At 41.9% G+C, this 115,577-nt stretch overlaps 1 protein-coding gene across 2 annotated transcripts; it reads right to left on the bottom strand.

Annotated features, from left to right (window-relative positions):
* Positions 1-773: 773 nt before the first annotated feature.
* On the bottom strand, positions 774-114,954 carry DNAJC1 (DnaJ heat shock protein family (Hsp40) member C1). 2 transcript variants are annotated; one of them, XM_066631196.1, is made up of 12 exons: positions 114,722-114,954; positions 77,596-77,697; positions 76,732-76,778; positions 70,699-70,864; positions 69,638-69,732; positions 68,406-68,499; positions 52,837-52,927; positions 47,928-48,094; positions 20,352-20,471; positions 5,268-5,316; positions 3,116-3,603; positions 774-1,413 (listed from the first exon to the last, which is right to left on the bottom strand). In XM_066631196.1, the coding sequence occupies exons 1-12, from the start codon at positions 114,881-114,883 to the stop codon at positions 1,345-1,347; spliced, it is 1,650 nt and encodes a 549-aa protein (XP_066487293.1). In that variant the 5' UTR covers positions 114,884-114,954; the 3' UTR covers positions 774-1,344. The 2 variants fall into 2 exon arrangements, with proteins under 2 accessions (XP_066487293.1, XP_066487294.1); XM_066631197.1 differs by lacking the exon at positions 114,722-114,954 and adding an exon at positions 98,143-98,222.
* Between the last annotated feature and the right edge of the window lie 623 nt (positions 114,955-115,577).

Below are 115,577 nucleotides of genomic sequence, written 5' to 3'. Positions count from 1 at the left end.
GCCATTAGTACTAATGGTCACTCATTGATGCAGGAACATGTACCATTTTATTTAAGACACTAAAAAGCAGCACTGTTTGGTGACAATATGCATACTATGGTTTGGTACTTTCATGGAAAAGGAGAATGGTGAGCTGCTTCAAGAAATTTCTGTAGCTGTGGACTTACTAGCTTCTCCCCTCTGATTCATGTACATTCATATCCTGTTAACTCATACTTTAAAGTTTGTTGATAGGGTCAGAAGAGATGCAATTAGAGTCTTGTCATCTTACTTTCATACCTAGTTTTTGTAAATACCAAAATACACTTTCATCTTTTGTAGCAGCTTGAGCAGACTTGGCAAACCTCGCTGATGTGGCTGTCAGTATAGTTGTGGTTGTCTATATTTTACTCAATTGCTAGGACTGGGCATACTAGTGTATCAAGATACATAGATCCAAGGCACAAATTTACAGAGACTGCTTGAAATCCTTGAGCTAATTAATGCAATGTCCTTGGCACTGGTTGTAGTTCACTGCATTACTGCAAATATCCCATCTTTAGAAGTCTGCCCTTATCTCTGTATGAGTCACTGTTTGGGGCTTATGTTACTCCAATCAGGGAATGGCCCAGGACCAGTATATATGGGGTATAAGAGTGACCTGAATTTCCAATTTATGTTGGAACATGGCCTTAAGCTATCAAATTTGAGAAACACACTTTGGTAGATCCCCAACTTAGAACACCCCTACAGTCCAGTTTGCATTTGAAATAATTTAGTAACAAAAGCACAAATTCTTCAGCATATGTGATTTATACATCATTTACCTGTGAACAAGCCCTTGAAAGTATTCACTATTACATATGTAGTCATAGGATAACTAGACACACACAGACAGGTTTCAAACAAAAACCAGGGAGCAGCCTCCAGTTTGCTGCTCCCAAATTTTTTTTTAGCAGTAGGTTTTGCAGAAGTCCCATGAGGCTGGATGAAGTCTGAGTTCATTCATGCCAGAATACATGTGTCAAAAAGGTAAGTTAAACTGAATAAAAACTTGTCTGGCTAACCTGGGCGTAGCACAGAACATGCATGTGCACACTTCTTATCTTCAGGGATGATACTTCTCTTATGTGTTAAGGTTTTCAGTGATATTTCCATACTGTACAGCAGCGTATGTCAAAATAATTTTCCAGTACAAAAATAAATGTTCTTACTATTAGAACAATTTTAAAGGAAGAAGGCATCAAATTTATTTATTTTTGTAACTAAGGCACATCACATACTGAGGTACAAAAATACAAGGTACTGCATATGGTGTTTAAAATATCTCATCCTGGTAAGTAAAAGCAAAATTCTTCAGGATATTCAGCTTTTTGCCATTTTTTTCTTTTGTATGAGTTCAACCAGCAACTTGTATCTAGCCATACATTCTTCCTGCAAGGGAGAAGAAGGGAAAAGAAAGAGAAATGTGAGGATTGAAGAGCTGAATGTCTGTTTTGAGACAAAGATTAATGTTTCTGTAGGCTATCTAGAACAGCAGGCACCAAACCCCAGACAGCAGGCCGGATCTGGTACCCAATCAAACACCTCCCGTGCATGAATGGCACTTACCATTCTATGGGGGAGCCTGCTGTTGTCAACTCTGACCTCCCCCAAAGGTCGCGCAGCCCAGTGGCTTCTGCATTCTGCCACTCCAGCAGGCTCTACACCCAGATTTCTGGGCAGATGCAGCTGCACGGCATAAACTTTGGGGGAGACCAGAGATGACAATAGCAGGTTCCCTGGTCGAAGGGTAAACTCCAATCACGCCAGTAAGTATTTTTCCGGCATGCAGCAGTCCCACCTTTGGAGACTGCTTGTCTAAAATAAGGTTAGTTCTGTAACTCCAAAATAAGCAATTATTTGGTGCAGTGGCCCAAACTTTTCAGCACTGGACCCTTTTTTAAAAACAACCATGGGGGGGGGGGTTGCTAGCCTTATGACACTTTTAAAAGTTTCATTTTACCAGCTGCTCAAGCTTCTATTTTTAGAAGCATTTCTAAATGCTTTAGAAGCATTTGTTCTGGATACATTTGTTGAGCTCCATCTGGAGCATTTGTTGAGCTCCATGTTCATCGGATCAGGACATTTATGGTGGTCTAATGTTCCTTTTTGTGCCTAGGCTCTGATAAGAGCGGAGGCACGGTCACCTACTCACAAGTAAACACGCATGTGTGGCTCAGTTTCACTTTCTATAGGGCTCAATACGTTTTCCTTGTCAGTTTCGCAACCCACCAAAAACTGGGAAGCAACCAACTGGTGGGTCCTGATCTACAATTTGGGAACCACTGATTTGGTGAGTTGTAGCAAAATTCTGCTCAAAACCACAATTCCAGGGACTAATCCTGTGCAAACAATACCTGTTGAATCAAATATATGGACTTTACTGCACCATCACACAAAACCAAGCCAAACCTCCTAAAGCGCTATCCTGAGAATGAAAGGAGGAAGGCATTTCTCTGAGAGATATCAGTCACATTGTGCTCCTGGTTCTCAGTGATATTTTATGAAAGTCCAAGCGTGCCCCCCCTCCCCCGAACTTCTGGCATGTGCAACAGAGAGGTCCCCTGCTGTTCAAGCACTTCAGCTCCATCTCCTCTTACAAGATTGACCCCTTTTAGAGCCTAACTATGGACAAATTACATGATGGACCAGGAACGCCGCCAATGCTTCTTAGTTTTATAATTTCATGTCCTCTGCCTGCTTGTTTCCTGTATTGCAAAGTATACAACATTCATCTGGCAAGCAGTTTCAAAGTGTCCCAAGTCCAAGTGGAATATTAAATTGCTTAGTGAGCATTAAAGCACTTTCATTGTTCCTTCACAGAAATAACAGGTGGTGGAGGAAAATATGAGCAAAGCAGGTTATCACTCTGTCACAAATGCAGGCAATTAGTCCTCTTCAGCATGCAAAACTACTTTCCTCCAGGTTTTGTCCTGGCACTGAAAATACACTCTGATGATAGCAAGAATATAACAAGGTCACTTCCAAACACTGGGTAGCTTTAAAAAGATTAGCCTCTGCTTCAGCATTAGGCTGATGACTTGTACCCAACCGCAGCTGTGCGTTTTAATCCTGCACAAAATCTTGGCATTACCTTACTTTTTCCTGGAACACATTTTGCAATCTTATCCCAGCGTTCTGCTGTTCCTTTTGGATACTGCTGTAAGGCGAGTTCCAGAAGCTTCTGTTGATTCTGAGTCCACAAGTCTTCTGAACTGCGACATCTCTCCTTTTTTCTGGCTTCGTCATCGCTATACTCCTCTTGCTCTGCAGTGTCAAAGTCCTTCTGACGTTTCCCTCTACACTTGTCCTCAGCTGTTTCTTTCATCACTGGCAGTGTATTTTCAGGGGCCTTTGTTGTAGTTTTCCGTTTGCGGTGTCTGGTTTCACTCAAGGCTGTCTCCCCTTGATCTGTGGCTGCCATCTCCATTGGTTCCAGGTCACCACTGTGCTTTACTTCTTCCTCCTGTTCTTCTTCCTCTCTTTCTCGCTGTGTGATTATATGATCTGACAAATTAACAGCAGCTTTGTTGGATTTTGTGTTCTGGGCCAACATTTTCAGCTCTGAGAGCCTGACAATACCTGTTAGAAACAATATCATTTTGATATGTGATGGGTTAAATGGATACTGGGGAAGGCATAGGGGAAACAAGTTGCCAAGCTACAACTGGTAGTCACACTGTGCTTATGACTACAGTATTTTATTCAACAATCATTGTTCTAAAATATGAAGTACTTGACTTAGCCCTGGAAGAATCCTGAGATATGGATTCAGAAATCAAACTGCTTTACTGGTTTCTTTGTTTCCATGGTAGCTATACCTGATTTAAGTAATCCAGAAACAGCATCAATAAGGTATGTTAAAAGATCTTCCATTGTATTCTCATTCCATTGTTAATCTACATGCCATCAAGCAGGCTGCCCTACAGTCTCCATTCATTTAAAATTGCAATTCCCCCATTGGAATGGAGGGAAAATGCACAGTCACAGCATGTAGTCAATGGCATGCTCAGTTATTTTAATTCATCTTTTTGCTTTCAGGTTTCTCTGTACCACTAACAACTCAGGACTGATTCACATTATTCACTCCATGAGGGCTTGTCTGCTTTCAACCCCTTTCTACCTGTATTCACTTAGAGAAGAGGTAGCCAGTACAGATAGTAGGCAACTCCAAACATCTACTTCTAGCTGTCACCAGCCCCCCTCTTAATTTGCTCTGTGCTCCCAGGAAGGGGAGACTTTCAAGTGCTACTGCCACTTATCCGCTTTATACTTCCAGCAGCGCCCATGCAGCGTGACAGCTGGTTTTCCCTGAAATTCCCAATTCTGCAGCGGCATGCAAGGATTTTGTTCCCCTTCAGCACCACACTGGTTGCTGAAATTTTTTGAAAGGAATGATGGACCAAAATTAGATCAAGCAAGCGATTTAAGGTCTTAAGCACAAATGCATATCCAGAATCACCACACAGAGATTAGTTGCTCTGATTGTGCACTCTTTTTTCACATTTTAAAAGTTAAGTACAGCGCGTCCTGTGTAATCCATGGGGATTCCGTTCCAAGACCCTGTGGACTCACGGATGATAAAACCCTTCAGAAAGCCTTAGAAGGTCACTTCTGGTTTTTTTGAAAAACCAGAAGTGATGGTTTAAGGCCTAAAAAGACCTTCAGATGACTTCCTGAAAGCCTTAAAAGGTGTTCTGAGGGCTGGGGAGGCCATGCACAACCTCCACACGCCCCAGAACACCCTTCAGAGGCAACCAGGGCAGAGGAGGGGGGTCCATGTGGGTCCAAACCTGCAGGTTCGTGGACCTACAAATAATGAAATCTGCAGGTTCCAAATCCGTGGCTACAGTAGATCCACTGTAATGGGTCACAGGGATTCTAGTAAAAATACAGCAGTCCATTCAAGTTGTAAGGTCAGCACATCACTCGGTTACAGGATGTGCAATGTAGCAGATAAGACACTGAGCTGCAAATCAGAACACCAGGTTTAAATTTCACCTCTGCCATAAATTCTCCCTTGGCAGCCTTAGGCCAGTCATTCCTTTTCAGCCCCAGCTACAATATGGGGCTACTACTACTCATCTTCACAAGGTTATTATAAGGACAAGTTCAAGATAATACACATGAAGCATACTGTTCACTCAAAAAGTGCTATACAAATGCTAAGTAATATTATAGTACACATTTGCTCATGTCAGTTGTGTTATCTTAAGAAACTAGTAACATAGGACTTGAAAACATACCTGGAGCACATGTAACCGAGTCTTTAACTTGTTTGGCTTTCATGGTAACCTGTTGGGAAGGAAAAACATTTGCTATATGTATATAATTATTCATTAAAAGACTTGTCAAAAAGATGTCTAGTAAAACTGACCAAGGTGAAAGGAATCCAGTTTAATAAAGAATACCAACAGTCCATCCAAGCCAGTACTGTTAATGTGTCTCTATTTTAACTCCTAGAGCAGTGGTTCTCAAACTTTGAGGGAGTTTTAGTAAGTCTTTGCGGGGGAGGGGAAAGAGCAGTAACATTTTGCAGGAGGTGCTTTGCACCTGTTTTTACTGAATGTTCCAAGCCCCAGGGACCCCTGCAGAGGGCCGCACAGGACTCCTCGCACCTCCTGCAGCCCTACCTACTTAAATGTAAGTGAAAGCACTCCCCCTTCGGCCCCAATAGGGACACGATCCTGGGGATCACTTCTCTGCCTCTGCCTCTCCCCTTCCCCTGCACCTTAAAGAGATGGGTAACCTTTACACAAACTGGTGGGTCATGACCGACCAGTCTGAGAACTACTGACCTAGAGAATTGGACTTCCCCATGATCACCCTGTAAATAACTAAATCTACAATCTCCAACATCCTAATTATTTATACCATCCATAAACTATGACCTTCAAAAAATTTTTAAGAAGTCTTGAGTTGTCATACTGGATCAGCACCAGGTATCCACCTAGTTCTGGGGTCGTCAACCTGCCATTCTGGAGCCGCAAGCGGCTCTTTCAGCCTTCTCCTGCGGCTCCCTGCGGGGCCAAGCCGTGGGGGGAGGGGCACGCCCCTCCCGTGAAGCTGCTGCTGCTCACCAGCCCGAACGCACAGGCGCAGCTCCCTCACCTCCTGCGGCTGTGCCCCATAGGAGAGGGCATGAATGGCTGGCGGAGCAGCTCCTGCACAAAGAGCCCGCACCGCAGCAGCCGCCTGCCCGTGTAGGGGAGGGTGCGTAAATGAACCTGACCCCACGGAGCCAAGGCAAAAGCAAGCAATTGAGTGCAGCTGCTCTGTCCTCCTTCCAAGCTCAGGGCACAATTCTGTGCGTGTCTCCTCAGAAGTAAGTCCCATTGAACACCCTGAGCACACGGGCTGCAGCTGCGCCCCATTGGAGAGGGCGGAGCAGCTCCTCTGCCGAGAGCGAGCCCCCACCCCTGCACGTTCCCTCCTGCCGGAGCCGCAGCCCGAGCCTGTGCCTGTCTCCTCAGAAGTAAGTCCCATTGAACACCCTGATGACCCCCCTTCCCACAAGCAGCTCTGACCCCACAGAGCCAAGGCAAAAGCAAGCAATTGAGTGCAGCTGCTCTGCCCTCCTCCCAAGCTTAGAGCACAATCCTGTGTGCGTCTCCTCAGAAGTAAGTCCCATTGTGCTTGCTCCCAGGAAAGTGTGCACAGGATTACAGCCTTCAAGCTCCCCACTCAGCATCCCCCGGGTCACTCACTCACACTCTCACTGCCCCATTTCCTTCACTTGGAAACTTGAAAGGGGTTTGGAGACCCCTGCACCAGATGGTATTCTGTATATGTTTGTATATTGTATGTGTAACATACTGTATACGTAGCACCAAAGCATATTTCATGGTTGGGAAGTAATCACTGTTAGTATGCCTTTTATTTTATGCAGTTTTGAACTCTTAGCTTGTTTGTTCAGGAGCACCTTTGTGAACAGTGTTAAGTACTACTAAGTGGTCTTGTTCAGAGGTAGTATTGTGTGGAAAGGCATTTACAGAAGTAAATGACAGTAAAGAATGACAGTATCCTTCACAAGCAGTTCACCTGTGCACAATTTAAAACAGTTGTTCTCCAACTGTGGGTCTGGACCTGATTTTTAGTGGGACCTAGAAGAGGGAAGTGTATTATATAACTGTGACCTAAAAGAGGGGAGCGCAAACTATATATGCAGTGTATATATACTCCCCTGGGAGTGAGCCCCTTTGACTCTACTGGGGCTGACTTCTGAGTAGACAGGGAGATGAGCCACTCGCAGGCTGCACTCCTGTCCATGCATCCCTGGGATGAAGCCCTGTTGACTCTACTGGGGCTGACTTACCTTTCCCCGTTTTTGCACTGGTATGTATGGAGATCCCCCCCCCCAACTTCCATGTGTTGGTTCTGTGTGCAAGGCGTTTTGCAATGGTCTTGCTGTGATATCTATATAGAGATCTTCCCTCCCCCCCCAACCTTCTCCCTGTTTTTGCACTGGTCTGTATAGAGATCTGCTCCTCCCCCCCACTTGTATCTAGGAAGATCTGGTGAGTAGGCAGATGTGGTGTCAGCAGTGGCCCCTTTTGAGGGTAAGGCCTGGACATCCAGCAGAGTGTGCTGCACAGCTGCAGCCACTTGAACGCAATAGGGCCCTCAGGGATATAAGAGCACCTGAGGCAGGAAGGGTTTGTGGGTTGTAGGAGTGCAGGTTGACTTTGGAATCTGACCTGGCTTATTGACTTTGGACTCTGCCCTGGATACTCTGACTGACTTTGTGACTAAGGGACTGCTAGAGACACTGGAGTTTGAAGTGCGGCTGCTGTGCCCAAGACCTGCTGACGATCCAGGGTCTGCTGTAGTGGTGGGAGGCTGCTGGCAGGAGAGAGGACCTCTGCAGGTTGAACAGGGGAGCTACCCTGGAGGTGGGGTCCAGCAGGACTGCAGGGCAGAACCAGGGTCATTTGTTGGGGGAAAGAAGGGGAGCTAATTTGCTTAAAGTGGGCATAATTCTCCAGACAGAGAATGGCCTTGGAATCAGGCAAAACACCATAGAGGACCAGGTGTCTGAAAACACAGGACAAGAATGTATGACAAAACTAACTAAAAGCTACAAGAGGGGGCTACTTTATAAAAATGGGACCTATAAGAGCATAAAGGTAAAAAAAAACCCTATATATGCAGTGTTATCTTCATTTTAGGTGTCAAAAGGGTTTTGTGGCTCCCGAGGTTTTTTTTCCTCTGGAAAATGGGTCCAAATGGCTCTTTGAGTGTTTAAGGTTGCCGACCCCTGACCTAGTTCATCATTTCATCTACCAACTGCGCCAATGTCTCTAGGACAATGTTTCTCAACCAGTGGTATGAGTATCACCAGTAGTACTTGAGGTGGTGTCCAGGGGTACATGTGGGACACCCACTGCTTAGCAGAAGGACCAGCAATGCAATGTGATAAGTAGCAGTAGGAGGGTTGGCTCACCAGGCAAAGTTCCAGTGTGCGCTTTTCACATGCTCAGAAAAGCCCTCTCATCTGCCCTGAGCTTCTTACCAGTGTTTGTCATGTTGCGTCTGGCTGCCTAATCCAGAAGTAACTGGCAATGATATTATTGCCAGTTACTTCAGGTGGTACTTCCAATAGGTGGACTGTGTGAAGTGGTATAGCAGGGGACAAATGTTGAGAAACGCTGATTTAGGAAGTTCATAAACATAGTATTATCCACCCCTGTTAAGCTCTGTCATCAGACAGTCATACTATTCCAAAGTGTTGCTCTTTTGACTCATGGCAGATAGCCACTAGCTGAAAGTCCACAACTGCAAGTTCAAGACAGAGTTACATGCACATTTATTACAATGATCTTAAATGTGCTGATCTCGCTGTAGATTATGACTCTTTCACCAACCTGACAATATTCTTTTTAGGGTATGTTGACCCATATTCTAATGTGCACTGAGAATGTACTGTTGCGTTTCTCTTGTGTCATTTTTATTCCTTGCAGCCTGCCATTAGCCTTTGCACAATTTGCACAAACACATTTCTTTCTCCCAGACTTGTGGACTCTGTTTTGCTAAATAAAATGCTCTATTTATGCAACCGCAACTGTGCATGTCTGTGTGTCCAATGCCATTTGCAAAAAAAGGGAGGGGAAGGAATTCGGAGATGGAATCATATGATCTAGGTTCTTCTAAAGTAAATTTGCAAACTAAGTCTCCGTGAAAGGGACTCACTTCTCAATGAGGGACTGCTGGCTGCATGCACACTAGTCTTGATCGACCCCAAGTCAGACTGCAAAAAATATGCCACGCAAAGGAAACTGAAAAGTTCATCAATTTTTGAAGTTGACTATTGTAATTATAAAATCTATGTATTTGTAGAGAGAACATGACAAAACATACATGCAAAACTTGCAGGTTTCTCTTTTGGGCAGGGTCTCTCCCTCTCTGGCTTAGGGGCTCAAGGCCCTGGCTCAATGTGCCCCTGCATTCTAATGGGGCACAGCCCCAGCCTGGCCCTTCCTTGCCACGATGCACCTGCCTCAGACGCAGAGGCAGCTTGGAGTCTGGAGCCAGTACCTGGTCCGCAGAGGCTGCAAGCAAAGGCCGTGTGTTTGCATGGACACCACTTAGCCCAGCTGATAGGTCAAGGACATCTTCAAGCTGGAATAGCAGCCTCTGGGGGCCCCCGCAAACTGCCCTTCCTCCTGCTCTCCTTGCCTCCTGGGCTGCTGCTTCTCAAATGGGGAGGGCGATGGGGATGACGACAGGAGGACAAGGAGAAGCTTCCTCCATGGCTGTGGCGAAAAGCCAAGGGAACACAAGACTCTCGCCAGGGGAGATACATGCAGGCAGTGCTGAGGGCACTGCAAGTCTGAAGGGCTGGTGGAAGAGGGAGAGCCAACGTGGGACTCTAAAGCTGGTGAGTTCTGGGCCAGTGTGGCCAGGGTCCCAAGGAAACTTGTGGATGAAGGGGAGACTTTGTTGGAGAATAACAGGGTCTTCATCAATCTATCAGGGAGACCCAGCCAAGTTTGGTTTCCAGAGCATCCCAAGTTCCACACTCTTCAAGACCCAATACTGTCAACTGAGAGAGATTTCAATGTAGAGTTCAATACCATTATTTAAAAATTTGCACAAATTAAACCAGGCGATTTTAAATAAATTTGTGTATACTCATATTAAATACATTTTATTTTAATTACAACGGTCCATGGCTTAGGGAGCGCAATACTTGGCTCAGGCGCTGGCAAGCCACACTATCCCACGGTAAGACTGTGAACCCACCATTGATCCACCCCTCCTGGGATCCTGCCTTTGTCGCTGCCCACCCCCCTGCCCCATAATACTGTTCTAGCACTATTCACTGAAACCACAGATTCTTATTAGAGAGAGAACAGAAAAGGTTATCCTGAAGCCTGACAATAGCAAAAGCTACTTTGGCACAATTGTTAAGAACCTGAGGAGGCCTTGAACACATTTGCCTGGTATCTGAAGGGGTACACAAGGTACCTCCACCTTTACCTGGTGGTGCTCTGGTCCAGGGGTCTTCAACCTTTTTCATTCCCGTAAGTCGCCGTGACCCCACAACTGAGGCTGTGTGACCACATCAGGGTCCCGACCCCAGGGTTAAAGAACACTGATTTAGATAGTCTTGAGCCTTCTGAAACAGTTCTAGATGCTACTTCTTTCTCCCCAAATTCTGACTCGCATGAGGATTGAGTGCATCAAACAGTGCCAACGTTTGGAAACGCAGCTCAAGGGCCCTGGATAACGTGGGAGACCACATAAGAACTACGTCAGAACCCAGTGCCATGCAGGGTAATTTGCATTTCATGGGTGTTCTTGAGCATTCCTTGCTGCAGGCTGATGTTGTCCCAGACCCCTTGGGAAGACCCTGCGGAAGCAGAACTCCTTGGGAACCCGATGCCTTCTCCTGCCCCCAATCATATGCATGTGGGAGCACAAGCTGGTCTTTGGGGATCCTGACCACCATTTTTAAAAGTCAGAGAGTTAACATTACAAAAACAGCCTATAACAGAACACTCAAAACAGACTTCAAATGTGGTTATTAACTGTAGGTTCTCTGAACTGACAGCAAAGAGCTCTCCAATTTCATTCTCATGAAATAATATCATTTGCTTGCCTGAGAGGATGTAAACTGATTCTGCAGGCTTCTGTGGTCACTAATTCATGCCTAAAGAGCAGGCTGATGGGGATTTGCCACCTGCATGGAAAAGGCACATGTAGGCAGCAAAACAACAGACAGGTGGACAGATATCAGCACATTTACTTAATTAGCATGGTGCCTGGTCACCCAGGGTGAATGGGGTGCAGTTATAAAAGATTAACCACTACTGGGCTATCATGATTGAGTTCACTGGTAGAAATACCCTCTCAAATTCTGTTAGTATAAGGCAGTGGTATTCAAACTGGAGTGTCACGACACCCCAGCCTGAGGGTCCTGGTCCCTTTCCCCTTAAGGGGCGGGGGCAGCCAGGAGGCAGGGAGGAGGCAGGGCGGCTGCAAGGGCTTGATGCACTTGCCCAAGCCCCTGCAGCCCCCTGGGGGTGTGGGGAGCCCTGAGTGACCTTCGGCAAGGCTCCCCAGGCCAAGGAAGGTGACAGCAAAGCAATCGCGCCTGCTCCACTAAACCGGAAGCGGTGCGCGATCGCTCCACGTTCCCTTTAGACTGGGCTGCAGGGACTGGGGTGCACCCTTCAGCAGCCATCCCTGGCTGCAGGGAGCGAGGCGGAGCACAATCGCCCCACTCTCACTTTCCCTGACGCGGGAAGCCCTGCAGGCGCTCACGCCCGGCTCCCCACAGCCAGGGACGGCTGCTGCAGGGACTGGAGGGTGCACCCCAGTCCCTGCAGCCCAGTCAAAAGGGAACGTGAAGCGATTGCGCACCTCTTCTGGTTTAGTGGAGCAGGCGCGATTGCTTCGCTGTCACCTTCCTTGACCTGGGGAGCCCTGCCGAAGGTCGCGCAGGGCTCCCCACACCCCACATGCATGTGTTAAAATCAGTACACTTTTGCAGCATTACTTCCAAAATATATCATACCATGTTTTTGAAAAGCAAGTAGGGGAGGATAACTAATCTGAGTTATCATGACAGGAATGGAAGAGATGAAAATATTCCTCCCTTCCTGTTTATTGGAGCACAAGACCTCAGTGCACATGGAGAGAGCCAGTACTCTGTAAAGCAGCATTTCCCCAACCGCCAGTCATGACCCAATGTGTGGTGGTGTCTTGCCAAAGCTTCTCCCCACTGGGCCTCGTGCCCACTTAAGGCTGATTAGTTTCCCTTGTGAAACTCACCAGTGCAGCAAGTGAAAGTCAGAGTCAAGTCCCAGTCCACAGATTCCAAGTACACCAGTCCAATCAATGAGAGTTGCCAAATCAGAGTCCAGAGCCAATAAGCCGAGTTACAGTCAGAGGTCAGATTCCAGGTAGTCAGTCAAATCAGTCAGGGTATCCAAGTCAAAGTCCAAAGTCAATACACCAAGTCACAGTCCAAGGTCTGATTCCAAAGTCAATAAGCCCAGTCAGTCTCCTCTCCTACCTCCAACCTGCACTCCTTTTACAACCCACACCACTAGTTCCTCCAGGTGCTGTTTATATGCTCCCAGGTTCACTTTAGCCTCTAGTGGCTGCAGCTGTGCAGCACCCCTCCAGCTACCATCTGGGTTTTTACTCTGCATTTACTTCGAGCAAGGGGCACTGTGGACACCATACCCTATCTCCTCGATAATATCTTCCGCAATTCCAATACAGGTGGGTCGCAACCCAATGCTCATATTTGTCTGCAAAAGCCTTACCTGCAGTCCCAGAGGATGCTTCTGGGTCGCGCTAGCCTATGACGCACTCCGTTGGCCTCTGTGGGACTCAGAATGCCTCCCAGATGAAACTGGAAACTACAACTGGTTTGTTTCTGTCACTTCCTGTTGCATCCAGGAGGCATGCTGAGACCAGTGGAGTGGGTCATGGGCTGGCACAACAGGGAGCAGCCTCCAGGGACTCCAGGTAATACCGAGGAAAGCTTGCTTGACATGGCAACAGGTAAAAGCACTAGTCCTAATTCAGGATTACTAAATGAAGGCTCAATCTTTAGTAATTGGCAAATTTAGTACCATCCTTATACAAAAATCTATTCTGCATTCACACTAAATCCAATGAGCTGCTGATGCCAAAGACATCATACATACCCCAGCCAAAGATTTTTTTTTTAAAGCAGAAGATCCTTGTGATGTTCTGCTTTAAGGGACCCTTTGTATCAGATTAAGTTCCTTTTCAAGCAGAAAATTGCTAGGATCTTCTCCTTTAAAAATCTCTGGGATATGTCTTTAAAGGACCTAATGGGTTGGGGGGGGAGCCCATTCAATTTGTGAATTACAGAAGAAGAGGAGTCTCCCTCTAGACATCAAGGTGCAAGTCTTGCCTGGTTTCAGACAGAGTATCAACAGACCTTGCCTCCGACTTGCCCAATTTAAGCAACAACAACAAAAGCAGTCCACTCAAATGGCATGAGAAACTCCCCCATTCTGCTCTGCTGTGCATTTCCATCCTTGTACTGACACTCACCAAATAGTGACATCTATGAATTTAGTACATGGGCTACAGAAGCAACAACACAAACTCCAGACAGTAATGAATGAGATACAGTATACACACATGTGCCAACATGCCAATTGGAAGGGAACTTACGGAAAAACTGAAGTGCTCTCGCTCTCTCTCCCCCAAACCCGACAAAGTTCAGAATGAATAAGCCAATAATTAATTGAACCAGGGGAACTCACCCATCACTAGTGTTTGGGGAAGAACATTCAATTATTTCTTCTACTAGCAAAAGAGAGCAGGAATGAGCAATTAAGCCTGAAGCTACAAATTCAGCAAGGTAAAATGGGTCAAAGAACAGATGTGTGGAGGCAGACATGGAGCACTGGTCCAGGTAACCAGGTCAGCTAGCAGGGACGCTGATTAAAAGAGGACTGAAGGCAGCTTCCCTTTCATAATCAAAAATGCTCAACAAAAATAAATCTAATTAATACCACAAGCCCAAACTAGGCAAGTAATTTAATAAATGTTGCATTATCTTTTCTCTTACAAATAAAAATGTGATCGCATGATGCTGTGACCATTTGGAGAAGATTCTGTTTTGCTTTGAAGAGTTGGAGTGGCTTACACATTAAAGCAGTTGCTTCAAACGGTTAGAACCTCATAGCTGATTTGTGCCATCAAACTGACACAGTAAGTTGTAGGTTAAGCAGATTCAGGCTGACTTGGGCTTTATGACAAAGCAGCTGAACGGCTATTTTGTCAAGATTTCCATTGCATGCTTGTATTTACCATGGCACTGCAAAAGCCGATGGAATCATTCACAAAGGCAAGGGAAACATGGGTATCCTGGTGGTGGAGGTGGTTGGGAATCTGGATTTGGGCAGCGAAAGAAACATGCTTCAGGTTTTCCTAACACCCAGAGCCACACAATCCCTATGCCACTACATCAATTTAGTCAATGGTCATACATTTTACTTCCAGTAACTCCTATTCAGTGGATGTGCTATACTAGAATGTATTGGTCAGACACAGTTGAGTGGTTTTTATTTTCAGCAGTAGTAGAAATGTATGAGGGAAAATACTTAACCAAACTGTTTAGGGGAAGAATTATACAATTCTATGGGATACCTATATTTAGAATACTGAAATGTGTACAGTCCTGGTAAACCCTTATTTTAAAAAAAAAGATCTCAGATGGATTTGGTACAGAAAAGGACAACTTTTCTGCAACACACTAAAGAGGTTAGGTTTGTGTTTGTGTTTTTGTTGTAAAGGAAAAAAAGGACAAATTGGGGATATTATATAGCTTTATAAAAATATTGAAATTATAAAGTAGACATCCATTACAAAGCTTAAATTTAGGTCATCCATCAGAATTGACTGAATTTGGTGCACAAATTTGTGGGATATTATTTTCAGATTATTAAATACCTTGAACTGACTATAAGGACATTATTACATATACACCAGGGGTGCTCAATAGGTGGATCGCGATCTACCGGTAGATCGCGAGTCAAAATGAGTAGATCGCGGAGTGCCAACCCCCCCCTTCAGGTGCCTCTGGGAGGAAACTCAATGGGGCTTACTCCCAGGTAAGTGTGGCTAGGATTGCAGCCTCACAGCCTAATCCTAGGCATGTCTACTCAGGAGTAAGTCCTGTTATACTCAGTGGGGCTCAAAGTACACCAACATACATTGTACACATAAATGTTATATGTTATGATAGCGCGAACATTGTAAAAAAAACTCTGGTAGATCTCCGGGCCTTGCTGGGTTTCAAAGTAGCTCTCGAGCCAAAAAAGTGTGAGCACCCCTGATATACACTAACAGTAGTTTTGGGAAAGACTAAAGAAAATATTTCACACAATGCATAATTAACCTAGAAATTCATAATCACAAGGAGCTATGACAGGTATTAGTTATAGCTACATCAACAGCAGATCACAGAGATCTCAGATTCTAAGAGATCTCTGCATCCATGCAATCACATCCATGCATCCATACATGCAGTCATGTGATTGCATGACTGAATATTTTTGTATATTTAATATTTCCCATATGGAGAAAATCAAGAATCATACAGCAGTGCTTTAGGCTTGCCTTCTTAGTGACATGTTAGTTTTCTATGTGGAGCTACTCCCCCCCATGAGGGGAGCATGCAGTCACAAGACATTCATTCTAGTATGAAGTACAGGTACAGCCTATTTATCCGCATTAGTTCCGTTCCATGACTCGGCGCGATTAACAAAAAATGTGTTGTGCTGAGTCCATATAGAGTCCATAGAGCAAATAGGCTGCAGCCTGACACTTCCGATTGGAAGGAAACTAAGGCAGCTGTTCTCAATTCCCTCCCCTCTGTACTCAGCCCTCCTGTTGCCAGCTGTCCTGCTTCTTTCACAGTTGGAATGGTGAGCTTGCTTGGGAAGCCTCTGTGTCCCAGGCGGCCTCCCAACAGCACTGCAGGTTCTTCTCCTCCTCCTCCTCTTCACTGCTGCTGCTCCTGCAACCCTCCCAACCACCATCATGGAAACTCCTCTGACACGGAGCATTCTGGGACTTGTAGTCTGGCTCTCTGCTCACTGTCACCTGTCTCTCCAAGGCTTCCCAAGAGCCTGCATCATGGGGGGGGGGGGAGATTCGGCAACACTCCCTGGGTTTTTTTAAGCAATCCCCTCTCCTCCCCCTCTTGCCTCCACCTCCTGAGGCCTCCCCGTTGCCAGCTGTCCAGCTTCTTTAACAGATGGGATGCTGATCTTTTAAGAGTCTAGTCCTATGCATTTCTACTTGGAAGTAATTCCAAGCCCCATTCCAGTCAATGGGGCTTACTCCCAGGAAAGTGTGGAGAGGATTGGGCTGTAAATCACATGCTTTGCTTGGTGGGAGGGTTTTGTGATAGCCTGCACCATCTGGTGGGGGGGGGATTCGGCAAACACTCCCTAGGTTCTTTAAAGCAATCCCCTCTTCTCTTTTAAAGCAATCACCTCTGTTGCTACGGCACCTGCCCCTATGTGTGTGTGTGAGTGAGTGAGTGAGTGCTCCACCTCCACGCACGTGTTCTGGCTACAGAGGTTCTTGCCCACCTTTCCCCTCTTCAGCCTCTGCTGGCTCAGGGGTTCCAGGAATGTTACTGTCAACAGTCAACAGTCAACAAAACCTTTATTAGGCATAAACATTTGATAGGTGAAGACTCTGTACAGAAGTCATAGAGAGAATATAAACCTAAGTAGTACCCAAATATATGTATATGTGTGCACCTACATGTACACACAGAAACGAACGTACATTACATTTTACAGGAATGTTACTGTTCCTTTGCAAGGGGAACCTCTTCCAGTGCTCCAGGGCTATTCCCTGCCTGGGCGAGGCGGAGCCTTTTTGCAGTGTTTTGTGTTGCCTGGAAATGGAGCAAGATGCCAACGCAGGGCAAAGGAGGCAAAGCTGTGTGTGACATTCAGTACCCCACCCCATTCTCGTTGAGACAAATCCGCAGATAAAAAATCCGTGGAGAAATAGGCTGCATCTGTAGTATAGTTTAAAAGAGTGGTATTTGATCTGCTGTTGTAAACTGACTCCAAGATGGTTGTTTGTTTGTTTAATCATTTTAGCAATCCTAAAAAAAGAATTTGGCTTTCTGGACTAGATGTACAAATGATAGCCAGGAGAGCAAAATCAAGCCTCCATATTCAGATGCAGTACACACCTCTTTATCAGCCCTTGGGCATAAACAAAAGAAGATGGCAACCCTCATTATCCCAGGGGAATCTGACTGGCTCGTTGTTGGAGGTTATCATTCTTCCACAGCAGATTCCAGCAAGATTAGATAATCCTCATAGTCAAGAACAAGTGCACTTCTGGAGGTAAGAGAAGGAAATAAATTAAAAGCTACATCAGTGGTTCCCAAACTTGCATGGTGTTTGGCAAGTGAGGTAAGTGCTTGTGGGGGAGTGGGGAAGGCAGCGACATGATCACCAGAACTGCGCCACTGCCAGGGACAGGGAAGTTTGAACTTGCCTTACAGCGCCAGCTTTGGGAGCAGGTGAAGAGAGTCCAGTGGACCCCTCCACAGAGCTCCCCGTGCATATACTCTAAAAATAAAGTTTGTGAGCCACTCCCAGTTTGCAATTGCAAAACCCAAAGTGGGTCATGATCATTATTTTTAGACTTGCAGGGGCACGAGGAGCCCTGTGGAGGGGTCTGCGGGGCTCCCTGCACTCCCCAGAGGCTGGTGCTACATTAGATAAGTTCAAACCCCCCATCCCTGCCCCCGGCACAATCCTGGTGATCACATCACTGCCTTCCTCCCTACCCATCCCTTACGGGTTGCCTGGCTGGGGTGCTGCAATGCCCCTGGGCTACATGCAAGTGTGTAGCAGAAGCAACAGAATTCTTTTTGTAATATCTCCAGTACTATTTAAATGATGCAAACGACTATGTGTTGTATTAAAAAAAAAAAATGAATCCTGACTAGACACCATGGAAATTGATGGAACTTAATAAGTTAATGTCTCTCACTGATTTAACTCATCTTAATAAGGATTCACTGGATACAACTCATAGCACTTTGGGGAAAGAGGGCTTTTTTGTGTCTGTTTGACAACATGGTGAAAATAAATTAAACCTCACAATGCCTCAGGTATAAGTACCAAAAAAGGAACAGTCTCCACCTCCAAACCCCATTCCCATCATATACATTTAGCTGGCAAGGTTCTTAGAGAATCAAGCTATGAGTTTAACTAGCAGCTACAAGCTGGAAAAAAAAATCAGAGATATGCTGTTTAAATAATTTCACTTGGTCTTAAGAACAGCAGCTGAAGGAAAAACACAAACTCATTTTAAAAAGTTACTTCCAATGGCAACTTAACAAAAGCAACAGTAAGTTGTTAAAAGGTAGAAGCGGCCTCAAGAAACTTGATCTCTCTGTTCATGATTATGTAAAGTGACAAGCGAACACATATATTTATGAATTCTGCATAACCGCTTTAAACATTTAGGCTGGGGTTCAAAGGGCTCCTCGCACGTGGCAAAGAGCTTTCATATGCTCATGGTGTGGTTGTCGATTTTCCTTTCTGATTACAGCCTCTCTTGAAATGCCACTTGGGAGGGTTCCCTAGCCTCCTCAGGTACTGGAGACAGCCACTGGTAGAGAGAGAGTTTAAAAGCCTCTGTGCGCACTCCATAGATCCTAAATGGCCTTCCACTTTTGGAAGAATGTGGATTTTCCTTCCTAAAGACACGTGAAACATGCACATGGAACACTTGAAAATACAAGTAAGCATACTTGCTCTGTAAATTGAAAATGTAAGATTCCAGGAAACTTTCGGGCCCTCTCCTGCAGCCTGGGTACAATTTATTCCCTCATGGGCCCTGTCTGCATAAACCACAAAGTCCCCTGCTCTTTCCCTGAAAACAAGCAGTACACCTTTATTTTAGATTATTTCCATCTGGGAGATTGTGCTTGCTCCTTTATTGATAGGAAAACTTGGGTCGCATAGTGGGATTGCAATAATATGAGTGAGGGCATAGCAGATTTAATTCTGAAGCCCCAAACCAACCCACCCATTGCGCATCTTCTTCAGGCTCACATTTGCCAGTCAGATCAAAACCATTCCAAGGCATCTGATCCTATGGACAGGTCCTCCATATACCCACATTGTTCATCCATAACTTTCTGCAAACTTCTAAAAGTTACCAATCAGCAACACACCAAATATGGGTGCATGAACAAGCTGCTCTGGTAGCTGGTCACTGTGTATGGTCAGAAAAAGGGCTGCTAGAAACAAATGCAATTAAGGGTCATGCGAATCATCCCTTTGTTGGAAAGAAAGGAGAGAAAGAGCTGGTACTCTTCGGACCCAATCCAAAACGATCCATCTTACTTGCATCCTTGAACAGCACTGGGAACAGTGCCAGCAAAGAGGAGGTCTGACTACAACAGAAGTGGTGCCAGTACAAGGCAATACCAAAGAGCAAGAATTCCCTCCTCCATCCCCGCCCACAATCATTCGTCCCTCAACAGTCTCTGCGTATAGCCTTCATCCAAAACTTGTTGCCTGCAGGAACTGTGATCAGTGCAACAAAAAGCAGGCATATGATCAGCTTTTCTCAGAGGAATAGAGTAATTTCCTTAATGCTTATATGTGGCAACAGCCCTTAAGTGCCAAAGACCCACTGACAACATTTAAACGAACACTCATGCCCTCTTCTTTGATGCCTTTGGATTCTAGAGGCATCAGAAAGATCTCCCTTAGAAGAAGGGTCAAGAACCACAAGTTTGTAAATCCATCTTAAAAGCAAACAACAGCGCATGTTTGCCCTCAATCCAAAGGCAAATTAGTTATTTTACACATCATCATATTCCATATTACGGTTGCGGAAAAAAAAACTTCAGTTTAATTAATGGATACCACCTGTCTAAACACTATTAACTGATCAGCATTTAGGATTTTAAAAAAGAAAAAGAGAACAGGCTTAAGCAGAAATATTATCTTTACTTAAGTCTCACAAATGTTCTCTTCCAGCTAAAAGGGTTTACTACAAAGACTAAAACTGGCATTGTTTTTCTATTATCAGGTTACAGTAGCTCAAGTCTCTAAGCACCAGAATCCCCTATAGCTGATCAGTTACAGCTGTTAATTGTGGAGCAGAGAAACCAGCTGACATCTGCTTCTTGCTTAGTTAGTTAATGGTTCACTTCCAGGTCCTAAAAGGATTGTAGCCTCTTTCAAAAGACAATGTCAGACCCCATCTATGTCTGGCTTCTATACTGCCTGTCTTGTTCTGGTTTGCCCATACAATGAAAATTTGAGTGAACTCACATCTGCCACTGATCGACCCAATTCGTGAGCAATCTTTTCCCATCGACCAGGCATCCCTCCTGGGAACTTAACCATACTTCTTGTCAGTTGGCTAAGGTCCTCTTCTGTCCAGTCAGGTACCTGTAAAACATTAGTAGAACATTCATTACTCTAAAAAACTGGAGGGATTTTTGTTGGCTAAAGAGGCCGAGGAGAAAGACTTTAAGCAAAGCAATCAAATAAAGGATGTTAACCAACCAAATGTTGAATAGCTTATGCTATCTCCTGTTGTGTAAAGCAACAGAAGATCCAACTCATTGTAAGCAGATCACCATTATCTGCCAGACACATATTGCAAACAGGTCAATTTCTATCAATTTACAGTAAGCTGGATGGAAAGCTCCCTTCCCCCATGTTAAAAAAATACAAATTCCAGTGTCATATGCTTTAACCAATTTCTGCCCAGTCCACAGGTGTACATATTTGATCCCTGTTGCATATATGCAAGGTTGGGCAGGGATGGCTTAAGGTATTGACATTTCAAAACCATGCATAACATCCCTTTTACCAGGAAAATGAATCACAAAAAAAAATGAAAACAGGCTGCATTTGATGAAGAAATGTCAAACATTTTTCCTAGCACACACTGTACTTGATTATATTTGTATAACTCAGTGATTTTCAACCTTTTTCATCTCACGGCACACTGACAAGGCACTAAAATGGTCAAGGCACACCACCAGATTTTTGACAATTGACAAGGCACACCATGCTGCCAGTGGGGGCTCATATCTCCCATTGGCCCTATTAATAAATGACCTTCCCCTTAATTCCTGTGGCACACCTGTGGACCACTCACGGCACACCAGTGTGCCACGGCACAGTGGTTGAAAATGGCTGGTATAATTGATTTGCAGAATTTATATCCAACCTACATGGGCAGGAATGTGTGGAGATATTTAATGTGTTAGAAAGCTCCAAGACTGAATAGCTACACAAGCACACAGAGGGGGGAAAAATTTCCTTATTAACAGAGAGGACAATACAGGACACTCATTGCAAACAAATCCTTTTCATGACAAATCAAACCCAGGGTGCCCCCCCCCCCAAAGCAAAAGAGCAGCAGGTCTCTCTGCACAGAGAACCCTCGACATTCACCATGTCAGCAGCTGTTTGCACCTTCCTTCCCTTTTTCTCAGTGCGCCACCTGCATCAGGCTTCGTCTGCACTGGCATGGGGAGTCAGCAACAGCTTCCCATTTCTTTTTCTTTCCAAAAAAGAGCCTTTATGACAAATACCTCCCCTAATCACCATTTCCGATAATGAACAGGCAGGCATCAAGCAGTTTGCATTACAGAGCCATCAGCACAGAACAACAGTCAGAGGTGAGTGACCCCAGAGACCATCTCCACAGCTACGCAAAGCCTCTCCCTGACACTAATCCTCCCTGTCATTCTCCCACTGTGCTCTAACCACACAGAAGTCCGCCTGCTGCACTGCAAGCTTAACAGGGCCCTGCCTGACTTTTTACTGTCTCCACCAATCAATGGCTCAAGCGTGCTCTTTTCACCATGTCCAAATGGCAGCTTCACTCATAATCAGAGTGCTTTGCCCCTCTTTACAGGGCCTTCCCAAAGGCGATGCCATTTGCATTCATTTGCAAAGCAAACTACTTTTATTCACTTTCGCCTGCTATCAAGAATGCTCCCTGAAGCAGATAAATTGGCATAAATATACAGCCTGCTGCTTAAGAGACAGTAAATAAAAGCCAATAGTGGGAAGGATTTTATCAATCATCCTGTTGTGTGTCCAAGTATGTCTTTGTTCACCAAATGCTGAAAATCATATCTGCATGGCTTTTTGTGCAAGGGCTGATTTGGGATAAGCTGCAGGAGCACATGTGAGTGAGGGGACACACACACACAGACACATCTCTCTAACACAGGGAGGTGGCTTTTTTTTGATGGGGAGAAAAGGGAAAAAAATGTTTGCAGGAGTCATTCTAGAGGTAGTGCTAGAGTTTTGGCTTGGAGGGAGCTGGTTTCTCCTCAAAGAAATACAGGTATCCTCTGCTTTCTGATGATTTGCTCTTTCAATTATACCTGGAAGTCATTCATTCAAGGCATGCACCACTCTTTCAACCTCTCTCTGCTGTTCTTAAGGCTAAAACAGCCCACCCCATGTTGATTTGCATATGACATGGTGAGTCAAACTGTTTTTGGGTGTGTGTGTGTGTGTGTGTGTGTGTGTGTGTGTGTGTGTGTGTGAGAGAGAGAGAGAGAGAGAGAGAGAGAGAGAGAGAGAGAGAGAGAGAGAGAGAGAGAACACATGCCAATTTCAGCTCTGGGTCTATTCCCATTCCCAAAGGTGTTAATGAGAGTCCATTAGCAGAAATCTTTGTGTAACAGCAGGATTTTGCTAGCTAAAAAAGCACTGGAAGCAATATTTGTAAACTAAAAAAAGACTGGGTTCTCCTTTTCAACCATTTCTGCTTTTCACCACTGCTCCAGTCCCTAACCTGTCAAATGATCAGGAGATACCTGTAAAGCCTTCCACGCAAAATGAGAAAGTTCCACCTGTCCCCCCGTCCCCCCCAAGCAGTATATATTACCATGAACTATCCAAGTACTACTTGGGCAGATGAATCCAGGAACAACAGGTGCACAGCAGGAGTAGCAGGTGCCTAGTGGGGTTCTCAATATCTTGCCATTCTTACTTCATCTGAGGTTTTAAAACTACTGTCAGATTTGTAGACACAGATCAGCACCAAAACTGCCACTGGGAAGAGGGACTTCTGAACTCATGCAGTATCCACTGAACGAGGTATGTGGCCCTTTGGATCTCAGCCTGCACCATTAACTGAGAAAGTGGAGAGAAATGAAGCCTGCCAAGAGCCAGTGGTTCCTTCCAACAGATATCTACATTCCAGTCAGTGGTGGCCCCAGCTTTTGGGGGAAGGCCCTGAGGAAAAGCCCTGTGAGACTCTTCCAATGGAGCACTGTCCCACGCTTTGGCAAGAACGAGCCCAATACCACCACCACCCCACATGGTGCCTGACACTGGACAGCAGATGGACGCTTCTCCTTCATCCTGTTGCCCATCTGCTGCCTGTTCCTAGTTAGCTTTCCGGGCTGGACAGCATCAATGGTACCCAGCTAGGAAAGTGAATGATAGATGAGTGATAGATGAGTGAAGCAACTCCTTCACTGTTGCTGCTATAGCTACAGACAGAAGCATGAAGGAGGGCTTGTGCCTGCTGCTGGCTTCCTTCTACCTCCTTGTAAGCCTCCTCAATGGCGTCTGGGCTCTGTCTGGCAGATGAGGTGATGGTGGAAAGCCACAGCAGCTGGCAGCAAGATTTCCCATGGGCAAAGGTCTAACTAGGGCAGAGCCTGAGGGGCACTTGCTCCAGACACTATGCCAAAAGGGGGGGGGGGTGCATGACTGCCCCTCAGTCTCTATCCTAGTTATGGAGGAGGTGCTGGTGGCTTTGTGACACTGTTTCTTCTCCTTCAAAGTGGAGCCTCCACAGGAGGAGAAAAGGGGAAAGGGCGTGAAGCAGCTGCAGCGAGCGTTCCCTCCTCTGGGGAGAACCCACAAGTGATGTCACATGACATTGTTATGTCACTATCCAGGGAGCCGTGGCAGTGCATTACACCTCTGCCCACAGGTTTTGGTTTACCAGGTGGTGGTTGGGGAGCAGCAGCAGCAGCAACAGCATGGATTGCCAGGCATGAGAATGGCACTTGTGCAGTCACCCTGAATCCTAAACAAGGATGTGTGCACTATTACGAGAACTCAGATAATTCTTTTTCCTATTAAAAGCATCTAATATGACCTTGCATTAATCTTCCCTCAGACAAACTGCACTGCAATCCTCTGCATGTCTAGAACAGGGGTCTCTACACTTTTAGGCCAGAGGGCCACATCAAATAACTAGCATGGTGTTTAAAAAATTTTTTTAATATAAAATTTAAACACATACATTAGAAAACCTCAGAAGGCCTAAGGCCTTCAGACTGCTCAAAAACGTCACTTCTGGTTTTTCAGGAAAACCAGGAACTGATGTTTTTAGACCTTTAGAAGGCATTCTGAGGGGAGGCACAAGGCCTCTCCGGCCCTCAGAACACTTTCCAGACACAATTGGAGCACAACTTAAGTCACATTTGGTTGAGTAGGCCAGAGGTTTGCAAGGGACCAGAGGCTTGCTGCAGGCCGGACAGAAGTTTGTCACGGCCTGGGTCGGGGTTTGGAGACCCCTGGACTAGAACAATGCAAATCTAGAACAAATCATGCAAAGTGTTCGCAGAAATTTCAAGTGGGGGAGGAATGAATGTGAAACAGAAGTATTCCACAAATCCACTTTCATACATACTACTAATTTAAAATTGTTGTTGGCACCCTTCAGTCTCAGAAGACTAGGGTATCGCGCTCTGAATAGTGTTCTGGAACAGTGTCCTCTCCAGTGCGCGAAGCCTGGGTAAAGTAGATATGGAGGATAGACTGTTACCCATGCAGCAAATCCCCCCTCTCCATGTCGCTGAAATGGTCCAATGGAAAGGCAGAAGCCAATACGGTTGGTTCCAGCAGCGTCACAGGAGTTGCCAGAACGTGACTGTGTTCAGCCATGAACTGCCTCAGGGACTCCGGCTCCAGATTTTGCCTCGAGGTTGACTCCTGAAGCCTTTTCCATAACTGGATGTAGCCACAAGGCAGTGGAGGTTTGGGATCAGAGTTTTCCTTCTCTCAGATGAGCTGCCTTCCCAGGCTGACGAGTCCCATCTACCCAGTGGCTGTTTAGTCGCTTCTTACGACAAGTACAGCCAAACTGAGGGCCTATTCTTATCCCCAGCCCTCAGGGGATAATTTTTTAATTTAAAATAGACAACTGCTTTTCAACTCTGTTGCCAAATACTAACAATTAAAATGTTCATCACTAATTAAAGTTGACCAAAGTGAATGAAGAATTCCCAACAGGAATACTGTTTAGATAAGAAAGAGTTTTGAGTCAGGCTTGCTGTTTCAAGTCAAAACCAAATACAAATTATACTGGTTAATAATGTGGCCAGTAAGCTAAAAACCCATCCTGTTATACCTGGTGATCATGTCCCAGTTTGGGATCCAAGAGGCCTGTGCTAAGAGGCAAGAGCTCCTGCATGTGTGTTGATTTTCCCTTCTAGCTACAGTCTTTTGTGCTGCATGGAAAGCTGGTCTGGAAGACGCCCTGATCTTCAAGAAAGGTTTTTGGGGAGGCACTTAGGGGCTGCAATGAAGATGGGACCCCCTTAAAAGTGACAGTGCACAAAAAACAACACTCTGAATTTCATCCATGATGTTTTGGACAACTACCTCCCTTCTCAAGCCTCACTCAGTAGTAGCCTTGGGCAATCCACTCATTCATCCTACCTCTCTCACACAATTGTGGAAGAGAAGCTGTAATGAGATAAAGATATATTGCAACTTGCTCCTGAACTCTTTAGGATAGAGTGGGAGAGAGACTCCTAAATACACATGACAGACACACACCTGAAAGCTTCCTGTTTCACTATGAACAATGAGTTCCTTTAGTATCTGCAAGATCAGGCCAGGTTTAATTTATATATTCTTTCTGAGCCTCAAGGCTATAGGCAACTCTGATACTGATAGTCAAGCAAAGACTGTAAATATTTCAATTTATCTTAGAGTCCCCACACTTCCAGGGAGGGAAAGAAGTTTCTTTGGTACTTCAACATTTCCAGAAATTTCACATCTCATGCTAAGTGAAAGTTCTTGGCTTGAAGCCAACACTGCTCAATAGACTTGCAGCAAAGCAGACAGTTTACAAGGGCTGTGAATGACCAGGCTAAAAGAGCATGGGGGGGGGGAGAGCACCTTTAAAAGTCCATGTCAAAGAACAAGCCCCTATGGCAGAAGAGGAAGCCGCACAAGTTAACTAGAATGTCACTAAATGTCCCAGCAGAGTCTCTTTGTATACAATTTACCTCAATACCCCATTACTGAATGGACATAAGTGTCTACAAAATATTCAGAAATATTTTCAAGACACTCTGCAGTGTGCATTTCTCAAGTGAGAGTGTCATGAGTTGCATACTTGGATTTGTATGTTTGCATACAAGCAAACTTCTTCCTCATCACGCTTGAAATCCCACTTCTACTTTCCAGAAATTCAGATCTTTGGGGGGAACACACACACACACACACACACACACACACAGAGTTAATCAGTTACTTAAGAAAAAGGTATCAACCCTCCACAATCCTGGATATTATTGATGGACAGCTGAAGTTTTTTTTTCTTTTCTTTTCAAGGCTTGGTGAATCTACAGTTCCCCTGCAATAGTTAATTGTGTCTTTAGATGCAACACAGCCCCCTGTGATTCTGATGTAAGAAGGAGCTAGGAGGGTGGCCACAGTGTGAATTTTTTCTCCTTGTTCTAATCTGGAGCCAACAGTAACTGTGAGAGTCAGATGAATGCAGAAGCATAAACCTCTGCCACTTAAAACCATGTTTGTCCAATATTGCTGAAAACACTGGGCCAAAAACTCATCTCTACAGCCAAGTAATGGAAGATACCACATGGTGAGGGGACAGCTGTTGTATCTACACAAGCATTCAGATTTTACATCAGAAAGGCTGTGCTTTGGGACTAACTCTCCATACCACACAATACGATCAAAATATAGAAAACCAAACAGAGACATGAGGTACTATGGTTAACATCAAAATTAACACAGATTGCTTTCACAGTTATAAATATTCATATTGTTTGGTTCATTCATATTTTAAGGAAGCATACTACATAACATTTTAGTAGTGGAGATCTATGTCAAAAAGAATAGCTACTGTATTTGTCAACAGATTAACTTGCAATCTGTTTGTAAAACAAGGTTATAAGAGCCAGTATGATATTAAGTGGTAGTGTGGAATTTATTGATCTCACTTTACTAATGGACTGCTATCAATCTCACCAATACTTAACTACAATAAGGGGGCTTGTTTCTAATAAACTCAGACAGACATTTTTTTCTTACAGTACTAATTTACTAGTGAAAATTTTTAGAAAATTTCCACAACATACTCAATGCAACTTTAATTCGTAAACCAAGAATAATTATTCAATGAGAGCAAAAATCTGCACACAAATTTATTAAAATCTGAGATCTTACAAACTATTTAATAAAATTATGGACACAATCTAGTCAATGTAAACACATTTACCTTCCAATAATTTTAATGGATTAATTGGAGATGCTAGACACTGTAAGGAGTTTGTCGTTTTTTAAACCTTGCTTTTTTCTCAGCTGTTACAGTCAATTAACCCCCAAAGGAGAAACACTCAAGCTCAAAATTGTCAAATGACAAATTTTGATTCAAATGCCTGCAAACATGTACAGAATACAAGCAAAAAGGTCTGAGCGTGCAATTTGTTGAGTTCAATCTCTACCATCTATTCAAATCAGATTTGAATTACATAAATGCTCCCATTTGCAAAAATCCTGCCAATTCCATCAATCTTAAAAACCATGATGTGTTTTTACCACCCTCTTAAAGTCATAGCTTTTTGACACAAAGTAGGAACAAGCAAACAGCAAAGCAGAACCACACTTTTGGGACAAACTGCAGTGACATGCAAAACAGGCTTCAATTTTAATAGTCCTTTGCACATGGCAACAGTAAACACAGGGTTATTTATTTTACTGCATTTCTAACCCGCCTTTTTCTTGGAAGGGACCCAAAAGAAAGGGTCATAAGAAAGAAAGGGTCAAGAGTAAAGTTATGTTGCTTAGATCTGTAATTTGACAATACAGATGTGCTCATCAGACTTCAACCACAGCTCTATGTAAGCAAGTCATCTTCTGCATAGTCACACATGCACGTAACTTTAGGACTTGCCTTCACAGGGGCTTCTATGCAGACTTGGGAATGGGGCTGTGGATGGGAATGGGGCAGAGCACATGCTTTGCATGCACAATGTCCCTTGGTACAGTCCCTGGCATCTGCAAGTAGAGCTGAGAAAGGCTCTTGTCTGAAACCCCAGAGAACCAGTGCCGGTCAGTGCAGAAAACACAGAGTTAGCTGAGCCAATAGTCTGATTCTGCGTTAGGCAGCTGCAGGATACATTCACAGGCATGGAAAACAGAGAGATGCTTATGAGAAAACAGGCTGGCAAGTGATGTCCTTGAATGAAGAAGAAAACAAAAAGTAGAGACCACTTTCCACATAGCTTTCACTGACTTTTGTTCTTCAATACACATATAACAACCAATGTAGGGGGAAAGCAACACACCAAGTGTTCCCAAACGCCACAGCTCTCAAGGCCATTTTTAAGCAATCTGCATGACTGTTTTTTCTCTCCTGAATCATCTTTGTGCCTCTGGGAATAAACACAAAGACGTGGCAAAGATTCTTGTGAGGAGGAAGCAGTGCCCATAGTAAGATCATCAATGCAAAGGAATGTTTTTGGGTTCCTGTAAGAAGATAGCATTCTCCACTCTAGGGCAACCAGGATGGGCAACAGCATACATTCAGGTTGAGTTTGAGAAAATCAATCTACTCTACTCTACAGATCTTGTACATTCTTCAAAAGGATGCTCTTTTTCTGAAGCTGATGGTTTCGTGCCTCCACACTGTTTCACATGTGCCAAATGATGCAGGGATTCAGTAAAAACTGAACAGGGCAAAGCCAGATTACATGTACAAAGGCTAACCACACTTACTAGAGTAGTTCAACTGAGAATTCAATTGGCCTTACATCTGAGTAGACATGCTTAGAATTGTGCTGTAAATTCCTGTACACTCCTCAATAGTTTTTTCTCCTCTCCCCTATAATTGGATCACTTCCTAACTAAATCAAGAATGTGGACAGCTGGCTCTCCATGAAGATAATTTATGTTGTCTCATCTTGTAAATCCTGCTTGTGATCAGGCAAGTTGAATGTTTCTAAGTTTTTGCCCCCAGCCAACCACAAGCCCAGGTATAGGAGCTGATGTGTGCCTCAAAAGACAAAGGGGGTAAAAAAAAGAATGGGGAGACAGAAGGTTGCAAGTGAACTGCAAGATTAGAGAGGCAGTAATTTGATAATGGAAAAAACTAAACACAAGGCCCAGGGATAGGAAGAAATGTCTGTTATTAGTGAGAAGGCTTTTCTAGGTATGAGACTATGTTTAAACTAGACTTGCAGGTCTCCTATTATATTATATACACACCCTATATTTTGTATAGATACAACTGTTGTAAACACACACGCATGCACACAGGAAAAGGTCTAAAGTTTATAAAAATATTCCAACAGGAAGTTTGTGTCGCAGCAGGTTAAAACCATCTACACACTGGCAACAGACAAGGTGACATAAATTACATTGTGAGCAATGTAATAAGCTCTAGGAGTCAAAATGAGTGGGTGACAGGAGAGGTGATGGCCTGAAACCTGTACTTTAGATTTGGGAAATTTTGTTTTTTAAACACTCTGGAAATGTGCATTTAAAAGCTTACTACAGTACACATGCTCTTAGAGGGAGAGGGCAAGAGATATGATCAAAGGTTGCAGAATGATGCAGTACTAACAATGTCACCAAAATAGGAAAGACATCTAGATTCTGTCTTGCTGCTTGCCCTTGGAAAAGACACCCTAGTGCCAGAGCCCTCCCATTTCAGCAGAGATAGTAACGCCTTCTTTACAGTGGCATTATGAGGAGGCTTGTTGACAGGATGACCACCAGCAGCCAGCCATTCAAGGGAGGCCTCCTGGGCAGGGGGTGGAACCAGACCACAGCACAGCTTATGTCTGCTTGTAAGCAGGCCCTCAGGGGCAATTAGCCAGAAGCAACTTGCTAGATGAAACAGCAGCCCTGAACGAGTTGCTTAGGGGCAGGCTTCCCCCATACTTTAAGAAAAGCTTTGCTTTGGACCTGAAGATCCAGAGTGATGCAAGGATTTCTCCAGGTCACCAACACTGAGAGATTGGGACTGGCATGCCTCAGAGATATTTGCATGAAAATAAAGGAACAGTAAACTCTCTCTCTCTCTCTCTCTCTCTCTCTCTCTCTCTCTCTGTGTGTCTTTCACATTTTACTTTTTATTGCATTTGACATTACTGCCTACCCACTGTGTCTCGTTTAAGTACTTTCATTGCTTTAAAGTCCCAAATAGCAAATGTAGAAAGAGGTAAATTAGTTATAAAACCTGCAAAGTGCGGGATTCAGGATATTCAGCAGATGAGAACTGACTGCAGACTACTGAAGTATAATTCCAAAAGTAGATCCACACAGTACTAACTTAGCAGCTGGTGGATTATAGCACTAAAATCATTAACTGTACCTACTCTTCAGTAATCACCACAAAAACTGAAATTTTGAAAAAGAAAAATCTGGTCTGGTATCACAATACAGAATTCAAACTAACTCCTTCCTGTGCTTCATTCCAGTCCAATGCTTCCAACAGAAGCTAAAGACATGAACAGGGTGGATGTATTCTGTCATTGTGCCAGATATACTGAGATTCAGCATCTGCTTAAGAAAAAGAAAAATCTGCAGTCCTTTAAGCTTTTCTTGCTTTACTTTACCCTGCATGTGGAGAGCAGACCCATGTTTCCCAATGTGGGTGCATGAATGGGGGAAGGCCATCAAGCAAGTGCACAGTCAGGGGAGGAGATGCTGTACCTTCCCCTCCACTTGCTTTTATTCCTGTCTCACAGAACACGAGGGAGAAATGTGACTGAAAAGCAGGGAGAAGAATCATTGGGCAAAGGATGAATTCACCATCCCCTTCCATGACTACTTTTCCCCTTCAGTTGCTCTTTGTTCATAGGTCTTCGGCAGCAACCTAAGCCTTCCAACGCTGCATGCAGTTCTGCCCTTCAACCTGAGCACTGCAACCAGAGCCATTTCACATAATGCTCGTTGCCATACACTTAATGGACAGTTCTAGTCAATTGTGCTCCCTGCTGAGCATACTTGTACAATGCATGCATTTTCAAACCCTTCATGGTTAGGGTTCAGGTTATCTGAGGGGCCACCTTCCTATACATTCCGTGCCATGCTTTTAGGTCATCTGAGGGAGTGCCACTTTTATCCCAAGTTAGAGGGATAGCAGCAGGATAGGCAAACCTTCTCTGTAGTGGTGCAACGACTATGGAACTCCCTAACAGGGGAATTAAGAACTTCCCCCTCCCTCATGGTCTTTGACAAGGGTACAAAACACTTTTGTTGTGTCTTACATTTGACTGATGTGTCATCTGTCCCATGTCCCATGCTTTGGTTGTAAATAGTTGCTCTCACCAATTTGTTGTCACCCATATGATTTTCTTTAATTGTCAGTGAGCAGCCTTGAGCATTTGCTCCAGGATAAGAAAGGCAGGATACAAACCTTTCAATTAATTAATTAATTAGATATTCCCAGCATTCATCACTGTAGGTGCATACTAAAAAAGTTTAGATCAGTGTTTTTCAAACTGTGAATTGGGACTCACTAGGTGGATCGTGAGCCAATTTCAGGTGGGTCCCCATTCATTTCAAAGTGCATTTTATTTTTAATAGATGATGCTATCATGGTATGTGAATGTATTTGGAGATATGTTAGAGATCTGTCCTTTTAACAGGCTATGTATGTAGGCTTTTAACAATGATAGTTAAAGCAGCTTACTGCCGGGTAAGTGTGGATAGGATCACAGACTTTGGGATGTTTAGGAAAACTTTTTAAACAGATCACCAAGTGCATGGGAGGATTAGAAGGGTTCTTTATTCTAAATAATTTTTTTAAACTTATACTTACTGTAAACTTTTAATTTACATATTTAATTGATTGATTTTGCCCTGTTAAAAATTTTCCTGCTTGATGATGTCACACAGCATCACTTCCAGGTTAATGACGACATTTCATTAGATCCCGAAAGACTGTGATGCTAAAAAGCGGGTCCTGGTGCTAAAAAGTATGAGAACCACTGGCTTAGATCTTTATATCTAGCCTTTTCATTTATCTTGTGGCACTGCTTGGCTTAGTGATCCTCCTTGACCCAATATTCCTCAGGCACATGTGTCCCAGAGCATGATCTTTCAACATTCTAGGATCAGCAGCCCACAAACAACAACTGCAAGCACTTTGGACCATAATCTGCACAAGTATCATTCACAGACACAGAAGTATGATTTTTAGCAAATGTTTCTATAAGTGGAAAATTACTAAAACAAAACTAGCTAATGCCATAAGATCAGCACGCAAAACAGATACCTATTATTCTCTTTTAAAGAAACAGCAGAGAGGGTGAGAGAATATGAATCCCATACAAGTAATAAATGACAGCTTACTGCTCCATACCGGAACTTATACAGCTCTAGTCAGATAAAGAATTATTGCTTCCTCTGTCAATCAAAACTCTTTCTAGTCACCCCTCAGCCTACAACCTTATCACAATCTAACTGGACAACCTAAATGGACTGTGAAAGAAATAGGACATTGCTGAGTAAAAATCGCTTATTTAGTCATCTTTGATCTAGATCAGTATGACAAACATGATTGATTTGAGCACAATTTTTATGAAGAAAATTCTGCTTCTTTTTAATCAATTGAAGCAGACATTACAGTCACATTTTTTACTTTGAGGCTATTATTAATTCGGCCAATTAAGCACATATCAATTCTGACATTCCCATCTCCTGAGTGTCATCACCAGGTCTCAAGACAGAATATAATTAAGATGCTTATTTCCGAGTCATGCTGTTTCTGAATACTTCAAAGATTAATTTATTGCAGTTTGCAATTATGTATAATAAACCTATTACAACATTTTTTATCAATAGGAAATGTTAATAGTTTTGGTATTGGATGATCAATACCCTGGAAACACTATCCACATTTAAATAAATACTGTCTGAAGTTACATTTATGCTGGCCCAATTTTAGTTGCATGATCTGTCCAGTTTAGAATCATTCCCAACATTTGCTGTTGTCATGACCATACTTCTTCCTTAAAATAGCTACAGTTTATTCCACCACAAATATAGGCTCAAGAAGTCACATGCCCTGTATCAGGGGTGTCCAAAGTTTTTGGCAGGAGGGCCACATCATCCCTCCAACACTGTGTTGTGGGCCAGGGTAAAAAAGAATTAATTTACATTTAAAATTTGAATAAATTTACATACGTTTACATAAATACGTACATATTAAAGATGCACTCACATGAATGAATGAGGGTCTTGCAATAAAAGGCCTTGCACAAAGCAAGGCTGGTCTTTCCTTTGCTATTGCATCACAGATGTGAAACAGCAAGAAGTGGAGGGAGCCCTCATCCCACAACTCATGCAAGAGGTCAAACAGTCGCCCTCACACTGAGAGCCAGTGTGGGCTCCAGCAAATCTCCGTAGGGCCAGAGGCTCATTGAAGACTGGGGGCTCCCTGAGGGCTGCATTGGGAGTCCTTGAGAGCCACAAGTGGCCCCAGGGCTAGGGTTTGGGCACCCCTGCCCTTTATATACAAAATGACTCAGCTATTTTATAAGCTTAAAATGACAGTGCCTGGATAGGATACTTATGCAGTTCAAAAGCCAAAGCCCTAAAATGTTATTGAAAACACTGCCATGGTGCCTGCATTAGTATGAACACATAATGAAAGAATACTAGTCCTTCCCCTTCAAAACCCTCTGAAATAGTGTCACTGATCCACCGTAACAAAGTGTCTGAAACTTCCACACAGAGCCCATACATTCAGGACACAGTTTCATTTTAAAAGACTGTTATCATCCACTTGGGAGATCTTAGAATGAAAACTTGAAAGTCTCAACCCTCATTTACCTAGTGTTAAATTCCAGCCCCAGAACAACAGGACCACTAAGAAAAAGGTAGCCACAAGGGCAAAATAAAGATCCTCCTGTCTCTGGGATGTTTACTGAACTCAGAAGGGGTTCTGAGCAAACCCTCAGCGGAAGATGTCACCCCTTTAAGCTGGCAAGGGCTGCTGGGATACCTGCAAACATATGAAGTCTGCTGGAGGATGGCTGTCACAGTGTGGGAGGAGGGAATAGCATGGCTTTTGCCATGAAGAAAATCCTACATTGCAGTGAGCACTATCACAAATCCTGCATGGGTGGAAACTCATTGATGTCACTCTCTGATGCATTTTCCTCAGAATGAGTGTATGTTTGCTCTGGACCCCAGAGGAGTTACTCTCCCTAGCCTTTGCTTTTATATAATATGCTTGCAGGTAATCAAAAGCGGGGGGTGGGGAAGAGGTCTCTTTTCCCTGAAAACTTTCACTGCTGCCCCCTCAGCAGCATATAATGCTGAAAAATTTCTCTTTTCATATAATGTAGCATCTTGCTGGCCTGGGGTTTGTGGCTTTCGTTCCACTGTATGAAAAATGGATTAATGCAGCCACTGCTGATCAGAGAGCAGTTCCTTACTCATTGCTGTTGCACCTCCTTGTCTCCCAACATCCTCTTGCTGTTGCACCTCCTTGTCTCCCAACATCCTCAAGTCCATGGAACAATAAAGGATGCTCAGAAGTCCTCAGCAGAGGCTGGAAAGGACCTCCCATGCTGTGCAAGTGCCCTTAAGTAGCATTATTAAGCTATCAGCAAGGGTTGGAAGAAATATAGGTGTTAGGACTGCATTCTGGAGTCAGCACAAAACCAGAAAGGAGAGGGAGGGTTCTAGGACCTTCCTCTATTTGCTTTCCAAGAAATCCTCTGGGATCCAAATTTATGTGAAGAAGTTCATAAGCATCTTTTGAAGTGGTGCATTCTGCCTGCACTTCGATAAATGTTTTTTTCTTAGCTTTCAAGGCATTACTTTAACATCTTGAAAATATTTGTTTGTATATAGGCTGCTGTTTGAACTATTCCACAAAGCAAAAAAATACAAAACTGCAGATACTGCAGTGACAGACTGTAAACCATAAATTTGAAAGTTGCATAAAGAGCTCAAGAGAAAAGCATTACAATTAAGTAGCTCATAAATACTAAAGTTCGTGTTATGGAAAAGAAATTAAAATGCAGTTTTTAATTGAAAGACCAATCTAATTGGTAGCACTTAGTAGAAAGCATTAACTCATTTATTTTCTGATTAGCTTCCAGGCAATTGTTTTAATTCAGAAAAGATGTAAATGCTCTTTAGTAAATTTGATTACGGGACACTCAGGCATGTAGGTCACATAAGCTATAGTTTGAATTGTGCTTAGCCTACAAGACACTGGTGTGGGAAAACCATATCAACAGTGCAATCCTATAATGAAACTGAGTCAACATCACTGCTACATCCATATGATGTCCGATATATCTTAAGACCAGCCCAAAGGGGGAGGAGGAAAGAGTCCAGGCAACTCCATACTGGTGCAGCCCACCCAGTAACACTACCAGTGTCAAAAGAAACCCCCAAACAGCTCATCGCTCATGGGGTGGTCGTCCAATATCAGCATAACATCAGCCCAACATGAAAGGACCCAATCAACACATTTATCCAAACCCAAAGATCACAGCCAAAGAAGCTCCATCAGAGTGAACTTGCAGGAAGCAGGGCAGGTCCAGTCAGCAGCTACTCCTAGGATGACGTGCCCTTGGAAGCCCAAGGAATGAGTACCACAGCAATGGTCACCACCTCCAATCATGGGAAGTTGACTGAGGGCACAATCCTAACCCCTTATGTCAGTGCTTTCTAGCACTGGCCTAGCGGTGCCAATGGGACATGTGTTGCATCCTGCAGTTGGGTGCCACTCACGGAAGCCTCCTCAAAGTAAGGGAATGTTTGTTCCCTTACCTCAGAGCTTACCTTACCTAGAAAGCACTGACATAAGGGGTTAGGACTTATAGAAGCCATGCTGACTCTCCCTCAGCAAGGCCTGTTCGTCTATGTGTTTTGAGATCCTATCTTTGATGAGGCATTCCACCATCTTACCCGGTATGGATGTTAGGCTGACCGGCCTATAGTTTCCCGGGTCCCCCCTCTTTCCCTTTTTAAAAATAGGCGTGACATTTGCTATCCTCCAATCTTCTGGCACCGTGGCCGTTTTGAGGGACAAGTTGCATACCTTAGTCAAGAGATCTGCAACTTCATTCTTCAATTCCTTAATAACTCTTGGGTGGATGCCATCAGGGCCTGGTGACTTATTGATCTTTAATTTATCAGTGAGGTCTGAAACATCTTCTCTTTTAACCTCTATCTGACTTAACTCCTCGGTTAGGAGGGGCCGTTCGGGCAGCGGTATCTGCCCGAGGTCTTCTGCCGTGAAGACAGATGCAAAGAACTCATTTAATTTCTCTGCCATCTCCAAGTCTCCTTTTATCTCCCCTTTCCCTCCCTCACCATCCAGAGGGCCAACCGCTTCTCTGGCAGGTTTTCTGCTTCTAAGATATTTGAAGCAGCTTTTATTGTTCCCCTTAATGCTGCCGGCCATGTGTTCCTCATAGTTTCTCTTGGCCTCCCGTATCACCCCCTACAGAAGCGACTGTGGTTCACACAGCAAAGGGGTAGAAGCAGAGAATGCCTAAGAATATCAACACCTTGGGGTCAAGTTTCCTTATGTGACTAAAACACACACAAATGAATCAGGAGCATATCATGCATCTGTTAGACTAATTGTTATTTCTCTATTGAATTTTTGGGGGTGAAAATGTAATATTGATGTATTTTAAATATCTGTTTTTCTTACAAAAAAATCTGTATAATCTTGATTGAAAGGCTACTTCTCTCTTCGGAAATTTATGCATTACACTGATTTGCACCTACTTCGACAATCTTTTTGTTGCCATCACTACAGCCCAAGGAGTAGGAGAGTGAGAATGCTGTGGCCCTGAGAGCAGAGAAGCCTCTCCTTCCTCTCCTGTAGAGTCCCACCCAGAGGCCAACTGAAGTAAGAATCTAGAAGGAGTATTCAGTCTACTAACAAAGACTAAAGTGTGATCAGGTCAAAGTTTTTATTGCACAGTCTCAGACAGAATAGCATCTGAAAGAGAAACCCATCTTCTCCTCTCCTCCTAGCAGAGTACTTGTACCATTGCAATCAATCCAAAAGTCAGCCAAGTAACAGATGTCAGTGAGCGCTAGCTGCACCAGTTGGTTAGCTGTCTGTTATAGTCTGCAAAGCCACAGGGGCCCATCTAGAAGGAGTAGGTCAGCAACCTCACTGAGCAGCAGCTGGGCTCACACTGGTCACCACAGGGAAGCAAGCTATGCGCTTCCCTTGAGGTTGCCACAGTGTCTTTGCCTGCGGGGAATAAGGCAGTGGTTTTCAGACTGGGGTGTCGCAACACCCCAGACTGAGAGCCTTGGGTAGTTCTCCCTTAAGGGGAAGGGCGGGGGAAGGCAGAGACACAATGCCCAGCATCGCGCCTCTGATCTGGGCGCAGGGGCATGCTGCCACTCACCCCTTCCTGCAGCAGCTTCCCGGGGGTTGGGGGAGCCCAGTGCCAGCCTCAGCCAGGCTCCCCACGCAGCGCAGAACCCTCCAGAAGACAATCATGACCCGGTTTTGCAATCGTGAAACAGGAAGTGGTTTCACTTTCTGCTGAGGCTGGTGCCAGGTTCCCCCAACCCCCGGTAGGCTGCTGTAGGCAGGGGTGAGTGGCATTGCGCCCCTGTGCCCAGATCAGAGCCGTGATGCTGAGCATCACGTCTCTGCCTTCCCCCCACCCCCGCTGCCTGCACCAAAGACTTAGTGGCTCTCAAACTCTCCCAGAGACACAAAACTCTCCCAGAGTTTGAGAACCACTGGAATAAGGAGAAACTCAAGAGAGAGTAATAAGGGATCAACAGCGGCATCAGTAACACATGCTCTCTGGATCAAGATGCATGCTTGGTGTTTGTGGGGAGGAAGTGGCTTCACCAGCGTACAGTTACAAGAAGTGATGACATGAGGGTTAGGAAGAAAGAACAGTCCCTTTCCCTTTAAGGTAATTTGGTTTGTTATGGGGATAAGGGGCAGCTAGTTACATTCCTTATTCCAGTGGTTCTCACACATTTAGCACTAGGACCCACTTTTTAGAATGAGAATCTGTCAGGACCAACCAGAAGTGACATCATCAAGCAGGAAAATTTTTAACAATCCTAGGCTGCAATCCAACCCACACTTACCCAGGAGTAAGTCTCATTTTTATCATTGTTAAAAGAATATAGATAGTAGCTTCTTAAAAGTACAGGTCTGTAACATTTCCCCAAATGCAGTCACATACCAAGGTAGCAGCAAGTCTAATATATTAAAAATAAAATATTGAAATGAATGGGGACATGCCTAGTGGGTCCCAACACACAGTTTGAGAAACACTGCTTTAGTCTATTCCTTCCCTGCCCCCCATCCATGTTATATTCCTTCAGTCAGTTCCAGATTCAGAATCTGACCAACGAGAAGCAGGCACAACATTTAAGAGGAGAGGGGGGGAAAGCTATGACAAGATCAAACTTGCTCATGTCAGTGTTCAAATTCTGAGCATGAGCAAGGGGGGAAAAAGCAAAATGTCACGTGTGGCAAATTTTCTTGGTCACAAACTGCAAATATTTAAATCGTAAGTCAGGCCCTGAACTATGAGATTGACCTTAAAGATCACATGATAAATCACAAAAGAGAGAGAAAGTTCTCAGATTTTGGAATATCCTGAAATAGCTTTTCAAGTTTTTCTACAAATATAAGGAATCTGGACTCTCATTATCGGAAGTCCCTCTTTCTACAGTGATTTGGGGGCCTTAACACTAACTACACAAACTGATTTTCTGTGAGAGGCCCCTGTGTAGCTGGGTAATATTTAAATGATCTAGTTCTATGAGTGGGAGCCAACCATAAAATTCACACTCCTCTCTTGGTTCTCATGCAACTAGGATAAGATTAAAGGCAGTGAAGTCATTACCACTTGACAGGTGTTTGCAGTTTGACTCATTCCAAGTACACTGCATTGCACCAGACAGTAATGGGCACTACTTCCTAGACATCCCAGCAGAAGATGATAAGCAGCCAAGATAAGTAGCTTCCTGCTCTCCCAGACTACTGCACATTCCCTTCTTAACGTGCTCACTGTGAGAAATCAGTTGTGAAGGCTACACAACTCAATCTGTATCAGTTCCTGTATCAATCTGTATCAGTTCCTGTCTTGTGTGCGGACACACAGCATCCCATGCTGCTGGATTATGGGAATCAGAGGTACTGAAATTGTGCATATAAACCCTTATTTTAGAGAGGTGCCTTTGGATCACACAGACATGCAGACTCAATCGTAATCTGCTGTAATGCAATCCTTTGGGCATTAGGGCCAAGGTACACTCAGGACAACATCTGCACTGCAGGCTTATTTGCCTTTATTTGATTTAGTGAAGTGGTTCCCAATCTTAACAGTGCTATGACACACCTCCACAGTAGATCATGACATTCCTGGTGGTGCCAGAGATGCCTCTTCTGTGTCACACCAGGCTGGCAAGCCACTCCACTGGTTTCTGCAAGCCTCAGAATGGCCCACAGAAGTCTCCAAAGCCACTTCCAGTTTTCAGAGGCAAATTCCAAGGCAACCCAGAGGAAGCTTCCAGTGATGCCCAATGCTTCCAGAATGGTTCCAAACTTTAGCCTCTGCCATAATAATAATAATTATTATACTTTATTTTTACCCCGCCTTTCTCCCCGAAGGGACTCAAGGTGGCTTACAAAACAAGGTTAAAACAAGTTAAAAACATAATTTAAAAGCAGATAAAAAACATATCATAAAAACAATAGTCAGATAAAAACTAATCAGGTAAGAGCATAGGGCAGCAAATTAGAAAAGGATCAGGCCTATAAGCAGATGTTAAAAAATGTTAAGAGATGTTAAAAAGATGTTAAAAAGGCCAGGAACTCAGAAGGCTCGTCTAAACAGAAGGGACTTCAGGCCTTGTCGGAAAGTTACAAGAGAGGGAGCCGTTCTTAAGTCAAGGGGAAGGGAATGCCATAGCGTTGGTGCCACTACTGAGAAGGCCCTATAATCTCACTTGATAGTCTTAGGCAAGGTATACTCCCCCTCCACAGCCGCAATGAGGACATAGTACTAACCTACCTTGCAGGATTGTTGTAGGGTTACACAAGACAATAAATGGAGAGCTTTGAATGCTCTAAAGCAGGGGTGCCCAAACCCCGGCCCAGGGACTACTTGTGGCCCTTGGGGACTCACAATCCAGCCCGTGGAGAGCCCCCAGTCTCCAATGAGCCTCTGGCCCTTTGAAAGCTTGCTGAAGCCCATGCTGTCCCTATGCAACTGCTCTCAGCGTGAAGGCAACTGTTTGACCTCTTGTGTGAGCTGTGGGATGAGTGCTCCCTCCACTTCTTGCTATTTCATGTCTATGATGCAGCACTGGCAGCAAAGGAAAGGCCAGCCTTGCTTTGTACAAGGCCTTTTAAAGGCATTGAGCTATTGCAAGACCTTCATTCTTTCATATAAATTCCATATCTAATATATTAATTTATTCAAATTTAAAATGTAAATTAATTCAGCCCCTGACACAGTGTCAGAGAAATGATGTGTCCCTCCTGCCAAAAAGTTTGGACACCCCTGCTCTAAAGCACCATATAAATGCTAAATAAACTTTTATTCATGCTTGTTAGAAGATATTTTTTCCCCCATTGGACCTCATTTGTTTAGCTTAGCCCATATGGGAAAGTTATGCTGGAAATGTACAGATTCAGACCTTAGGAAGTCTCCATGGGCAGTGAGGTCCACATGTTTGATCAGCCTCTATGAAGGTATCTGTGCATGCCCAAGTCATTATTGGACTAGCTAACAAAAAGACACAATCAGAAGAGCATTCTCTGCATCTGCTGAATCTGTACATTTCTGAGATGCAAGAAGAAGCTGACAAATCTCAGCTTCTGAATAACAATGAAGCCTACAGAGAGATAGGAACGTGCACACCTGACCCAGGGGATTTTCACTCACATTTTTTTTTGTACTGCAATAAAACAAGGATATTTGCTCTTCAAACTAATATGATTTAATGAAGTAATACCATGTAGCATAGCCTGGGGTGGGCAGACTTCAGACTTGAACGATCTTTGCATTTTACTAGAATTCCAAGCCCCACCAACTGAAGCCAGGTACAAAAAAGAGTGGCTGGGGGAGGGTGGAAAAACTCAATGCAAAATGGAGGCTTTGAAGGTGGGGCCCATCATCTACTGCATGCCATGAGACACATACTGGGATAACATCAATACACACTTACCAATCTACCTCTCAGGTGCTGTAGATCTGGGATTTCAACACAAAACTCTATAAATGGTTAGTAGAGCTGCACAAAGATCTGATCAAAGGCACCTAATTAATAATCCTATTTTAAAGGCATCCAAGGTCAAGAAATATGCAGTTAGGCACAAGACCTGCTATGACAATCAATTTTAATTTTTAACTTGCTATTGTTAAGCTAATGGGAAACCTAAACCATTCCCAATCGCTTGCGAATCATCCAGAGGACCAACCACTAGATCCCAATCTAGCATGCTTCTCCCAATTGATGTTCACACAAATGTTGCAAGTCAAGACTTAATGTGGTCTTCTAACATAGGACTCATGCATTCCTTATACAGATTGTGTTATGTGCCCCAGGCCTATAGTGAATTTACAGGCTGGATAGGGCATGGCTAGGCCCTGATGTCTTGGCCTGCATACAAGCAGTGTAGCACTGATGCATCATTGGATTGGCGGATGCAACAGGGCATAGCAGGGATGATGCAATACCCTGCAATACCATGTCACAAGACTATGAGTCATACTGTCACCAGATCATACCCTGCTTCCCATTGGCCAGTGCCAATATATATTGCAGCTTGTGCAAGCTGCTGTGTGGGAGATGTTATGTGGAGTGTCTGTGGGAAGCTACGTCGGTGGAGTTGATGATCTGAGTAGAGAAAAGTGCTATCTTGCTGCTTGCTTGCTGTGCTGCCTTTGCACTGTATATAACTTGCACTGTATATAACTTCAAGTAAAGGACATCTGGTGTTGGAGCACTGCCGTGTCTGTTCCTCATTTTCCTGGAGTATCTGCCTGACCTTAAGTCTCTGGAGCTGCAGAGTCAGCTGTATACTCAACAGACTGATTATCCCTTAGCGAACTGCTTGGGACAGGAAGATTTCTGGATTTCAAATTTCTCTGGATTTTGGAATAATTGCATAAATATAATGAGAAATGCTTCCTTTTGCTCTTTTCACTGTTACCCATATGGGTGTCTGCAAGCCTCTGACATTCTTCAGTAATGTCTGTACAGGTACACACCACTGAGCAGAGGACAGAACTTACAGCCTCCACCTGCACTATACACAGGAATGAACACAAGATGTTCACACTACAGAAGGTTTAAAAAACCTTGTACAAAAATGTCTGGATTTCCGAATAGTCCAGATTTTAGATGTCTGGTTAAGGGGTAATCTACCTGTATAACATTTATACTGCAGTTGCCTGCAGTCCCCCACCTACTGATGGCTAGGAATATAAAACCACAAATCCGAACACTCAGAAAAGTATAGATTCACTTTAACTATTGGTTTCAATGAATTTTGTTATAGAGTATTCTCTTAATACAACTCAATACAATTGGCATTACATAATACCTTAGCAGAGAGCAACAACAAAAGAAAAGGTTATTAAAAACATCTGATTTAGACATCCTTACAATCACTGGCAGATAATGCAGGCATATTAGAGGCATTAAACTAAAACCAGTACCACAAGCCTGGAAAGTATATTCAAGTAACCTATAACAGAATGCCGCCCAGAACAAGTGATGCATTATTTGCTGCCTAAGAAAAAAGGCATTCTCTGATTTCAAAGCAGCACAGATGTGGTAAGCAACAAAGCAAAAGAGAACAGGTGGCAAAGAATCTGGCAGGACAAGATGTGCAAGGGTAAAAAAGTGAAACAAAGATTTAATCAGAAGTCTCTTTCCTTACACTTTCTGGCAGAGCTGCAATGTTTAATCGATTAATCTAAACATGTGATTAACAGATGAAAAGCCTTTCAATCAACTAAATAGACATGCACAATTAATGAGACAGCAGGGTTTTTTTTTTTTGTTTTTTTTTAAAGGCTAAAAAAAAGAATGAACACCAGGAGCATACTATAGAGTTCATGGGATGACTTTGGGCTACTCAGTATCACTCAACCAAACTTACTTCAAGGGACTGCAATGGGGGTAAAATAGGAAGGAGAAGAAAAATAAGCTCATACAGGGCCATGAACATCTTTGTAGGAAGGACAAGATGCAATAAAATTTTAAAGGACTCCGACTTTGTAAAGTCATTCAAATTTAAGAAAGTTTCCACTTAAAGGCATCTCACGTCACGATCTTTCCCTTTATCTCCTACCACAACATGGGCTAAGTAATACATTCTACATCCGTGTTCTTCAACCTGTGGGTTGTGACCCCAATGCAAAGCCTCACTGGGCGGTTGCCGCAATCTTTCAAAGCCTGTGCAAGTGAGGGCTTGGATCCACTTCAACAATGGTACTGCCTTATCAAAACGGAGTTCTTTAGATAAACCTGCACCAGGCTCTTCTCACTGTCTTGTCCTGCAACTCCTAAGGCTAGCCCTGCTCAGGCTAACATCTCACAGGGTTGTTGTGAAGATACAAGAGGTAGGGGGAAACAGGGCAGGTGGGGGCAGGCAGACTGGGGCCCAGGAAGGGGCAGGATTGGGGAGTGGGTCCCGAGCCTCATACTTTATCTCTTTTGGTCGGTTGTGGCATGAAAAATGTTGAAGACCACTGTTCTACATGCTATAGGCCACTCCCTGGAATTCAAAAATATATGCAAAGGACGGCATTATAAGAACTCAGTAACATATTGTGGAGTTTTTTTGGCAATTTTCTAGTTACACATTTAAATTATTTGGCTATCAACAAAATGACTAAGACTGCTTTTAAGTATATAAAACTGCAGTCAATTTGGCCAGTCAGAGGAATCAGCAGCTGACTGTCCAGGTAAAATTTGCCTAAAACTGCCTTGCATATTTCAGAGTGATTTTTTAAAATGACAATTACATTGACACATACAAGAGAGGAAAATCTGAAGTGGTTCATCCTTCAGAGTATGCATATATGAACAGGAGCGGGTGGGCTGTAAATCAACAATCTCTATGGGATTTTTTTTCTCTCCCATTCTCCCTTGCATAACCAGCAATGGTGTTGAATTTCAGAAAGTAGGCAAGGAATACATATTTATATGTTCTATCTCTGGGCACTAGATTCCCCCAAACTTTGAGCCCAGTTCACAGTGAGCTCACCTCACCTTTTCTTTTCTATCCAGGTTTATCAGATGGCAGTCACAGCAGCACAGAAGCCTCACTTGGGGCCTCTGTTAGATCAGTCACCAACTTTGGGTGTTACTGCTGCCAGGTTTGGGGGAGAGGGAATTTTGCGGAGAGGGAATGGGCAGCTGAAGGGCTCATGGAGATACTGAGGTTGCAGAAGCCCTCCTGATTCTTGGTTTCCTTTCGCTATGGATGATGCCTGTTAGTGGGAATATGATGAGAATGTCTAAACTAACCTGTGTTTTAAAAGAATGATTTTTCTATTAAGACAATCTTCTCAAAACACATTTTCCACAAGTGAGGAGATGTAACAATATCTCTATAGGTTGTTTTCAACAGATGTGCTACATTTGCTCTCTGGTTTGTGCTCCATTTACTTTCTTGGCATCATAACAGAAAACAGCATTCACTTCAAATCCCAAATCAAGTTTGCCAAAACAAGTTCCCTCTCTTCTCTTGACTCCAGTTAATACTATGGTGACTTTTTAGATTGACAGCAGGAAGATAATGATTAAATAGGAACAGAGAAATATGATAGGTGCTTTAATAGTACATACAGAGCAACAAATGCATCTGATGAAGCAGGAAAGACAATGACATCTATATCTTCCAAGTATCCCTTAAATCCTAGCAATAGCCTTTTCACCATAACGTTCAAATAGAATTCCACACACAGATAAATGCGAAGTAGGAACTAAATCTAAACAAGGCGAACGACCTGTCCTTGCCTTCTTTTGAACCAGATCCAAAGAAAATCCCAAACTAATTGTAAAGAGCACACATAGCAGAGGAAACAAAACTGTACGCTATCAGACACAATCATACACAGAGCTTTCCAAGCCCATTATAAATTGCATTCTATTGGATCAGGTCCACTACTGGTGGTGGGTTTTTGTTTTTTTTAAACCAAGTTACCCTGCATAAAATGACCTATGTTACAGGGAGCTGGAAATTAGCCAAATAGTTTCAGCAGTGACATGCTTTCAAGGCTTCTCCTAGCCAGCGCTTCCCAAACTATCCAGAAGTTTGGGAACTGCTGTAAGTTTTTGCAGGAGAGGGGCAAAGGAAGCAACGTGATCACCAGGATCGTGCCGCTACTAGGGAAAGGGTTTATTTATTTATTTTAAATCACTGTTAGCAGTGCCAGCCTTAAAAAATTTTTTTTATTTCACTAATACCACTTTGAAAATTTTAATTCAGATGTTCTATATAAGTCTACGCCAAAATATATTGGTTCATAGAGCTATTTCCTTGACAACTTTGTGTTTGAATGTTTTGGGGGGGGGAGAATGGGGGGAGAAAAAATTCCTAGTAAAGAATATAATCACTTCATGGTGTTTTGATCAAGACCTACACCTCTATAGATTTGTTAGCTGAAAAGGCAGAACACCAAGTACGCATGTATTTTAAATTCACACAATTTCAATAGCATTGAGAAAGTTTCTGCAGATGTCCATATTAAAATGAAGCTGAATCTCAAGTGTGCCGAAACTGTTTGCAGATCAGTGACAACGGTCACAGGAAAAAGCACCAAATGCCAAAGCCTTATAAAGCCCTCAGCAACAAAATCACATGGCTCATTATTACTCTCTTAAATGTGTAAGATTTTGGGCTTCCCTTCATGCATTGGTAACTGGCACCACGCTCTGCAAATCCAAGATAATGGTCACTTTTGCTCCCCTGCAGTGTCCAAGACTCACTTCCTCAATGTGTGGTAAATGAATTGCTATCAATCACAATTGCCTTATTAGGCTCATGTAGAGCCACACACCTACGAATCCATCTGCCTTTCATGTCTTTGTAATGCCCACTTTGAAGAGTTTTTTGTTCCAAAGCCGAATCAACCATTCGCTCCTTCTTCCCCACTCCCCAAATCTTAAGGGGGCAAATGGAGATGATTTAACATTTCAGAATATAGCAAACCATGCATACAAGAGAGTAAAAGAAAGCATTTAGCACACAGCTGTTCCATGTGTACTGGCAAGGTATGGCCTTCCTAGAACAATTCAATCTGTTTCCCAGTATTTTGTGTGCAACAGCCTTAAAAAAAAAAAGACAGTTGAGCAGATGCTTTCACAAGAACCCACACATTTTCATACATGAATGGGGATCTACCTATGTTCAAAAGTGCAATAGAGGAAACTGATGGAGAATGAATCTGGGTAGAAGGACACTGCATGTGACTGCTCAGCACGGTCAGAATGGATAAATATCTAAAAGCTTCTTTAAAGGCCTTCCCAGGTGACTAAAATAAAAAAATTCCAGGTTGGAAGCAAAATTAACACAGGCCGCAATCCTAACCAACCTTCCAGGACTGACATAAGGGCAATGCAACGCAGAGGTAAGGTAACAAACACTGCCTTACCTTGAGGAGGCCTTCATGACTGCCCCCCCCCAACTGCAGGATGCCAAACATGCCCCACTGGCATAGCTATGCAAGTGCTGGAAAGTTGGTTAGGATTGCGCCCACAGAGTTCTTCACTTAGGTTGTGTCAGCCCTATTTTCTCTCCCAGGAAAGGAAGAACAGTCCCAAGTTTATCCCCACCCCCACCCCATGCTTTGGTAAGTACAGAACTGAGTTCCCTCAGTGGCTGAAGCCATGTCAAAATACATAAGGCTATGTCAGCATAGCCCAGGATCCTACCCTCCCCCTATCTTGTCAGTAGTGGGGTCCAAAGAGACAGAGAAATACCTGAACTACTGCAGGACAGCTACATTTCCACTCTAATGGGACTTGTCTTTACAATAAATATGCTGCAGAGTTAACCGCTTCAAACTTTGAAAAACCTGTACTGAAAAGAATGGGAAGAGCATAAAAACATGACAGTGCTAACTTCAGTGGAACTGGTAGATTATGCTGTTAAGGATTTATGCTGTGGCTGTATTAATAAGCAGTCACACACATAATTTTTGCATGTTTGGAACACACTACATAAAGCTCATTACACCTGTCAGCAGTGGATCCAGCATTGGGCAAAAGCCCTGGGTGCTAAGCCCGCGCGACGCTAGGACAGCACAGGAAGCCTTACTGAGCTCCCAACGTGGTCAGAAACTGTGTTTTTGGAAAACCAGAAGGCTTCTCCAGATGATCTTAGAGTTGTGCGAGGCTCCATTACATTTTGAAGGTGCAGGGTGGCATACCGCGCGGGGGGGGGGGGCAGCATCATGAACCTTCACTCTGGAAATGGGTAAGTTTGCCACTGACACCTGTACTATTAATATAGCAATTAGCATTACTTTAGCTCTCTCATATTGGGTGGAGATTTACATTACTCTTGACCTTTATCAGTGGATTTGAAATGTTAATTGCACATTGTTATGTTGTAATATTAGCCACCTGGATTTGATCTATAGGTGTACTTGCCTTCTTTTTTAGCGACTTGTTTCTTTCTTCCAACCAATCATCCATTTGTTCCTCAATCTCTTCAATAGAGGTGCCAGGATCATATGATGGCAGATATGCATTTGTTTCTGCTGCTGTGTATACCGGAAATTCAGGCTTGGGTTTCTTGACTTTAGGTTTCTTTTCCTCTGCAAAATAAACATGACTTAATCACTAGCTCTGTTCAGGAACTTAGCTCAGAGACACAGTATATCAACACATAAAAAAAGTTATTCCCATGCTTATAGGTCACAGTCAGAATCAGGAGCAGCCTAAGTGGATTTGCCACCTGTACTGGGGGAGACTCACTACTCCTGTTAGTATGCAAGCTCTTCAGTCAGCCTCATGGCTAGGCCAGGAGAGGTAAATTCAGGCAGGAAATCTTAAACCCATAGAGGCAGTGTTCAGATGTAACCACTAATCTCCATTAAATGAATAAGGTTAGGAGAACTGCGGAGTCCATGTACTCCTTCTTCCCTTTCCTCTTTAGTGCACATGGAGGACAAATGTAAAAGTTTCCAATTGCACATTGTTTGAAATAGAAAACTGGTTTATTACCTAAAGTTCTCAGAGTTAATATGTAATAGGATTGGAAACCACAGCTTGACGCTGGCTTGTTTTATCTAACTGTAGTGTAAATCAAGCACCATTCCAGGTTTACATGTAACAAGAAACTGGTTTAGTTCAAACAGAAAAAGGAAGCTTTAAATATGAAATTCCTTCCATACTAAAAAGATGGTCAGGGAACTAGAGACTAATAAAATACTCATATCCTGATTGTAATGTGCATTTCAGGAGTTAACATTTTACAGCGAAACCATTTTCCTTGGATCTACTGAAACATACTTTATTTCAGAATATACTTCAATGTGAAGCACAGCAAATGGTTGTATCCAAAGAATTCTTAATGGCCCAATCCTATGCTGGATGGGTGCTGTGGAATGCACATTGCACCAATGCAAGCTGGTTTTATGGTAGCTGCAAAGCAGCCTCCACTGGTGTGCACTGCCTGGTTGCTGGCAGGGAGGCTGGAGCAGCCTCCTGTGCACCAGCAGATGGCCGAAAACTCAGTAGAGCAGGTAAAACCACACAAGGGGTAGAATGGGGAAGGGGAGGGCAGAATGGGGCAGATAATTCCAGAGGGGGTTGGCGGCTGCAGTGCACACCAAAACCTGACCTTCTTCCCAGGTCAATGTGGATCTGCACCAGTTACAGAGCTGGTGCAGGTTCAAACGGGCCTAGATGGCCTGAGGGGGCTATCCCCCGGGCAAGGGGACAAATGTTCCCTTACCCTGAGGTGATAAACTCCTCTGAAACTCCCCTGCAGGATTCAGTGCAGGCTGTGCTGCATTGCTGCACAGGGAATTGTGGCGGATTGGGCTGCAATGCTAACCACAATTTTCTGAGAATAAACCCCACTAAACACAATGAGATTTCTGAATAGACATGCATACGACTGCATAGTCTTGTTTAAATCATTGGGACTTAAGTTTTTCACAACTAACTTGTTTCATTTATTCCACTGGGTTTAGCCATGACTAGCTTTCTCAAGATGAAACCCAAGGAATTTAAAGGGAATATGAAATGCATATATGGGGGATTTTCAGCTTTTTAAATACTATATCTGAGATCCAACACTGTAATGAATTTAACAAAAAATGAGTTTCTTTAATCTAAGTAAGTTATGCGGTAATCTTTTCCCAAACATCCTTCTTTCTAAATACATCATGATGGAGATGATATGGCAGACAATTTGTTCTACCAGCTAATGAAAATAATATCATTAACCCAAATAAGTCTTTCTCAGACTCCAGTACAAATCCCTCTAATCAGTTTCATAATATCCTTATGTCCTACTTTCCACTATAGAGGACAAAAATGTTAAACCCACCTTTTTTGGGGTTTGGGGGAACTACAAAGTTAGGTAGATACAGGACAGCTCCAATTTTGTTTCAGGTTGTATTTTGCTTTAATCACCAAAATCAATCATTTTAAAAAGTTAATACTGACATTGCAGGGTTATAATACGCATGTAATGAGACAACTTGGAAAATTCACACCACCAAACAGATAATATTGCTTGTAGAGTTAGTGTCAGAAAACTACAGAATCGATCAGGTTCCTGACTGAAATCTTTCAAAGACTGATGCACACAAGTATATACAGTTCTTGGTCCAAGGGACAGGATAGTGTACTTAGACCTGGAAGGTAGAGGCTTGGGAGGTGGACTTAGACCTGGAAGAGACAGGTTCAAATCCCTGTTCAGCCACGAAGCTTCCTGGGTGACCTTGGGGCCAGTCACTGTCTCTCAACCTAACCTACCTCACTGGGTTGTGGTGAGGACAAAAGGAGAGAAGGAACTATGTATACCATCCTGAGCTTCTTGGAGGACGGGCAGTATAAAAATGTGAAAAATAAATACTTCATTCAATACTTTTAAGTTGCAAGCAATTCCACTGAAAAGCAATGTGTCTGTGGTGTTTGATCACAGACAGATGCTCTCACTAATGCAAGTCATTCAAGGAATGCTGCATGTGTGAACTTGTCCTAAGTCTTCCTTCATCTGGTTTCAAGAGCAATTGGGGGGAGGGAGAAGGGTGAAGGTGGTATCAATCACATGTGGCTTTAATCTGAATACTACCTACCTGTACACATAAATCTGCTAGATTACAGCTCTCAGAATCATCAAAAGAGGGTGTAAAATCTCTGCATATAGTGCAAATCTATAGAACCGAAGGGAACCCATGGAAATCATATTATGGCATTTTGGTGCACCTGTTAATGCAAACAGTCCTCTGCATTAACTCTTAAGAACCTTGCATTACAGTTTTCCAGCATACAGATTTTATCCGATTTATCTTCAGACACAAACAGATATTACTTACAACTGATTTACAAAATTTACACTTTAAATTATTCATGGGAATTCCCCTTATTTCCCCAGGAGTATTCTGTTTTGTTTTTAAAATGAGTATCTACTAGATCAGAACAGTCAGTAGCTTAAGAAACAAAACATTTTCAGCATATAGAAAAAATAGTTGTACATCCTTCCCCAGCCTTCATCCTATCATTTATAACCTTTTCCTCATTTAAACCCGTTTTCAAAAAAAAGGACAGAAAAAAAGAACATTGTCCTCCAAAAACGAAGCCAAGTTATTTATTGCAGTTGATTGGGTAAGTGGTCAAGAGAGAGTCTCACCAAGTTCTAAGTCAAAATATCAAAGGGGTCACAGCTTTGCCTCTACATGCATCTACATTCTCTACAGATGTGTATAATTTTGAGCACATTTTATAATACTTAAAGTCAAACCAATTTGAAACTGCTATAAAAATGCACCCAATCACTGAAATTATTTCCAGGCACAAAATCAAGACAGCCTCACAATGATTACTTCTCTGAGATTTTACCCCAGTCCTTTCTTTGGGGACTATCAGCATTTCTTTCACATTTCTCCCATGGATATTTATTGCTCAACTGATTCACTGCCCAACAATATACATCAGAAATTCAGGTATCATTAGGTAACTTCATACAACAATTACCACATCCTGAGCAGAATGCCCCCCAAAGGAGGCTTGCCTGGTGTCAACTGTGTTGTCAATCCGACGCCAGGTGAAGACATTTTTATTCCAATATGAAGAGGAAGCTGGTTTTAAAATTGTTTTTATCCACTCCAGGGGGTCGAATCATTAAAAATGTGAATTCCATTCTGGTTGATCAGTACTTTAAAACTCTCCAGTTCTGGTTGAAAAAGTTGTTTGGTGACCAGTTCAGATACTTTGAACCAGTTTAGATCCATTTCATGCAGAAAAATAACAGAACTCTACAAAATAAATACTTACAATGTCATGTATTTGTACAATGCATTTGTTTGCGATATACAAGAACTATTTAAATAAGAAAAATAACTTGACTGCTCATTTTTTATTTTTTAAAAAGAATTTAAAAAGGAAATGCATACAATACAATTAAAAATAGGAAAATAAAACTTTAATCATATTATTGCAGATGGACCACCTGCTTTCTGAACCATATATTTTTGAACCCATTACCACTTTGTGTGTATAGGGGTTACATTCTGGTTCATAGCAGTCAAGGGATTTTGTTTGGGTCTCGTTCTGTTTCATAAAAAAAAAAAATCATTGACTTGTTTTTATTTATTTGGGTTCAGGTTCCATTTGACCCACTCTGCTCAGTTTTTAAGTACTGTGTCATTTTTATTCTGTTTTCGTTTTAATTATGATTTTATATATAGTGGGCCCTCTATATCTGCAGATTTGGAACTCACGGATTTCATCATCTGCAGGTTCTGAACGCATGGATGGATTCACTGAAGACCACCCAGACACAACCACAATCTCATTTTGGTTGTGTCTGGGAGGCTTTCTGAGGCTCACAGAGGCAAAAACTGGAAATTTTTCAAATACTGGAAAAATGCAATAGCGCATAGTCTCTTGCAGGCCTCGAAAAGCCACCTAGAGCCTTTAAAAGTGAACTTCTGGTAAACCGCATGTGGGCCTCAGAAGGGCTCCGGATGCAAATTGAACCTTGTTCTGGTTGCATTTGGAAGGTGGAAGGTCCAATCCATTCAAACATCCATGGATTTCAGCATCCATAGGGGTTCTGGGAACGGAACCCTCATGGATAATGATGGCCACCCTATAATTGCATTGTTTCTATTTTATTCTAGGTTGCCCAATAGCTTTATTGACGGGCAATTTAGAAATGTTTGAGCCAACCTGTTTTCTACACTACAGTATGAAAGAATGCAAGCAGGAAATCAGTTCATGCTTCAAAAAGGTGTGAGAATATTTATCTTCTAAAATATGTATGTGAAAAGGATACATTATGTTATGGTGTAGGAATCAAGACTGGTTAACACCAACTCACTTTGAAGTGTTTCTAGTTCAGCTCGAGCCAGCGCATCTTCCTTCTCCTTCATTTTTGTTTCTTTATATTCCACATACAGCTGTCTGGCCTCCTTTAAGAAAATATTGAAATGAATTTAGCATCTCAAAGCAGCTGGTTGCAATGACATTTTAAAACTTTACTCTAGAGATGATTAATTTTCAGCAACAGAAATTAATCACTTAGGAAAACGAAGGCTTGTGTGATTTAATCCAATATTTAAATAGTGAAATTTATTACATGGAAGGAAAAAATTATAATTGTGCACACGGCACAGACAAAATAACAACAACAACAACAACAACAACAACAACAACTTTATTTTTACCCCGCCTTTCTCCCCGAAGGGACTCAAGGCGGCTTACAACATATTAAAAACATAATTTAAAAACAAATAAAAACATATTAACACATCATAAAAAAAACAACAGTCAGAGTAAAAATAGGTAAAAAGAGCATAGAGCAGCAGGAAGTCATAAAAGAATCAGGCCTGTAAAAAATATTAAAAGATGTTAAAAAGATGTTAAAAGGCCGAGAACTCAGAAGGCTTGTTTAAACAGAAGGGTCTTCAGGCCTCGCCGAAAGGTCTCAAGAGAGGGAGCCATTCTTAAGTCAAGGGGAAGGGAGTTCCATAGCGTTGGTGCCACTACTGAGAAGGCCCTATTTCTTGCAGCCGCCCCACGTACCTCCCTAGGCGGCGGCACTTGTAAAAAGGCCTTCTCTGATGACCTAAGAGGACGAGCCGGATTGTACGGGAGTAGGCAATCTCTAAGATACCCTGGCCCAGAGCAGTATAGGGCTTTAAAGGTCAATACCAGCACCTTGAATTGGGCCCGGAAACGAATGGGCAGCCAACGCAGCCACTGGAGAAGCGGACAGAGTCGAACCGCCTACCTCCAGTAACCACACGGGCCGCCGCATTCTGCACTAGTTGCAGTTTCCGAACCATCTTCAAGGGCAGCCCCACATAGAGCGTGTTACAGTAATCTAATCTCGATGTCACCGAGGCATGGATCACCGGGGCCAGGTCTGCACGATCCAAGTAAAGCCGCAGCTGGCGCACCAGCCGAAGCTGAGCGAAGGCCCCCCTAGCCACAGCCGCCACCTGGGAATCCAGGAGCAGCTGCGAGTCCAGGTGGAACCCCGAGCTGCGGACCTGCTCCTTCAGAGGGAGTGCAACCCCATTCAGCGCAAGCCGATAGTCCAGCACCTGCATCGAGGATTTCCGAACATGGAGAGCCTCTTTCTTATCCGGATTTAATTTCAGCTTGTTAGCCCCCATCCAGATCCTCACTGCCTCCAGACAGCACTCCAGGCCCTCAACCGCCACCCTGGAGTCTGGAGAAAAGGAGAGATAGAGCTGGGTGTCATCGGCATATTGATGGCACCCCACTCCAAAGCCCCAGATGACCTCTCCCAGCGGTTTCATGTAGATATTAAATAGCATGGGGGACAGAATTGAGCCCTGTGGCACCCCGCACCTCAAGGGCCAGGGTGTCGAACAAGCATCCCCCAGCACCACCATCTGGGACCGACCCTCCAAGTAGGAGCGGAACCACTGCAAAACAGTGCCTCCAGCTCCCAACTCGACCAATCAGCCCAGAAGGATACAATGGTCGATGGTATCGAAAACCGCTGAGAGGTCCAGCAGGACCAACAGGGACGCACTTCCCCTGTCCAGTCCCCGGCGTAGGTCATCCACCAAGGCGACCAAGGCGGTTTCCGTCCCAAAGCCCGGCCTGAAGCCAGATTGAAAAGGATCCAGATAATCCGCTTTATCCAAGACCCTCTAGAGTTGGGACGCCACCACCCGCTCAATTACCTTGCCCAGAAACGGGATGTTGGAGACTGGCTGGTAGTTATCCAACACAGTGGAATCCAGGGAGGGCTTCTTGGGGGGGGGGCGAACCACTGCCCGTTTCAAAGCAAGTGGTAACGTCCCCTCCATCAAGGAAGAGTTGACCACCCTCCCTGTCCACTCAGCCAGCCCACCCCGGGCAGCTCTTATCAACCAAGCTGGGCAAGGGTCGAGCAGGCAGGCAGATGGCCTCACACTCCAAAGGAGTCTGTCCACATCCTCAGGCTGTACAAGCTGAAAAGAATCCTACAACACAGGACAAGCAGTTGCCAAGGGGACATCGTCAGACACTGTCAATGTGGCATCCAAGTTGTGACGAATACGATGTAACGAAAATAAAGTTACATTTATTGTTATAAAGAAGTTGCATTAGAGTGCAACATCATGTTGTCACTCTCAACATTAAAAATCTAATGAAGAAATTTGAAAGGTTTAATGATTGCAAACATGACAGTTATGATTCCATGCCAGTCTCCTGCAGTGTATTATTGCATCCTAACAGGGATCACAAAAGCACATAACCCAAATTCCGTTCCTTAGATTTTGGAGAGTTAAAATGTACAAATCTCTTAATATGCCTACAAACATACATACAGCTATGGAAGCACATTCACTGCATTTGGTCTAATGTACATCCTTGAATGTTCATTACATGTATAGCCTGAAAATACATACTCATAGATGTGAGCATCAAGAGTATGCTCACCCACTCCCTTCTTAGAACAGTTTTTGAAGTTTCAACAAAAAAGTAGGTTTTAAGCCTAACCAATGTTCCAGCACCAATACGGCTGCAATGCAGCTCCGAGGTAAGGAAATGAACATTTCCTTACCTTGAGGAGTTCTCCCAACTGCCCCCAATCACTGGCATGGGGGCTACAAATGGGAAGAAACAATTGGTATTCAATCAGGATACCTGATTGGCTAAAGGCTAAGAGGATAAAGGCTAAGAGGGACCCACCTAGGTTTATCAGACTTTTTAAAAAGGAGATCTAGAAAGAAATATTTTATTTATTTCTTTATAACTAATAATAACCAGAAAAAAGACCCTGAAACATTTATCTCCCGATATTTACACATGCTTGCAAACTGCAGGACCTGAACTCTTTGCGGGGTAATTAGCAGCTACAGTATTTGACTTTTGAACAGCCTCAGGGCTTGAAGCAATTAGTTACCTGATCTTTCCATCACCCTTTGGTGACCCACCAAAAATCAGGTCCTGACTCATCAGTGGGCCCTGACCCACGGTTTGGGAACCATTGGTCTACTCCATAAAACAGGTTATCATGCCTCTTTGTAGATACATCTGTACACACTCATGCATTTCAAGCTGAAAGGCCAAGCAATAGTCAGGCTTATAGATACCATTATAATTATAAAAGCATGTCAGAATACCTCAGCGTTAAATCTTGCCTGTGTGACATCTGACTTAAAATCTAAATACTCCTGTATTAAAGCAATTAAAAATTGTTTGTTTAGCTTCAAGGAAGGTAAATAGCTATATTACAACTGCACAGCCTAGGCCAGGTTTAAAGTTTCCATTGTGTATGTCAGTGTTCTTTACCCTGGGAGTCAAATATAATCTACTATTTCTTATGTGACCTCCGGACATCAGGTACAAAGGGGTATCTGTCAATCTCTCTAGTGTGCCAATCATGGAACAAATTAAACAGAGGCACAGAGGAAAACAACGGAGAAGAGAAAAACAAATAAAATATTAAGTAGTCAGAAACAAGTAAAGAAAGACTAATTGTGATTCATTTATAATTTGAGAGACCCCTGTGGTTAGCGGACAGGCTGAAGTTCTTTAAATTTTAAAAGACAGAACATGTGCATTCAGATATATCACTGAACTATGGAATAGTTATTTTTAAAAATCTGTTACAAAATACATAGGCAAAACCCAACAACAGACATTGGGGTGAGGGAGAGCTATAACCCCAAAATGTTGTGCCAATGCAACTGATGTACAGCCATCTTCAGTATTTCATCTTCAGAGCTTCATAATGTGTTGCTGAAGCTTTTCTTGCCTATTCAGATCTCAAATTTGCACTTCAATACGGGATCTTCATGCCGCGTTATATAAGTATTTTTAGTTATGATCCCAAGCAACATTTTGTCTGCAGCTTTTAATCCAATATTTAAAATCAAAATGGAAAAATATCAAAGAACATTGGTCTTCTCTACTCATTTTCAACTGTTTGCTTTAAATGAATATTAATCAGTTTACTCTTCTATGTACATTAATTATGTCTACATTTTAAAAAATTAATTCTCCACTACTTTCCTGACCATTTTATGTTCATTTAATTCTACCGTTAACTCGTAGATCAATGATGGCCACCTCCTGAATTGTTTGGGGCCACTCTGTTCTCCAGCAAATTCAAAAGGCCACAAGCATATTTTGTTGAACGCTTCACTGCTTTGTGGGAGAAGAAGACTCCATAGAAAGTGGCACCACTTGATGGCAAGGGTTTTTCAGTGATTCACACAAATTCAGGCATGGCTATTACATACAAAATCAAAGAGAGCTACACATTGAGAGGCAGAGAATATCTCAATCTCTTCAACAAATTCTGAAAAAATAATCTATTTCTTACACTTAGATATAAATGTTGAGCATGCCTCAATTAAAATTGGGTAATGCCACCAGGAACAAGACAGAATTGCTTAGTGGGCTGACTGAACTAGCCTACTAGTTCAACATTCCTGTACAACACAGCCTCAAGCAACAGTATCTGCTACCACAGAAACACCCAACCTGAACAACTCTCCCTTCTTCTTTTTGCTCAACTCAGTGGTAGAGATCAGCTTTGCGCATAGAAGATCCCAGATTCAATCCTTGGTAGGGATGTGCAGACAAGGAGGCGCAGAGCCTCACATGCCTGGTGGAGCCTCATATGCCTCTAATGAAAATAGCCTCTCAAAAAGGGAGAGACTAGAGCTTGCCGCAGTGATAGGTCAGCCACCCCTGTGATTGCACATGTGCTTCACCCAGTTTCTGAGCGGTTATGTGATCACAAGGGAGGCTGAGCTGTCACTGCCACAAACTTAAGTCTCCAAGACACTAGAGCTGGGGCAACAAGAGTTCGGTCTTCGCTGTGACTGCGCAAGTGATTCACTGAGGCTTCCCGACAGACCCCTGAATGCCTTGCAGCCGGATGGTATCATGTCCCCCAGCTCCGCACACTATGCCTCCCCAGCCTTGAACCTCACTGCAAATCACTGATTTGTGGTATCCTCAGACATGTATGGAGAAGAGGCCTATCTAAATACTAGGATAGCCACTGCCAGTCAGTATAGACCAGAAGTGCCCAAACCCCAGCCCGGGGGCCACTTGTGGCACTCAGGGACTCCCAATCCAGCCCGTGGGGAGCCCTAAATCTCCAATGAGCCTCTGGCTCTTCGGAGACTTGCTGGAGCCCGCACTGGCCCAACACAACAGCTCTCAGCATGACGGCAACTGTTCAACCTCTCACATGAGTTGTGGGATGAGGGCTCCCTCCACTGCTTGCTGTTTCACATCTGTGATGCAGCAGCAGCAACAATGGAAAAACCAACCTTGCTTTATGCAAGGTTTCTTATAGGTCTTGAGCTACTGCAAGACCTTCATTCATTCATATAAGTTCCATCTCTAATACATTCATTTATGTAAATTTATTCAAATTTTAAATGTAAATTAATTCTTTTTTCCCTGGCCCCCGACAGTGTCAGAAAGATAATGTGGCCCTCCTGCCAAAATGTTTGGACTCTGGTGTGGGCAATAATGAGTTGGATGAGCCAGTGGGCTGACTCACTTGATACAAGCATACATGAAGAGGCACCTTCATACATTGTGATGTTCACACATACATTCTTTACAATTATGTAAAAAAGATCCAGCTGCCTTCATGCTCACTCACCATGGCATACATATTTTAAATCAAACAAATGTATTTATTTATATCCTGCCTTTCTCCCTGAAGGGCACCCAAGGCCCTTAGAAGCAAAATAAGTAAGTCTTGTTTCCTAGGAGTATACAGTAATAACTGAAAGGTCCTTCCTTGGACCTTAGAAGCAAAATAAGTAAGTCTTGTTTCATAGGAGTATACAGTAATAACTGAAAGGTCCTTCCTTGGTAAATTTACACTTTAATTCAATCTTCCATTTGTTTTGCATCACAATATGGGGAGAGATGACAAGGAAAAAAAAGATGGATCAAAACACAAAACAAAGAAAGCATAAACAGCTTTAAGAATAGAGGCTACAGCTTTCAAAAGATACTGCTAATCTGTTTGTGCTCTTATACTAGATTGGGCTTTAAAAAATAATGTTTTAGAGTGGTGACAAGCACCTCCCAAATTAATGATTTTCCCCAGGAAATCATCATGCTGTCCCAAAAGTACAACCATAGGTCACTGACTCAAATGGCATCCAAGCTAGTAAATGAGTAAAAGTAATTAATATTTTCTGGTCTAAATGAAATAAATGGAAAGGGTTTAACCCCATCCTTTACATTAATGAATGTGTGCCCGTCTTATAATTAAAAAAAGTATTCCACCTCAAAAGAAATCATTTAGGAGTCTCAGTATACCGTATTCCTCAGCACTATAAACAGATGAAGTACCTTCTACCAGCATCATCCACCAGGAAATTAATCTGTCCCCACCAAATTGAAGCAAATGGGAGTTATGCAGCACCACACCGCTGCACTTTCAGTGCTCATTTATTTCAATGGGACTTGTGAAAGAGTTTTTGGTGGATATTCCCTACAAGTCTTCACATACAAGTCTTTCAGATCAATGAAGATCTGAAAGTAATGCCAAAAGCTTCATTTTTAAGGCCTGCAATTTGCACAGAAACTAAGCTGCAATTTCTCTGAAATTAGAAACCCAAAAAAAGATATACAACAGAGCTCTTCTGGCACCCAGAAATCTGATGCAAAAATTTTAATGTAAGTCCACATTTTGCAAATGAAGGATATGGGTGGACATAAAGGAGTTATTTAGAAAATGCTTCTTCCACACAGACAAATGAGCAATAAATTCCAGTTCCCCAAAACACCCATCAAAAAAATCAATTCCTGTAAGTCAAACTCATAACTTTTTTTTTTACATACAAATAGGAGCAAATGGCATCTTTTGACTACTCAACAGAGAATGAAAATAAAACCATAATTAAACAGCTGTATTCTAAGGATTCTTAAACCGTTTTCCTTTCTTGCAACACAATCCTAGGCATGCTTACTCAGAAGTCTTTTGAGTTCAATGAGACTTACTTCCAGGTAAATGTGTACAGGGGGCCCCCATAACTGCAAATTCCGTTAGAAGAAACAAGCTAACTAATCCACCCTCTGGATAGGAAGGGGCCAGATGAATCTTCTTGGGCAGGGTTCCCAGGGAACATAGGAATGTAAGAACAGCTTGCATCAAACCCATCATCTGTTTGTCACAGTGGGCAACCTGATGCCTCTGGAAAGTCAACAAGCTGGAGCTGGTACACAACCAGAGCCTAGGCATTGCAACAAAGCAGGTCTACATCCTGCTTTGGTTGCAAAGGAATCTGCAAAAAGGTCTCCCTTGATTATTTAAGACAGCAAACAGGCTCATCCTGGGGAGGCAGTCCTTTATGTATCCTGGTCCTAAGTTGCTCCAAGCTTTCAAGGAAACAGCCAGCACTTTGAATTCAGTCCCAAATAGCCTAGAAGCCAGTTTGGCTGGAACAAAGGAGGAGAGTCATATGCTAAAAGAAACTACTTCTTGTCAAAACTCTTAGAAATACATTCCGAACCAGCTGATGCTTCTAGACACTCTTCAACAGCAATACAATTCAGTAATCCAGTCTTGATGCAATTTAGGTTTTTTTGATTGTGGTAGGTCAACCTTCCCCAGAAACAAGTGCAGTTGGTATACCAGCCCAGGCTAGGCAAACATCTTTTGGCCAAAGCCATTGCTCTGGAATTCAAAAGTAAGGCTGCATTCCCAGAAGCACTCCTCAAAATCAAACCTGATTTTTCAAGGGAGTGTGAACCCACTCAAAACAGGCTATACCACTACTGCTGGATCAGAAGTCCCACTGTTTGGAATAACTTTTGTCTTGTCTGAATTAATCTTCAGTGTATTAGCCCTCACCCAGTTCATTACCAGTTGAGTAATTCCATGGTCTCTTCCTCCCATTTTAGACCAAGGAGAGGTGAGCACTATCAACATTTGATGATGTCAAACTCAAAATCTCCACACAGTTATCTCCAAGTGATTTCACATAGATAAGTGGGCTTCATCCTTTTTTTTATGCCATGACTCTAATATTATAAAATAATGAGACTGGGGACTCCACTATTGATCCGATACCCCCTCCTGGGACCTTATCCACCCACTCCCCACCCTCATAATGCCCTCCCAGAATTGTTTACTGTAACTAGATATACTAATTAGAGAGAACAGAAAAAGTGACCATGAAGCCTGGCACTAGTGAAAGCTATAGCAGCACACTTGCTAAAAATCTGAGCAGGACTAGGACACCATCTCCTGCTACCTGAAGGGGTACACCAGATGCCTCAACTTTCACCTGGTGCTATTAACTGTGGGCTATTAAAGTGAGGAAGCATTGTAATTCTCCCCCCCCCCCCAACATCCTTATAGTTTTCACAATCTTGCCTCCTCAGAGAGTATTATTAACTGGAGATAGCAAGAAAAGGACATGACAGGGGAGGACGATGAGAAACTTCTCTCTTCAGAAACTTCAAAAAATAATGTTCACGCGTAAATGTAGTAATGTGAAAGATAATTCACACCTGAAAAATCATCCGTAACTTGGACATTCAGTTGCTTACATCAATGGTTTGCTTACATGAGCAGTATAACAATGGAGGGAAACTTACACAAGATCGTACCTACTGCGTCTGCAAACAAAGTTTTGAAAGTGAAAATCCTTATTCAAGCAATAAATACAGTCTAGTGAAATTGGCCTCCCAAGTTATAATATTAATGTTGGCTGCAAATGCAAATTAGAATTGCTTCATGAAGTGCATATCAACCATCTTTTAGCATCAGATCAAAAGATATGTAAGGAATTTTCCCCTGGTCAGACTGTCCACTGAACTTTTTTGCAATCCCCAATAACTTGGCACACTTGCTTGACCCAGGACTGCCAACAGGAGCCTCTAGAATGATGGGTGCCCTGTATAAGACGTTAGCCTACACTAGGCCATCCAAATTATGATTTGTAAAGGAGTTTTCATATAAAATGGTGTGGATCAGTTTTTTCATACATCATGGAGTAGGGGCAGACAACATGTCAATTAATGTGCACCAAATTTCAATTTCTAAAGACTATAGATTAGTGGGTCTCAAACTTTTTAGCACCAGGACTCATGTTTTAGAATGACAATCTGTTAGGACCCATCGGAAGGGATGTCATTAACCTGGAAGTGATTCATGGCCAGAAGTAACATCAATTTAGGCTTCAAACCTAAGCTGCATTAGTCTAAAGTCCCATTACATAGCATGCTCATCCTGTTACTTTGCATAGCTTGGAATTCAAACATTCCAGCTCAGAAGTCAAAGCAGAACACAGACTTGGATCCTTCTCCAACCACGCAGCCCTCGCCCTTTCCAGCATCCCATCTTCCCACCTATTCAGGGCAAAGCACCATGCCTCCCTCCCACTGGGAGCCTGCCCTGCCCAGCACCTCTGTACCCTGTATTTTCAGTTCTGTATTTTCAACAGCAGCGGAGCTGGGTACTATATGACCCACCGTTTGAGAAACACTGCCATAGCTCAGTGGGAGGACTTTGACTTCCCGAACACGTGAATCTCAGTGCAGGCAAGACTTGCAAATGAGCCCACTTCAGAAGTTTCATTAGAGTTCAGAACCACACGTGAATTGCACTTCTGCAATGCCATTTTGTAACTTATGGATCAATTTCCTGTGCATCGGAAACCCATCTCCATCTGCCTCCTCCAATCCTCTACAAAATAATTAAAAATAAAGCTCTCAAAAAATTATGCCTTGAAACCTGTACATTTACACATCATTTTTCTTTTAACTCTGGAGGACTTGGTTGAACAGCTGGCATAGCAGAGAAAAGTAAAATGACAATGACTAACCTGTGGACATGCATACAAAGCAGTTTTCTGTAGTAAAGAACTACCTTAATTATTTTAAGTGCCTTCATGTCCTTTTTTATTAATCCTCCAGAGGCAGGGGAAAGGAAGGGGCAGGAGTGATAGAAACATTCAGTTGGATAAATGACAATCAGATGCAGGTAGCGACTTTGCAATCTGATTCATGCAAAAGGATATTTAGCCAAGCCGTTTACATATCTTTGAGGATGTATTAAGAGAGATAGGCTCAGAGCCAAATATCGCCCTGCAAGAGGGAAAGGCACTTCTGAGCACACACAGTGTGTGCCAACTGCTGCTTCAGGTGTAGCCCTATACGCCCACCAAAGTCACTCCAGAGGGTTGCAGGGAAGTCCTGCAAAATGGTGCAAAATGGTACATGGTATGGCATAGTGGCCAGCTAAGGGGATGGAAATCAACAACCTCCCTCGAGTTGCCTTCCATTCTCAAAAGGAATATTAGAAATCAAATCATCGCAAACAATTTTAATTTTTTAAAAAATGAAAACCATCAATGTTACCCTCCCAAACTAACTGCTACAATGTGCTCTGTGTCATGCGCATAGGGCTGCCACTGAACATCAGTTAGAAGCTTCAACTGGTGAAAAATGCCCTGCTCATCTACTAATGGATGCTGAGAGGTGTGCACCAGCCTGCTTCCAGGTACAATGTAAGGTGCTAACATTGAACTAGTATTGGCCTCTGCACCATTTAGCAAGTCAGACCCTGCTGCTTGTACCCTTATAACATGAAATTACAGGACAGGTCACAAAATAAAGAGTATTATTTATGAAGTCTAAGCTCATCCCCAGCTAACATCTTAGTGTGAGGAGATAGTCAATTCCCTGAATCTTTTCTGCAGCTGAATTAGTTTTCTTCTACACTTACAGGCTGCAGTTCTATCCATGTTTACATGGGAGTAAGTCCCATTGACTATAATGGAACTTTTGAGTAGACACGCATAGAATTACATTAGTACAAAAGATCATTCTTGAAATCAGTAAATACTAGAGAGGAGCTCAGCTGATTGTCCCAATTTCCATACTCCACAAACCACTTTCAATCTCCCACTAATTCTGTGAAAAATGGAAAGAATCCATAATTCTCTTAAGCCAGTCTATCCTAACTAGTTCCCCAGACCTGTATAGGTCAGTGTTCAGATTCAAAAGTTGTTTGATCAGGAAATGATCAGACCACGACAACAACCTGCTAACAATGTCTCTCATTACCAAATTCGCCAGCACAGAACAAAAGTCCCAAGAATATCTTTCACATATGTGTAATTCAGAGGTTCTCAAACTCTCAGGGAGTTTGAAAACCCAGGTAAGTTGTTGCGAGGGAGGGGGGAAGGCAGCAATGCAATCCCCAGTATTGTGTTGCTGTCAGGGATGGGAGGGTGTTTCTATTTACCTGCAGCCCGCTCCAGCCTCTGGGGGGCCTGGAGAGCCTGTGTACCCCTCTGCAGGTCTCCCCAAGTCTCTAAACTTCTGTAAGAAGTAAAAAAACACACACACTTCCCATTTCACAATGAAAATGGGAAGTGGGTGTTTGTTTTTACTTTTTACAGAAGTTGGAGACTTTAGCAGAGGGTCCGTAGGCCCCCCAGGAGGCTGGAGCTGGCTGCAGGTAAGTAGAAACCCCCTCCCCTTGTCCCTGGCAACAGCATGATCCTGGGGACTGCATTGTTGCCTTCCTCCCTTTCCCACCCCTTAATGGGCCAGAGGTAGGGCTTCGCAGGCTGGGGTATTGCGACGCCCCAGTTTGAGAACCTCTGGTGCAACCAATACAGCCTAACACACCTCCACATTGTTATGAAGTCGTTTGTTTTTAGTAGTTAAATTAAAAAGTTTATACACACACCCACACAAATTAAAAATGCACCAGAAGTATTCCACGCACAATCCAAACAATGTCTCCAAGTTTGCTGAACAAAGTATTTCAGCTTCTGTTACATTAGAAACTAGTGTCCTTTGTCCTTTGTTCTGAGATCTTATTCCCCCTGTTTTTCCTTTGTTACCTTGATTATTCTATGAGGAATAAGATCTCATACCTAGTATCTCCTATTGAAATATCCTCAAAAATTCCAGTGTAATTGGGCAATCAGACCATATACAAGAAAATTAACCTATGTAATTGATGTGTCACTGACAAGTATCCATAATGGTTGGCTACATCTCATGAAGTAAGTCAGGTATATAATACCACCTGTTCAATAACTTATAATGGTTTTTCTCAAGTCCAACCTTGATATATAACCTAGAAGATTCCTTGTCTGCCTTTGAGGGTTAAAGTCTGGTTCCCGTTTAATTTATATAAGAGAAGAATACAAAAGAAATGGCTGATGCGTCCAACAGAATTTTATACGTATTGGACAAGGTTTCCTTAGAACTGCCTTGCACAACTGGGACCGCAAAATGGTCACACTCCTATTCAAAGAATTACCAAATCTAACTGGTGGGATAAAGTAATGTAATTGGAGATACAGGGCATCCTGTGTTATCCATGGGAGTTCCTTTCCAGGACCCTCCATAGATAAGGAAACCCGCAGATGTTGAAAACTGCAGGTTTGGGGGTCCTGAAATCCTCCAGAAGCTACAGAAGCTGCACTCCCATTGCCTCCAAAGGATGTTCTGAGGCCTTTGGGAAGCTTTAGAAGGTCAGATTTTTTTGGAAAACCAGAAGTCACATTTTAATACCTTAAAAGGCCTTCGGAGGGCTTCCCCAGCCCTCCAAAGGCCTACAAAATAATCAGCCTCCCCAGACCTCAGAACACCCTCCAGGTCCATGAGGATCCAACCCGTCAGTTCCAGGACCTGCAGATAATAAAATCTGTGGGTTGCGAATCCACACATACAGAGGGTCCATTACATTTAGAAAATGAGAAGCATTGATTAGGAAAATTTTGTTCTAACCTGTCACAAATAATAAATCCTTCATGATCTCATTTCTCAACTGGATAAGGTTGGTCCTTATCTAGGTTCCAAAGCTAGCAGTTTTTCCCAGCCACAGAAAAACCTGGACTCTGAATGACTGAAGTTAGTAATGACATATCTGGAACAGGCAACTGTTTAATACCTAGTTGAAATGCATGTGACGAGGTCCCAAACTGAACTCAGCTTGGTTGCAGGGGCAAATTATTTCAACATGAGCTCACCATAATAATTAAAAAAAGAAACTATAGAATATTTTTTATCAAAAATAAGGAAGGGTGAAACAAATGTACAACCTAGGCTACCAAATGTGAAACAGGGATTATAAAATGCAAAATATAAACCAAAACATCTCAGATGCACAAGTGGAAGCTAAATATCTTAGGGTGCAATCCTAACCCCTTATGTCAGTGCTTTCCAGCACTGACATAAGGGCAATGCAGCTCTGAGGTAAGGGAACAAACATTCCCTTACTTTGAGGAGGCCCCATTGAGTGACACCCAACTGCAGGATGCAGTATATGTCCCATTGGCACCGCTATGCCAGTGCTGGAAAGTACTGACATAAGGGGTTAGGATTGCGCCCTTATTTACTGAAAAAGCAGAGATATTTCCAGTACAGTACAGTAATAAACCTGGCTTTGTATCAGTTAAATACATAACCACAAAGGGTTCATGCAAGAAAATTAAATAAAGGTCTACCTGGAGGCTAAAACAGATCAGAAAATTAATCAATAATTCATAAAGTATTATGATAAATATACTACATAAGTTTAATCGCAGAGATTGGGAATTTTTGTTAAATTTTGTTAAACAAAAGGAATCACAACTACTTCATCTGTAGATGCAAAAAAGGTATCTGATAACATCGAATGGAATTTCCTTACGGAAACACTATTGGCAATGGCATTTAGAGATAGGCTTATGTCTTTGTCTAGGTTTAATATCTAGTGTTCCAACTGCAAACTTTTTAATTAATGGACATTGGTGCTCTGAAATCAGGTTGCAACAGATATCAGGCAGGGGTGTTCTCTATCACCACTCTTGTTCAATATTTCTACAGAGATCCTGGCAGTTATGGTGAGAGGTAAAAAGAAGAATTACAGGTATCACAGTACAACATTTACAAGTATTATGCTTTATCCAGCAGTTTCCAAACTTGTGACCACTGTGTGCTGGAAAAACCCTGCACAGTGTGCACAGAGCTTATCATTGCACAGAGGAGCCTGCTATCTTAATCTCCAATCTCCCCGAAAGGTCACACAGGCCAGCCACATCTGCCCGGAAATCCGGATGCAGAGCCTGTGGGAGTGACAGAATGTGGAAGCAGCTGGCTGGCACAAGGTGTGGGGAGACTGGAGATGAAGATAGCAGGCTCCCCCACAAAATGGTAAGTTCTGTTCACATGGGGGAGAGGTTTACACAGGTGATGAATCTTGCTTGCGGGCAAGGGTTTGGCACCTGCTGATTTATGAAACCAATGGCAAAGAGGCTTACCCCTGGGCAAGTGAACAAATGTTCTGTTACTCAGAAGAGACCACCAGGACTGCTCCCCCCCAACAGGATGAAGTATGACTTTACTTTAGGCAGTGAGGCTGCATTGGTGGTGGTGGGGATATAGATAGGATTGGGATGTTTGTGCCTGAAGAGTAAACTGCCTTTCTGAGCAGATGTATGACTCATCAACCTTCTCAGGCTGGATGGTTTAAAGTTCTCAGCTTAAAAAGTTGAAATTGGCTGAAATGAGGCTGCCTGAGTTGCCTGAAAATTCAAGCAAGTGGTTTAATCTTAAACAATAAGGACCAGTAAGGAAGTAGTCTCTGATACCATGAAACCAGACAGTGAAGAACACAATGGTCCAACTTTGTAGAATAAGCACCAAGAGAAAACCAGGTATTTTCCATATTTTGGAATGCTATTGAAAACAAAGGGGACTCCATTAAGGGCCAATTGCATCCAAAATGCACCATAGGCAGTAATTGGTCAACACACACAATATGAAATACACAGATTCTGAATATGGGGAGAGGATACACATACACTGGATGGAATGGGGAGAGAAGTTCAATGAAAAATGGAGTATAATTATAATTATTTTACTTTTTAATGAATCCCTTATAAATTTATTTTATTCATAAACTTTTCCCTTTTGCCCTAACTGGTTTTTCTTTTCCTGTAAGGTGTACTGAGTGAAGGCTAGCAAACTTCTAACTCGGACATGTACTGGATTGATATGGAGCAAATCTCATTGAATGCAGAGGGGTTTGCTTTCTTGGGGACTGCAGTATGAAACTAACCTAACAGGTTTGTGGTTTTAGAAGGTGTTTAAGTGGGATTTTGCAAAATATTGTTATTTGGTTATGCAGTCCTGTGCACCTTGATTTGCACATACTAAATTGAAGATTTTGTGTAGGTGCTCTGTCAAACTGGATTTTATTTAGTGTTTTTATTTGCTCCATAATTATGCGTGCCTTGTCACGAGTCCCATAAATCATTCAACTGATTCTTTTCAGTTACAATTTGTGGTCTGTGGTCTTGGCTACTGGTTCAGTTACCCACTGGGGTGTAAAAATAACCTGACTTTCAGTGACAATGTAAGAAGAAATGTGAGAGACTTACAAAAAACAAAAAGACAAAAAAAAAAAACAACACCCTGACTTTTTACCTGGAAGAGTTGAGGCAATGCTTTTACTGTCAGGCAGAACCATATTCCCAGTTTACATGGAAGCAAATCCCGCCATTGTGGTTTTTCTAGTAACCTACAGAAATTAAAAAAAGTTTTCTGAAATTTAAAGATATATGTTTTGCACACAATACATTGAAACAAAAGCTTCCAATCAGGAATGACAAGTTGGTAAAATGAAATAGTAATCCGTCTGAGGAACGTGTAAATATTTTCATGCAAAAAATTTTCTCTTTGAATAATGAACCCACCTAAAGCACAGTAGAAACTAAAAAGGAAAGACAGACCAACATATATCTTTAAATAATCATCACAGAGAGCCTCCCTAAGCATGGGCCTGTCTACACTTCAGCAAATAAATCCCTCAGCCCTTTTGACTTCAGCTTTATAAAAAAAAAAAAAAGACTAACCACCATCAAACCAGTCACAAGCGCTGACAACCAGATATGAAGACTGTAGCATAAACAAACCAATACATAAAAATTAATGTCATTTGCAGTTCACTGAAGCATTACTCACTGATGTCATCAGAAGACAGGCAGAATGGTCTCTGATCTCCATCCTGCATTGATCCAGTTCATGCCCCTGCTGTGTGAACTATTTAAACCCTTTATTTCTTTCTATGAATCAATAGAAGAAATGGTGGTATCTTTTGGTGTATTCTGAATGTCGCTACCCTCTCCCTACCTCCAATATTGTTTCTTGACTTAAACCACTATCACCTTCCCAACACACAGAGAGAGAGAAGGAATAGCATTTTACTAACTGCTTTTCCTTCTATGCTCAAATCATGCTAGCCAAAAAAATCCAGGCTAAAGTAACTGCAAATACATTCTGCAAATAAAGGCCCAAGTGACTATCCTGCATTCAATAGGAGTCCCTCTTTTGGTATTCTTCCTTCTCTAAATTGAAGAACAAACAAAAGCAGACATTTAAATCATTTAAATGAATTCTGCTCAAGTTTCCTTGCCTAGTGCTGGGTTTTCAAGACAAAGTGAACACTCATTTTACACCATCAGTCCACACCAGTGTCTCAGAAATATTTTCAACAGGGTTTCTCAAAACACACACACTCACACAGAGCAGATCTTTGCAAGGAGGGTTGAAACATTACAAGATTCTACTCTGTGTACCTGGTATGTCAAAAAGGTATTTCAGCACTTCCTTAAACAAAAAAGTGGCAATTCCATGAAGAGATTATCTGGTGTTCCCACCTTTCATTCTTGTCTGCACCAAGTTTCACTTCGTCTATATTTTTCCCTCCTGTCCTTTTCTTCTTCTCTTTCTTTTTTCTGCTAAGCAATTCATCCTGAAGATAGGAAGAAAAACTGTTAGAGGTTATCATTAACACGTGCTCTGCAAATGTTAGGACGATTCTTCAATTAAGAATAAACAGAACAGTATTTATGCAAATGTGTGGGGGGAGCTACATGATTAAGTAAAATCACCTAACAATAACTGTTGCTATGGTATCCACTCCTTAAACACACATGAAGTCCAGCTCTGTCAGTCATGTGTATCTCCATAGCAATCAAAGTTTCCTTTTTTTAAAAAAAAAAAAAAGCATTCAACTTCTTTTCTCATTCAACAACTTTAATAAGGTAGCTTTGAAAATGTAAAGAGAACAAACAGATGCTAATGCACAAGAACTGTTTAACGAATCCCCTCCCCCCACAAATAAATAAAAACGCTCTAACGCTTTCCAGTAGACAAGGAGACAGCCAACATTTAAACATTTTTTTGCTTCTGTTATTTTACCATGCGAACCCTGGAACATTTATCACGTTTGAAAGACACTTCAATTTGGGGGTGGGGAAAGGAATCTCCATTAAGACATTAAAAGCCAGCGTGAGTATGAATTTCAAACGTCAAGAACGGGGAGGGTGGAAATAGAACCAAACACTCACATTCGTACAATTACCAAGAAGGCCTTGGTTTAGCCTCCAGTCAGTTTAAGAAGGTATTCTCTTGGTTTCTCTGATAACATCAGATCACTGAAATTACCCCTCCCCCCAAAAATCTACTTAAAATCTACTTAAAATTTTATTTTTACAATGTTGCAATCATTTAAAAGGCAGTAATTTAAGTACCACCATTTAAAAAACTCTCCCTAGTCATTTCTTTTGTATCAAATATGTTTTTGTAACAATTAAGCAATTAACAGAAAAATAATTTGGTGTAGAAGAGTATGTGCTGCGCACACACATGAAGGATGAACAGTAAAGAATCCAGAAACCTGTAGTCCTCTGCTGCGATTTTTATTACCAGTGCTTACCAGTTGTTTTTCCAGGTAGATTGACCAAACCACAGCATAATGACCCACTGTGACGATAATGAATAAAAGCAACGCCAATTCTGCATTGCTCATTTTCCTCACTCGCCTGTAGTAGAATACAGGCTGCCGCCAATCTGGTAGCCCATTGATGAGGATATCATCATACCTACAGTAGTAAAACAAACACACACACAAGCCTGTAATGAAAGCTTGAAAATGAACCTTTTTTTTTTAGATAAGGCATGTGATTATTTTGTTTCATTCCTCAGCCTTTTAAAATTATCAAATCCCTGCAATTATTTGTCAGCATTTTCGTCTCAGTTCTAGGACAGAGAGAATTCCAAGCACCATGCTATGGAAATGTTCTCCAGCGACTGTATAAAAAATGGTAACTACTGTTCTTACAGCTCCCCCAGTTGATTAACTTGAGAAATGTTTTTTTTTCCCCCGTACAATGAACCATATGTTCAACCTACCTGTCAATCACTGGTCATGTTCCCAGTATAAAAGAATTACAAAGGGATGATTTAAAGTGGGAAGGCAAGGACAACCAAATCCATTTACTTGCTATAGTCCCTTAATTTATTTAAAAATATAGGAATGATAAAGCAAGAATCATTGTTCAATGGAGGATTTCTTAATTGTAATTTCATTAACATTTTTATTTTGATATGAAGGCAAATTTTAAAATAGCTTAAGATTTTAGAAATCAGAATTCCTGAATTTCTCTTAAATAATTCTATTTTAATTCTTACTGAGATTTCTCATTTTGATTTAGTGATTTTTCTGTCTTGGTTCCTTCCATGTTTCGTATGAAAAACCATTTACAGGAGTTAACTCTATCTACTTCTACCCCTCCTATAAGGGCTTTTATGATTGTGGTCTTACCAATAATTTAAAACACTCATACCACACTTCTTGCCTGCAATGAAGTACTGAATTAGATAACTTTTAGTAGGAAAACTGACAAGAGGCATAAGTCTGTTATTAAAACACTTGGAATAGAGACACTTAAAATACTGTATGCTCAAATTAATCCTAAATGGAGCACAGCTCATTGAATATTCTAATCACGCTATTTCCAGAATTAAAACTGCACTGAAAGGCCTAATTTGGTGCAACACATTGACCAAAATATTTTAATTAAAAATATTCTGAGTTAGTCGCAGGCCTAATTACAGGAATAGAAATAGGGCCTATATTGTCATGCAGGTCAGTAGAACTCAGTAGTAGGTTTTTCTCAAGTAAATTGACCGATCCAGGAATAATAGCGCAGCTGCTGAACTGCCAGTCTTGACATGTAAATCAATTTAAATGCAACAACTGCAGTAGCTACTTTGATAGTTATTAAATTGATACCTTGGAGATAGATTAATGGGGAAAAATTGAATTTTTTTTGCCATTTCCCCTCCCCCCATAAAACTTTGTACAAAATAGATTTCATTCAACAAATCTAGGAAGTTAACCTATGATTAAAATCCACTGTTTCAAGATGATACTTAATTATTTGTAGGCCACAGCAAAATATTTTACTAACTTCTAACGCTGCATATGAACAGGATAAACACTGTATGGCTCCACTGTTAGTTGTTATATGTAAAGTTAAAAACAGGAATGCTATATCACAATTTACTTACTTTATAGGCCATTGCTATAAAGTCAATGTGTGTGTGTTTTTTTTCCCCACTAGAAAAATATTCTCAGTAACCCTGGAAAAGTGGTTTTGATATAAAGCACAAGGGGAAAGAAAATTAATCATTTCAGGTAACTTGAAAAGTGTTCAGACTACAACAGTAATTTAAAATATAAAAACTATTATAAACAGAAATGGAAAACTCAGAAGAAATAGAGTGCATGTATGGATGACAAATTTAAAGCTTCAGTACTACATATGGTTAAGATAAAATATTTTTTAAATCTTCTACACTTTTACCAAATAATTTTCTTAAGAAAAATTAGTTCATACAATAGAGGTTGTCTACTAATACGAAAAGTAACAATAGATACGTTACCACATATTTTATTCCAAATATATAATATGTAATTCACATTATATAAACTGAAATTCATTACATTTTTTTTTTAAAAAAAGCTTGTTTCATATGCACAAAAAATTGAGGTAGGAGAATCTTGTGCACTAACACACTGAACAGCACCCTGTATTTACCAGGCTGTGTCCGCTATCCCGAACAAAAGCCTCCAAGGGTTTAGTTCCAGAATCAATGCTCTATTGATTTTACTATCAATGAACATTATGGCTCACACGACTGGCCATTTTAAAGGAAGATAGCTTCTATTATAACCCACTTTTTAGAATATATACTGTCAAAAGATAAATCACTCCTTTCTACGGTAATTAAGCACTGTATTTAAAAATTAAGACGTCTGCTTAATTTTCAGGACTACATGTGAACAATGATCCTTAAGTTACTCAGGACCCTTTGATAATTTTTAATCTTGTTTTTCACGTTTAGGAAATTAGTTAATTAGGAAGCATGCAGACGATTCATTAAAGTACTTATTTGCAGAAATCAATCTATCACCTACTATGGACCTTCAGAGCACATGCAGCTGAATTAAGCACATAAGGAAACCACAAAGCAGGCTCGCCTTTATACCCCTTGTACCTTATCTGTCCCCATGTGTTGCCCAGAAAATGGGAAGAGTAAGTTCATATGTGTAGCAGACACATGCTAAAACATGCCAAGTAGTTTTCCTCTGTTAGAAAACAGCAGGATGGAGACACTAGTTGATTAAAAAAAATAGTACTATTCCAAAATTCTCACATTCAAAGCAGAAACTTCATATAAAGCTAAAGACTAAAACTAGTAGATTATTCCCCAGCAAAGAGACTGTCACTTCAGACATCTTTGAAAGATGCAATTTTCAAAGAAATCTACTGAAATCCACCCCGCCCCCCCAAATGGTGTTCATCTTGAGCCAGCTAGCTTCAATACTGCCATTGTCTAGCTAGTTACAATATAATGCTCTTAAAACAAAGCTTTGGTATGCATGACTTTTGTCTACTTATTTCACACATACAATATTTCAGAGGTTTAAATTTAAAATGATTCATCTTAAAGAGAGTGAAATATTTTGCTGAAATCAATGGGATCTGCTTCCATGTAATGTGTGTGCAGAATCAGGATTTAAAATGTAAAGCTTACAAGGAAAAGGAAGAGAAAGACTCCTTTCCTCTTGCTTTTGTTGTCAAAAAGTTCCTGCAAATGTATTATACGTAGAATGCTCCATATACTTTCCATTTGGTATATATAAAGCCCCTTCATTACCAAAAAGGTGCCATAACATACATGCCTTGGTGTTAAAAATAATTTAATTCCCTCCACTAGTTTCTGTAAATGCTGTCCACAAGCATTTAGAAAGAGAAAACAATTAGAAAAGCAATATGATTTTAAAATTGGAAATATATTGTTCTGATCATTAAGCTTCTAAAGAAACAAATCTGTTCAGACTGCATTTCATTTTAGCTAATGGAAGAAAAGAATCTGCTGGAATTCAACCCAATTCTTTTTACACATTAAAGACGAGTAATGAACTATAGCAGATTTACTTTGCAATATTGCTACTCATGTAACTTGATTGAAAGTAGCTCCCAGAATCAATCTGCATGTAGTCGAGACCAAGGATAAAATTAAATACTGTTTCCTCTGCTTTTTGACTACTAAGTACAGGATACTTGGAGAAACAAGCCCAACAGGCTTTGCCACTACAGACCACTACCACCCAGTACACAAAGCAGGTAAAAGGTTTGAAATAAGAGCTATTTCAAGGGAAGCTCAGACAGCAATATAGTCCCCTCACACCAGTACTAGCTTCACTCACTCCAAATATTCAAATCAATTTTGAGCTCTGCACACCCAACTGGACTGTTTTTGCAAGTACCCTGGACTTCCTATGTATAGTGGGGTGTGGAAAAAGGCAACTCTGCCAAAAACGTTCCAGAGTGGTCAATGAGCACACTGTGTGACCATGGCCTTGATATCGTGTGCACAAGACTGACAGCAAGCAATAATTTTTAAAAAACATTTTTTTTTTAAATTGAATATCTGAAGTTGAGCTGCTAGATCCTGAGAAAATTACTTCATCAACCTGTTCAGGAAAGCTGATAAGGCGCTTGAAGTGCTTTAGCGATGACGATCCAGCAAACACATATACAGTGAAGCACAATCAGGGACTTCCAAACCTGAAGCATGTAAAGCCTAAGGAAGAACTGAGGGAGTCTAATTCATTACACAATTGATAAGCTTATGCTTATCCCTTGCAAACCCTTGTTGCCCCCTGACGAGCAGTTTATATAGAGCAAAATAAATATCTGCCACATATGTAATCATCAGTGCAGTTATTAAAATGAGCCTGTAAATCCAAATTGGTTAAGCATTGTGGAAGGCAAAGGCCTGGGAAAAGATGCCTTGCAGAGCAAAGGTGGAAGAATTCCTGCATTTCCTTTTAAAAAAGGAAATACTTTCCAGCAATGAAAATGCTTGCCCCTACTGAGGAAGTAATCACGAGCCATTCAGTAGGTACCAAGTTGAATATCATAAAAATTGATCATTGTTTACTGTAACCCATTCTTCATGGGGGCTGTGCCAATAAAATGAAGTGTGTTCTTAAGATAATTTACTTAAATGGAAATTTCATGACAGTGGTCAGCAGTTGCAAAAGAGGCTGTGCCAACTAGCAAACTTGGCACAGTTAGTCTGATGGAAAAAATGTAAAATGATATTTAAAATACATAATACCAATATAAAATCATAAGGAATTTAATATTTAAACATAGTAAAACAGAAAGTGTACAATACCACTACTCCAAAAAGTAATAAAAAAAGAGTGTGTATATGTGTGTGCGTGTGAGTGTGAGGGGGTGCATTTAAACTAGTTCATACCTTTTGCAACCATTTGACATCAGACACTGACCCCCTATTGTTAAACTTCCTAAACTTCCTTGATCTATGACTCCAAGCTGAAAGACTGCAGTGGGAGGCAGGGTAAAAACCATACACAGAATCTCCAAAACTCCTCTGAACACTGTTCCATGGCTCTTTCAACACAGAGGATTATCTGAAAGTAGATAATCTCTACTATGAGACCTGGATTCATGCCAAGGTTTCTACAAAGCCAAGAACCTCCTGGAGAACTTTCAGCATCCCTACTCAGAGAATTGAAAACCAAGAGATATTTCAAACACAACTCCTTTGCTGGCAGCAAGCCTTTATTTTCTTTGGTCAAAATATCTGGGTCACCAACAGCTAAAGTGAGTATCCTAATAAATCAGAACACCCCTCTGGATAGTTATCCAAGCACAAGTGACTATCAACCAATATTCCCTTCTTGCAGGTACTATGTATCTTGATGACACTTTACAGATTTATGTGAAATCTTAATCACACCAACCACAACCTTTAACTATTTTTGGTACATTAATGGATGGGGTTTCTTAAAATATATATAATCAGCAACATAATATTCAGCAACAAAATACACTAAATAAACCATCAATAAAATAAGCAGAGTCTATCAGAAAAGTAAAGATGTCATTCTGTTGTTTTTGTTCTGTTTAATTGTTAATTATGCTTATTACTGTTTTTATTATCTGTTAAATATGTACACTGCTTTGGAAGTCCTTCAGATCAAAAAACAGCTTCTATTAAAGTATATAAAATAAAACTAAAAGATTTGAACAACACACACTCATTGCCTGTGCTAACTACTATGAGCTTCAATGAATCTTGAATAGGTGGGATAATTTGAGGATCAGATTAATGAGGAAAAATCAATAGTTAGACTAAGCACATGTTTATCTTATAATTGATAAAGTTATTCCCTGTTCCCCTATCAACCTTGACTAGGACCTAGAAAGTCTATTTATACACATGCAAAGGGTTTGTTAGTTGGTAAAAAATAAGAAATCATTCAGCAAAACCTGTGCCTTTAAAGACATTCCAGACATCGTGGCTCACATTAATGGCTAAAGAACTGAACTCCTGCTTCAAAATATATACAAGATAAACTCACCTACGCCTTCTCTCTTCATCCTTTAAAACCTCGTAGATGGCCACCAACTAAAATAAAATTGTACTATTATTTTTTAAACCAACATCTGCTCTAAACCACCAGATGGTTTTGCAACATTTCAAATATAACTGACAAAGTTCTCTTAAAGTGAGAGTGAAGAACAGTTCAAGTCATTCTATGGAACATTACAACATCCCAACAACTTTTTTAAACATTACAATCCCTCTTATGCACATCTCACTTTTTCCCTCTCTCTCAGTTTTCTGTAACTAACTGTCTGCACACAGTAATATAAATTCAATTATCAACTGAAAAGCTTTTTACTTTTAAAAGCACACTTTCATAGTTCATTCGCAGTCACAAGCATTCCACTATTAATAAAAAATACCAAGTAAACAATTTATGTTGACAAAACCTATCATGCCATCTTTGGAAATGCACTAATATAGAAACACTTCATGTTATACACATGAAATATCAACGTAATTGTCTAACAGATATTTACTTTACAAATATTCGATTCTATTATGAAATAAAAACATGCAGTTTTGGCACTGTGCAACAAAAGGAGTCTACGATGTCCATTTTCCAAATCTAAGCATTCTTAACTAGAATTTTCAATTTCTGATAGCATATGGTGCACTTCTACTCATGTTAATTTTTTGGCAGAAATCTTAACCCATCTACAGCTTAAAGTAAAACCCAGCTACAACAAAAGCTTCAAATATGCGATGAAATATTCATTTCTAAATACCATTCCAGAATGCAAGCTATATTTATTCAAATTTTAATGATCATACAACAAACATGTCCCGTCCCCCTCTTCTCCCAAAGGTGGTGGATATATAATTATCTGTCACTTACTTGTCTAAACTGCGTTTCCGCATTTTCATCTTTGTTCTTGTCTGGGTGCAATATTAGAGAAAGCTTGCGATAGGCTTTCCTAATGTCTGCTGATGAAGTATCCTACAAAAACACAAAGCAAACTTTGTCAGAAATGAATTCCCAGAACCTTGTTAAGATCTGAGAAGACAGCCAACCAAATGCAGGGACCCGAGGCAATGTAATTTGAGCAATCATTCTTAACAGCCGAGATATGCAGAGCCTGGGCCACATGACTGAACAATCAGTCAATCTAATTCTGCTCTCCTCTTAACTTCTTTCAATGCCATGTGCTCATTACAAGAAGACAGTTATTTGCCAGATACTTTCAAACACTTGCTTCCTTAAAATTAGTCAATAAATCTTCAGAGACAATTAAGAGATCAAAAGGACAAATTAAAATTAATACATCTGCATATCTTCAAGAAAGTTACTCAGATTATTATGCTCATTTTTTGTAAGTTTCATGCCTTGCCTTAATGCTGAGCCCTTAATGTTAGATTTATATCTGTATTAATTTTTGCAGAGCTTTCAAACAATCTTTGTTTCACTGTGCCTATGTAACAGGACTTTTAAAGCTATATCAGCTTGAATCGCATGAGAAAACTACAGCAGATGTACAAAACAATAGCACTGTCTTGATCTCTGTTCGGTTTCGTTTTTCAAGCTTCAGCCCGCCTTTTAATTGCTTAAATGCACAAATTCTGTTGCCAAGCACACACAATATGAAGGATGCTGCAGTTAATCTACACCTCTTCTCTGGAGGAAAAGGTTCTATCTATTACCCATTGGAAATTACACAAAGTATCATTACATATATTGTGAAAACAACAGTTTAATGATCAACATGTCAAAGGCAATGCATCCTTAATGTGATACATAACCACCATAACAATCTATAGCTTAAACAGAATGGAACCCTGTAGGCAGTTTATTATTCTTAACACTGCCTGGGTAAAAGTGAAACTCACGTCAAGAAAATTAAGCATGAGCACTTTGTTCTGGAGATGTATTTTATTCCAGATTTAAGATGGTAAATGGGATGTGTGTGTGCATGACAAGATGTATCTATAATATGCTCTAGAACTATGTCTGTGCAAACTATTGTTGTGGGTCAAATCTGGAAGAGGTCCTGAAATTATAAGAAGCCAAAAATAAGACAATTAAAGCAGCACTGTAATTAGCCTGTCAAGCCTTTCAGTACAAAGCACTGTTTTCATTACAGATTTATAGCACAAACCTAACTCAGCATAAAGCATTTCAGGCCAGAAGGGAATAATAGGGTGGAATGTGTTGTGTGTGAGGGAATGTCTCCCTATTTGGTGTACATGGACTAGGAAGCCACTAGACAGCCAGCAACAACATACATGCTGCAAAAGTTACATGAAACATGTGGGTTTCATGCTCTCTCCAACGTGAAAATGCTTTTAGTGTAAGGCACATAACACCTGAAATTACCTTTTCATTTGCTTTGAGACTAATGAGGAAAAAGATTTTTCAGTGTAGGAGAGTTACTTCCCATATCCTTTAATTATAACAATGTTTGTTTGCACAAGACTGTGGTCGTTCTGATATTTAAGCAGTATCGCTTTAATAAATCTAAAGTTAGTCACTGGGCTTAATTTTATTCTCCTTTGTTAGATCTTGGAATTGGAGGCATAAGGGAAAAAGTAAAATATTAGTAATAAATGCAAGTGAAAAGCAGCTTTATTTTTACTCAGAAAACCAATATGCTATATATGTAAATTAAGTAATTTAGGGACTAGAAATCTGCACCTTCACCTACTGCTTCAGCAAGATGTCTCACTAACACAATTTCATTATGTTTGGACATGGCTGTGAGGAGTTGAGCTAGCCAATGCAATATTGACCATGACTTTGCAGTCAATTAGACGAGGACAAATTGAGTTCATCATCTGTCACTTAATTGTGATTAAACCCTAAGGGGCAAAAAGGAGGTAGGAGGAAGGAGTGAGGGTGAATCAGGAAAAATTCATGTTTAGCACTGTGCCATGTTTAGACAACACTATTATTTGTCTACACCAATCTCAAAGCCAGGGCCAACACTGTAACCGTTAATTGGTTTCTATACAACACCGGTCAGATCTCATGGTATTTTGTAGTCTAGACATATATAAATTGAGTCCAAATAACCTCAGATCTTGAAAAGTTTCTGTCACTCTCATTTTTCAGAATTTCTGCAAAGCCAAAGGAAGCATTCAAAGCTATTCTAATTCCCACAAAATCCAGATTGAAAATGAATTAAGAATGGCATTCTTATTTATTTACCAAATAAAACAGGAATTTTCCTCCAACTCTTTTTTTAGATTATACATTATATACAAATAGATTTTATAGATATAATAAATTTTATAGATTATTTAAAAATTATATGCATATTTAGGGTTGCAGACTAAGTGTTCTGAGGGAGCTATTTTTACTCTGGCAATCCGGAGTTTCAACAACTAGTAGTGAGAGATGCTGCTCTACTAAGAAACTGTTTCTCCCCATGGCCTGATAGCAGGAAAGTTCAGCAATCCCAAAAGCATAATCTGCAAGGCTAGGTTTATGGTGGTTGCTTGCTAATCTAATCAAATCCAATACAGTTGGATGTTATGTCTAAGGCCTAGTTCTCACTGAGGGGTAGATTTGTACCCATGCTGTACAATTTCAGACTGCAGGTAGGAGCTCACACCATTGAATGATTTTTCCATACAAAAAAATCCCTGCACACAGAAAACTAGAGAGAAACCAGAGAGAAAGTAAGGCTAGAACTCCAAGTTCTAGTATTTTTAATGTAGAGGTCATTAGGTTCTGGTTATTTTTTTAAGAGAAGTGTTCAGCCTGTGATCCCCCTCCCATGTTCTGAACTGGTACAGCCTAGACAGATTTGTACCACCATAGCAAAAACTCAGCCTATATCTTTATCATCACCTTCATCTCCTCTTTCAGGAATCCCATTCCAATGCTCCAGAGCAACACATTACAACTTAGACAATAGGATTCCCACAAGTAGCACTGCTATTTACTTTCAGATTTGTAATCAAACTGCTTACACCAATTCTTCATCCTCCCTCTCCTCCCAAACCTTGTAAACTGCATTCCTTCCAAGTGGCCAAGCATTCATCACACTACTGATTAAAGAGCACACTGCTACACAAAGCAAGATTTTGTTGCAAATAGGCTTCTATTAACTGTGTGAGCACTGGTCTCTCCAACATTTTGTGTTATTGATCCATTTTAACCATAGTTAACAAATTTAATTCACTGGTTTCAGTCATATCATGGGAACATGCAACTATTTTATCAAAAATCCTGTGTTCTTTCAGCAGTGCAGTCATTTTCTTATAAAAAAACAAACATTTTCATTATTAACAGCCAATATCTGCTGCAATAGTAAAGAAAAATACAATTTACTCAATACTTTTTGCTAACCACAATTATACCAAGTTTGTAGTTACAGATTAATTAATTGAACTTGGGGCTGAATTAGTTTCATATGGAAAGCGGGGGGGGGGGGCAATGCAGAGGTGGAAAGGAGAGGAGGACACTTAACCCTCCCCAAGTTGCCAATTTCTTAAGCAAATACTCACCCAGGTTCTTTTTATCCCTTTCCCCAAGTTGGTCTTAGAGAAGGAGAGAAAAAGCTGGAACGAATATTTCCAGGGGATAATCAGCACTTATGGCATTCTTGCCTCCAACCTCCCACTATTGTTTTCAGGAAGTGTGGGGTCAGGAATACACATTTTCTAAGAATTCCTAGCTCTGACTTTATTTACAATCATTGCTCCATTACCTATGTGAAACAATCTTGAACTTATCAGTGTCTCAGTTCTGCAAAGAAGCATGTATTGATACATCGAACTACTCGAAGAAGCCGTCTGCTATAGACCCTGGACAAAAAGGAGCGTTCAATTACAACTAAGAGTCAGAAATCTGTTTTGGAGTCATCATGCACCATTTTATAGTATTTTACCTTGGATTTGGACATAGTTTGGTCTTATTTACACACACATACATACACACACAAACGCACACACCTTGAAAAGCAAAGACAAGAGGAAAAGACGGGAATATAAGACAGTTCATGAAAGCAGCCATCCGCGCAGCAAGCCCACTATGAGCCGCCCACTTAACCACCCACTGAGGCAAGTAAGGTGGCTGCTGAAACACCCTTGCTCAGGCTAGGGCTGCATTTGTAGCTGAGCAGGTACTTTAGCCAATCACACCACCCTGCGCAATCATGAACATATCTGCTACTGCAGAGACCACCTAGTATTCTTTGGCAGAGGGACAAGGTGGCTGCTGCTGATCCTCTAGCTGGCTCAAGACAGTGACTGACCTGGCCAAAAGGCCAGGAAGCACAAGCAGTGTAACCTTAGAGCAGCTGCATCTATTGCTCTCTGTTTTCTGGTATTTAACCCCTTAAAAACCAGAAGACAGAGAGAGATGCAAGCAGGAATTCTGTGTTTCTTGCCATTTGCCATCCTGCTGCTTACTGGTGAGTGGCAAAACTGCAGCCCACATCTGGGCAATCTGCACTTCCACTAACCTTGCTCCAAGGCCTCCTCCCACTCAGCATCCCAAAGGGAATACTGACCTTTCACTTTTCACACAGCAGCTGCACTATGTGTCAACATTATATGACTAGCTGTATCTCCTCAACAGTTCAAATGTTTATGGACATTCTGTCACATTACAGCCGATCATCCAATGATGCAGGGAGGGCTCTCAGGGTACAAGTTAAAATCTAATTGATACACATATACATATGGCAACATATATTAAAGACAGGTCTTGAAGAGATACTGTAGACATGTTGAATGAGCAGTCCTTGAAAATTACTTTATTTCGTCTACATGTGATCTCTCTCTCTCTCTCTCTCTCTCTCTCTCTCTCTCACACACACACACACACACACACACACTCCAATGTGGTGTTACTCATTAGACACACTTCCTTCTTCCAGCACAAATCTATATGATTAAATATGCAACCAGGTTTCCTCCAAGCAGAGAATGATCACAATCTAACACTTGCCAGATGCAAGGCATGGATTCCCTCCATACACAAGAGCATTTTCACATCTCTGTGCTCCAGGGCTCATGACTCCAGAAAGTCTCTCTCTTAAAAAAAAGGTCAGGAGGGAGGCTTTTCTACCTAAGAAGCATTTACCAAGTATCCCTAAAACAGAGATGGAAGATAAGCAATTTCCCAGAAGGCCTGAGTGAAGAAAGGACTACATCAACTTAACACAATTATATGCAAATTGTATGTATATCTCCCTTCTTCTCCCAAGCAGTCATTTTAAGTCTCAGACAACACTGAGAGGCAACTAATTCAAGTGCAGGCACAGCAACCATACAATGTAAATTCTAGAGTCACTGTCCCATTTCACACATTACGGAGAGAACTAAAAATCCATGGTGAAAGAGCCTTATACACAAAACATCCCACATGAGCTGAGGTCTCCACACAAATGGCCAATCATACAAAGGCTCTTTTCATGCAATATATCCTGTTTAAAAAAAAAACCTTGGATAATGTGGAAGATTGCATGGGGTCTCAAGCCCATGCAGATCATCATCTGCATGATAGAGGGAAGTAGCTCACACATATCTCCACCCTGCTATTTCACACAATTTGCTCCTGGAAAATGTATGAACCAATCTTGATCATAAGTAGCAACAGGGAATCAGTGTCTAGAGAAAACAACCTAGAATACCAGTTTTATTTCCCATAATAAAACAGACTCTGGCACAGGTCCTTAATCAGGTATTGTATCAACAGTTACTTTCCTGTTGTGATATCCCAAGCAGCCCAGAAATATGAAGCTCCAAAAAATTTTGGATTAGAAACCAACAACCACCACCCTTAAAAGATTTCTTTACCCCACCCTCCATTTCCTTCTCCATCCTCCTTACAATTGCCTCCTTACAATTTACACATTGTAAGCCTCACAGCACAGTGACCTGTCCTTATATTGCAAAACCACCATGAACAAGGTGCTATAAAGGACAGATTACCAGCATTTCTGAAAACTCTTTGGGTTGCATCCTAAGTTTCTTTAGAGTGCTCCACTATGATCAGTAGCTCCTTCCTTCTGCAGAAGAAAAGCTGCACCCAGGCAAAGACCAAGAGAACCTCTTCTGTGAGCACAACTCTCCTTGCGTTTTCTTCAGTATCCAAGGAGCAATTTCCACATTACCTAAGCCAGCTGACCAGCTTCCACTCTGCACCAGTAAAATGTATACCACTGCTACATGGTTTAATCATACTGTATGCTTTCCACATGCGCTGCCTCCAACGCATTCTCGGCATCACCTGGCAGGACAAAGTTCCAAACAACACAGTCCTGGAACGTGCTGGAATTCCTAGCATGTATGCACTGCTGAAACAGAGACGCCTGCGTTGGCTCGGTTGTGTCGTGAGAATGGATGATGGCCGGATCCCAAAGGATCTCCTCTATGGAGAACTCGTGCAAGGAAAGCGCCCTACAGGTAGACCACAGCTGTGATACAAGGACATCTGCAAGAGGGATCTGAAGGCCTTAGGAGTGGACCTCAACAAGTGGGAAACCCTGGCCTCTGAGCGGTCTGCTTGGAGGCAGGCTGTGCAGCATGGCCTTTCCCAGTTTGAACAGACACTTGGCCAACAGTCTGAGGCTAAGAGGCAAAGAAGGAGGGCCCATAGCCAGGGAGACAGACCAGGGACAGACTGCACTTGCTCCCAGTGTGGAAGGGATTGTCACTCCCGAATTGGCCTTTTCAGCCACACTAGACGCTGTTCCAGAACCACCTTTCAGAGCGCGATACCATAGTCTTTCGAGACTGAAGGTTGCCAACAACTGTATGCTTATGTTCATGCCTGCAACCACTGTTCCCAACAGGACAGCCAACACCAGCATGCAAAAACTATACAGTTCAGCTACATTTTTATTAGGCCAAATTCTTTGGTTACAGTCACTTATTCCTCGTCAGATCTGAGTACCATTTGCTAATGACAGTGACAGATAGGAAAATCTATTTTTTCCAGGAAAGCTTGTCCAGCAAATTATTGGCAAAGCTGTTAAAGTCAAACTCTGATAATTGCTGCTTGATCTTTTGCTGCTCCACTTGTATTCGCACTGCTGAATTGTTTTTATGTACTCTTAATCTTTGTTTTCAATTTGTAGATCACGTGAAGCTTTTTTCCCATGAAAACTGGTCAATCTTTTTTTAAAGAATACATCACACACATAGTTTTTAAAGGTTTGTGTTCCCCACTTCCCTCTACTTTCACCTTTCTCTTAAGTTAACCTGCTGAATATTTCACAGCCATAAATTTCTAAACAATTTTGATGGAGAGTGGATAATTTATACAGCAACCCTTGAACAAGTAGTATTGTGATATTCTTTCACAGTGTTGTTACCCATTTACTGAAAAAGCCTGCAGGCACCCTGGGAACAGTCAGAGACCACTATAAATTAAAATTAGCTATATGCCCATCTTCTCAAAAGAATGCAAAATTTCCAGACAGGGCACAGAAATAAAAGAGTCTAGGAGAACTGAGGTGAAGAAAATATAGAAGACATGTCAACTCCATGATAGAATCATCTACATTTAAGTACTGAATACAGTATTCATATTCTGGTATGGTCTTTGATAAACAAAGTGAAGGTTCAATTTAAACTCTTAACTTTGTGCATGAAAGACCATATCAGAATATGAACTATGTATACTTAAATGTAGATGATTGTATGTATACTTAAATGTAGAGGGGCTGCCTTTTGCCAATGCCTACAACTGCCTCAACTTATAGGGCCAGTTTCAACATAACATTTGGCACTTATGACTTTTTAAAATTAGTGAGAAAGCAGATGCAGGTGGAAGAATCAAGTCAGAACAAATTAGACAAATGACAACAATTCTGGGGCAAGCCCAGGAACATGAGTCAAGAGAACAGATTGGAGGAATGCCGTTCTCCCAGACTCAGGTGCAAGTTAGACACAAATGTAACACATCACTTTTGCAGCTTGCCTGAATACATATAAAAGGTCCCCATTACACACATCATCAAGACAGAGATGTAAAGGCCCAGAAAAAAACTGGAAAAATTCAGAAAAAAAAGTTTTTTCCCGCTTTATTCCTGAAGCCATTTTTTGTTTTTTTTCTGAAAAATTGAAAAAAGAAAAAAAAATTGATTATGGAATGCTTTATTTTAACATGATGAATAAAATATTTTAAGACAAGCTGTTCAAATATTTTCCAAATCATTTCTAAAAAAATATGTATGGTATCAGATTATTCTAATTTCTATGAACTGAGGACAAGCAAGCCCTAGGTTACAAACTGAACTCCCCAATGCAAGAACAAGATGCAATTCTTCCTTTAGGAGGTGCTGCTATTGTCACAAGAAAAGAAAAAGGTTTCAGTTTTGTTTTAGCATGTGTGTGGGTATGTTTGGTTCTGTTCTATCTTCTTCACAAGGCCTCAAAGCATTGGAAGAAAATACAGAGCAACAAAAAGGACCTGAAAGTACCATATATACTTAATTTAAAAAGGTAAGAGTTTATATTTATCTGATTCCAGAAAATGAGCAGCCCAATCCTGAGCTGTCTGCAGCGCCCTGGTCCGGCGGCTCCATGGAGGGCTGCTGCCGGATCCTGTGCCTCCTGCGCTACTGCGGGAGTGTCCTCGGGAGGACGTTCATCCCCTTCCCCCAAGTAAGGGAAGCAGCCCCACAATGGGACTACTCACTTTAGTGGCAACCAAAAAGTTGGCACTAAAGTAAAGGCGCTCATGTAGGGCGCGCAGCCCTGCACGAGCGTCTTGGATCCTGTGGAGCTCAGCTCTGTGGATCCGCCTCTCTCCCTCCCCCGACAAACCTCCCCCACACCCCCAGCCACGCCTCCCCTCTCCCCGGAAAGCCTCCCCACACCCCCAGCCTTGCCCCCGCCTTCCATTCCGCAGCCCGGCGGCCCAAGAGACTGCGGAGCTGCGGAATCCGGGCAACCGCCGTGCTGGCTGGGCTAGCTCTGGTGGGAGCCCGGCAGTGAGCCCCGCAAGCGTGCCTTATGGCACGTTTGCGACTCAGATCCGCAGAGCAGAGCCGTGCCACGGACCTCAGGATTGGGCTCTGAATCATTTAACTACATTAGTTTATCTCAGGGGTGCCCAAACCCCGGCCCTGGGGCCATGCGGCCCTCAAGGCCTCTCTATGTGGCCCTCAGGGAGCCCCTCGTCTCCAATGAGCCTCTGGCCCCCCTGAGATTTGTTGGAGCCCACACTGGCCCGACACAACTGCTCTCAGCGTGAGAGCAACTGTTTGGCCTCTCGAGTGAGCTGTGGGATGAGGGCTCCCTCCACTGCTTGTTGTTCCACGTCTGTGATGCAGTAGCAGCAGCAAAGGAAAGCCCAGCCTTAACATAAGAACATAAGAACAGCCCCACTGGATCAGGCCATAGGCCCATCTAGTCCAGCTTCCTGTATCTCACAGCGGCCCACCAAATGCCCCAGGGAGCACACCAGATAACAAGAGACCTCATCCTGGTGCCCTCCCCTACATCTGGCATTCTGACTTAACCCATTCCTAAAATCAGGAGGTTGCGCATACTCATCATGGCTTGTACCCCATAATGGATTTTTCCTCCAGAAACTCATCCAATCCCCTTTTAAAGGCGTCTAGGCTAGACGCCAGCACCACATCCTGTGGCAAGGAGTTCCACAGACCGACCACGCGCTGAGTAAAGAAATATTTTCTTTTGTCTGTCCTAACCCGCCCAACACTCAATTTTAGTGGATGTCCCCTGGTTCTGGTATTATGTGAAAGTGTAAAGAGCATCTCCCTATCCACTCTGTCCATCCCCTGCATAATTTTGTATGTCTCAATCATGTCCCCCCTCAAGCGTCTCTTTTCTAGGCTGAAGAGGCCCAAACGCCGTAGCCTTTCCTCATAAGGAAGGTGCCCCAGCCCCGTAATCATCTTAGTCGCTCTCTTTTGCACCTTTTCCATTTCCACTATGTCTTTTTTGAGATGCGGTGACCAGAACTGGACACAGTACTCCAGGTGTGGCCTTACCATCGATTTGTACAACGGCATTATAATACTAGCCATTTTGTTCTCAATACCCTTCCTAATGATCCCAAGCATAGAATTGGCCTTCTTCACTGCCGCCGCACATTGGGTCGACACTTTCATCGACCTGTCCACCACCACCCCAAGATCTCTCTCCTGATCTGTCACAGACAGCTCAGAACCCATCAGCCTATATCTAAAGTTTTGATTTTTTGCCCCAATGTGCATGACTTTAAACTTACTGACATTGAAGCGCATCTGCCATTTTGCTGCCCATTCTGCCAGTCTGGAGAGATCCTTCTGGAGCTCCTCACAATCACTTCTGGTCTTTACCACTCTGAAAAGTTTGGTGTCGTCTGCAAACTTAGCCACTTCACTGCTCAACCCTGTCTCCAGGTCATTTATGAAGAGGTTGAAAAGCACCGGTCCCAGGACAGATCCTTGGGGCACACCGCTTTTCACCTCTCTCCATTGTGAAAATTGCCCATTGACACCCACTCTCTGCTTCCTGGCCTCCAACCAGTTCTCAATCCACGAGAGGACCTGTCCTCTAATTCCCTGACTGTGGAGTTTTTTCAGTAGCCTTTGGTGAGGGACCGTGTCAAACGCCTTCTGAAAGTCCAGATATATAATGTCCATGGGTTCTCCCGCATCCACATGCCTGTTGACCTTTTCAAAGAATTCTATAAGGTTCGTGAGGCAAGACTTACCCTTACAGAAGCCATGCTGACTCTCCCTCAGAAAGGCCTGTTCGTCTATGTGTTTTGAGATCCTATCTTTGATGAGGCATTCCACCATCTTACCCGGTATGGATGTTAGGCTGACCGGCCTATAGTTTCCCGGGTCCCCTTGCTTTGTGCCCCTTGCTTTGTGCAAGGCCTTTTATAGAACTTGAGCTATTGCAAGACCTTCATTCATTCATATAAGTTCATCTTTAATATATTCATTTATGTAAATTAATTCAAATTTGAAATGTAAATTAATTCAGCCCCCAGCATGGTGTCAGAGAGATGATGTGGCCCTCCTGCCAAAAACTTTGGACACCCCTGGTTTATCTTTATAACCTTTGTGTAAATAATAATTTAATTACTACTAATCTGGTTCTTTACTTCCACTGCCCACAACCATAGATTAGTGTCTTCATGCAAGTTAGCCATTAAATTATTTTTCTTTCCTACACCCCTCAGGAAAATGGTGAGACCAACATCTAGCATATGGAGGCATTTTCACATTACAAGTTCTTCTGAGAAGAAAAATGAGATTTGCAAATACTGTCAGATGAAATATGCATTTCGAAATGCTACCATATTCTTTTATGTAACAAGTGTCCTGTAGATATTATAAAATCCTTCATGGATCTAAGTGAAGAGGACCACAAGGGTGAAAATGCACATAGTTTTTCTCAAAGTTCTCGTTCAAGGAGTCCTCTTTCTACTCAATCTGTAATATCAGCAACAACACAAAGTGCTGTTGTCCCATCAGCAACATCTTCAAGTAAACAGATACTGAAGACAGCTGCATCCAAAAATTATTCAATAACTTCATTTGTAGACAAGATGACACCTGAAGATCAGGAAAAAAATTGATCAAGCTCTTGCAAGAGCAATACATTCAACACCATTTTCAATAATTGAAAATACATGCTGGCAGGAAGCTTTCAAATTACTAAGACCATCATACCATTTGCCCAGCAGACATTCTTTGAGCAAGCCTCTTTAGGAGTCAGAATATAAACATGTAATAGGATCTGTGCAAGTAAAAATTAATGAAGCATTGTGTCTTGCACTAATTACAGATGGATGGACAAATGTGAGAGGAGAAGGAATGATAAATTTTGTTATAACACCTCAACTAGTTTTTTACAAAAGCATTGAAACAGGAGAGGACATACTGCAGAGCACATTAGTTGTAAAATATGTGAAGTCCTACAGAAAGTTGGGAGTGGTAAAGTATTTGCTTTGCTGACTGACAATGCCAGCAATATGAAAGCAGCATGGGAGATCAAAATGAAGAAGTATCCACATATTACTGCAATAGGATGTGCATCTCATGGGCTAAACTTGCTTCTTAATGATATTATGAAACTGGACACCCTTCAAATGATCTATAGACAAGCAAAAGAAGTCATAAAACATGTAAAAGGTACTCATATTGAAGCTGCAGTTTTCAAGAAGAAGCAAGTAGAAAAAAATGCAAAGAATAAAATAGTGACACTGAAGCTCTGTAGTAAAACTCGGTGAGCTGGAGTGGTGATGTCCTTTGAAAGTTTACTAAAAAGCTCTTCAAGAAACAGTAATAGCTGAAGATCTTAAAGTACCCAAGAGTGTAAGAAACACTGTTCTTGATCAGGATGTCTTCTGGGTTCAGCTGCAAAATTCCCTGAAGATTCTAAAGCCAACTGCTGCAGCAATCACTGCATCTGAATCTGAGAGTGCATTTTTGTCAGAAACTCCTTATCTAATGACCAAGTTAAAACAACTGTTTTTGAAAATCTAAGTACACCTCCACTTACAACTATAGAAGAAAGTAAAGTGAAAGATTTTATTTAAAAAAGGGAAGAATTTTGTTGTCATTCAATTCATGCTGCTGCAAATCTGCTGGATCCAAGATTCAAGCGTGGAAATATAAGTGATGATAGCACTGTTACTGCATTTGACTGGATTACAAAACAAGCATCATATTTAGGACTTGATGTTGGGAAGGTGATATAGAACATCTTCAGGGATTCAGTCCAGGAATGCAATCTGGGATTCTGCCAAACGTATTTCTCCTACAACATGGTAGCAAGGTCTTTGTACAACACAGCCTCTGATTCCTCTTGCTTCTCGCCTTCTTCAGATTCCTCCATCTTCTGCAGCATATGAAAGAATCTGGTCTATGTTTGGAAACACACTAAATCAAGAAATAAACTGACATATGAAAGGGTAGAGAAGCTTGTTTCAATCCAGGCAAACCTTCAGTTTTTAGAAGTTCATAATAACTGTGATAATGACAGACACAACAGAGTAGCTGCAGAGACTGAAACCAATAATGATAATTACAACTCAGAAAATGATTCTGATCAAATTTCATGCCCATTCACTGAAACTTAGTCCCACTCCCTTCTATACACTTCCCTCCTCTTCAATTCTTTTTATGAAAAGGGTTTTTTTTAATACTGTGGAGAGGAAATATGAATAATTGTTACTTCTGGATTTTTAAAAATTGTTTTGTCGAAGTTTTTTGTCTGTTCCACATAAACTAGTAAACAGTTCAGGAGATTGTTGCTCCATTTGTTACAATTACAAATAAATATTATAAAAAGTAAATTCTGTTTGTAATAATTGTCTGGATACACTGTATTTTTAATATTCTAGTTGTGATAATTTTATGCCAAGTCAAATTGTCCATAGTCATATTTTATGTACCTTAAGTAACAGAATGACTTTCAAATTGGAAAAGAAAAAAAAAGTGCTAATGTAGCATTTTTTACAATTTTTCCAAATATTTCCATTTTTTCCGAAGAAACCAGAAAAAAAACTTGGGTTTTTTTTTTCCGAGCTTCAAAACTTCTGGAAATTTTACATCTCTACACCAAGATCATATAGACAGATTCACATGAAGTGCATGTTTGCTTGTGTAATTCTCCTGTAATGACTGGATGACGCACGTAGTGTGCAGCTTTTACATTTTAAACAAAAGAGCCAGTCTTTGGACAGCAATAACCATGCTGCAAAAGTAACATACAAACTGGGCCTTGGAAGAGAACGAGTAAGTAGGAGATACCCAGAGCAGACATAACTACAAAGAGCAAGAGATATTGGCTCAGGAGAAGGAGGTAGGGAGGGAGACACAATAAGAAACAGAGCCTTGCAGGACAAGGGAAGGTACAGAAGTAGATAGGATGCCCTTTAGCAAACAGCAAGAGAGAATATATGGCACTGTGCTACAGTGTTATGCTGTTGGGCTCCATATAATGCTATGGTTGTGTCTTTAAGGCCTCTATGACAACCAACATCTCTCCCAGCTAATAATAAATCCTAGACATATAGGACACACTTTTCATTTAAATGATTACACAGTTTAGAAATATATATCACAGCAGTGGTTCTCAAACCTTTTAGCACCAGGGCCCAACAAACTGTTGGAACCCATCAGAAGTGATGTCACTAACCCGGAAGAGTTGTCATGACCAGAAATGACATTATCAAGCAGGAAAAAACAACCCCTTATGACAAAATTTAATTTAATTAAGTATATTTAAGGTTTACAATAAATTTAAAAAATTATTTAAAATAAAGAACTCTCCTAACCCTCCCCAATTCCCCAAATGTCCCAAAGGCTGCAATCCTATCCACATTTCCCTGTGAGTAAGCCCCACTGACTATTATTATTAAAAGCAATAATCATTAATGATAACCTGTTAAAAGTACAGATCTGAAACATTTCCCCAAACGCAGTCACATACTACACCACATACCATCAAGTCTATTAAAAATGAAATACACATTGAAATGAATGGGGACCCACCTGAAATTGGATTGCAACTCACCTACTGGGTCCCGACCCACTGTTTAAGAAACACTGTGTTGGAGGTTTTGGGGTGATGGAAACTGTTCTTTCACAGCTAGATCTCTGTCTTCTGAAACTGCCAATTTCCATCCTCCAGTCCCATTAGGGTGATGCCCAAGCTGGGTCAGATTCTAGAACCTTCTGAAGGGTATTATCATTGCTGCTCTTCAAACAGCTGCTTAATTAGAGCAACTAAACAGCTACAGTACTTTTTCAGTCAAGTTTCCATTAACTCTCAATCCACCTTGCATCTAGCCATGGTGGAACATGGGTTGAAGGCAAGCAGTCTAAAAGAAAATCTTGACAAGACAGATAGTAGGTAGACAACATGACCTGGTAGGGACTTGAGTGCTTTCATCACAGAAAGGGTTTGCTTTTATCCTCCATCATACCTCTGCGTATGTCAGTGGGGACTATCATAATTCATCCTTCATCATCTCAGGACTTGAATAGTGTCATACATTCTATCTGGGGTTGCCCTTTGAAAACTGGAAGTTTTTGCTGGACTTGAAAGGGCAAGAAATCAAAAGGGATGAATCACCAAGAGCCCATTACAACAACACTTTATTGTGCACACTGGCATTTTCTAGGACAACACAAGGTTTTTCTATTGTAGAAGTCCTCTTAAGAATATTCTAAACACACTCACCAGTCCTAAACACACCAGCAAGTAAAAAGGATTCTTAGTAAATATGCATAGATTTCTACTGCTTATGGTACATCATTGCGCCAGGCTGAGATGGTAAGAGCACCGAAAGGGGCTCCATCTCAATGTCTGCACCCAAAATTTACTGAACACTCTTTCTCTAGGGAAGGTTTTAGAAGATCATAACCCCCTTTGGCACAAGGAAGCATTTTCTCATCCTTTTATTATGACTAGAGATATTTGAAAACTGTTATTTACTTTACTTGAAGTTGTGTTCAGTAAGACTTAGGCTGTAATCCTATCTTATTTCCGGTAACAAACACCTCTAATTAGGACAATGACGTCATATGCATCTTTCTGAAAACCAGTATCTAAATACACAGGCAGCCCACATTACTTTTGGACTGGGAACCTGTGGATTTGATCATCCACAGGTGAGTCCAGCCTGTACCCTGCACTTCTGTTGCTTCCATAGGACCTTCCCAGACCTCTGGAAGGCTGAAAATAGCTACTTACATGCATGGCCCTCAGAATGCCTTCTGAGGCCTCTGGAAGGTCAAAAATCACTACTTCCTGACTTTCAGAGGGTTTGGGGCCCAAAATCTGCAGATATGAGCATTCAAGGATGTTGGCATCCGAAAAGTTCCTAGTAAGCATGTTTAGGATTAGTAGAGACTAAGTCTCAATGGAACTGACTGAATAAGCCTGGGATACAACTCATTTGACTTCTCAATTAGCAACTCTACACATTTTTAAAAGCTTCAGATAGCCTTCAGATAATTTTATTACTGTTTTAAATCACAACTTGGTTTTATTTTTGTCCTCCATATTGAGAGTTGCTAAACTGAATGGCAGGCTATATATTTTCTAAGTCAGTAGATGAAAAAAGTGTCTTGTTTATTATAGCAGGTATTTCCTACACCATGAAGGCGGAGGACTTCAGTTTGACAGAAGTTTAAAACCAGAATAGGTAAAATTCCTCTTAGGAAGGTAACTCAATCTCTTCCCCTTAGGAGGTGCTGAAGCTCCATCTAGAGGCTTTTGTTCTACTCCTGTCACTTGCAATATCGCCTAGAAATAGAAATAATATTGAAGTGTCAGAAACTTCCTTTGTACCTCCCATTTTGTTATTCATAATAGCATCTTGCCCTGAACCTTACTTGGCAACATTAGCTCCTTCACTGCCATCAAGTGGTAAGAAGCCAAAACTGAAGTTTAAAAAAATGTGACATCTCCTTCAAAATGTCAGAGCAGATCTAACACAAACCTTAGAATACTACTTTTAGAGTTGAAGGAGAGTACCTCAAAATTATGAGTTGGCTATATTCAAACCATGCTTCACAAGTGTACACATGGCAAAAATATAACTATTGTTTGTGAAACATTGCTTCTCTGGACCACAAAATATTTACACAAATAGGGAAAGGAATGGCACCATTTACATTCCTCATCTGGATTAGCGTTAATTCAGTGATAAGCAAAATATGTATCCCAAATATCTTAGCTAATAATGCATGTTTCTCTCAGATGCACACACACCAACCCTTCTTCGAAATATTCCTATTTACCTTATTATTATCATAAATATTCCTATTTACTTTGAAATATTCTTATTTATTTTTCTCTTATATGCAAGATGTTCTAATTCCACATTCAATTTAAAAATCATCTTGACAGTCTACTATTAGATTCTTCTCCCCCCCCCCCCCATTTACCTTTCACATATATTTTGGGATATACAGCAATACTTTCATCTATCTGACTTTCATCGCTTTGCTCTTTCAGCCATTCTCAACTATAATCACATTTCAAATTTCATCCACATGCTTTCCTCTTTTGTCTACCTCCAACCCAACCTTCTACAATGTTTGTCAACGTTCTTATGTATATTTCTTTCATTTAGGTTTCACATGCATTCACATGCATTATATAATTATGTTTTTTGCCAGCCAAAATAAATTTGCAAGTTAAATAGGGCCACGCTTTGACATGCATCCATTTTTAACTTTCATCCATGCTCTGGTCCCAAACCAGATGAAAAGTGCAAGGTATGACTGTATTCCTGCTTCATTTTCTATTCCCACCATTCTCCAAAGCCTCCATCATTCTTAAGGTTTGGGTGCATTTTTTTCTCTGTCAACAGTTAGTAGGCAAGGAGATTAGATTTTATGCTTTCTACTCTACACACTAAATTATGCTGCATCTGCCAAAATATGAAAATTGCCCCTGGCAGTTTATTTATTTATTTATTTTTGCAGTGTCATTTCCACATGCAATAAATTAAGCCGGCCACTTTCCAAAAGCATGGTGTTTACTATTGGATAAAGAGAACCGGAAAAGGTGATCTGAGTAACCAACGTGTTCAGAAATGTCAGCCTAAAAGCTGAAAGTATTACAGTCAAGTTCCATCCAACCACAGACATGCTGGTGGCCTTGAACAAATTATGCATTTCCCAATTTCATTTCTCCTGTAAAATGGGACATGCCGCCTCTCACACTGGGCTGTTGCAAGGATAAATGCGTTAAGGAGCATAATGCTATAAGTCACCAAATAACTACAATAATTGGAATTTACCAAAATGCAAATAATTTCAGGGATTACAAAGAAAAGCATGCTGTGATAAATAAACTGAAGTCACACAATTTATCAGAAGGACCCCAAATGTGCAGCACTTTGATATTATCTTTCTGCAGTATTAAAATAAAAAAAGGAATTGACTGCTTCAAAATGACACATTAAGGGCATATCCTTCATTCAAAGATAGGTATATAAAAAGACCTATAACAAAAGAACTCACCTTCCATTTCTGTTTGCAAGTAAATAGGAACTGGCAAAAAGGGCATGACGCAACACAAGCTGGGGTATTATAAAGCATAAAAATCTGAGTTTCATGCTACCTTGTCTCACCTCTCCTTGCCTACCCTTCCCATCAAAAGTAAGGGGTAGAGAGGAGAAAGCGAGACAGAAAATACTTACTAAGCTGGAAGACAGAGGTGTCAGCATAAATTTATTAAACTCACCAATTCTGACCTAAGAGCACACATGACTCCCAGAAGCTGGGGAACATTCCCTTGTGTCTACTGATGCTATAGAAAGCCTAGGTCAGGGGTGTCAAACAGAAGGCCCGGGGGCCAGATGTTGCCCACGGAAGCTTTTTATCTGGCCCTCAGGCTCTCAGCTGCTGAGCAGTGCTGAGGTGTTACTGCTGAAAGGGCAACTCACATTAAACTTGGGCTCCTCTGTATCTTGAAATATGATTGAGAATTGCATATTTTCTCTTCTATCATTTGCAGCTAATGAGTTCCTAAGTGAGGAAAAAGTGCTTATTTTTGGTTATGATCTGTTTAATGACATTACTTCCTGCCTAATGACATCATTTCTGGCCCTCAGCAGGCATAATGAATGCTATTTGGCCCTCAGTACGAAACAAGTTTGACACCCCTGCTATAAACCCTAGGTTTATAGGGTGTATAGACAACTATAAAGGTGAAGGACCTCAAGACAAATACAGCAAAAGCCTGGTTACTACTAAGGTAGCTAGTGAAATTTGAAATTTTAAAGCATGTAAGGTTGCATGACTAGTGAGTATATGATTCTAAACATATTGCATGCATGTATTAGGCAAGAAGATGCCAGGCCTTGTGGGGGTTGGGGAGGGAAAATGACGGAACATCGACATACATGATATTTTTCCCTTTTTAAAAATCTGATTTAGTCCAACTTGATAAAACTGGCTCTAACAGTTCCAAGGATCAAAACTGTCTATCCATGGAGAAAGAAGAAGACTGATTATGTTCTTATGAGCCTGCGTCCTGGTGGTTGGAAAGGAGAGTACGAAATACCTGGACCACTGAATGACAACGTAGGGAGCTAGTGAATTACTATTTGAACTGAGATCAGGAAATGAGTTGTAATACAACATATGAACAATGAATAGCAAATTGGGATGTTCAGATTAAATCAGCTAATCGTTCTGAAGAGGCTCAAAGGCTATGATACAACCTAGCATTTTATACTGGTTTGAAAATCATTAATTTTATTTTTAAGATTTTTATACCATTATATGTACACTTCCATAACAGTTTTCTAGTGCTATTCATTTGCCAATGCAAATGTCTTTTTCAAGAATGTGTTCACATTTGGCAGCCACAAAGGTCGTTTTTAAAAATAATAATAATATAAGCACCTATGCATTGGAATATTAAAAAATGTTCTAAAATGACGGATTCTTTTAAAACATTTTAAAAATGACGAATCACTGCAAAGTATCTGTGAACCAGGCTATCCACTGGGCTGAGGAGAATGCAATATTTATTAAATATTTCTCACATTTAATACATTTCTCTATATTTAACAGTGTTTCTCAAACTGTGGGTTGGGACCCACTAGGTGGATTGTGAGTCAATTTCTGGTGGGACCCCATTCATTTCAATATTTTATTCTTAATATATTAGTCTTGATGGTAACAAGAGACGTGACTGCATATGGGGAAAAGTTACAGATGTATATGCTTTTAACAGTGATAGTCAATGAGGCTTACTCCTGGGTAAGTGTGGATAGGACTGCAGCCTAGGATTGTTAAAAAATTTTCCTGCTTGATAATGTCACTTCTGGCCATGACACCACTTGCAGTTTAATGACCACTTCTGGTGGGTCCTGACAGACATTCTAAAAAGTGGGTCCCAATGCTAAAAAGTTTGAGAACCACTGCAAAAACCACTGGGTCCCGTTAGGGAGAAGGGCGGGATAAAAATAAAGTTTTATTATTATTATTATTATTATTAATATTAATTCACCCCATTCTTAGATTGAATTCTTGCCTTCCACAAAAGAAAGTAACTGTTCTGAGGGGTAGAAGCTTCTTTTCACACTTTCCACATATTTCCTATTACAAATTAAATTTCAAAAGAGAGATGGAACACTTAATCCAAGAATCTACAAAAGCTGAAATATATTACAGTGCAGAACAGGAAAATAATGTTTTTGACTGGGAACCACATTAAGAATTTTGTACTGGGGACTCACTGTGCCAACAGTCAAAGACTTTTCATCAAACCAGGCCTTTGTCACTTTGTTTTGAGCAAATACTATTTTTCCAAGTACAGCCACTTTTTGTAGGCACTACTTTTCTACCACTGCCACCAGAGAAGACAGTTGTGCATAGAAGTGGGAGACTTCCCTCACAGTTAAGGCTTTGCTCTGCACCCTCCTCCATTAAAAATGTGCTTCTTTTCAAGATACACAGCTTTGCCTCGCCAGCTGGTGCACCAGTACCTGAATCATCTCCACTTCCAGCAAGACTTGGGTCAGGCAGGGCAGTGCCATGGGGTCATGTTTGGTAGTGGTGCCACGTACCACCTGCCATGCTGTGAAGTGCTACAAGAATCACTGGTTGAAAAGTACTGCTACAAACAGCTCTGTTTCTCCCTGCAAACAGAGAAAGAAGCAGAAGAAAAGACATTTATACTTCTCAAGTCATGGGCTCAACAACCAAACAAGCAGGGACAAATTGCTTCTTAACTTTGCTGGCAAGCAACAGCAGATTCCACCAAGGATAATATAATGGCCCTGACCCCACTACACATGCCCAGAGGCCTCTTGAAAAGCTGTAACTGCCGTACCAATCAGGTGTTCAGAAGAGAAAACAGGACCTGGCAAATAGCTGATTATGGCTCTACCAAGAGTGTCTGCGCAGGAAGCTCCAGCAACTGAAGTATCTGCTGCAATGGAGTGTCTGTGCCAGCAATCTTCTTCCTGTTAAGGATCCATAAGGTAATTGAAACACAATTACCCATCTCATAACTTTATTTCCTTTCTCTCACACTTGCAAGGGTGAACTGAGATCCTTCCACATACACTGTACTTCACTGGATCAAGGAGAAGCTATTTTACTGACGACAGAAGCAGATTAACCAATGCTCTTAAAGACTTACAGCCAAAACCTACATTTAATTTATGCTCAAGTCCCCACAGAGTTCAATGTGGCTTATTGTCAAATAAAGATTGCTAAAGCCTAAACTCACATAATTTTTGAAAGAGAAAAATCACCATAAGATGACCTTTCTCTGAAACTACTTTTTATGGTCAAATGGTCTCGAAAGTGATAAAATCTACCATATCCCGGAAGGACAACTAGCAACATTCAAGATACCAGGAGCACATTCTTCAACCACAAAAATTGTCGCAGTATGGCAGAGTTAAAGGTGACTAGAAGCCAGGTACTGGAAGGTGTGACGGAAACTAACAGTCTTCACAGGTTTTTTTTAATCAGTACTCAGGAAAGGGCTCTTAACCTGATTGAAGACATTGTCCCAGCAATTTGTGAGTACTTTATAAACTGGAATATTTTCCAGTATGCTAAATCAGATCCCAATTTATTTAGGCCAGGGGTATCAAGCTCATTTCATATAGCGGGCCAAATAGCATTCATGATGCATGCCAAGGGTCAGAAGTGATGTTACTAAGCAGGAGGTGATGTCATTAAGCTGGTGATAACCAGAAATAAGCACTTTTCCCCCCTCACTTAGGTACTCATTAGTTGCAAATGAAAATATAAAAACCTTGATTATATTTTCAAGATACGGAAGAGTCCAATTGTCACACAGGCTGCCCTTTCAGCAATGACATTTCAGCACAGCTCAGCAACTGATATTTGGGCTCCCTCAGCACCACTATCTTTTTTTTTTTTAAATATATAATGCTTTATTTATTTATTACAGATATAGGTAAGGAAAATTGGATCGGCTTAGGGCTAGGACTACATAGGTTACACACGAGGGTGGTGGCCATCGATTACAACAAACATTAATCCAAACGAAATTAATAATCAATACAAAAATTATCATATTCTTTAACCCAACTGGTTAATACTTTAACATTCCATATTTTTCCTCTAACCTTATCTATCCCATCATAAAAAAACACTTCAAACTTTTACTTATACACTCTTCTTACCACTAAACTAGTCTCTAAAATAAAATCTTTCTTATCTGATTCTTAATTTCTAATATGACATCTAAAAAAGAAGTCTCCGATTACCATGGTATTACCTCCTTCAATATCTCTTATAACATGTTATACATCATTTTCCATAACTATCCAATCAAAAAAGGCTTCAAATTTTTACTTATAGACTCTTCTTACCACTAAACTAACCTCTAAAGTACAATCTCTTATCTGATTCTTAATTTCTAATATCACATCTAAAAACAAATATCTCCAATTAAAATAATATTATACTTCGCTTATCCACCACATATTTATTAACCCAAAATACAGGTTTAATATTTTCTCCAAAATAAACTGACATCTATAATTTATTTTATTTACCTTCTTTTTTATAAAATAACCCTTTTATTTGTCTTAATACCACTATATTTTACACAATACTTATATTCCAAAATTGCAGTTCCATCTAATTTATTTCATATATTTACCACTTTAATTTTCACAATATATTCCAAATTCCCTTTTCATCCACTTTAGTTTAATCTAATTAATAAAATATTTATCTTAATACCACTTAATTTCCACAATATTTATATTTCAAATTTTCATTTACATCTATTTTAATTTAATATGTTTAAAAAAAAATTCTATTTATTATTCAATCATTTCGCCCTTCTTCTTATTGTTTACTTTGTACTCTATCTTATTGGTGTTCCCTCTTAGTCCTCCTACTGGTTCTTCCACTTCTTCTTTTTCTTCTTAAGTCCCCCCCTCTGTTTTTCTTTCTTCTTTTTCATTCTGTTCTTCTTGAATTCAATCCATAAATTCTTCCTCTTCTTGAGGCAACTTGCTCTCTGAACATTTCCTCTTTTTTCTTCCTTAAGATTCCCAGTTATTATAACAATTGCTTCTTCCATCTCGTGTCCCATTTCAAAATACTCCACTTCTTTAACTTCACCTGACATCTGATCCATTCTTTTTTCTTCTCTATTGTTTATAATCTGTTCCCGTGAGTTTACAAGGGAGGAGCTTATTTGCCCAATTTGTTCAGAGAGTTCTCTGACTTGTTGCTCCATTTCTCTTCTAAAATCCATCAGAAAGTCCACCAACAAGGCCTGGCTTTCATGATCATCTTTTAGATTTTCAAAAGCCATTTTTATCAACACCAACTCGAGCCACTTCCTGCAGGGCTACTTTCTAATTTTGTATCCAGGGCTACTTTCCAAATTTTTATATCCAAAAAAAGTCAATCAAATCCACAGTCAAATTAGGTTAGTATGCCTTTAAATGACCAAAAGAAAAGAAAAAAAATTCAAGCCTCTTGCTGAGAAACCGAAACCAACAGTGTCCAGGCTTAAATAAAGGCTTTTTGCTGGGAAAATGAAGATAGACTTTATTTCCTTCGTTGAAGATTACTTATTTATTTCTCTTCGGTACATACCATTAAAAAAAAATAATAATCTTGTACTTACTCCAGCAGGGGAAATACCAATTCACCTATTCCCCCCCTGGGTGGCTAATGGCCAGCGTGAATAATCTTGAATTATCTCCTCCTCCTCCAGACTTCTTACTTACAGTTATCAGTAAAACTTTTTAACAAGCCAAGTTCACTCACTCTTAATAGCTTTTTTCACTGCAATGTTGTTGTATCTAGGCCGTGGGAGGACGGGTTTTCAGCTCTCCGAGCTTCTCAAAGATGTCGCCCGGGATAGACATGCTTCAGCACAGAGCAAAACAGAGAGAAATCCTTGAAATTGCCTGTTTCTAAGGACCCCCCATTCAAGCTCTCAGCTCTTCGTACCGTCTTCCTGGCACCGAAGCGTGCCTTAGTTGTTTAGGCACATGAAAACATATCTATTTCGCAGTATCTTCGGGAACCCCCAAAGTTCACTGCAACTTCACTGAAAGTTAGCTCCGCCCCCCCTCAGCACCACTATCATGTGGACTGGATAAAGAGTCCAGTCCAGCCCAGTTTCATGGGCCATATGCAGCCTGCAGATCTTATGTTTGACAACCCTGATTTAGGCCACCTGAATTATCTGTATTATTTTTATTATTAACAACAGTATTTATATACCGCTTTTCAACTAAAAGTTCACAAAGCAGTTTACAGAGAAAAATCAAATAACTATTGGCTCCTTGTCCCTAAAGGGCTCACAATCTAAAAAGATGCAAAAAGAACACCAGCAGACAGCCACGAGAAGACACTGCTGGGGTGAGGTGGGCCAGTTACTCCCCCCCCCCACTAAAAAGAGGAGCACCCACTTGAAAAAGTGCCTCTTACCCAATTAGCAGAGCAAGTACCCAATCTATACTTCTGGTCTTAATTTCCTACCCTGTTTAACTCCCCCCTTTCACCACTTTGTCTGCTTGTGTGTTAGGGATTGTCCTCTGGGGGGGAAAAAAAAGATAAGTTATAGCTTTGGAACTGCCCAATTCACCAGGCACTAAGAACACAGGAAGAACTAAGAATGCCAAGGGCCACTGACATGGAATTCCAGCAGCTCTTCATAGTTTCAGATGGCATCTGCCAAACAAGATGCCAGAGAGATGCTGGAGATTGAACCTGGAACTTTCTACATGTAAAGCAGATGCTCTTTCACCACACCATGGTTCCTTCTCTTTACTACAGCCTTTGAATTAGCAGAGAAAGGGCCTTGCTGGATCAGGTTAATATAGTCAAATATCCCATTCCCTCCAGTGGATGGCCAGATGATTCTGGCATGCCTCAAGCAGAGTTTATTACTTATTTAGGAAAATAATGCATTTTTAAAATGGAAGTTCTGTCAGGAAAAAAAGTGTATTAATTCTGGAAAAATTTCTAAAAAGTTTTCTATTTCAAAATTCCAACACACATCCCACTGCCCAGTATACAGCACAGCAACTAAGAAGGCAAATATAATCTTGCATTACCAAGAATGCAGTGGAAAAATACAGAAAATACCTGTTTTGTGCTATAATAGACAAATAAATGGCAGCCCCTAGAGTAGACCAAATGCAGCCAAAGGAAGACTGCAAGAAGCTCTGACAACCCATGTAAACAGTCCTTCTGTCACCACTGCTACAACTTTAGAGCAGCTTCCTGACCACAGGACGCAGGAGACATAATCACACAAGGGTGGAATTAGAGGCATCACGCAGGTAGTTGCTAGGCAACCACTCATGCGTCTTCTCTTGCTTTCCATCATCACAGTGAAGCAGTAGTTGCTTTACACAATTAACTGATGGAATTCACAAATGCTGAATGCTATGAAATCTAACCAACAGTATAAATGAGTGTTAATTGTTGGTTAAATGTGTGGAATATAAATCCAGGGAGCAGTTATGGTGGCCAGCAAATGTATCTTTTCTTTTTCCCTGCAATCAATGAACAGAAATATGATGGAACGTAAATTATGTGCTCAAGGCAGCATGTGTCATCTTTTATCTAACATCTTCATAAAGACACACAGTTATCATGATGTTGACAAAGCTTTGCTTTACTGATGACAATGCAAAGTTTGCATCAAGATGAAGCAGCAGAAACACTCATGAGAATGGACATGGGCAGAATGGTACTCTAGATCCAAAAATCAGTGCTAGGTCAAGACCCTGACGCAAAGGGCATACTTCAGAAGGAGTTTGGAAAGAACAGTAGCTCAGATTTCAGCCATTGTTACCTTGTTGTATTGGCAGCAAGTTGGCATTAGTGCTTTAGGAAAAATGAGACAAATCCAGAGAGAACTGGCAGACCTTTCTCAAAGAGAGAATGCACATTGAGTCATCAGGAGCAGATGAGACTGACTATTCCACATGTCTACTGATTCTACACAGGGATAAGTTGACTGCGTAGTTATCAAACCACTCAATTCTGTAAAGCTTCTGGATACAATTGAGCTCAGATAAAGACAATTACAATGGGACAGATTTCTAGAAGAAAAGTCAATCACAGTTACAAGCCATGATGGGTATGTGCAACCTCCTGGTTTTAGAAGTAGGCTACTTCAGAATGCCAGGTACAAGGGAAGGGCAACAGGACGAAGATCTTGTTGTCTTATGTGCTCAACCTGAAGCCTCTAGTGGGCCACTGTGAGATACAGAAAGCTGGACTAGATGGGCCTGATCCAGCAGGGCTGATCTTATGACCTTCCAGGTCTATTAAAAGGGTAAGGTCTACACAAACTACATGAACGTTGGCAAAACAACCAGCTGCCAATCTAAAAGAGAAAAAGTAATCTCTGCATGTAAAAGAAGAACATTTCAGAGAGCCAAAAATCCAATCCCTATACCTGCAGTCTGATCTGTCCAGAATACTACTACCTTATTCTGCTGCATGCACAGATCCAGTCACAGTATCAATAGCTGGTGCATGTGTGCTATAGCCTCCGTTTTGGACTGTGTCACCCATTCTGCTCCTGCTAGACTTTTGTCAGGCAGCAATTGGTAGGGAGGACAGCACAAAGCCCAGGAGGCTTTTGGACATTAGACATACTTAGCCCACATGACCACCATCATGGATCAACTCAGGTGTTACAGTGTATACTCAGCATTTCATGTCTGCCTTTCCTTTTTAAAACGCAAACAGCAGCTGGATCAGAAGCCTCAGAGGACCAGGACAATGGGGGGGGAGAAAAGGAGGTTTTTACCCTCTCTTCCGTTCTTCTAATCCAGATCAACCCAACACCAGCAGTTGCTATTTGCTCAAGGAAAACATTTTCCATTGCATCTTTCTTCCACTGACAAACAGCAGCAAACACAGGGCAGCGCAATGTAGACTTTGGCATGGATGGATTGGCTGTGGCCTTGATCCGGCTAGTTACAATAAAAGGGCCCATCATGGAACTGCTAAACACACACTTCTGATAATGGTATAGCTTGACCCTTAAACCATGGGAGTGCACCCCAAGTCTCAACACCACCCATAATACGGAGAAGACATTTCTTATCAAAGTAGATGCAAGGCAACAAAGAAGTAATACAGGGAGTAAACTGCTCTCTTATTTTGATGTAACCTTATAGAGCAGGACCCACCGGAAATGATCTCATGACTAGAAGTGGCATCATCAAGCAAGAAAATTGTTAACAATCCTAGGCTGCAATTCTTCCCACATTTACCCAAGAGTAAGTCCCATTTACTATCATTGCTAAAAGCATATACCTTGTTGGCATCCTTCAGTCTCGGAAGACTATGGTATCACGCTCTGAATGGTTGTTCTAGAACAGAGTGTCCTCTCCAGTGCTCAAAGCCTGGGTAAAGTAGATATGGAGGATAGACTGTTTCCCATGCAGCAAATCGCCCCTCCACGTCGCTGAAATGGTCCAATGGAAAGGCAGAAGCCAATACGGTTGGTTCCAGCGGCGACACAGGAGTTGCCAGAACGTGACTGTGTTCAGCCATGAACTGCCTCAGGGACTCCGGCTCCGGATTTTGCCTCAAGGTTGACTCCTGAAGCCTTGTAGCCACAAGGCAGTGGAGGTTTGGGATCAGAGTTTTCCTTCTCTCAGATGAGCTGCCTTCCCAGGCTGATGAGTCCCATCTACCCGGTGGCTGTTTAGTCGCCTCTTACGACAAGTACAGCCAAAGCATACACATAGTAGCCTGTTAAAAGTACAGAGCTGTAACATTTCCCCACATGCAGTCACATACCATGGTAGCTTCAAGACTATTATATTAAAAATAAAATATTGAAATGAATGGGGACCCACCTGAAATTGGTTCATGACCCACCTAGTGGGTCCCGACCCACAGAGTAACACTGTATATAGAGCTTAGAAGGCAATACAGGTGTTTTCATACATAAAACATACAGCAGTCCCTGCTTCAATCACTTTGTATTTGGAGCATAAAATGAACATTAGCCAGAATGCACATCTGCATTACAAATGCCACATTCAAAAGAACCAGATACTCACAAAAATTTTCAGAGCAGAGGTTCAAAGGCAATTTAAACCTCCCAAAGGAAAACAGTTAATGTGCCTGAGCCAGGAGGCCAGAGAGTAATCTAGAATATTTTCACCAAGCTGGAATGCAGAAACAAAAAATCTGAGACTTTCCTCCACACCTCAAGGAGGAGAGTTAAAATTTCATACAGTGTAAACATCAGCTGGAGACCAAGGAAGTTACAACTAATTGATACTTATGTCTAGGTTTGCTTAAAGGTTATTCAGTACCCTCAAGAACCGCTTGACTCCTGCTGATTGAACTCCAGTAAGGGAAAAAGAGCAAGATGTTTCCGTGTTTTTCTGTTGCATAAAAAATAAATATACCTATATTAATTGTGGAAGAATTTATTGTAGTTAAATATGCAGCAAAGTTACATTTACAAATTATTAGACCATCTTCTTCAAAAGTCCAAATATAAAGCAGGTTTTTAATGTAGATGCCAAGTAGGGACAGTTCTTTCATCTGCTGAAGTTCTGTTTAGAAGCTGTTCGTTAGAAAGTTATTAAGTGCTCTGAAGGAGTTGTAAAAATGTCAGTCATTTGTGAAAATTTAAAAGGAAACCATTGAAAGCCTACTAAAACAAGAGCCCAAGTATATTCCTGCAACAAACTATGAAAAAAGTTATTTCAGCTTAAACAAGAACATTGTCCTTGAAAACTAACTGGTTTCATTGCCTGCCATTTTTTGAGAGAGAAAAATGTTGAGTTTTAAAAGATGTGTTTCTGGCCACACATGTTGTTCAGATTCAATTCCATGTGAAAAGTACACATGGTTATTTATATGTACCACTGGGTAACAGAATGAAAAACTTCATAGTATGGACTCTAGTAAAAGCAGCAAAGGAAATCCTATGTTTATTCATATTCTAAAGGACAAGTAAACATCTATTTTTTAATTTAATTGGATTTTTAAAACTCGTAAATTGGCTTCAGATTTTCTGGAGCTCAGGAAATCCTTGCCATTCTGATGGTCTATATATTACACAGTTCCTCCAGGGAAAACACACGCATGTGCACCATGAACAAAGACATACACTGCACCATCGGACCGTGACAGTAGAGGCCAAGCACATAGAGCTTGTCCCTCTGCAACACTGTCCCCGAGCATAGTGCTTTATGTTTCCCCACAGCAGTGAATGGCAACCATTCCCTTATATAGGAGAAAGTAGTATGTGCACTTATAATGAAGACATGATTAGGGTAGTGACCATGGAATCTGAGGCGAGGGGTACACTACTGACAGTGAGGACTCTGAGGTCAATCAGGCACACAAGACCATGTGATGGGCAGGGGCTGCTAAGTCTGGCCAACTCAGACTTCACCCCATCCCCTCTCAACTGCATCCCAAGTGACAATACTCCTGTTCGCACAGCTTACAACAAAGGTCACCAAACTGTGGACCGCTGCTTTAGGGGAAAGCCTTCCCCACTGTGAGAAGTGCTTACCGTTCCATGCTACTCAGTCTTAAATTACAATTGGATCTTTTATTCACAAAGTCGCTCTGGACAGTTGCTTCCACCTGGAAATCTGGTTGCAGAGCCTACTGTATTGATGGGCAATGGAAGCAGTTGCCAGGCACAACTTTGTGAAAAGGGATCAGAATATAAGAAGGAGCAGCATGGAATGGTAAGCACTGCTCACAATGCAGAAGACTTTTTGCAGGCACAGGATTTGGCCTACTAGCTACAAGAAGAACTCACTCCTCAAAACCAAAGAGATACTTCCTGCAAAAGAGACCACCCTATTCATAGGTATTATGTCAGCAATGTCTCAAGATCCTCTTCACACACAAAGGAACTCATTTCCTAGCTAAAATGTATTAGTCCAGGGCTCCACATTTCGTAGAACACCAGCTTACTCCCGAGATCAGCCTAAGCAAAAAGGCCAAAACAAGGATGAAGACAGTTCAGAGGCTGCAACTGGATTCACCAGCTGAAATAGTGGGGAAATAACCCCATCTCAATAATAGGTGTCTTCCAGAATCTAAGAATAGTACAGTTTTTAATCCTATCTCTGCAAGCTTCACATTTGAGTCCTGTAAACTGCTCCCACAGAAATCAGTAGGATCCCTTCACATTTACAGAAGAGTAGCTCAGAAAAAAAAACTGCAAGGGAAGCAGTGGCATAGCTAAGACATCTGGAAACCAAAAATTTTTAACATGATATAATATGGCAAAATCAAATTTAATTAATTAAATACAGCTGCGCATGGCTTAGCAACAGGGATGTGAACCTGCGGCACCCCTATCGCCAAGCTAGGCTTGACGTTACATGAAGCCTCCAAAGGTTTTTCTGAGCCTCGCAGAGGAAATGCATAATGCACACTGCCTCCATGAGGCTCAGAATGCTTGTTTCCGGCAAAAAGATGCAACTTCTGGTTTCCCAGTAAACTGGAAGTCATGTGTTTTTGGCCAAAACGGCCAGTCTGAGCCTCATAGAGGAAGTGTGCACATGCAGGCTATCTCTGCAAGGTTCAGAAAAGCCTCCAGAGGCAAGGGGCTCCCCTTGCCTTCGGAGACTGGGGGGAAGAACAGGACCAGCGGCAGCTGTCGCACATGCAGGCTGTAGGAGGTTAGAACGTCACTAAATGCTCACCTGTAATTGTTAATTAAAACATTACAATAAGTATAAGTTTAAAAATTATTTAAAATAAAGATGCATAAAAAATACTAAAAAGAAAACAAACATTGTAACTAATTATATATTTCGTGTATATGAATTACACCACACCCTCCTTATCTGCAGGTTCAAGACCTATAGATCTGACCTAATGTGGGTACCCACCCACATCAGGAGGACCTCACTGTACCTCCCAGAAATGACCAGGAGGTGGTCTAAGGCCTGACGCAGGCCTTAGAAAGACACTTCTGGTTTTCGCTGAAAACCAGAAACCACAAGAATTTTTAGAAGGCCTTCTGAGGCATGGGGAGGCCATCAGCTGCTACTGGAGGGTTCTGGGGGGCTGGGCTCCCCACAAGTGGCACCTCCAACATGATCCGGAGACCTGGAACCCGGAGTGCTGTACACCCCAACACCGTTAGGTGGAGAACAGTTGGTGAAAGGTGGTAAATTAAAGGTCCAATCCTATCAAACTTTCCAGCTCCAGTACAGGTGTAATACAGCCCCAAGATAAATGTTCCCATACCTTGAGGAGACATGTGACTGTCCCCCCACTGCAGGATGTAGCGCACGCCCCATTGGTACAGCTGCACCAGCCCTGGAAAACTGGATAGGATTGGGCCCTAAGTCTCCTATTTCAATACAAACTTTATTAAAGACCTTTTCATCCAGTCCGTTATTTGTTTACTTTACAAACTTTAAGGTTTGAAAATTAATATGTTTCAATTTTGTCAGCCCCCTTGGCATAGAGAACTATCTTCTTATTTCTTTTATTCTGCAAATTCCTTTGTGAACATTTTTGTCATTGAAAGGCAGTATCTACATAGTCAATGCTTGTTATCCGCTGGGGTTACGGTCCTGGAAAGCCCAGCAGATACTGAATCATTAATTCTATGGGATCAGTGGGGTTGGGAGGAGTGGTTTCTGACCTGGTCAGGAATGCCAGCAGCGGACAGCTTCAGAATGGCTATTGCAGATAGCTTCAGGATGGCTGCGGATGCAACGAATAGCTTTAGAATGGCCGTGGACAGATTCAAAATGGCCACCACAAATAGCTTCAGGATGGCTGTGGATGTATTGAATGGTCGTGGGTAATTGAGAACGTGATGCGACACGAGTTACACTCTTGTTCCTGCACATAAGTGAATCCACAGGAACGAAATGTGCACATAGTGATACCTGACTGTATCCTAATCTAAATAATAAAAATGCACTTCTGGCCTCAGACCAGTGTCTAGAGCAGCCATTTTCAACCATTGTTCTGTGGCACGCTGGTGTGCCGCAAGTAGTCCACAGGTGTGCCACAGGAATTTGACGGAAGGTTATTTATTAGTAGGACCAATAGGGATGTGAGGCCCCCACTGGTAGCATGGTGTGCCTTGGCAATTATCAAAAACCTGATGGTGTGCCTTGACAGTTTTAGTGCCTTGTAGTGTTCCATGAGATGAAAAAGATTGAAAATTGCTGGTCTAGAGTCTTGGGACCCAGTCCTATCCAATACTTGAGCACTGATGCAGTCATGCCAATAGGGTCTGTGTTGCATCCTGCAGTGGGGAAGCAGTCACAAGGACCTCCTCGAGATAACGGAATGTTTGTTTCCTTACCCTGGGGCTGCACTTATGCTGGAAAACTGGCTAGGATTGGGCCCTTGGGCTTCCAATAACACAGAACCTGTCCATTCCTGTCCTAGTACATACTTTGTGCTAAGATATTATGTCACAAGAGAAGATTCCCTTTATTTTTTCCTATTTCACAACACATCTATTCCCCCCCCCTTTTTCCTCGTTCCTACCTAGAAACAACTTTTATAGTACAGGAATAAACTTCCTTGAGGAGTTGCTTCCTAGTCACAAATGCCACTTTCCTAAACACAGTTCAAAGAGACATGCTGTGTCACCCATGCTGTTTTAACAGCCCCACCCTACTGGCTCACATACTCAAACTGGAGACTCTATCATTACCAGTGCCCAAGGAATATATTTGCATATCCATATGGTCAAAGGCTGATTCATCCTTCCCTTTCAAAAAGGGAGAGAATCACAGCATTTTGGGGTATACCTGCAAGGTTCTAGGTCCTAGATTGTAGGGAGTCTCATCAAAACCAAGCCAAAAATCTGTTCAGAATATTTTTTTTCTCTTATTAGAGAATCAGATCTCACTGAACCTGAACATAAAGTTTTTCTAATGCAACCGAAGAAAAAGATCACATCCATCTAACTAAGGGCGCAATCCTAACCCCTTATGTCAGTACTTTCCAGCACTGACATAAGGGCAATGCAGCTCCGAGGTAAGGGAACAAACATTCCCTTACTTCGAGAAGGCCTCTGCGAGTGACACCCAACTGCAGGGTGCAGCACACGTCCCTTTGGCACCGCTATGCCAGTGCTGGAAAGCACTAACATAAGGGGTTAGGATTGCACCCTAAGTGACCTAATCTGGAATTATTGTGCTTTATTGTTTTAATTGTTTTTACCCTATTAATGTTTTGTACTGTTTTCTTGTTTTGTTTGTAAGCCGCCTTGAGTGCCCTTAGCAAGGTAGAAAGGCAGGATATGTATGTATGTATGTATGTATGCATGAATAAATAAATAAATTTTTCAGCTTGTGCAGCCTGAAGATGTGGACAGACTCCTTTGGAGTGTGAGGCCGTTGCCTGCCTGTTTGATCCTTGCCTGGCTTGGCTGATAAGAGCGGCCCAGGGTGGACTGGCTGAGTGGACAGGGAGGGTGGTCAACTCTTCCTTGGTGGAGGGGACATTGCCGCTCGCTTTGAAGCGGGCGGTGGTTCGCCCCCTCCTGAAGAAGCCCTCCCTGGATTCTACTGTGCTGAATAACTACCGGCCAGTCTCCAACATCCCGTTTCTGGGCAAGGTAATCGAGCGGGTGGTGGCGGCCCAACTCCAGAGGGTCTTGGTTGAAGCGGATTATCTGGACCCTTATCAATCTGGTTTCAGGCCGGGCTTTGGGACGGAAACTGCCTTGGTCGCCTTGGTGGATGACCTACGCCGGGGACTGGACAGGGGAAGTGCGTCCCTGTTGGTCCTGCTGGACCTCTCGGCGGCTTTCGATACCATCGACCATGGTATCCTTCTGGGCCGATTTGGGAGTTGGAGGCACCGTTCTGCGGTGGTTCCGCTCCTACTTGGAGGGTCGGTCCCAGATGGTGGTGCTGGGGGATGCCTGTTCGACACCCTGGCCCTTGAAGTGCGGGGTGCCACAGGGTTCAATTCTGTCCCCCATGCTATTTAATATCTACATGAAACCGCTGGGAGAGGTCATCCGGGGGTTTGGAGTGGGGTGTCATCAATATGCTGATGACACCCAGCTCTATCTCTCCTTTCCTCCAGACTCCAGGGTGGCAGTTGAGGGCCTGGAGTGCTGTCTGGAAGCAGTGAGGATCTGGATGGGGGCTAACAAGCTGAAATTAAATCCGGATAAGAAAGAGGCTCTCCTTGTTCGGAAATCCTCGATGCAGGTGCTGGATTATCGGCTTGCTCTGAATGGGGTTGCACTCCCTCTGAAGGAGCAGGTCCGCAGCTTGGGGGTCCACCTGGACTCGCAGCTGCTCCTGGATTCCCAGGTGGCGGCTGTGGCTAGGCGGCCTTCGCGCAGCTGTGGCTAGGCGGCCGTACATGGATCGTGCAGACCTGGCCACGGTGATCCATGCTACGGTGATATCGAGGTTAGATTATTGTAACACGCTTTATGTGGGGCTGCCCCTGAAGACGGTTCAGAAACTGCAATTAGTGCAGAATGCGGCGGCCCGTGTGGTCACTGGAGCTAGGCGGTTTGACTCTGTCTGTCCGCTTCTCCAGGGGCTACATTGGCTGCCCATTCGTTTCCGGGCCCAATTCAAGGTGCTGGTCTTGACCTTTAAAGCCCTATACTGCTCTGGGCCAGGCTATCTTAGAGATCGCCTACTCCCATACAATCCGGCTCGTCCTCTCAGGTCATCAGAGAAGACCTTTTTACATGTGCTGCCGCCTAAAGAGGTACGTGGGGCGGCGGCAAGAAATAGGGCCTTCTCAGTAGTGGCACCAATGTTATGGAACTCCCTTCCCCTTGACTTGAGAATGGCTCCCTCCCTCGAGACCTTTCGGCGAGGCCTGAAGACCTTGTTGTTTACACGAGCCTTCTGACTCTATGGCCTTTTTAACATCTTTTATACATTTTTTAGTTTTTTACAGGCGTGATTCCTCCTTGAACTGCTGTTTTATGCTCTTTTTATTCTGACTTTTATCTGATTACTGTTTTTATGGTCTCTCTTAATGTGTTTTTAATATGTTTTTATCTGTTAAATTATGTTTTAATTTGTTTTTTGTAATATGTTGTAAGCCGCCCTGGGTCCCTTTGGGGAGAAGGGCGGGATAAAAATAAAGTTTATTATTATTAAATAAATAAACCAAAATCTTATATTCCAAATTTCTTACATTTTTACCCAGTCCTTTTCCAAGGAGTTCACATCAAAATTACTTCTGCTTCATGCTTTAGTCTGGAATTCTCAAAAATCAGAACAAACTCAAACTATACGGTGACTGGTGCAGCTGAATTACATCCAACATCAATAAAAGTTTTCTAAGAGCCAGATACTTTACCAAGCCAAATTTAAAATTACCAAAATCAAGATCTTCTGCAATACTATTTACTTATAAACTATGTTTTTTAGGAATGCTAAGTTTCACTTTCAACTTCACCAGCTGCTACTAGTACAGTACAAAGACAAAACAGCAAATAAAACCATTGTCAATCAAATCAGCAGCAGACAACATAAAACAGCAACAGAATAGCATCTCATAGTTCTTCGAAAGCCCAGGAGAATAAACTGAAGTCAGGTCAACCTTTCTGGCGAAGAAATTCCAGCTTGTGTGTCACCACAGAAAAGCCCCCTATCCTGTCACCATTGTGCCTAACTTCTAGGGGTGAGGGCACTTGGAGAAGGGCCTCTGAAAATGACCTAAGAAAATGGGGCAGGTTCATATCAGAACAAGCAGTCCTTTTGATGGGAACTGCCATGATGACTTCTTGCTTTATCCACAAATGAAAGGGCACAAAAATAGATTGTCACCCACCCTCGTCCAGAAAAGTAGACAACAGAAGCTGGCAAAGAGAAGGAATCAACAAGCCATGGAGTGAGGAGGACAGTATGTGTAATTTTGGTGGGTAGGTTTTGTCAGAAGTACCTTCAACGAATTGGGACAATGCAAGAAAAGAAAAGGGTAGTTTAAATTAACTGCAGGTGGAAAGAAGAAAGACAAACATTATCAACCACATAGGACGGGGTGGTCAAACTGCATGGCTGTTTGACATATAATGTGTGGCTCTCAGAAATATGTTGGCTGAGCTCCTTTTTGCATCACAATTAATATAAAAGGTAAATAAGTGTTCTAGTTTTATAATTTTTTCCAAATATAAACTGTGAGTCAACTGGATTAAAACATTTAATGTTCATGGAGAATAAATATAGTTAAGAATTCAAAAGCTTCTTAAATATTACGGCTATCAAACATCTCTCCTGTGGCTCTCAAACATCTTAAGTTTTATCAAATGCGGCTCTTACATGAAGCAAGTTTGGCAACTCCAGTATAGGAAATTTAGTGAGTGTTGGAGACCTAGGAGCCAAGAAAAAAAGCTACAGTTCAAGAGCCGAGGTGGGGGAACTAGATGGGAGAGGGAAGTGTTGCAAAATACTTTCCACGCTTCCATGTGATTTGTGACACAGTGACTATGGCCTCAGGAAGGAGACAACCAGGCCACCCCAAAAAACCTCCTAGCATAGCGGTTCCCAAACTGTGGGTCAGGACCCACTGTGGGTCGCAACCTGATTTTGGGTGGGTCACCAAAAGGGTGGTGGGAAAGATCAGAAAACTAATTGCCTCAAGCCCCAAGGTTATTGAAAAATGAGCTGCTAATTATCCTGCAAAAAGCTGAGCTCCTGCAGTGTACAAGGCAACTGCCGATGGCACCGCAAAGAGCTCAGCTCCTGCAGTTAGAAAGGCAGCTGCTGACTGCCCCACAAAGAGCAAGCATGTGCAAATATGGAGAGATAAAGTCTGAGGGTCTTTTTCTTATTTTATTTCTTACAAATAAACTTTCTTTCTTTCTAGATCTTTTTCTAAAGTCTTGTAAGCGGAGGTGGGCCCTGGTGCTACAAAGTTTGGGCACCGCTGTGCCAGCACCTGTGCCACCCTGGGAAGCACTTGGGCGGGAGGGCAATCGCAGAGAGCTCCGGAGTGGGAGAGGAAACGATGCTGACAGGCCGCGACGTAACCCTGCCCCGGAACCCGGGGGGGCAGTATTTCACGGCGCCTGAAGAAGGCACTCTGCACGTGCCCAGGAGCACTCTCGCCCCGGAGCGGAGCCCTCACCTGCTGCACTCCCAGAAAGGCGTAGAAGTTCTGCGGGACGTCCTCCACCAGGTCGAAGAGCTCCAGGTCGCCGCTGTCCCAGGCGAGGGCGGGAGGCGCGAACAGCAGGAGCCACGGCAGCAGCGGGGACACCCCGCCCGGGACCGGCCGCCGGCAGCCCATGGCTCCGGCCCCGCTCGGTGCAGCGCAGCGGCAGAACCCGGCAGACGTGGCCCGGCAGCGCCGCCGCGACCACGCATGCGCCCAGCGGGAGCGCCGGTTCCGCTCCGCCCCCCGCGAGCTCCACGAGGGGAAAATGGGGGCGCGCGGCTCTGCCAATGAGCGCGCCGCTGCCCGCTTACGTCACGATGCCTAGCAACGGCCCGAGACTCCAGCCAGGCCTGAGGCCTGGCAGGGATTGGGAAAAAAGGGGGCTCCCGCCAGCCTCGCCCACGCAGGGAGGGGGAAGAAGAGACCCTGCGTTGCAAGCACACACGTGTGCACGTATGAACAGTGGCAGTTGCATGTGAACACAGGAACATGTGAACTGAACATATGCCCATGTGAACTGAACATATGACCAAAATGTATGCACGCATGAACAAAACATGAATGAAACATATGCACATATGAACGAAATGTATGAACCTATGAACTGAACATGTGAATGAAACATATGAACATATGAACTAAACATATGCACAAATGAGCTGAACATAGAACTAAACATATGCACATATGAAGGAAATATATGACCCTATGAACTGAACATGTGAGCTAAACTTATGCACATATGAACTGAACATATGAGCTGAACACATGAACATATGAACAAAACATATGAACTAAACATATGCACATATGAGATGAACATAAG

The sequence above is a fragment of the Tiliqua scincoides genome, chromosome 5 (assembly GCF_035046505.1).
Source record: "Tiliqua scincoides isolate rTilSci1 chromosome 5, rTilSci1.hap2, whole genome shotgun sequence".
NCBI classification, from domain to species: domain Eukaryota; kingdom Metazoa; phylum Chordata; class Lepidosauria; order Squamata; family Scincidae; genus Tiliqua; species Tiliqua scincoides.
The sequence above is the reverse complement of the archived record's forward strand: the minus strand, read 5'-3'. Positions and strand labels throughout refer to the sequence as shown.

Excerpts from the sequence above, each read along its gene's own strand:
- DNAJC1 (XM_066631196.1), bottom strand. The coding sequence starts at position 114,883 with ATGGGCTGCCGGCGGCCGGTCCCGGGCGGGGTGTCCCCGCTGCTGCCG. Across the intron at positions 70,865-76,731 it reads GATGAAGAGAGAAGGCGTAG|GTATGATGATATCCTCATCA; the intron begins GTGAGTTTATCT and ends TTACTACTGTAG. Across the intron at positions 20,472-47,927 it reads ACAAGTCGCTAAAAAAGAAG|GTACCTGACTGGACAGAAGA; the intron begins GCAAGTACACCT and ends AATGTTTTACAG.